Genomic DNA, 111,662 nt, shown 5'->3' on the forward strand with positions numbered 1-111,662 from the left:
CTAATAAAGAGTGGTAAATCCTTTTCTGAACATTCCTCAATCTAGTAATTCATTATGGAATTTAAGTGTTCAAATTATTCAAGTGTCCACTCTTCGATGAAAATTTATAAACACTTTTTCCTTTATCTACTTTCTTCAAATTAGTGGTACTATCAAACGCTCAGTCGTGCTAGCTTTTTTGGGGTCTAAATTTTCACGAATTTTGCTATATTTTCATGGTTAATTCTCCGTAAATATTCTCTACATTTGGAAAATGTAATAATTTATACTTTGTGCATTTTAATCTAGAACCACATAGTTTTGTAATACTTCATTTCTGTAGGTCGCAAATGGTCCTTAGCGCACCTCATTCATTTTTATAGACATTTTTTCTCAATATTGGATGTCATTGTCTATATATAATTTATAAATTGGCATCAGATATACACCGTAAGGAAATATTGATCAGAAGATCTATAGTCTGTTTCGCATTTTAAAAGATCGACATTTCATGATAATGTATTCTTGTTTTAAAGTTGATCGACATGTTCTAATTTGATCTCTGATTTACTGTGCAATGTGCCTGGTCGGTTAAATAATTCACAATTATAATTATGCAATCGTCGTATTATTCAATGGTTTAAGATTATAATGAATCAAAAACGGTATGCGAGCAAGAATTAATGAAAATACCAAACCTACATATTCATTAAAAAGGTAAAACATATAGTGGTCAAAGTAAATCAAAAGTAGCAAAATGGTTTAGTGTTCGAACATATAGAGGAAAACAACGTATACTATCAATAAACATAAACACTCGAATTTTTCGGCAGTGATCTCTACTAAAAAAAAATCGAAAGGGTTCCGCGGAATCCAGTGTCTCGCCTACTTTTGCTGTAAATTGCAGGCAACAAAAATGAGGGAAAAAAAAACAATAAAAATATTCCGCTTGATACTATCTTTTGATTGTAAGAAGCTTCTGTCCATGTTTGGTAAAAATCCAGGATAGTTTATGAAAAATAATTTAACAATTAAATGCAGACTGGATGTAATGTTAACTGGAATAAAAACTTAGTCCATTTATAAGTAAAATACAGATACCCAGGTACAAAGTATTAACAAAATTTCCCTCTAGATACTAGCTGTTGATCATAAACAAGCTTCTGTCCAAGTTTGGTACAAATTAAAAATAGTATAAGAAAGTTATCAAATTTTTTAAATAATTTAACCACAGAGTGAATGTGTTGATTCCTGGTAGAAAATCTAAGTCCATTTAAAGTAAAATACGGAAAAAATGAATTTATTCGTTTGACCAAATTTTTCTTCTGGATACTATCTTATCATCATAAACAAGCTTCTGTACAAGTTTGGTACAAACCAAGGATAGTTAAAGAAAGTTATTAAAATTTTAGACTTTAACCACAGAGTGAATGTAATGTTTTCATGCAGAAAAACAAAGTCCATTTATAAGTAAAATACGAAAAAATAGAATTTTAATTTTACAAAGTTTACTTCTAGATACTCTCTTATGATCATAAACAAGCTTCTGTCCAAGTTTGGTAGAAATCCAGGATAGTTTAAGAAAGTTATTCAAATTTAAAAAAAAAAAAAAAAAAACACACAGAGTGAATATTGTGTTTCCCTGCAGAAAAACAAAGTCATTTTATAAGTAAAATTCGGAAAAAATGGAATTTCATTTTTATAAAATTTACCTCTGGATACTATCTTATGATCATAAACAAGCTTCTGTCCAAGTTTGGTAGAAATCCAGTATGGTTTAAGAAAGTTATTAAAATTTCAAAAACATTAACCACAGAGTGAATATTTGTGGACCCCGCCGCCGACGACGACGACACCGACGACGACGGAATGTAGGGTCGCTTAGTCTCGTTTTTTTCGACTAAAGTCGAAGGCTCGACAACCAGAGTTGCACGTGATTTAAGAAAATTAATATATGAACTATCCTGATTCTCATACGACTCTCTTGTTTCGACAAGTGGACATATCTGCTGATGTTGCCCATGTGGTGAAAATCACACAAAATTTAAAAGTTAACGGAAAAACTTCTTCGATTATTTTTAACACTTTCATGATAACATGCATCAGTATTTTTTGTATTGTCTAAGCAAATCTTATGTTACTTAATTGTACCTTCCCGAAGTAGCCCTTGCAGTGGAGGCAAGCTTGGGATTGACATAAACCACAAGTAGTATTATAAAGTAAGAAAATACAATAAGGGTCAAAGGCCCCTATTTGGGCTATTAATTTTTGGTGACAAGTGTTTCTTTGTGTTTTTTTTTGTTGACCTATAAAGCGTTTACAATTAAATCTAAAATCTGCCAAAAATGGAGATTTGGTAAAAGTTAACCTTTGATAACTATTTACACCACTGGGTCGATGCCACTGCTGGTGGACGTTTCGTCCCCGAGGGTATCACCAGCCCAGTAGTCAACAATTCGTTGTTGACATGAATATCAATAATGTGGTCATTTTTATAAATTTCCTGTTAACAAAACTTTGAATTTTTTGAAAAACTAAGGATTTTCTTATCCCAGGCATAGATTACCTTAGCATTGTTTGGCACAACTTTTTGGAATTTTGGATCCTAATGCTCTTCAACTTTGTACTTGTTTGACTTTATAAATATTTTGATATGAGCGTCACTGATGAGTCTTATGTAGACGAAACGCGCGTCTGGCGTACTAAATTATAATCCTGGTACCTTTGATAACTATTAACCAAATATTTTGGATTTCAACCACGTTAACGCCTTTCAAGCATAGAGGACATAATTCGACAAACTTAAGTTATTCTTATCATATCGGGGGTTTGTTAAAACAAAATGTTCACGTTTTTTGTCAGCTCATGCAGTTTACGTTTCAAGTCCATTAACAATGAAAATTTACCTGTTTCGTTGAATTTGATGAAAAAAATAATTTTGTGCAAATTTTTTCGTCTTGCAAAACACAAACATACGTAAATTTCAACACCCATAATAAGACCTCTTTCCTATATTGCCACTGTCTTGGCTAAGATACATAGTGATGATGGGCATTAAATCAAGTCCCACTATCCACAGATTGCATTAAATTCTAACTTAAATTTATGCTAGAAGTATGGACCCTTGTGGGGTCTAATTAATCCTACATCGTTGTCTTGCGTATTGATCTGTTTTTTTGGTATTCATTGTTCTCTGACATCAGCTGTAACTGAAGTTACATAAGCTATCAAAATGCACATTTTGTGAAAGAAAATTTTATACCGTAACTTTTATGACTACCACCTGTTCGATTCCACTGCTGCTGAACTATAAGTAGCAGAGGGTAACACAAGCCCAATAACAGCCAGTATATCTGAACTTGCATGAAGATACGAATACTGTATTTCTGATATTTGTTGTTATGATATTTTGGAAATCATTTATAATCAACGGGAAAATTTCTATCGTTTATAGCTCTGCTTAATGGTTCGAATTCGGCTCTATATTTTGTCCTTTTTTATATTTTCAACTTCATATATATTTGGTTTTGAATTTTCAAATATGATGGCCTCGATACTAGATGTCGAAATTAGCATCTTGTCAATAAAATTGGTACCGTTAATGTTACAAATGTGAAATAATATATCTCTAATTCTACGCCGATTTGTGTTTTCCCCGACTGCATGGTTAACTATACATTATAATGAAGCTGTGGCGTGGTTTGTTAGGTCTTAGTTTTTTATTTGTCAATAATCGATCATGACGTGCTTTCCTCTGAATTTGACATTTTAACGTCATATAAAAAAAAACAGCCATATGCCGGGTGATGACAATTATTCACACTCGGCAATTTCTTTTCGAGATTAGATATGGTGAATAGCACCTCTATCTTTACATGCTGTTCGAAGGTCCTCGAGAGATTTATAAAAAAATGTTGTAAATGAAATTAAAAAATGATCAAACTTGTGGGTATTAACGCTTTGTTATGCGTGATACAAAACTGTGGAAATGTTATATGAGATTATTACACAAAAGCTGTCTATACGCCTTATACGCCTTATCCACTAAAGAATCGATGGTCATTTATTTCCCTCTCTGCCGAGTTAATTACATTGTCATGAAATGCTTGCGACAGCATTAACCTGGTTAATATATTATATTGGTTCATACTTTACAGCAATTATTAATTCCTGTCAATAGCACAAGAGGATGCTTCAATTACATTGATTTTCCCAGATATTGCACTGTAACGCCTACTCGGTTAGCTAGAAATAGCTAATGATTAGTTTCAAACACGACTCTTTATATAACAAAACTTTGATAATATAATTATATAATAAGAATCAAAACTATGTTTGGTTACAATTATAAGGAAACTTACATCAACAAAGGTCACCAAAATGATTAAACGAAATGCTTATGTATTTTTGATATATTCGCATTATCAATTCATATTTTAATTGAAAAATAAACTTGATCAAAACCTGTTTTAACCTGATGAAATTCAAAACAAAACATCCTTTAAAACTTCAAAGATAAAAACGAATTTCCGGGGGGGGGGGGGGGGGGTTAGATGAATTGAACATGATAAATACAAAAGTTAATTTACCTCACCTTTAAAATATAAAGGATTATGTTTGGGTTTCAAAGTTTTTCTGTTAAAATTCAATCACAACTTTTAAAGTCTCGTGACGATTTAGAACTCGACACATTGTATAGACAATATGTCACACCAAACCATAGGCAAAATGTTTTCCCCTGAATGTCTTCATTCCAATCTTCTTTTTAATTTTTAAATAAACTCATTTGGTGACCATAGATTTGCAATTGGTTTGAGACAGACAGATACATAATCCAGTTTAAACATGAATTATAATGGTTTGATGCACTTGTCAGACATAGCATTTGTATGATATTGAATGGCATTAATTGGATATTGTTCTATTTCGTTTATTTTTGTTTTTATTGTTTTTGCTGCTTTGATTTTTGAGATGCCACTTATATTATTGTTGAAGGAGGGGTGGAAGATACTAAAAAGATATTCAAACTCTTAATTTGATGACAAAAAAACTAACAACGCAATTGCAAAGAAAAATGAAAAACAAAAACAAAAAACAACAGATTAAACCCAAACATAGAAATGTAAATAGTTACCAAAGGTACCAGGATTATAATTTATTACGCCAGACGCGCGTTTCGACTACATGAGACTCATCAGTGACGCTCAGATGAAAATAAAGACTGAGCAACACAAACCCCACTAAACACCGTGGGTATTTCTAGGTGCCCAGGAAGTGTAACAAATCCTGCTCCATAGGACAGTAATCGGTAAATATCGTCCTGTACTCCTTTGGTCGGTTGAAAACAAAACTTTACGACAAAAGAGATGATTTCAACTTTCCAATTGTGAACTTTCCATTTCTAAGTAGCAACATTCCAGCAGCACCTGCATACGGGGTATATATCTCCCAATTGATACGATATTCCCGTGCTTGCATTTCCTATCATGATTTTCTTGATAGAGGTTTGCTGCTCACAAGGAAGCTATTAAACCAAGAGTTCCAAATGGTGAAGTTGAAATCATCCCTTCGTAAATTTTACGGACGCCATCACGAGTTGGTTGACCGTTATGGAATAACCGTTTCACAAATGATATCGGATATGTTCCTTACGTCGTAACTACAATCCCCTTCCCTTTCATGAATATGACCTACCGAATTAGACTATTTACCGGATTTGTAATCACATAAGCAAAACGACGGGTGCCACATGTGGAGCAGGATCTGCTTACCCTTCCGGAGCACCTGAGATCACCCCTAGTTTTTGGTGGGGTTCGTGTTGTTTATTCTTTAGTTTTCTATGTTGTGTCGTGTGTACTATTGTTTTTCTGTTTGTCTTTTTCATTTTTAGCCATGGCGTTGTCAGTTTGTTTTAGATTTATGAGTTTGACTGTCCCTTTGGTATCTTTCGTCCCTCTTTTAAAATACGTTGGTCAGTTATATTAGGAACTTAGACATCACAAAATAACAGATTGAAAATTGACTCTTATCTAACCCTAAGACATCGCCAAATTCGAAAGCAATCGGTCGTGCAAACTTTCAAACATGAAACTTTACCAATTGTGAATTTTGAGATAGAAACACACTTTTCGTGACAAATGAAAGGCAAGAAAATGCAAAAAAAACCACAGAAAACACCAATAAAGATTAAAGCAATAGCAACAGGCACCTTTTTCAAATCAAACTACAGTACGCAGGTGCTCTGGAAGGGATAACACATTCTGTCTATATGTTGCAATCGTCGTGTTGATAATGCCGGGTGGTAAAATGAGAATGGAGACGGGTATTGTGTCAAAAAGACATCAACCCGACCAAAGAGAAGAAAACAAACCAAGGCCGCCAATGGGTCTTCAACAAAGCAAAACATCCCGCACCCGAAGTCCGACTCCAGATGCTCACTGAATAAAATATGTACTATAGTTCAGCGTCAAAGGCCATCACATTAATCTTTGATATGATTCAGTAATGTCACTATAGAGAAAAGTAAACAGGACGGTATGCTGTCTCGTAAATATTTTTTCATTTTCATTTTCACCACTGGACCTCTTGACTTGATAGCTTCCTTGTAAGCAGCAAAAATATATCAAGAAAAGCATGATGGAAATGCAAGCTTTCGAATAGTGTATCAACTGGGATATGTATACTCAATGTGTAGACGCTACTTGAATATAGGTAGATAAAAATGAGAAGTTCACAATTCGAAAGATTAAATCATCTATTTTGTTACTACTCTTTGTTGTAACAGACCCTCAATGTCAATTTTAGATGTATGGGTAAGTCAAGATACAAGGAGATTTGACTTCTATATCCTGTATTTCTAGCTCGATAGGATAGATTAGTTCAACATAGTCACCAAATTTAACTTTGAAATATTTAGTGAAAGGACGTTATCTATATAATGGAACGTGAAGTTAAAGTTAATGGTTTCATCTTTTCATTCTTTCTAAGAAACTCCTGTATGAAGTCTACTTCATTGAAACAAGAACAAGTTGGCAATAAGAGGAGCACAGTTTGTTCACATGGTTATGCCGATTGTTTGTTGAAAAACACGTCCTCTAAATATAGCAAATCTGCTGTCAGTCAAGCATCTTGGTAATAGAAATAAAAGATGTGCCATGAGTGACACTGAGACCATTGGCGCACATTACCAGAATGAATCTATCAGTTTAAATTCAGTTTTTAATTGATGGAGTTAGGGATCACATTTTTTAAATGTTCTTGACATTTAATGTACTAGGTTATAACGTTGGCATCTAGATTGTATATAAATTGGAATAACATTAACGGTACCAATTTCCCTGCACCAGATGCGCATTTCGACAATACATGTCTCTTCAGTGATACTCGTGGCCAACATATTTGAAATCCAAAGCTTATATAAAAGATGAAGAGCTATAATCCAAAAGGTCCAAAAAGTATAGCCAAATCCGTGAAAGGAATCAGAGCTTTACATGAGAGGGAGATAGTTACTAACATATTGTAACAGCAAATTTATATAACACAAAAATCCGTATTTTCATGCCAGTACCGAAGTACTGGCTATTGGGCTGGTGATACCCTCGGGGACTAACAGTCCAACAGCAGAAGCATCGACCCAGTGGTAGTAATAACATTAACGGTACAAATTTCCCTGCACCAGATGCGCATTTCGACAATATATGTCTCTTCAGTGATGCTCGTGGCCAAAATATTTGAAATCCAAAGCTTATATAAAAGATGAAGAGCTATAATCCAAATGGTCCAAAAAGTATAGCCAAATCCGTGAAAGGAATCGGAGCTTTGCACGAGGGAGATACATAATAATTTAATGGAACCTAGCACCGTTGCAATCAGAATGTTTATGATTCAATTGGTCGTTTTGTTCCAGTCTGGTTGAAATAGAGATATATGATCTCGCTTCCCTTACAAGCAATCCACATCGAAGCATGCTACTGATAGTTGCGTATATCCTAGTCCGATGATCTACAGTTGATAGTTGTCTAATTTGCATAACACAACATCTCATTATTGTTGAGAGGTGGAATATACCAACAGAGACATTCGCAGCGCAATGGCACGGATGCGATAAATGATAACATATTATATCTTAGCTGTGGTTTTTGTCAAATATTTTGGCCTTTGAGACGTTGATTGTCGAAATGCGCATCTCGTGCAAATATATTTGTACCGTTAATGTTATTACTATCACTGGGTATTACTAACTCTGCTGGTGGACTGATAGTCCCTAAGGGTATCTCCAGTCCGGTAGCCAGTACTTCAGTGGTGGCATGAAAATATGGATTTATGTTGTTAAAATTTGCTGAAACAAAATTTTGGAAATTATTTAAAATTAAGGAATGTGTCTCCCTCATGCAAAGCTCTGATTCCTTGTCCTGCTTTGGCTATACTGTTTGTCCTTTTTTGTTTACAACTCTTTATATTTTAATCAGCTTTCGAATTTCAACTATTTTGACTTCGAGCATCACTTAAAGAGACATTGGTTGGCGAAATGCGCATCTGATGCATAACAATTTGTACCGTTTATATTATTTTAATAAAATTATTATGAATAGGTATTAATGTAAAAAGTAAACGTACAACAATACCGAACTCCGAGGAAAATTCAAAATGGAAAATCAAATGGCAAAATCAAAAGCTGAAACACCTCAAACGAATTGATAACATATGTCATACTCCTGATATTGTATTGCGATCTTTGCATCTTCGTTGGTACATTGATTTAGTTTTAACACAATTTATAACTAAATGGCTCTAAATTGGTCTAATTGACAATCATACAAAGATTTGTTATTGTGATAAAAACATATATTAAAGTTTATTCCATTTTAATCCATATCTCTCAAAAAAGTAAAATCACAAAAATACTGAACTCCTAGGAAAATTCAAAACGGAAAGTCCCTTATCAAATGGCAAGATCAAAAGCTTAAACACATTAAACAAATTGGTAACAACTGTCATATTCCTGACTTGGTGCAAGAATTTTTTCAGGTAGAAAATGGTGGATTGAACCTGATTATATAGCAATCTAAACCTCTCACTTGTATGACAGTCTCATCAAACTGCATTATATTGATAAAGATGCGCAAACAAAACAATCAGACATAATAGGTAAAATGTCAGTAATACAGCAGTCAACATTGTGCTATAATCCCAATCATTAAAAAACATACAAACATGTAACAAAGAAGCACAAAATGGCATACAGACCAGCATATTAGTAAAAATTAAAGACAAGAATACACAAATTTACCAAACTAGTATTACAATATTACAATGACGGGGTGATCTTATGTGATCCGGAAGGGTCTGAAGATCCTGCTACACATGTAGCATCCTTGGTGTTGCACATGAAAGTACAAACTCGGTAATAATTCCAATTCGGTAGGTCACATTCGGTGAAAAATGGACGGGGTTATAGATACCACAGTTGGACACCTCTGTCGTCATCTGTGAAACAGATATCGATATCACATAACGGTGAACCAACTCGTGATGGCGTCCATATATTTAGCGAAAATATGATTTATATTTGTCGAGTTTGGAGGATTTGTATTTAAACAGACAGTCGGTATTCCAATAGGTACTAATTGTGCACGATTTGTTTTTATACTTGTACACTATAATATAATACAAACAGGATGATTTCAACTTCCCAATTATCAATTTCTAATTTCTCGACCGTAACATATCCTCTGCTCCGACGTTTGGTGTTTACATGTGTCAATTGATTCGTTATTCTGATGTATGTTCACACTATACGTACTTCAAATATAGGAGTGTGCTCTGTGTCTAAAATAATAGCGACATTTTTACAGGATCTGCTTACTTCTCCGATACACCTAATATTCCCCTCGGTTGTTGGTAGGTTCTTCATTGCTTAGTTTTCTGTGTAGTGTTTTGTATACTGTTTTTTTTTTTTTATATTTCGTTGTTTTCCATTTTGATACGGGTTTGTCTGTTTTACTTCATGATTTTTATTGTTCCCTTTGTATTTTACGCCTAATATTAATCTGTTTAATGATCTGTTTTCGGCTGTTTTCTAGTCTATGGTCGGGTTGTTGTCGCTTTGACACATTCTCCATTTCCTTTCTCAATTTTATCACTAAGCGTTTAAAACATACATTAGAATTATTTGCAGTTGAACGTGAACTGGATGCTTGTGTGGTTTCTGATAAAATTTAAGAATTATTGCATAGGTGAAAATGTTGTGTGGAGTTAAGGAAAAGCATTCCGTTATGTCGTTAGTAAAGTCTGTGTATCCAATATATTTTCTTCCGTAGTAATAGGTAAATAAACGTTAATTGCAACTTAGTTTCGATATCTCGGTACTGTTGGTGGCTGCTATATAAATATGCTTAAAAACATACGGTTTAAAATATTCAATAAATAGATTATCTTCAAATAGATTTTAAAAGCTTGTGTTTAATTTATGATAGAATAAACCCCATTGTTCAAATTGACGCGTATTAAAATTTAAAAAAAAATACATCAAATCATGAACAACGCGACGGATGCCATATGTCGAGCAGTATCTGCTTACCCTTCCGAAGCACCTGAGCTTTTGATGGGGTTCGTGTTGCTTAGTCATTAGTTTTCTATCTTGTATCTTTATACTATTATTTGTCTGTTTGTCATTCCTTTTTTAGCCATGACGTTGTCAGTTTATTCATGATCTGTGAGTTTGAATGTCCATCTAGTATATTTCGTCCCTTTTATAAAAGTGTTACAAAGAACCTTTCACATATTACTCCTGACAACTTTTGTGAAGGTTTGCCATGTTGTTCCGGTTTAAAAGATGTTCATTGCTGGATTTGGCAAAAAGCATTCGGAATATCTGGTCTTAAAAATGCTCTTAAATTTCGTACTTTATTCAACCGTTTTGTTAATTCTATTCGAGTGCCAAAGATGAGTCTTTTGTTGACTGACGCGCGTCTGGTGTACACAATTTTAACCTTGATATCTATGATGAGTTTATCTAACGGTTAATGGGTACCTATCACGGCCGACACTCGGCTAACCGAGAGATTGGTCGGTTAATCTATATTGAGTATGCGGCTATATGGGCGATTGGTCTGTTAATCGGGTTGGCTATACGTCTGTTAAGAGTAAAACGCACAATTTTATGTTAAACTCTATCAAATATACATATTTTTGGCATATTATAAGAACCAAATCAAAAAAAGAAAAGTGTCTGACAAAATGATATCTATCATAGAATATTTTCCACCTGTGAAAACATTTCATAGCCTGCGCAGTTTTCAGTAAAACTAAAAGGCGTCGCGCAAGTATGTATAATTTATGCTTATACGCATAGCAATTTTTTAATAAAAGGCAAAACAAACAATCTTAGATATCATTTAAAGGACACAAAATAGTACTTTGGTTCCAAAAAATAAATTGACATTAGTAAATATTTCATAATTGTAATATAACGTGAATAATACCACGTTTTAGTGAAAATTATGGGAATAAAGTCTGTTAATGGGTTGGACAATTGAAATTGTGTCAGTTAAGAGTTATTTAGCCACGGCAATAGTTTTGCTACATTTATATTTCCCCATTGAAAAAGTAAGTAATGAGATGTTCTTGAGTAAGAAAAAAAAATGACAATTATTTACGGTACAACAGTATCGTTCTAGTAAGAGCAGCCGCTGGAATATGCATGCATTTAATATTCCCCATTTCCTTTCTCAATTTTATTCAATATCAACGCTTTCAATAAGCCTTAATTGTTGAATCTGTTCAAAGTAGCACGTTCTCAAACCTGACTGAAAGTGTCTTTCTAATACAACACAGGGGTACATATAACGTGTTGTCGTTCTCATATGCACATGATATTTGTCACTGGACGTTAACCCCTAATTCGTCAGCATCATTCAATTGGTTCTTTTCTTCTATTACTTAATCATATGTTGTTTTCAAATCATTCTAAAGAAGTAAATGGAAAGGAGCGAATGCAGCTACATTTTGTTAACTTAAGTTTTAATTCATTTTATTCCGTTTAGTTCCTTTCTACATAAGTGCAGAGGAGAACTGCAGTTGTCCGCATGTAAACTTCTAGCATTCGTCACAAATATGAGTACATCGCGATCCGTTACTATTTCAACATCCAGGGGTGTTTCATGTCTGTATTCTTATTATTTTTTTCTCTTTTTTAGCAATGCATCAATCTCTACTGTCCTTATCTACTATTCTATATTCTGCGTCTCCATCCAGATTCTCGTGTATACCACGAGGGTCCGGATTAAAAAGGGGGGGGGGGTATTTCTGTATTCTTTAAATAGTCACATGTTAAACTATATTTTCGAAGGTGATAAAAAACGGCGGATAGCAAAATGCATATTGCACAGCAAAAAGCATATTGCACGGTTTATTTATATGTCGTTAATGTATAGGAGACAATATGATATCTATAAAATTCAAACAAAATCAAATGACGATTTTGATACAAATATGGTTGGACATTTGATAATATAACAATAACAAAAAGTATGAGGTCAAAACAGGATATATCGACCCAAAGAAGTATTTCGACCTAGGACTTCGTCCTCAGTCAATATACTTCTTTTAGGTCAATATATTCTTTTATTGTATAACAATATAATATTTCCCACAGAACGTAACCAAAAGTTAGCGTGCAATAAATTCTAATATTGCACTAGTGCAATAAATCTTCAAAATTCATGACGTCATCAACGTTTAAATCTTAGTTTAAACCAATTTTTTACTTTCAAATATTATATTGCTATACAATAAAAGGGTTATTGCATGATTTTCATCCAAATTTTTGAAAAAAATGGGGCGGGTGGGAGGATTTTATTTTCTATTTTTTTATTTCTTATGAAACCCTCTTGTTACATGTTTTTCATGTATGCACATATAATAATAAACTTATACCATGTATATACATGTGTAAGGACTCGTAAATATTTTTTAAAATCTTGAATAGATATCTCTGATTGGGAACGGGAACCACTGTTCTACATGTTATTGGTAATTAGCAAACACGTGGAGAAATGATCTCTTCGGTTGGACTACCTTCACCAAATTTATTTTTACAAAAATTATGAGTACAGAATAGCTGAAAGCTCTAACAGTTTTGAAAATAATAGAGTTCAACTTGGTGCTTCTATGATTCTTCTTCAAGATGCAATTATTTATAATGTTAAACATGAACTTAACAAAAAAGAAGTTGTTTGATGACTCTATTGAGGGTATTGGGACAGAGGGTGTTTGCTGATTGTCCACATAAAATAATAGCCATGGGTAAATCTAAGTTTACTATGTTTGCCGACTTTTTGAACTCAATATACTGTCATAAATTTAACAAGTTCGTGTTTTTGTCAATTTCTTTAATCCACTCATGTTTTTGTGCCAATGTGTTCCACGATTCTCGCGCTTTATATATCATTCACAGTCCAAAATTCCTGATACAAGGTTATTATAGAAAATAGATAATATTTATTATATCAATAAAAAAAATCCACGGTTTTCTAATCACAGAAATTCGTGTCATACTGCATTTCGCCATTTGCGTTCTTGGACACAGCGCATTACTTGTAGCCCGGATATTTCATGCCTTTCTCTTAATCAATCTCTATTCTCGATAAATTATTTTGTCGTCATAGAGCAGTAGAATCATTTTAAATTACTCGAAGAAACACAAAATCCGAAATTTGAAACAGGAAGTTTGAAATGAAACGAAATATTTGACGGTTACCGGAAACGAAAATGAACAAAATCCGGAAATTGTAAATTTTTAAAATAAAAAAAATCGGGGCGGGACAATTTCAGAGGGGCGGGCGGGGATGAAAATCTATCAATTAATTTTAATTGGCCTAACCCTATATTATTAACTAACTAAGTGCATTATTGCCAAACGTGACTGTTTATTAAAAATTACATATTTCTGTAATGGCCCTGTTTTTCTGTAATGGCCCTGTTTTTTTCTGTAATGGCCCTGTTTTTCTGTAATGGCCCTGTTTTTTCTGTAATGGCCCTGTTTTTCTGTAATGGCCCTGTATTAATGCCCAGTTTGTCTGTATTAAACCCTGTTAGGCCATTACAGATAAAACTAAGTTGTTAAGAGTATAATACCTTTTTGTATTTTATTTAATTTAGTAACCAGCAACCAACATTAAAGAACCATATAAAGGGATCACTGTTCATCCTGTTTTTAACACATATCTCTTTCAACTTAATATCTTGGATATTTGGTATATTTAAAGCTTTATAATGGTGAAGTACAAATTATTTTGTTCAAACTGGCAGTAAGACAGTACGTCAAGTTAGCAGCAACACATACACTTTTGTTTAGTTGGTTAATAAATGTATTAAGAAATGGGTGTTTTTATAATGGCCCTGCTATATGTCCTCGGTCAGTAATAATGGCCTCGGATGTCTGTAATAGCCCTCGGCGTTGCCTCGAGCCATTACAGACTTCCTCGACCATTATTACAGACATTGGACATATAACAGGGTCATTATAAAAACACCCATTCATTAATACTATAGTATTGCCCTCATACAAAGGCTATAATTGTATATTATTCAACTGTTTACACACATTGATAGTTTAATCAATATCTGATTGGTTTAGACTATCCCACGTGTCATTGAACAAATCTTCATATCTCCCTGAGGCACGGGAAATAAATGTATATTATTCTTTCTCTATTCTTTATATTTTAGCATCCCAATATATTTTACTTACTGATGTTTAGTTACATTACGACGTTTATCTCTGATTTATATACTGGTTAACAATTAAACAGAATCCACATGATATATGCGACCATTCTTGGATGAAATTAATATTACTTTAATATATACATTTTGTATAACACTTTTTGAAACCATCTTTATCAATTTTCAATTTCCATTGTCTAAATTGTTAATTGTTCATGTGTTGCTATCGTATATTTTATGTTTCATTGCTCATGTGTTGTTTCCGTATATTTTAGCTGCTCGTCTTGAGCCTACCCATTTGATCCGATAACACCCCATATATAGCAATAAAATTGTATTTTTATTGCCATTCATAACTCTTAACAGACCAATTAACAGACCGGGTTTTATACATCCGACCCATTAACAGACCAGGTTTTAAATAAAGATTGATTTATGTCACCAAAATACAGATTTTCGTGTAGATTTTTCACACAAAGATATCAATATGGTTAACAAACATAATGCCTGTCTTTTTTCGATGTTCAAAATATTGCATGCAAGTAAAATCAACCAACGTGTCATTTTGTGTACATTTTGTGTGTGTAAAATGTGTATAAATTTATTGATGAGTAACCCGCCTTTTCATTTTATAGATCGTACATCGAAGCTAGAAAAATAATAATTACACCACTGGAATCAGTATATTGAATTGTTTTGTTAGACATGAATAATGTTTATAATAAAAATATATTTAAAAAGTTATACAATGAAACATGCCAAACTTTCAATGATTTTCTCGATAACACCTGATTAACAGACTTTAGCCAACCCTATTAACAGACCAACCGCCGATATAGCCGCATACTCAATATAGATTAACCGACCAATCTCTCGGTTAGCCGAGTGTCGGCCGTGACCTATGTAACAACACGAAATCTCTACATCTACAGCATCAAAATACGATTGATATGTTTGTCAATTTCTTTTTGAACATTAAAACTAATCGGATTCAAGAAATGGTTCGGTTTGGCAAGGAATTTCGTTAAAAATTACCTCCTTATTAACATGTTCGACTATTTGCAACATCTTTAATTGGTTGTTACGGCTTGTTCATCTTGCAGCACATCTGATGTGCCTGTGCAGTATTGTAATTCTCCGCATCACGTAGCATCATTATTTAAGATAACCTTAGCCGAGTGGTTGATAGAGCAAATTGTTACCCCTAGAAAACATTGTCAACTGCGGCGAAGCCAAGGTTGACAATGCTTTTTCAAGGGGTACCAATCTGCTCTATCGCCCTCTCAGCTATGTGTTATTTAATTTATTATACTTAATGACCTATCATTATTGTTTTTTACAGATTAATTTTATTTTAAAAGTAATTTCTATGACGTCGCGTTCATAACGTTACAAGTATTAGAAAAATCATCAAAGTGAGGCAAGATGTTTTATTCTTTATTTCAACAGTCAAATAATAAAATCTGAACCAAAACGTAGAACTTAAGCATTGTATTTAATTTCTTCATGTAAATTTAATTCATTGTCCTTAAAATTATCGATTTTTGATTTGTCGTGACGAGAGGGTGACATTAAAAAAAAGTCGTCACCCGCTCAGTCGTGTGATAGAGCAAATTAATGTTCACCCTCGTATTAGCGAAACAAAATATGGCATTTTAACGTGAAGTATAATAAAATAACTTATTACATAAAGATTCTGATTGGCTGATTTGTGATGCGTTTCAGATACAGCTATTGGCTTAAATGAGATAACAAAAAATTACAGATCTTTTTCGTCTCAGGATAAGACATCAAGTGCCGGAAAATTAACTATGTGTTCCGATACAATGTGTTTACAAAAATGCATTATGATTATCAGTATTTTATAACTTCTGTCAATCAAGGCACATGTCCAGAGTCGTGGCTATTTGTAAATGTTTTAATTTCCAACAAGTGAAGTGAAAGGCATAGGTGAATAACGCTCACTCTTAGGTAACGCGAAGCAGTCAACAGCGTTTTAGAAAGCTCAAATTTGTTATAGTTAATTCTAAAATGTGTTGACACTTTTTCAGAAACGTCCGCATTTAATTGTTTGTCAAGTTGTTTGTATTTGTTCGAATTGGGCCTTAAGAAAAGATGTCGAAAAGTGAAAAATTGGTCTTTAGCATCCTTAGATTGGCTTTCAAGTGCTAAGCTTTTATCGTTCCTGGTGAATGTAAATCTAGAAAAGCGCTTCGGACGCATGCAATTTATAACGTGTTCATTTTATTTCTGTAAGTACTGACGTAGTGATCCAGCCATTAGATTACGGTGAGCAAATATAAATTTGCTGACGAACTAATATGAACTATTTTTGTTCTTGCCAACCTTAAAAAAATCTTTTAAGGGTCCTCCGGAGAAACGGAGTTCACTCTTTGGAGTATTTATCTCCCAGTTTCTACGATATTTCAGAGAAGCACTTCCTACCATGATTTCCTTAATAGAAGGTTGCTATTACAAGGAATCTATTGAATAAAGAATTCCAAATGATTAAGATGAAATCATCCCTTCGCAAAGTTTATGGACACCCTGACGGTTGATCCGTAGAATATCTGTTTCACAGGATGGCGACAAATATGTTCCTATTGTTAATCGTTATAGAATATCTGTTTCACACGATGTCGACAGATATGTTCCTATGGTTAATCGTTATAGAATATCTGTTTCACACGATGTCGACAGATATGTTCCTATGGTTAATCATTATAGATAAAGGCAACAGTAGTATACCGCTGTTCAAAACTCATAAATCCATGGACAAAAAACAAAATCGGGGTAACAAACTAAAACCGAGGGAAACGCATTAAATATAAGAGGAGAACAACGACACAACACTAAAATGTAACACACACAGAAACGGACCAAGCATCAGACAAAATCCCACGAGAATAACAAATATAACATCATAGAATATCTGTTTCACACGATGGCGACAGATATGTTCCTATATGGTTAATCGTTATAGAATATCTGTTTCACACGATGTCCACAGATATGTTCCTATGGTTAATCGTTATAGAATATCTGTTTTACACAATGTCGACAGACATGTTCCTATATATGGTTAATCGTTATAGAATATCTGTTTCACACGATGTCCACAGATATGTTCCTATGGTTAATCGTTATAGAATATCTGTTTCACACGATGTCGACAGATATGTTCCTATGGTTAATCGTTATAGAATATCTGTTACACACAATGGCGACAGATATGTTCCTATTGTCTTAAATTCATTTCTGTCTTCTTCTTCCTCGAATACGTATTACCGATCGAATGTGTATTACCGATCGAATGTGTATTACTGATCTAATGTGTATTACCGATCGAATATGTATTACCGATCGAATTATACTTTTCAACGGTTTTTAGCTTACACAACCAAACACGACAGGTGCCGCATGTGAAGCAGAATCTGCTTATCCTTCCGGAGCATATGAGATGACCCTCAGTTTTGATTTTAGTAATGTTGCTCAAGATTTAGTTTTCTAGTTTGTATCTGTGTAACTATCTGTGTAACTGTAAGTCTTTTCATCGTTTTTGTTTTGTTTTTGTCAATTGCATTGACAGTCGGTATTTTTCTGTTTCTTATCATGTGGACTGTTGCTTGTCTGCAAGTCTTTCTTTGGACATTTTTGTTTTTCTTCCGACTAGTGCTTTGATTGTCCCTTTCAGTATTTTCTTCCCCATATGCACAGGCACTTGATTCAACCCCCCTTTTATGTACCTTTATATATAGTATATTTGTATAGTAAGATAATTTAGATTCTTACTATACAAATCTAATAAAAGAGGGACGAAAGATACCAAAGGGACAGTCAAACTCATTCTGAGTCAAGTGTCTGTGCCCATTTGGACATATGTATATGAATGACCCACTGCGAGTATCAAAATGCATATAAATTATTTACTCAAGAACTGACGTTTATTAGATGACTGAGCTAATTGTTTAATCTAGGACTATGAATATTTGTATTTATATTAGAAATCTCAGGTAATGTGTTAGTGTTTAATCTTTAAAAAATACGGATTTTCCCGTCGTGGGGCCTCTCATCGGAAAATAAATGTTGAGCGTTATCTATTGCAATTCTTTTTTACAGTATAGCAATGTATGTATTATGAATAACGCTACTAGTAATCTTAACACATTGCGAAAAATCAAGAAGGGACGAATAACAACTGCTTTTGTATGTTTACTTTTCAGTGCACAGTATTTGTTTGTCTTATTTTAGGTCAAAGAGTCACGTTTGTAACTTAAATGGGTCAAAGGTGTCAGTAGGGGAAACTTATTCTTTTCGTCACTTTAAAATATCCTTAAATTTAATGATCTATCACCAAGAACTATATAAATACTTTGTGTTAATTTACAACTTTAGTTAGTAAACAAATTATACTCTATTGCATTAATTCCCACAATAGAACTTTTACATTTCCCAACTTAGCCTTTAGAATGTTGCATTTAATTTATAGGTGAAAATATACTATAAGTTCGGTTGTAGCCTTTAGATTATTGTTAAATATCAACAATCTAACTTGAAATTATAAACAAAACTGTATGATAAGTTTGTGATTTTGACGCCTCTTCGAAACATTTTCAAGGATATCATCAAGGGCTAATATTTTATCTTGTCAACCCCGTTCGAATGGGTCATGCCCAGGCTTACGTCATTCATATATACAGCGGTAAAGCGCCTAGTAGTATGCAAAATATTAGAAGCTTCCGCAGAAGAAATCTAACCTATTTTATTTGATTCTACGTAATAAACGGTAGTTAATCAAATTACACAGAAATTATTTGAAATATAAAATATTTGAATAATGAGACATAAGCCATATTAAATGGAACATATGAGATTTCTTTTTATGTTGATCTCGCACTATTCATAGAAAAGTAGTACTCTGATTGTTCCGCATTCGTCGGCATACTTCGATGATCGAGGAAATTCAATGGAATACACCGGAGACAATTTTCTTGTTTCAGGAGTAATTTGAAGTGTGGTTTATTGTCTATATTATTATTACATTCATCTTCATTGACAGAACTCGAATAACATTAAGTTTTGGTTATTAATTTAAGGAATACTGTTCATTATAATATTTTATTTGCAATCGTTTCAAATACAGTCTGTTTCACAAAACATATTTATTGACTTTGCGCTTGTTTGTGCATATTTTCATTTGACAGTCGGATTCGTTGTTTTAAAATTTGCTGGTAAGTTGTTTTAATATGTATCAGATGTACTAATTGTTGCTAAAATGATACTATTATGTCGTTTAAATTGATGCATGTCGTCTCAATTAATAGTGGCAAATAGAAAGCTTTCGTTTCAGTAATTAAGAATACAAACTATTGAGTTTAGAGCAATGACATGAACGTTTCTTAAAGACGAACATTCAGTTTTCATTTCTGTATTTAAGGCGATTATAGTCTATTCCTATAATTAGTTTTGTGATGATAGGCCAAGCTATTTATAGTCTGTTCCATATTTTTCATTTTCTATAGTCTGTTTTATAGTTGTATTACCTTTTGCTTCAGGTAAAGGTCTGCAGTAAATGACTCTTATTTAAAGACAGTAAAAAGTAACAAGTCATGAGCTTTAGCAGTGACGAAGTGAATTTTTTGGTGTACAGATATTTGCAAGAATCTGGTAATTATTTTTTTTCTCTATTGATACATATATATATAGTTTACACAGTGAGTAGGTTCTAGGTACATTTAATACATACATGAACATGTATATGACATTGGATGATATCATACATGTACTTGAAGTGAAAGAAAATGAGGTAATGAATAACTTTATTAAATCACTTTTCCATCAAATCACTTTTCCAGTTACACCAATACCCTGGCTACATTTGTATCTACCTTTAAATATATTTATATATACTGTAACCTAAAATGTCAGTACATGTTGAAGCATGCTTCAAGTTAGGCCAATAAATATATACTTGGTTCCTATCTCCATAAAGAAGCATACATGTACATGTTGGATATCAGGGTTCTTGTTAAGACGCGTATAAACGTCCTGGACGCATGGAAATCGAGCTGGACGCATCATTATTGAAACCCGTGAGTCCCTGGGACGCGTCCTCATTGTATCCGCTGAGTCTCAAACATATCGTTTTGCATAGAAAATTCTTGATTCCGACATTGTTTTGACAGGAAACTATACCGGAAGTTGACATTTTTATGATATGCGCAGATCAATATTTTTGTTGACTGATACATATTTTTCTAAAATTAAATGTATCTCATACTAAAATATTATAATTCTATTAAAAAGTATCAATAAATATGTTATAGTTACCGATTTTGTAATTTTACGAGTATTTGATAAGCTTGAATATTTCCACGTGTTGAACATCAGGTCCTTATCGATTGAAACATAGAAAGTAAAATATTTCTGTGAACTGGAAACAAAATGATATAATATTTCATAAATGATGCTTTACATATAAAATATATCATAACACAGCGTAGATTACAAAAAATATGAATGAGAATAATTTTACTTGTCTTTGATTGATTTAACAATTTTCTCGTATTGTGCATGTTGAACATCGGAAACAGGTAAAAAAAATTTTGAAAATCTGATTAGAACATGATTAAAAGATAATAGTACTATTTAGCCAAGATCATTATGTTGAACAGTGTTCACTTAATATTCGCTTGCTTTTATTAATTATTATGATAATTTTCATGATTCAAACATGAACGTTCATACAATTCAAATTTCTTATAAAAACTGGCTCGATATTAACAAAATAATATCAGTATCACAATAAGTCGGTCAAAGTTAAAGTCCTCCTTTAAAAGAAAACCTGATGACATTGAATCATCAGTACCAAGTAAAAGACCAAGAGTCACTGACCCACTACACCAAGAATTGATAGACATAGAAAGATCTTCAGAAACAACAACTTCAGTCACTTCACCAACTAAGCCTAAGAAAGAGAGAAAATGGCAGTCTATCTTGGAGACAGATTTCAAATGGTTATGCAAACTCAAACATATTTTTAGTTTTATTTCTTCATATTTAATCATATTGAGACAAAAAAAATACATGCATCCTGGACTCATCAAAATCTACTGGGACTCACCATTTCAAAAAGTGATGAGTCCCAGCACTCACCATGAAAAATTCCTAGTGAGAACCCTGGGATAGGTAAAATAATTTAACATATGATATACTGTAAAAGAAAATTTCCTAAACTCTTTATTTATGTCTATAAAATGTGTCAAGTACACTACATGTACAAAATTGTAGTCATGAAATTTTTAAGTACATACATGAGGAAATGAAATAAACAGAATTTAGCTGAAAACAAGTCCTCACCAATAACAACCAACATTTACATAGGTACTTTTACTTGAAAAAAGTAAATGAAACATTTTAAAATTATGAAGATTATCTGAAACTTAAATATGATCCGAATAAGCTCAGTGTTAAACGTACCCTGTCACACAACTCAACAACATCTGATTGGAACTATGTTTTGACAACAATACTGGTTCACACATATTTCAGAGGAAGTGAGTGATTTGTGAATTTGAAGTCAATCCATCTTGGGTAAATTGAAATGTAGGATTGACACATGATTTTAATCACATCATATACAAAAATGTCTGAGTTTTACAATGTTCATGTAAATGTAGCTAATAGTCTAAAGTATATGTAGGTGTGAATGCAAATGCATATTCTAGTCCAGAATGGTACAATAAATGCATGAGAATATTTTATTACTTTTTTGGCATACAATCTATTTCACTTGTATATTAATAATAATAAAGATTTAAATTTAGAATAACAATTACACATTGCAGAACCAGTATAAAGCACACTGTATTTAATTCCCATATTATAAATCCAGATATTCATTACATTTCATAACATCTGATTTGAACCTAATAAAAGAAAAGGACATGTGGTATGATTGCCAATGAGACAACTATCCACAAAAGACCAAAATGACACGGACATTAACAACTATAGATCACTGTACGGCATTCCACAATGAGCAAAAACAAAAAGGACATACCGCATAGTCAGCTATAAAAGGCCCCTATAAGACAATGTAAAACAATTCAAACGAGAAAACCAACGGCCTTATTTATATAAAAAAATGAACGAAAAACAAATATGTAACACATAAACAAACGACAACCACTGAATTACAGGCTCCTGCCTTGGGACAGGCACATACATAAATAATGTGGCAGGGTTAAACATGTTAGCGGGATCCCAACCCTCCCCCTAACCTGGGACAGTGGTATAACAGTACAACATAAGAACGAACTTGTATATGCAGAGCAAAAATACACAATAAAAGCAAAGGGACAACACTTATATATAGGTGTTGTACTGGTTCATCTCAAAGTCACAGTGAGGCCTTAAACATGGAGCAAAAAAAAACTCTAACCTCACTACAAGTTTAAGACCACCCTAGCATGCATGTGATGAAAGCAAATGAAAGCTGATTAGTAGATACAGTCGCAATTCATTAAATGTATAGTACAATCATGTTATTTAAAGGTAAAACAGGCTGTCACAAAGTTTGACTTTTTACATATCATCTTTGACAAGTGTGACTGTCAAGCGATCTGAAAAAAAATATAATGCTCCACAGTGCCTTACATGTACTTTGGAACCCAATGTGGACCAATTTGATAAAGAGGCCCAAAATCTAAATACACGGTCAGTTAGCAGGTTAGATTCAACACATCAAAGAATCTGGCCTCAAATTTTAACTTCTCCTTTATCATCTCATCAAGTGCATTTACATGTATATTTAAATATAGAATATAAGAACTTGTTGATTGTAACTTCTTTAAACCTAATTATTAATTTTATTTGTAAGGTTTTGTGCACTCAGCCTATACTTTTGGAATTGAAAGCCATATCAGTCAGTCTAATATCAATGGAGCACTGGTGCCACCAGCAGCATTGCTGAACATCATTCAAAAGGGCCTACAGTATACAGAGGCTGAGATAAGCATTGCAGAGGTAAAGACTGTAGATTTAAATGGTTATAATACCTAAATTATAATTAGAGCATAGAAATTAAGGATATAAAACACTATCATAAACTTGTGTATTATATATTCATTTGGTTTATTACTGTGCTTATTCATGGTGTATCAGTTTTACAATTTTTTTTTGTGGAATAAACAATAAAATTGAGAAAGAATTGTTAAAGAAACAACAACTTGACAGTTGACAATAGAGCAGATAACAGCCGAAAAATACAGATACAATGTATTTAAACATTCAATGATAATCAGCTGACTTCAATTTACAATGTGTACATTTAAATCTAGCCCCTTAGTTTTGCCAAGACAGTTTATGATTTTTGTCTCGCTTGACAGATTAAAAAAGCGAGACTTAGGTATGCTGTTTCCAGTGTCAGCAGCGACAAGTGCCGCATCAATAATGTATTAGTTTGTGATTATGTCTTGTTTATGGTGAACCACTAGTGGTAGGTCAATGATAATTGGTATGCAGTTGTATTAGCATTGGCACATCTCATTACCATGGAGATTATTTGACCCTGCCCCCTCATTTATGGTTTATTGACTTCAAAATTTTGCTTAGTTTACATTTATGAGTTTGTGTTTAGGTATGTTTAAAGGGAACCACTTATGATAAGTCAATGGTATTTGGTATGCAGTTGTATTAGCATTAAAACATCTCATTTCCATGGAGATTATTTAGCCATGTATCTGTATTGTTAGTTATGGTTCATTGACTTTAAATATTTGCAAAACTTACATGTTAAAGTGTTGCTATTTTAATTTTAATATTTGCATTATCAAAATTACCAAAAAGTGAGACATATCTGTATGATAACAGTTTATTGCTTTGATTGTCAGTCTATCATTGATTTGCTAAATCATTCAGATTCTTCTACAGTTTGTTAATAGTTCACAATTTATTTTTCTTGAGATTAATATCCTAATGAATTAACAGACGAATACTAAATTTTCATTTCAAAATCTACTGTATCAATCGAACAAATTTATTTTATAAAAAAAAACATGTTCCTTCAAATTTGTTCCACTGATTTACCACAAAATTCTGATTCGTATAATATATTGTATACAGTGTATAAAGGATTAAGGTATTCCTGAGACCATTTACCATACTTTACATCTATAGAGGACACATCCAGGTCACAACAGTGTCATGTCAGCAAATTTGAAGCTATCTTATTTTCTTTAATGTTATATGATGCTTCAGGGCAAAGGTCATGTAAATCATATTAGCTATGGTAAACATATTCACCATGGTTTGATATACATGTATCACAATAAGTTATTAATTTTAGATAGTTTGTCTAACTGTTCTTGGAAGGTACTTTATAGAAATCTGTCAGCATGAACATGATTAATAGGTCTCATCACTCTCATGTGTTTTTTTCATGTTGGTTTCTGTTTACAGGGTTTAAAATTTCAAGAAACAAATTTTATTGAAATAATTGAATATTTACCCCTGTATAAATATAAAGGAACGATAATATTTATGCATACTCTATGATGTTGTTGATGTCAAATTAAAAGAGCAGCAAAATATGGAGGTTTTCTTTTGACAATGAATTTCATGAAACAAATCTGCACTATCAATCTTCCTTTACATCTTTACAAATACAATGTATTATACATCTGTGAGGGAAAGTTTGGCTCTTCCTCAGACAGGTACATGTATTTTGCTCTCTGCCTTTATAGAAAGTAAGATTCTTTTATCCTAGTAGTTCCATGTATGACTACATTTTGTGCTTACAACTGATTCTGTTGCCATATGTACGTCAGTGATCTGGTATCTCTGTATTCCAGCTACCGAAGCATCATGTGTTAATATAGCAATAACCTTTCACTAACTGAGGTCCATCCCATATACATGTATATTACAGTACATCTAAAATTAGGGGTATTTTTAACTTTTTTCCTGGTTTGCCATAGGTTAATACATTCACGTTACTTAGATTTAACCTGGATTAGGCAATTTTGGGTTGAACCCAGAAAGTCCCAGATTAAAATACCACAGTGTGAATGAATATTAGGTATGTAAAAAAAAATAGTTTATCTTAGTTCACATTAACTTGTAAGATTGTCATGTTAAAAAGTAGAATGACCATATAATTTGCTTGTTCTGACTTACATGTATTTAGAAACGTGTCAGATTTTAATCTTCTCCTCATTACTGTTCATCTGACCTGCTTTCGATAACTTTTACATTATCTAGATTTTTTACTTGACATTAGTTAGAATGTTAGATACATCACTATAAGAAATATAGTTTTGACTATGACTCAATTCCTTGACCAGTGGGCATGGATGAATTGAAATATTGCAGCTTGTAAATCATTTTGTGTCTTTATCCATTTAGTACTGGCCATGGGTAAATAGATATCTGCGAACTCATTTCTCAAAAAATCTTATGAGAAAGAAGATTCATGAACATTTCAGTATCACTTTCCATCAATTTTTATCATAAGATGTTTTGTGTGAAAAGAGCCCTTGTGATAATTTCCATTATTATTTGTTTTGTAGGATGGATCTGAGCGTTGTATTGAGACATTGTCCCTTATTGATGCTGTTATGCCTGATGTTGTGGAGTCCAGAAAGCAAGCAGCCGTAAAGACACAGAATGTAAAGTCAGAGCCAAGCAACACAAATGGGGAAGGAGAAACATCACAGAGTTGTAGTAAGCACTTTGTTCATTTTGTCTTTCTTTAGTCCTGTATACATGCTATGATTGTCAGAAATGGATAAAATTATATTGATAATTGAAACTGTCATAACAGTATATAATAGAAAAATTTATTCAGACTGATTCCTACAAGACTGTGATATTTTGAAAACTATTTAGTAAGATAGATATTTTTATCAATAATCCAAACATGACTCCCATCCACCCACTGTATTTCGTAATATCATATTTCAATTGAAAAAAAAATATAATATACTTGTGTTAGTTTTTATAACAAAAAAATAAAACATCTTGACAGTTCCTGTCCAATCTTTACCATATCCATGCAATTTTATACATTTTGGTCTTTTACATTTTATGTTGATGGCAATTCTTAAAATACGTAAATATAAATGTTACAAATTGTGTACCTGCTGCTCTTGTCATCAGCAAACTTGTTACTGTCATGTTTTGTTCTTAATGAGTAGTTGTAAAAGCAATCTACCAATATATTGATTATCAGATAACTGACGTCACTTGGTGGAAGTACTTACAATGATCATTTATTATATAATGTGAGAATTACAGTATTTTCATTGTAAGTCTTTCAATTAGATTAGGACAGTGAAACTGCTGCACAAAACTACATATAGTTAGCACCTTGACCAACCACACCTAGGTTATACAGTAATGTTGTCTTATAATTAGTCAATGATACAGTCTGTTATTGGGAAGGAGGAATAATAGATGCTTGATAAAAAATGTATGTCAAGGAAGAATATAGCCTAATAATATATTGCTGGAATATTTCTACATGACCAACACTTTTCTCTACATGACCTCATATTTGAAAAAATGTACATGTATCCTACTACATGTAGATCTTACCAAAATTGAAAAAAATCACTTATTTAAAAATAAGATAATGTGGTTACTGAGTTACTGGTGTGATAGTTATTGAGACAATTCTTCACCAGAGACCAAATGACATAGAAGTTAACAATTATAGGTCACTGTGTGGCATTCAACAATGAGCAAAACCCATTCCGCATAGTCAGCTATAAAAAGCCTGAAATGACATATGTTTACAAAGCAATTCAAGCAAGAAAACTAACTGCCTGATTTGTGTATATATATATATATATATAACAATGATATGATTCACAACAACTAATCATGACACAAGCAAAAACTAGTTTGCCGGCACAAAACCATCCCCCTAACATGACCTATTTTACAGGAAATTCATTAAAATTTGAATGGGAGGGTTTGAAAATATGAAATAAAACCTTATGTTTATATATACAATTATTCATGATACTGCTTTTGGTCATGTTGAGTCAAGTTTACCTGTAGTATGGTCAAAGTTCAGTTCATTTTAGGTTCATTGGTCCTTGCCATTGCTTGTATTATGTTGATTTATTGAATAGAATATCCAATACATTATGATAGCCCCCTGGAGACATATGTTAAGTGTAGGTGAAGGTCACTGAGCTATATCCAGATGTTATTACCAGTATGATTTATATCTCTGGCAGCTGTCCAGGCCAACTATAATGGATTAGTCTATTGTTGGGAAAATCCAAACAGGATGAGGGAAACAGTTAAAAATCTATAATGCCTAATACTGGTTGTCAGACATGTTTATCAAGGAGAAAAATCTGTAGGTGGAGATTTGACATACAAAATAATCTACATTCATTTATGTAAGATTGTAAAATGAGACAAGGAAATAGGTCATACTGTATATATTTTTTTGTTATGCAAGATAGTCTATATGAATTTTCAAAGGTGAAAAAGTACTTGATAAATACTTCATATATGAAATTATTTTTTCTTCAAAATTCCTAAATTAACATTTTTTTTAGTGTATTGAACTAGATTGAGCGTTTCTTATAAAAGGAAGAGTTTTACCTGATCCTAGCTAGATACAAAAACATTTGTATAGATTTAGAACAAAACTATAATAAGATGCATTTGGAGATTATTCTGATATTAATGATTCTATGAAATCCTGAATTAGGAATTGATTTGAATATTATACTTTCTACATTTTCTCATGGAGAAATTTTAATATTAGTGTTCATTTAATTTGGTCCTATTAAAAATATATGTAGGTACATGAAGATATTTGATATACATTTTTGGGATTAAGATTAACAGGTTGCAGATAACACTTTCATTGTAAATTTCCCCATCAAGCAACAATATCATTTTATTTTCTTTCTTTTTTTTAATCAAGGACAATACATTAAGGATCTTATTATTTGAACCAGAAAAAAGTAATATGTTTCAGCATAATCAATATTCTTGCAATACATCTGTAGATCAAAGAGCTTAATTAGAATCAGGAAAATTACTTATTGGAGATATTAAAATGGAACCATCACCTGTTATACTACCATTTTATTTGCTTGATTGCTTTCCTAACCAATTAAATATTAGTTGGCAACATGCCAAGATGAAATTCTCCAGTCATTTGACCTTTGCTTTTTGTATAGATAATAAGTACATAGCAAGTAAACAAGACTAGTCCAAGAAGTTTCATAGGGAAACATATATTAGGTTAGAAGATTCCATTTATATTGATTTTGTGGGTTTGTTAGGTTACTGAACTGCCAAGCTGTACAAAAGATGTATAGTCTTTTTCACATAACTGTGCAATGTGGAAAAATCGATGTATAGTCAATTTCAAAATACCACTTAAGATTAATTATTGACAAGCCAACTTATAGTCTGTTTCTTAATTTGGTTAATTTATTTCTTTTGAAGTTGTTGGAGCAATAACTTTCTTTGTTGAAAATTCTCTACCTGATATAATGTTAACTGAATGCATAATTCAGTACTATTTAAAGTCAGTGCCTTTGGGCTAATTTATTTCTACTTGGCTGACTTTCTTCAAAGCATGTATTTGAAGGTATATTTTGAATCAATACAACAAAAGAAACATCTTGCATGGGTCTTAAATATAGCTTGCAAATTATAGGAAGGTTTATGATCTTATTCCCTCAAAATACAACTGGTGAAATCATACATGTGTTACTGATTTTCAGTAAAATTTTCAACTGTACTTAGTGTGTTTTAGAATATTCTTGATCCTGAAATGTTTAGATTTTGTTGAATTAGAACTTTATCTAGAATTACTTTTAAATAAATACTTAATATAAGTAATTTTTTATTTGTAAAAAAACTCAGTTTCAAAACATGTCTTTAAATTGTTATCTTTGATAATAAAAAGTAATTGAAATAATGCAAGTAATTTTTTTTTACAAGTCAACTTGCTTATAGAACTTCGTGTCAGTGATTATGTTGCCATTATTGAGCCCCACCTTAAATTATAAACCATAACATGTTTTGGGTGTCTATCATGTCTTGGAAGTGTGTCAGTAGTCAATTTCAGAATGCTTTGAGGTATTAGTGGTTTTGTGTTAAGTTGTGTATTGATCTACTGCTCTGGTCCAGTTTGACCTACAGATTACATGGTCATTGAACTTAATATGTTTATTGTACTTGACTGGGCTTGGTTTTGTTGTTCTTGTATATACTGAACTGATTTTTGTTATGTATTTTGATTTTGATCACTTCCTTTTCATATAGCTATATGTGTCCTGTATATCTATTTGTCTTGTCTGCAACAACTAGATTAAAGGCTTGGACATCACAATTTTTATCAGTTGCATATACCCTTATATATCTCATCACCATTTTTGCCTGGTAAACAAAAAAATAGTATGAAGATTAATTATGTTTTGACCTTGTCAGACATTGATATTTGACCTTGATTTCCCAGTCTAGTGTAATTTTTCATGATAGCCTAGCTAGGTCAACAATATTTGATATTGAGACTAGTTGTAAGCAGTTTTTGTTGGTGTGGCATATTTCATGTGGCTGTGGTGTCACTTTTTGTTCCTGTTTGATGTATTTAACGGTATTTGTTTTCTGGACCCTGATATGTTTCTGACAAATGTTTTATGTCAACTGGCTACACCAAAGCAATGCAATTTGTCCTATATCTTGAAATCTTCAACCCCATACTTACCAGGAAAACAATTATTTATTTTTAATGTTCAAGTTTGAATTTTCACTTGCTGAGTCTGAACCTTTACTTTTTATTGCAGCTAATCACACAACAAACATGGAAGTAGATGGAGGAGTAGAAATTCCAAGCAGTAAAGCCACCATATTAAGAGGACACGAGTCTGAAGTTTTTATCTGTGCTTGGAACCCTACTAATGACCTGTTGGCTTCTGGGTAATTACAGCAATCTATTTTGATCTTATGGGTGTGCCAAGAAGTTAACTCCTAGCTGATAAGCTTGCACAAGTTAACTACACTATCTTCATGAAAAAAGAAAAGTTTTGTTTTGGACAATGAAATATCGGCATCACTTGCTTTAAATTACCTATTCTTTTGCCAAAAAATGAATATAGATTGCACCAATTTTTAAAATATTTCAAATAAATCTGATTTTTTGTGTGCATTGTTTAGAAAGCTCGAAACATTTTCAGCAGATACACTATCAATGATCTTCAATCAACAGCAAATTTCTTAAATGATAAAAACATCAAAATATTACAATAGACAGGTACCAACAAGTTAAGAAGCTTTAATCATCTGGTGGGATTACATTATTTCATCAAGTACCCAACCTTTTCAATTAAATTTGATCAATGAAATAACAAAGCACTACATTCAGTAAAACTCTATACAGAATAGGAACTTTACTCTATGATAATGAAAACTCAGTTGCATCAGAGAAATCTCCAAGTAATGAATGTACTGTAAACATGCTGCCTTCTTGATGTTGTGTTGATAACACTGATATGTAATTGTTGAGCAATTGAAGCTCCATATGTTATTAACCTGACATTTCCTTTCTACAACTCTCTAATATACATGTATCATTAGTAAGACCCTGTATGTAATATTTTGTTAGGTCAGGAGACTCGACAGCTAGAATCTGGAACATGAACGATAACAGTAATAGTGCTAATCAGCTGGTTCTGAGACATTGCATACAAAGAGGAGGAACAGAAGTCCCTAGTAATAAAGATGTAACATCACTCGATTGGAATGTAAGAAATTACACTCTTTAATATATTTTCCAAGTAGAATAGTTCAAGTTTGGTCATTATTTGATGTTTTTTTGTACCTTGATAGTTAATTCAAAACACAAGGATCATGCACTTAAAATTCATATCTGAAAAAAAATAAATGTATTTTTGATAGTTTGCATTGACACTGTGATAATACTTGTATGTAATGAATATATTGGTTTTGTTATCTGTCTAAGGTCACATCAATGACTCAATCTATTCTATATACACAGATGTAAAAAATATCACTTTATTGATGTCTTCACTCATAAACCATTAAACATGTTTGAACAGATGCAGACTGAACTTGACCTTGTCAGCCTTTCTCTCAAGTTGTTTCTCAATATAAGTGGTACAAAATAATTAACTGTTTCAATTTACTGACATCTCTGTTTACTAAAGAAAAATCACAGAAGCACTGTTCATTAAAATGTTGTATTTTGTATGGTTATTTGTCAAACCTGCCACTTTTGGGGAGAAATGAAATACAATTTGTTACCATGAGTGGATTAGGTTGATAATTTAAAAATATACCACAGTATGAGTCATTCAAAAATCTGACCAAGGAAATGTGAACTAACATATAAGTGGATATATACCACAAATTAGTTTGGCTCGATACATTTGTACTGAATAATAATGTGACTGTTGTTAATAGTGTCAAGGTCACTGTTGTTAGCCATGTATGAACATTGCCATCAGCTATCAATGTTCATTTGTGGTAGAACAGTTTATAACACAGGTTTTATTTTTTATTTGCCAATAAAGCTGTATATATTTTTTGAGATCATAAAAGGTCTCTGTACATATTTTGTATAAATTAGCTGTGTGCTATTAACCATTATTTTTTTTAGTTTGTAATCATTTTATATGAAGAAAATAATGGTCACAGTGACCGTTACACTGTGAGTTTTTGAAAGAAATGTCCTTGTCAAGTGATAGGTCTTGTTTAATTACATTAATAATCAATACAATCTGTTATAAACAATGTCTTGTATGTTTATTGTCTGCTCATACTTTTCATTTTCTTCACTAGAGAAAACATTCTGGTTTTGTGTCTTTTTTATTTGATTACTTCTAAAGCTGACAATCTTTTTCAGTGTGAAGGAACATTGTTAGCGACTGGTTCATATGATGGTTATGCTAGAATATGGAGTACAGATGGTTTGTATAAATTATTTTTATGCCTTTTCATGTTCTGTGTAATTGTGATAGGTATTGCTTGACTGATATTTTTAGCAAGTATTTAGAGGTGTTATTTTACTTATCAAAACCAGAGAACAAGATAATCTAGAATAAATATTCCATATGCTTTTTCATCTGGTTTATTTCTGCAGCACACAGGTAGTTTAAATCTTTACTCTAGCATAAATATTGAGATTAAAAGACATTGTTTATCTATGGGGCCTAACCTGCCACATTGTGATAGACCAACACAAGCAACGGACATTTGAAGCTAAAATTAAGAGTACTAGTACAATGTTTTGAAGTCTAGGCTACTGAGGCCCCTGCTTATTTCTTTCTGTCATACTTAAGAGTACTAGTCCAATGTTTTGAAGTCTAGGCTACTGAGGCCCCTGCTTATTTCTTTCTGTCATACTTCTTTAAAAAAAAGAGTCTAAAAGCTTGAGTTTATTTTGAATAACCTAGAGGGATTTTGATTTTAGTGATTTTCTGTAAAGTAAATGTAAAATGCATGAGTTAGTCATGCTGTTGGCTTGTATTTATTTTAAACTGGAGTATTGGACCAATATATAAAGAAGCTTATTATAAGATCCAATAAATAGATCTAGCATGAGCAGACCTATAAATCATCTTTGGTAAACATCCGTTATTGGTTTTGATAGATTTTTAGTCTGTGAAATAAAATACAACCCACATGAAAAATGTATTTGGAAATTTTTCAATTGTAGATCCGGGTTGTATCTGGGTCATTATTATAATTCTGTTAAATGTCGTACTAAGTGGGACAATGAATCATACTTTTACCTGTGGTGTAGTTTACCTTTGTAATAGTGTTGACTTTTTATGTATGAATGATTTCAATTTAATTTTATCAGCTTGTATTATCATAAAACTTTCCTCCAGGAGGATTTCATGACAGGAATATTAACAGAAAACAATTAATATTTTGAATAATGGATCAGGGGATTGTCTGTTTTTATTATATTTATATAATTTTACTTATTGAAATTAGAGGTCCATTAGTCTTAAAATAAAGCTTTCAAACAAATATAATTCTGGTACAAGACCAAAATGAAGCAAACAAAAAAGACATGCATAAATAATTACTGTTTAATTACTAAGCTTTGACAATAAAGTCACATTGGAGAAGTCAAAAATAATGACTTTAGTAGAAATTTAAGAACTTTGCAATCTTGCTTATGTTCATAAACTGTTCTTTCCAAATAATTTATATCATTTAATACAGGTTTAATCATGTAAATAAAGGCACTTAAACCATTTCAGCTTTATGGTACTTGAACCTTTGAAGAAGAAAAAAAATGTAATTTCGCGATAAAAAGAGACCTTTTTTTATTGATTACTATATGCACTCTCTAGTTTCATGTTTAGTTCTACTATAAAAAAACTTTAGATTTGAAAAAAACCCACTTCAGTGATAAACGAAAATATAAGTTTTATAAATTGTTACAACAGTTAAATAAAAATAGTTACATACTAATATGATAACAATTACATAACGGATCATGTTTGTCAAGGGTAAAACAATTTAACAGATTATATTTGTCAAGGTTAAAACAATTGTGAAGTAGGTTCATCCTGTACAGAGTACACATTCATTAAGGGTTAATAAATAGCTATGTTCAATGAAAAACTTAACTTTATTAATAATGGCTAAGTACTGGTTTATATTGTGTGCATCCTAATTAGAAACACTCCCCACTTATCATTTTTGCAGATCATGTTTTGATGCAAAGGAGAAATGGAAACTTTGTTGTCATTTCTATGTCATTTATGTTTGATCTTAAGTTTTAAGGAATATAAAAGTTTTGTTGTAACAATTCATTTTAAAGAACATGGAAATTAACCTGTTAACAAGTTTTCACATGTTATTATTGTTGTTATAAATCATGTTGAGGATCCATGTCAGAATTTTGTCATAGGGAAGGAGTTTGTCTGTTTTCTTTGCATTTAACCCTCAAGTTTTCCAAAGTTTGTCTTAGTTTTAGTTAAAGAGTAGAATATATAAGGGTATACAATGCTGCTGTGATCGTTTATTTGAATAGGTCAGTTTCCTCTGTGTTGTGTTATAAGTAAACAGAATTGCCCCTATGTTCTGTAGCAAACTCTTCTTGTGAAAATGTTTGTCAAGGTCTTGTAATCAGTTTTGGAATGCATCCATTTTGGCACTATCAATAGATACACAGTAAACAAGAGATAAATTGTTTGTAGTTAAATTAGTGCATTTGATTATTTATAGCTTTACTATATTATTGTTTTTTTTTCGTAATGGAATATTAATTAAATTTGGTCTTGCCGTGGGCTTGCATCTGGCATCAGCTGCATCAACAATTGTGGTTATTTAACCTTTATAAAACATCATTGAAATAATGAGATGTGGTATGATTGCCTATGAGACAACTATCCATGAGAAATCAAATGAATTGGATGTTAGCAATTATAGACCACTGTACCGCCCGATTTATATACAAAACAATAAAGGGAAAACAAATATAATATAGAGCAACAAAAGACTACAAATTTACGGGCTCCTGATGTTGATTACGCTTAATGTAAGAATTGAGAGCATACAAGTATGATTGTAAGTCAGATGGCTAGATTTAAGTTTTGTGTTATAGTATACAAGCTCATCAGAAATTTCTTTATTTTCAGGTCGTCTTGTAAATACATTAGGTCAACATAAAGGTCCTATTTTTGCCCTAAAGTGGAATAAAAGAGGAAATTATATCTTAAGTGCTGGTGTAGATAAAGTGAGTATATATAAAGGTCGTAAGGTAAATGATACTGAACCTTTATAGTCTGAATGTAATCAGGAAGTACCAGTTTGTAGTTATTTATAAGTGTGATGAAATCGAGGGCAATAATATTATTGGACAAATCAAAATACAGATGACTCCGCTACAGTTGTTTTCAGTGTGTGTGTACAAAATTTCTCTTGGTTCTTATTTGATTAAGAAATCATTTGTTCAATTTGTTTGTATTACTTCTGTTTGGTTACTACTCTCATGACTTCTAGTTCAAATATTTTCTTTATTTTTAAATAAATTAAATGGTTGACAAAGTTTACATCATACTATCATCTCATTATATTTATCAAAAACATCAGTATCTTTTTTAAACTTTTGCATGTTTCAAAAAAAGTATTCCTAAAATTATGGCCTTTGAAATTCATTTCAATTAAAAATGGCCACTTTGATTTTTCAGACGACAATAATATGGGATGCTAGTTCAGGGAATGCTACACAGCAATTTGCATTTCATTCTGGTAGGTATCCTAGATATAAGATTTCTTACTCTTTCTTTTCTTGTATCTCATTTTCAGACGACTATTATTTGGGATGCTAGTACAGGACATGCTAAAGAACAGTTTGCTTTTCACTCTGGTATGTATTGGACAAAGAGCTTGGATGAGCAAGATAGTTTAGAAGTCATTATCTGCATGACAATTTCTTCAATATATAGGTTTTTCTGTCATTTCTCTGTTAATGTGTAGATAGATAGCATGGTTAATAATAATGTAGAGTACAATATGCATTTCATTACTGAATGTAGAAAATGTCACTGAACTGTTACAAAAAGTTTGTATGTGTAATCTTTAAAAAAGTAGTAATTATACATAAACATTTATATTGGGAGAAATTTTTTTTAACAAATAAAGAATATAATTGAATGCTGTGTTTCAAAATTAATGATAAAAGAGAGCAAATGATCAATCAAATTTTTAGCAATCAGTGTGGAATGCTTTACGCAAAATTGGATTCTTAGCTAATACCTTAGAATAATTAGTTATTTGGTGTGGATATTTTGTGACATGGAATATATAATATTGAAGAAAATGTCAAAAATAACACAGGTGTTGACATGGAAATAGAGAGTGATTGATGGTGGTTGTAGAGAATGCTTGATGTTGTTAGAAGGGATATGGTTAATGCATGTCAGTGTATTGTAAAATAATCTTGTGTACTCCCATGTAAATTAAAGGTAATTATAGCATGTCCCTAATTGTTCTTCAAGTAGGCAGGTATTGATAGTTAGACTTAATTTCTAAAGGCCAAGTATCAAAACTGAATGTCTTCTCATGAAAATCCAGTGCATGGACAGTCTTACATAATATTGAAATATTCATTAAATGATTTAAACCATGCAAACAACTATAGGCTGGGAAATATCAAAATAATTTGAAAAGTTCAAAAAAAATATAGTTAGTAGTGCAATTAGGTGCATGAATGTTTTAAATTATACATTTTTTACACACTGTCTGATAAAAGAAAAGAACAATTTTTCTCTACAGCAAGGCATATATATTCAGATTTCTTTTAATTACATGGACAAAGGGAAATAACTTTTACCGACCAAATTGTTAAAGGGATGTTTATATCTTGTTAAAACTATATTTATATTTATAACAGCTCCTGCGCTGGACGTAGACTGGCAGAGTAACCAAACATTTGCATCATGTTCAACAGATCAGTGTATCCATGTCTGCAGGCTAGGGATGGATAGACCAATGAAAACATTCCAGGGACATACTGTAGGTTTATTGTTTATTCTCTACAATATTTATACGTTTCCCTTTAAACTGTAGCGAGTTTTGGCTTGCTGATTGGCAATAAGTGAAAAAAAATTGTTCCTTGCCTTGAAAATTTTGAAGTGTTCATCTGACATAAATCCAGCTTAGACAATTGTCCATATTTAGACCAAAACTTTTATTTTAGCATCAAACAAAGACCGAACATTACATTATTTTACTCAAAAAAAAAATGTGCTGGCATTATAAGGTGGCAGCACTTCATTGAATTGAACAAGTTGAATTCAGATTGTGTTCTTAAATGTAAGACATATATTTTTTTTTGTATCCCAATCTGTAAGTGTTGTCAACAAACAAGTGGAGATAACTCATATGATATTTATAATATTAGATTACCACAAATGAATTTGCAAAGAAAGAAATAAAAAGTTTTTTTCTGTGGGGACGAAATATAAAAAGCATGTAATATTTTCGAAAACTGTATCCATGTTACAATGAACAGTGTATTAATTAATTTAAATATGATTATCCAGCCAACAAAATTTAATATGTAGTATTTTTTGTCCACAGAATGAAGTAAATGCTATCAAATGGGATCCTCAAGGGCAGTTATTAGCATCCTGTTCTGATGACATGACATTAAAGGTTGGTTATTTATTCGTCAAGCATACAAATACAAGCATTATAGTGACAACAAAATATCAGGCTGACAGGAAAGTTTATTGAGAAAGTTTTCATACCCCTTCCTAATTTCCTTGGTTTTTTTTCGCTAGAAATAGTGCAGAAACTCAAAGAAAAATATAGAAAACAAGACAAGAAAACAAAAAATAGTTTTCAACAAAAATTCTGTAGTGGTCATAAAGGTATAAGCCTGGTTAGATATCTTTCTTAAAATTAATCTCAAAATAATACATTGTGGCAAAGTTGTCATGAAGTGTACAGATAATATTTGAGATAAAGATATGTATGTACCTCAGTCCTTGTCTAGCCAAAAACCTAATAATGTTTGTTAAGTTTTATCTTTCTGAATATGACATGTTGTAACTATTCCATTCCACATAGTTACCTCAACTGTTATTTAACAATACAGTGAAACTTGTTCTTTTTCTTTCTTTTTACTCTATTGTAATATCTGTATAGGTCATTGCATGTGAAGCACTCAGAGCTCACAGTTACATGATTTTGTCATTAGTTGTTTTACTTAGAGAAAGTTTCTTAGACAGCAGCAGTGTATTGTGGTCTTTGGCCTGAGATTTAACATAACACAAAGGGGTTTGGTACTGGATGTTGGTGTCCAAATTGCAATAAAAATTGCAGAATCAGGTAGCAAAGAATTTATTAACTTTCTGTCAATATTCAAGTGTTATGGTCTGACAGTTTTTTTTTAACATTATTTGAGTTTAGTGTGCAGTTGAAAAATCAAAACTGTATAAAGGTTGGAAGTATTTTATGCAGAGGCAGATTTAGGGTGGAGCGCCTGGGCCCCCCTTTTTTGGGAAAAAAATTGGTTGCTTATATAGGAAATCACTGAAGCGTGACTGGAGTGGGCTCCCTTTTAGGCAGTCAGTGGGCCCCCCACTTATGAAAATTTATAGATCCACCAGTGTTAGGTGAATTGATATGAACTGTAGTGATCTTAAATTATACTGTTTGTTTATCCTTAACTTCTGAGTTGATTAATCACATTACATGTGTTAGTGAAAAGCATTGTCATGTGAAGTTATATCATGTAAGCATTTAACAGAAAAATAGATGTCAAATTGAGTGTTGAATGTGCATTTTATGGTTGAATACATACCAGGGATATAAATAGTGTAGTTGACAGGTTGCTTGTTGAAAAAAGTCCTTCATATACTTGTAACTTTTTTTATTATTTCAGATATGGAATATGAGGCAGGATAGCTGTGTTCATGACTTACAAGCTCACAGTAAAGAAATCTACACAATCAAATGGAGTCCCACAGGTCCAGGGACAAATAATCCTAATGTCCCACTTATATTATCTAGGTAACCTATTGAAATTACTATCTATACAATAAAAATCAAACAAATTTTTTCAATGCTTCAATAATTTTATCACACAATAAGATGAAAACCTATGATTTGTGTATTGACCCTTTTTTGCATCCATTATATTCAGATTTATGCTGCATCTGACTGACACTGAATTCCAGTTTGCCAGGATTGCCATTATTAAAATGAAGTAAATTGAAATAGTGTCTGTTGGGTCTTTATTACCAGGGAAAGCTGCTACCACAGTGTCACTTACATATTGGAAGTTGCTTTTAAAACAGTAAAGAATACTTGTCAAAATTTGTATACATATTTCACTACTACAACCCTTTAAAATAGGGAACACAGTTCACTAACCTTCTTGTCAGGATCAAGGCTTGATTGTTTTGGGCATTTAGGTTCATATCTCATAAAACCTATGGACAAGTGTAACTTCATTGATAAAATTTGTATAGTATTGATGAGGTTAGATTGCAGGTTATAAAAGACATGTTTTCTCCACACATACGGAAAAAATAGAACATTTCAAATATCTAGTGCAAAGAAGAAAATCTTTTTCATATTTATTGTTCAAGAAAAATGAGTTGACCTGGATTTAATTGGTATTTTAAGTAGTTGACTTATACCACACAATTTACTGATATTTTGTTTTTTCAGTGCTTCTTTTGATTCCACAGTGAGGTTGTGGGAAGTGGAGCGAGGGACATGTATCCACACATTAACAAAACATCAGGAACCTGTATATAGTGTAGCTTTTAGTCCGGATGGCAAATATTTAGCTAGTGGTTCATTTGACAAGTGTGTTCATATTTGGAATGTGCAGGTTTGTTAACATATTTATATTCATTCATCTGTGTACTGTAGATGCACTCGATATATGTACTCTCTTAAAAGTAGGTCATACTGACACATTAATTACATTTCATATATTTGTCCTTGTATAAGGATTTCTTCAGCTAAAATCTTTCATCAATATATAAGATGTTTGCACCATTAACATATTTCATCAAAATATGGAACAGAATTGATCAAAACTTGATTTAAAAATGGAGTTTCTGCAATTATGCAGTAAAGTAGAATGCTGGACTCCATGAAAAACCCTTAAAAGTTGCAAGTTATTTTATTATAATGTAAACTGTTATAATTTATATTTAAATAGTAAATATTACATTGATTTATATTTGTAGTAATATTTGTATTTACAGAGTGGATCTTTAGTGCACAGTTATAAAGGCACAGGTGGAATATTTGAAGTATGTTGGAATCACCGAGGGGATAAGGTTGGAGCAAGTGCTTCTGATGGTTCAGTAAGTTCATATTGGAGGATTTCTTTATTCAAATGTGTGAACAAATTGTCAGAATGTATACTTCAAGGCCATTGTGTATTATTTGTGAAGGTGATACAGAATAATTATCAACAAGGTCTTGGTATTATTCCAATAACATTTTTTTTTCGAAAAAAAAGACAAGAATTTCTTTGACATGCTCCTGGTTCATCCACTTTCTGCATAGACACTGGTGACGTTACACAAAAAGTTTTCACATTGATTATGACCATAAAATATAGCTGTGAGATTAAACAACTGACAGAGTTAATTTTCCTTGGCAGCTGTTTGTGATTTGGATTTATGTGTATAAAAGGATCAATATTGTGGCTTCATTTGTTTTGATAAGTATACTGGAGTTCTGCTATCTTTTCAACATACTGGTCAAATATGTGATTATTATCTTTAACCTCTTATTGTGGTAGAATAGAATATTATCACTGACATGTGCAATCAGCACATTGCTAACAAACTACTCTAACTACAAATAAACAACCACAAATAAAGAACACAAGGTAAGGACAGACTGACTTGGTAAGAACTCGGAGAAATAAAGAAGATTACAGTCGATTGCATTGATTGTGTAGGCAAAGGTAATATCTTTTGTTAGCTTGCTGCTGAACAGTGAAGACATTATTATGTTAGATAAACTACCCTCCTATAAGAGTAGACTAGTTTAACAGATAACCAATCTATGTGTCTGTTGAACTAGGCTACTTCAAAAGGAGAGAAGTATACCTGACCTAAAAATGACTTAACGGTTCAGCTAACAAGCAAGCTAACTAAAGATATTACCTTTGTCTACACACTCAATGAAATCAGCTGTAACTGCTTTATAAATCATTAAAAAATTACTTTATATTTTTATTTTGCAGGTGTTTGTGTTAGACTTACGAAAGTGACCTACAAATGGATAGTACGAAAGCTACCTCTATAAATTCTTACTAAGACTGCCATCAAATGGTTTTTAAAAGTGCTATATCAGAGGTGTGAATATTTTTAGAACTAAAAGTGCAAAGGCTGTGATACTTACAAAAAACTTTCTTCAAGAAAGAAGCACCTGTTTGGTGGTAAACAAGATGGGAGGAAGAGGAGGATGTATTGGACCACACTGTTATCGTGCAATAGATTCCTACATCAGATCGGGGAAGATCAACGTCAGCATAATGGATGTTTTGTCATGTCGATATTGTCAGTACAGTTATTTTGAATCGAGTAGGAGGAAAACTCCTCTTGTGAGAAAGACCATAAAACACTATATTCAATCAAATTTTATTTTGCAAGAAGAATATCAAAAGAGATTTTTGAGTTGTTGTGATTGAAACATCATACTTTTTGTGCCATTATAGAAGTTACTGGTAGTACAAAATTTTGTTATTATAGGGCACATTTGTTGTCAAGTTATGTGTTACATGTTGTTTATAGAAATGTACATCTCGCTCATCATTGTTTCAACACCTGATTGGAAAGACAAATCTAAGACACAACATTTTTCTTTGAATTGCAAAGGCTTGCAGGTTAAGAGTTATTACAAGTTCCTTTTCCCTAAATGATTGAATTTTATATTGAAATATTTTTTTCCTTGTGCATGCTTTACAATTTGCTATTTTAGTTACTTATTTTGATTAAGCAGACATTTCTAACAAGTTATACTGAAAATGTCTATGATTTATGTGTCTGAAACAGAAAAATTAATTTAAATTTTTGATGGAGAAAAATTTTGCATTATTTTGAGAATCATGTTTTTGGGAAGTCTTAGTTTTTCCACACTAAACTTGGTGATTTTGAAGACTTTTATCCCACAAATTTCTTAACATGGGAAGAAGGGAAAAGAAGAATGGCATAATAAGTTGACATCAATCAGGGAATGTGTCTGATCTCAGGTATAATGTGCCATACATTTCAGGTTCTCATTTTGTGTCCAACTTATCTAAGTACACATTAGGAAACTAATATTGTCAACGAATACTGTATGGCTTAGAAGCCTAATGATTGTTGAGTCCTTTTTTCAGCAATAGTGATTTTTTGGTGATAGATATTTATTTTCACATTTTAAAAAACACCAGAATTTCAACATTGCTTAAAGAAGTGGATTAGCATCAGAAATAGATTTTGAAGTGCAACAAGTTCACATGATGAGATGCTTGACACCTTTTATTTACAACTAAAAAGAAGTTTATTATATCAATTTTATTTTTTTCAAGTCCAAGGCTTTGTTCTAAACTTGTGTATTGAGCTATTAAATGTCAAGGATATCAGTAAATGAACATTGTGCACTTCTTAGATTGAATTGGAGAGATTGTTGTTGAGATGTTGGGCTTATTTCATTACTTAAAGGCAGCTATTCTTGTAAAATCATACCATCATTATGTAATACATATAACTTACTGTTAAATAACTATTTTTTTGGCATTATTCTAGGATTTATAGCTAGTAACCCTATTTTTCAGGGTAGATATGTCTAGGAAGATTTAATTGAATGATAATGTAAAATTGTTATTTTTTTAGGTCTTTATACCATATAATTTTAAAATTTGTTAATAGGAAATACAATTTTAAAATCTGTTAATAGGAAATACAATTTTAAAAAAACTTGTGAAATTACAATTTTCTTTATGCCATAAAAAAAATGACTAGCAACTAATACTTGTACGGTAATGTTATTGTACAGATATAATTTAATTGATTCTGAAACTATTACAATAGCACTTATAAAACGCTTCATAAACCTGCATGATAAATTGCTGTTTAGTTAAAGGGAATATTATGTGAGGTAAATTCATCTATCATAGGAATCCACAGTTAGAAGATAGTCACAAGGCAGTAAATTTGTACACTGTATTTACTGTTGTTGTTTTTTTTTTTTTTTTTAAATCAAAACAGCTTTCAAAAGGCTAATATTTTTCAATACAAACACAGAGTTACAAAACAGTGGATAACGTTATATATCACATTAACATAGTCATGTAAAAAGATTTTTTTCTGAAATAAAAATGGCAGCTATTATTTTCAATCAATTTCAACTTTTTAAGTTATTTTTTGTTTAATACTGGGGTTTTTTTTTTGGCATACAAATATTTAATCAGGGGAAAACAAATACAAGTAAATTGACTTTTTTTGCTTTAATTTTTTTTTTAGATAGAAATAATCTTTTCTGTTCATAAATACACAGATCATGATATGTATGATTGATTACTAAAAGAGTCCATTTAAGCTATTTTCATTGTTTTAAATGATATACAAGTCTTGTGTGGAGGTATGGCTGTTGTCTCTAAATGTTTATGAATGTTTGTTGAGTGGATTGTATGGGATGGATTGGGAGGGGATGAGAAGTATTATAAGGGCTAGGGTTGGGATTTGTCCTACCAAGTCAAACTTGGGACCTGTGATGGACAAAGATAATGTAGAATACATAGCAATTATTGTTTTGCCCTAGGGTGTTTATTAAAATGTCTGTGAAAAACAGATAAAATGAGAATATATTGTTTCTGTTATTTTTAGCTTGCATTCAAATGATAAAGCATAAATATAATAGTTGAATAGCTACCATGATTTAAAAAAAGAAAGGTTACGCCGAAACAAAGCAAAACAAAACCAAAAAAATGCATTAAAAGGAATCTTGATGTTATTGACTTGAATGAAAACAAACAAGTAAGCTCACATTGCCATAGAAGCAATTTTAGCAGACTGCTATTTTAAACTTTCATGTCCATAGAAGCAATTTGAGCACACAGTGATTGTGCCTACTTGTCCAAAGAACAACTGGAGCAAACAGTTATTACACAGCAAAAGTTTTTTTTAGCTTGCATGGCCAAAGCAGCAATTTGAACAGACTGCTATTACACAAAATCAGCGTTTTTTGCTTGCATGACTGAAGAAGAATTTTATGCCCCTTCCGTAGTAGAGGGAACATCAAGTTTTACCCTTGTCCTTACCTACGTACCAAAATGGATTTCCGTTATGAAACTTTATCACAATGCCAAAAATTTTGGTGGCTGCAAATGGAAAATTTGCTGTAATTTATGTTTCCGTTCTCTAACTTAAGTTTGCCTTAACCAAATACTAGGAAACTTATACACAATGCTGATTACCACAAAACACAGATCAAGTTTGAATTTGGGTGGCATCACTTTTTCTATTTTGAGTTATGTCCCATTCAACATTGTATGCAAGCAGACAGCTATTACACAGCAAATGTCTGAAAAGTTGATTTCCTTTTTGATTAACTACATAACACAGATCAAGTTTGTATTTTGGTGGCGTCACTTTAACATTTCTAGAATTATGCCCCTTTCTAAATGGAAAAATTGCTGAATTTTTGGTTTCAATTCTCAAACTTTAGTTTGCCTCAACCAAATGTTATGAAACTTTAACACAATACTGCTTATTACCAAAAATCAACCACAGATCAAGTTTAAATTTTAGTGGCATCCCTTTAACCGTTCTAGAGCCCCTTTATAATTGGTTAAATTGCTGAATTTTAGTTTCCTTTCTCCAATTCTAGTTTGCCCTCCACTAAAAGTATTGAAACTTGTACACAATGCATAATTCATGTACCACTAAATACAGATAGTTTGAATTTCAGTAGCTTCACTTTAATCTTTCTAGAATTATGCCTCTTTATAAATTCAAAAATAGCTGAATCTTTCGTTTCTGTTTCTAACCTAAGTTTGCCTCAACCAAATGTTATGAATACAATACGTATAACCACAAAACTACAATCAAATTCAAATTTTGTTAGCATCACTTTCACTATTCTTCAGTTATGTCCCTTCACTCTCTTTACAAGTTTATATAATATGTAAGCAGAGACATCATCTGTGTTCTATGGACAATGAATGCCTAAACAGATGGCTGATACACATTTTTAGCACACCTGGCTTAATTGAGCATCAGAAGCACTTTTACATTCTTCAATTTGAAAAATGTACATATAGAATATGCGTATTTTACCAAGAATGCACATGCTAAAATGTCTCATGTTCTTAATTAATCATTGATATTATGTTGATAGTCCTAAATATAAAGCTTTACTACATGTACTACTATCACATAAACTTAACATATCCAAGAACATGAAGTCAAGGTCATTTAAACCAAACGAGAAATATAGGTACACATACAATCATTTAATACACTAAATATAGTTGACCTATTTATAGTTTCTAGGAAACACAAAACTAAAAATTAACCAATGAACCATGAAAATGAGGTCAAGGTCAGATGAACCATGCTAGGCAGATATGTACAGCTTACAATCCTTCCAATACAACAAATATAGTTGACCTAATGCTTATAGTTTAAGAAAAACAGACAAAAACAAAAAACTTGACACTGAGCAATAAACCATGAAAATGAGGTCAAGGTCAAACAAAACTTACAAGACTGACATGTACACCATTAAATATTTGGATACACCAAATTTAGTTGATATATGGCATATAAAATTATATAAAGACCAAAAACTTAACTTCGCCCACTGAACCATGAAAATGAGTTCCAAGGTCAGATGACACTTGCCAGTTGGACCCAACTCGGACATGTTCACCTTACAATCATTCCATATACCAAATGTAGTTGACCTATTGCACACAGTACTTTAAAAACAGACACGAACACAACCACTTAACTATAACCCCTGAACCATGAAAATGAGGTCAAGGTCAGATGACACTTGCCAATTGGACTCAACTTGGTCATGTTCACTTTAGTCATTCCATACACCAAATATAGTAGACCTACTGCACACAGTACTTTAATAAAGGGCTGCGCTTTAGCGCATGATATGCCCGTTGTTTGAAAGACGACGGGCGTATAAAAATGGCAAAAAAGACCACAATGACAATGAGGAGCAGCAAGAAGATAACAGGGAAAGTGAAGATGGTGAAATTGACTCTACTGAAAGTTATGATCTAAATGAGGAAGTAGGTGATGAAAGTAAGGATTTCATTGACGACGGGCGTATAAAAATGGCAAAAAAGACTACAATGACAATGAGGAGCAGCAAGAAGATAACAGGGAAAGTGAAGATGGTGAAAGTGACTCTTCTGAAAGTTATGATCTAAATGAGGAAGTAGGTGATGAAAGTAAGGATTTCATTGATGATAAAGATAAAGATTTCATTGATGATGAGGAGGCCTCTTCTGAGAATGAAAATGAGGATTTTTCTGATGATGAGGACAGTGATTACAGTGAAGAAGACACTGATGATTAAACCTAGTTCAGCTTTTCAATATTTAGCATAAAAAACAAATATCATTAACATTGGCATATAACATAGAAGTCTTCAATGCAATATAAGGAAAGTGATATATGATTATGGGTTTTAGTAATTCTATGGCTGATTTCCAAATTTTATAGTAGTTTGAAAGAAGGTAATTTTCTTGGGGTATATTGCTCATAGTTAGATTCTGTTGAACACAGTAAGGAATCCATACTAAATTATACAAAGATGTATGCAAAAGTTGTTCAAATGGTGCTTAATATGGTGGATAATGATTATTACCTTTTTATTGTTTAGAATATTCACAAGATGATCATATTGATAAATGTTTAGGAGACTTGATTTCCTTATTTTTTTCATAAAATGACACCCTTTAACATTTAAGGAATATTTAGTCACATGTTAGGATTTTCATGTTGTCACTTGTTCACTTATTATGTGCTATTGTAGACTAGTTATGTTTTATAACATTTTTTATTGCGCTCAACCCTTCCACCGAAACCGCACTCTATAAAAAATCTGCAATGCTAAGGTATCATTTGTGATTTCAATTGCAACCAATTTAACAAGAGTAAAACATCCTTTATGCAAAAACAGTATTTGATTTTTATCCATAGCTTAGATAGTAAAAATGTTATCATAAAATGATATATGCCTCAGGGAATAGTTAGTATCTCAGGGACTGCTAATGTGCTTTCATCCTTGCAACCATTCAATAATAGTACAAACGTATGACATTCATGGAACCTATTTTTTACAAGAAATTTAATGTTTTAAATTGAACTAAAGATTTTACAAATTTTATGTTTTCATCAGATTTTATTAAGTATTATTTGTTACATCAATAGATATAAACAATTCACCAAAGTTTCATGGACATTGGTGAAAACCTTTTTGAGTTATTGTCCGAAGTGTTAAAAGTCCCCCTTTTTTTATGAATAAAGCCCCATAAATCCAAAACTTAAAATCTGAAATTTATAAAAATTGAAAGGGAGCTTACATCAATAGATATAAACAATTCACCAAAGTTTCATGGACATTGGTGAAAGCCTTTTTGAGTTATTGTCCGAAGTGTTAAAAATCCCCCTTTTTTTATGAATAAAGCCCCATTAATCCAAAACTTAAAATCTGAAATTTATAAAAATTTGAAGGGAGCTTACATCAATAGATATAAACAATTCACCAAAGTTTCATGGACATTGGTGAAAGCCTTTTTGAGTTATTGTCCGAAGTGTTGAAAATCCCCCCTTTTTTATGAATAAAGCCCCATAAATCCAAAACTTAAAATCTGAAATTAAAAAAAAAACGAAAGGGAGCTTACGTCAATAGATATAAACAATTCACTTAAGTTTCATGGAAATTGGTGAAAATGTTTTTGAGTTATTGTCCGAAGTGTGGACGACGGACGGACAGACGGACGGACAACGGTATACCATAATACGTCCCGTCTAAAAGACGGGCGTATAAAAACAGACCCTAACACAACTTAACTATAACCACTGAACCATGAAAATGAGGTCAAGGTCAGATGACCCTTGCCAGTTGGACCCAACTTGGTCAATTACAATCATTCCATACATCAAATATAGTAGATCTATTGCATACAGTATAAGAAAAACAGACCCAAACACAACAACTTAACTATTAGCATTGAACCATGAAAATGAGGTCAAGGTCAGATGACAACTGCCAGTTGGATATGTACACTTTACAATTCTTCCATTCACCAAATATACTAGACCTTTTACTTATAGTATCTGAGATATGGACTTGACCAAAGTTTAACCTTGTTCACGGATCCATGAAATGAAAATGAGGTCAAGGACAATGGACATGTGACAGATGGAAACTTCCTAACATAAGGCATCTATTCAAATACAAAGTATGAAGCATCCAGGTCTTCCACCTTCTAAAATATAAAGCTTTTAATTAATAAGTTTACGCTGGTGCCGGATCACTATCATTATGTTGAGCGTTTCGCGACAAAAGTCACAGGCTTGACAAAATTATAAGAAGTTGTGATATGATTGCCAATTACACAACTCTTCACTAGAGACCAAATGTCATAAAAATTAATAATTATAGGTCACCTATCAACCATGAGCAAAACCCACAAGACATAGTCAGCTATAAAAGGAAATGAGAAATGTAAAACATTTCATACATGAAAACAAATGACCTGAATTAAAGTAATGAACAAAAAACAAATATAACATACAGCAACAAACTACAAAGAATTAATTTACCAGCTCCTGACTAGGGACAGGCACATGCAGAATGTCGTGGTTAAAATAGTTCAATAACTGAGATTGGATTAACCTCTTAAATCTTTTAAAGCTAAAGCTAGTAGGACATATTTCTGATTTCATTTTGAAACCAAGTTCAAGGTTAAGATCAAGAGAGAATACCGAGGGCAATACAAAATCTTAAACAAGATAATATAAGGATTAAAACTTAGAACATCAATAGTATCAAATTTCAGCCTTTTTCATTTATACTTCACAAAAACTCAAAATTTTGAGATAATAGTGATGGTCTACTGAAGGACTGCCTACCATCAGAGTGTTCAAAATCATTGGAAGAGTTGTGTGCATTATTTTAAATCACTTTATTTTTCCATTGAGGTATTGTGGAAGATACTGAGAAGGGCATAAACTAATATATTTACTGAAAACCTGCCAACTAAAATTCCTAGATTAAATAGAGGGATTAGATGGACAGAGAGAGAGGGGACTGTTCCCTGTATTCAGCAGCCTAAGGCCAGTCATTCAAATGTAGATATGTCCACATCTTTTGACTGCCCATATATCAGATTGACGTAATATATTTTTTTTCATCTTTATTGTATAAATCATTAACAATAATCTGGTATAAATAGGATTATTTTAAGACACTTTTTTAGTTAACAGAATTCCTGAAACTTTACAATGACCAAATACATACATTTATATTTGTTTATTAACAACTTAAAAGTGTGAGATTAAGAGTAACTTGAATTTGATACAACTAAAAATGTATATGAAATCACTAATCACTTCATCAAGGAAGATAGCTCATTCTTTACAACTTTATCAATTCAAAATTAAAAGTATTAAAACCACTTATCACTGAAATGTGAGACGTTTGAAGCCTTTAATATACTTTCATCAGCCCGGTAGACAATGCTTTGGGAATGACATGATTGATAGCATACCTTACATAAATTCTCCAGTGATACATTTAGAAATTGGAAGTTTTTTTATATTCTATTCAGGTCCTTTTTGGTAATATTCATCCTCAAGTGTTCAAGTACTAAGCTTTCAATCTTCTTTTGGTTTTAGCATTCCTAATGGAGATAAATCCAGAGACTTAGAAAGCATCAAATTTTAAAAAGTGGTTTTTTTTTTCATTTTAAAGCAAATACACAAGACAATTTAAAAATAAATTTTTTTCTCAACTCACAAATATTGATATCCACAAAATAAAATAATTTCACAGTAATCAATTATCATAATATTTTATTTACAAATTTAATCATTTTAAGGACTAGAATATTTAAATTGTTTTATAGAAGTTCTGATAATTACACTAGTAATAAATTACAGAAAAAATTGTATAATTGAAGCATATTTACTGCATAGGCAAAATTAAAAAACTGCAAAGCATGAACATATTCCAAATATTAAACAGATTTGAATTCCAAATAAAATAGTTACAACAATTATTTCCCAAGATTATGCCACTTAATAAATGGACTAAATCATCTTTATTATGTATTTAAACAATAAAAAAAATCAAATATCTTACTCAAAGATAACAATATCCAAGTTGTACTGTAGGGTAATTAAGTAAATATATATATATACAAATCGGTCTTACATTTTATTGAAGAATAAAAAAGGTCTATACATTTAAAAAAATTTCTGATGATTTTATTTTATTTTGTTGGGGTAACAGTCATCACAGGAAAATAACTTTATGTTAACTGTTTTGTAAATTTATATAATATCAACTATGTTCTCCCAATCTTTCAGACTCTGTACAAACCTATATTTCTTTGTGCCCAAAAAAGATATTTCATTCATATTCATGTTGGGACAAAGGTTATGTTTACTAAATAATGTTTTAGTCTGGTAACCATAAACACACATTGTGTTTTTATTTCCTTAATTGTTTAAAAGTCTGTAGGTTACCTCAACCTAATGATAATTTATCACATGCAGATTATTCACTTGACAAAGAGATAAGTAAATAAAAAAAGATGAAATCTCCGATTAAGCAAGTTTGGAATAAAGTTGTTTTTGTTTAATTCATAACCAGTTGTTACTTTCTCAGACATCTAAATTTTCACCAAAACTTTTCCTTCAACAACATGAAAATGGAAGGATAACTGCATGTAAACCTTTTTTCTAAACAAAACTGATATCTTAAAGGATTGATAACAACTTTTAGTTTTATTTATAGAGCCAATAAAATATTGTTGTTTTCATTTTGAGTATTTGTTATAATGATAATTGTCTGACATTTACATAAGTAATAGCATAGCATATGATGATGAATATAGGCTCTAAAAAACCACCTTCGAGTTCATTGCATTTTGGTCAAAATCTATGATTTTAGTGAACATTATTTGTGCCATTCATCGTCACTTCCTTCCCATGTTGAGAGAGCGGTTAAAAAATTATGTTGCTATATTGCAAAAATTATTCAGCAATTAAATTCTTATAACTGAAAATTGCTGTCAACAGGGAAATGTGATTAGTATATAACATACAAATATTATTTCTAGTTTATCCTGCATAATGACGATCACAAAGACTCATGATAATAGTGCAGGGATACAAGAGTCCTCTCTATCTGGTAAATGATAGTCATAAGGGCACACATTATTGACAAACTTTTCCTGTGAAGGACATAACTCGAAAGTGGTCTATAATAAAAACACAAATGTAACAATAATGCCCTGTCCCAGAATAAATGTAACAAAAACTACAATAGCTATTACAATTCCTGATCAGTGAAACAACTATCAAAGATCAACACATTTATCAAAATATCACACTTTTACACTAAACTTTAACTTCAAAAAATGTAACTGTAGAACTAGTTATAATTATAACATGAAGTTATCAGGGTTATAAAGGTATGGATTATATTATATATTACATATATACAACTAATATACAACTATTGTATTTGCAATTAAAAACATTGTAAAAATGAAAATTTAATCTACAAAAAGTATATCCCTACTGCATACATGTTATATACCGGTAATTCTTTGGAGCTTTTGTCTAATTAGAAAATATGGCAGTGACATCATAAGAATAATCGTACTTTTTTGATCTTGACTACTTATGAAAAGCTGATCTCTTTACTGTCATCATAACATATTAATTCTAGTTCTAGTTCTCTTCAAAGAGCAGTTTCCCTTTCCATCATACCTAGTAACTCCAACATGAAAAATCCCTACAAAATATCTTTCTGCCAAAGGATAAATAATGACTAAAATTGAAAAGGGATCCACTCTTACAACCAGGTGCTCCGCAGGGCGCAGCTTTATACGACGGCAGAGGTCGAACCCCGAACAGTTGGGGCAAGTATGGACAAAACATTCAAGCGTGATACAGCTCTGAATTTGGATTGTGATCAAATTTTTGACATTACATGGGTTTTTTTTACACAAAACAAATGTCAAGATTTTACAAATCAATTAAAGATTTCTTCTTCAAACTTTTTAAATCTAAAATTAAATAGTTGACACAGCATAGGTTTCTGACACAGAATGAATGTGGTCTAATGAACTTAAAAGTTTTTTTTTGCCTTTGAGCAATTCACTATGCTGTTGAATATTAATCCTCTCAAAAAAATGTTTGAAGAAATTTTCTTTTTATTTATGAAATCTGAAATGAGAAAAATTTAAACCCCCCCCCCCCCTTTTTTTCACATCCCCGTTTCCCTTTCTCCAAAACTGATATCAATTCAAATTTCTAATGGAGTTTGCAACAATAACTACTCTTTTAAATACATCATAAAATATTAAAATGTAAAATAAAGTGCTTGTTATCACTGAATGGTAAAGATTGGTTGGTAGTAAAAGTGAATATACATTGTTTATTGTATAAAACAATAAAAAAAACTTCATCAGCAACATTTTATATTGGCAAATTTCCAATGAAGTTATTTACATAAAGTTATTGGCAAATAAAAATAGAAAATGACATCATAGTCATGTCTGGCAAATGTCCAACATACATTATCTAAAAACATTTTAGATAAGATAAGGAAAAAAAGCTTCATCAGCAACATTTTATATTGGCAAATTTCCAATGAAGTTATTTACATAAAGTTATTGGCAAATAAAAATAGAAAATGACATCATAGTCATGTCTGGCAAATTTCCAACATATATTATCAACTACTATTCTATACAAAGAAAGATAACTCCAATTGAAAATTAATTGCTATTGCACAATATTGTGCAATTAGATATTTCTTGCTATTGTGCAATACTGTGCAATTGAAAATTTCTTGCTATTGCACAATACTTGATATGGAATCCTGATTTGGACCAACTTGAAAACTGGGCCCATAATCAAAAATCAAAGTACATATTTAGATAAAGCATATCAAATAAGCCCAAGAATTTAATTTTTGTTAAAATCAAACTTAGTTTAATTTTGGACCCTTTGGACCTTAATGTAGACCAATTTGAAAACTGGACCAAAAATTAAGAATCTACATACACAGTTAGATTTGGCATATCAAAGAACCCATTTATTCAATTTTTGATGAAATCAAACAAAGTTTAATTTTGGACCCCCATTTGGACCAACTTGAAAACTAGGCCAATAATTAAAAATCTAAGTACATTTTTAAATTCAGCATATCAAAGAACCCCAAGGATTCAATTTTTGTTAAAATCAAACTAAGTTTAATTTTGGACCCTTTGGACCTTAATGTAGACCAATTTGAAAACGGGATCAAAAATTAAGAATCTACATACATAGTTAGATTCGGCATATCAAAGAACCCCAATTATTCAATTTTTGATGAAATCACACAAAGTTCAATTTTGGACCCTTTGGGCCCCTTATTCCTAAACTGTTAGGACCAAAACTCCCAAAATCAAACCCAACCTTCCTTTTATGGTCATAAACCTTGTATTTACATTTCATAGATTTCTATTTACTTATACTAAAGTTATGGTGCAAAAACCAAAAATAATGCTTATTTGGGCCCCTTTTTGGCCCCTAATTCATAAACTGTTGTGACCTCAACTCCAAAAATCAATCCCAACCTTCCTTTTGTGGTCATAAACCTTGTGTTAAAATTTCATTGATTTCTATTTACTTATACTAAAGTTATTGTGCGAAAACCTAGAATAATGCTTATTTGGGCCCTTTTTTGGCCCTTAATTCCTAAACTGTTGGAACCAAAACTGCCAAAATCAATCCCAACCTTCCTTTTGTGGTCATAAACCTTGTGTCAAAATTTCATAGATTTCTATTCACTTAAACTAAAGTTACAGTGCGAAAACCAAGAAAATGCATATTTGGGCCCTTTTTGGCCCCTAATTCCTAAAATGTTGGGACCAAAACTCCCAAAATCAATCCCAACCTTCCTTTTGTGGTCATAAACCTTGTGTTAAAATTTCATTGATTTCTATTCACTTTTACTAAAGTTAGAGTGCGAAAACTAAAAGTATTCGGACGACGACGACGACGACGTGATAGCAATATACGACGAAAAATTTTTCAAATTTTGCGGTCGTATAAAAATGGAGTGTTCTAAAAAATCATAAGGATTATCATATTATCTAATTGTACAAAAATTGAAGAAAAAAACATGAACAAGAGCCATAACAAGAAAACAAGTGCCTTCACTGGTTTGATTACCTATCTGAAAACAGGTTGTCATTCTACAAAATTTCTGTTCAAAATTTCTAATAATAAAAATATCTTTTTATCATACAACAGCATTATGTAATCTAGATCTGTGAAATGATCATAGAATTTTTTATCCGATTCAGAGGATTTTTTCACAATTTTTTACAAAATTAAAAAAAAAAGGATCAAAGTCTAACAAAAAATAAATGTTAGGAAAATGACATTGGAATGCTTACTGTGGACCAAATTGAAACTTAAGGATGTACTTAGGTGAGGTTAGGTAAAACTTTAGAAATTAAGAAATTAAAATTGATACACTAAGCTGGTAGAGCATCAATTAAGGATAAAGATAAGCTAAAAATATTGATAGGTCATGGACCTCCTTTTCGAGATATTTGAGATTTAAAATATGGCGGGAAAAGGCTGACTCGGACTTTTACCTTATATTTGCATTGGTATAATTTGGGTCTCAAAACAAAAGAAAGAAAATTAAGAATCTTCTAAAATTTTTGTAAATGACCTTTCATGAGCTATTAAGTCTTATATGAAAAAATAAATGGGTGTTATGGGGCAAAATATTTTACAGTGTATAGTATGGAAAAACACCAAGGAGTCCGAATATTTGACACAAATTCCAATACTTCACCTAAGTACATCCTTAATTAATTACCAGTATTGATTTGACAGATTAAAAGAATGACCTTGCTTAAATAATAGCACAAAATAGTAGCAAGTGATTTATATGAAGCATAAATATAAATATAACATATATTTAAATAAATAATTTATACAAAATATTTCTAACATTTTATCATGGAGTATCACATCAAAATCGGAATAAAATGAAATAAAACCAAACCACTTTTAAATATCACAATCAAACAACATGATTAACAATTTTATCTGATTTGTCATTGTTGATGACAACTACAACAGTGTTCCCATTAGCACCCTCATCACTATGTTCCCCAATGGAACCCCTTTCAACATTCTCTTCCTCCTCACTCTCTTCATCAGATTCCTCGCTGGAACTTTCATACGTGATATTAATGGCTCCAGTATTTGGTCTAGAATGTGGCTCTGGGCTTTCTCCGACTGTATGGTAAAGTGAATTATCATCCGAGTCTGTATCTGAATCCTCCATTCTGTGAGTACGCACATGAACAGTAGTGACTTCATGTCTTACAGCTTCAGGTAGTCCTGCAGTGAAAAAACAAGTAATTTGGTTTGTCAGATAATGATCTATTAGATATCAACATTTTTGAAATTGTTCTTAAAATATAATATTCATCAAGTCAAAATAACACAGTGCTCATGTTTCTTCAATTAAAACGTAATAAGATATATTAGATAGAGACTCAAAATGATGGGACAAAAATGCAAGGGATAAGGTTGCTGCTTAAGGGGGCTCGCGGGTATAAATCTTTTTTTTTTTTCTAATATAAGATTTTGCTATATTTTTCTATAACTGAACTTTATCATATACTTAATAGATAAATGAAATAAAAAAATGGGGTCACCGTTCATTTAAGCTCACAATCTGCCTCCGAAAGAAGTATACATTTTTGTTAATGTCCTTTTTTCTGTTGAACCAATAGGAGAAATAGAGGTAATTTCGAAATAAAAAAAAGAACTAAATTACAGGAATCGCTTAAATTTTACAATTATTTAGTTAATGTACAGCTTTTTAAAAACAATAATAAAAAATATAGGTCACGGATGACTGAAAAAAGATATTTTAATTTTAATACCAACAAATGGCATTTTTTGCATCAAAGGGAGATAATTTGGAGCTTTTTCAATGATATAAACATTTCAAAAGTCATCTGGGGCCAAATTGAATCTATTTTTTGGTTAATTTTTGTACCATATCATAAAGTAAAAACTATTAGTGTGATAAATAAAATTTGAAATGAAAAAACAAATGTTTAATTTTTTGATGAAATTTTTGTACCCGCAAGCCTCCTTAAATAGAATCTTATATCAAAACCTGTGCAGAGAATGTCAATTAAGCATGAAACAACGAGCCTGGTAACTTATTTAAGAAGGAAACTATCCCAGTTGCATGTAGATACAACACATGACTATATGTTTCTTAGTAAAAGAAGGGAAGCACAGGGTTTTGTTTTAACATATTACAATGATTTATCAAAGATTACTAAGAATTGGACCAAAATGCTGCAGACAAAATGATTCGCTATTACAAAAAACATAAAATTGGTACACTATTATTAATCTAGAATTTTAACCAAAATGAAAACTACTAAAGTAAAATGTTATACCATCTATAAAGTGACTTCTATGAATTTCAACAATTATGTACAAGATAAAAGACGATTGTAAATATCATAAGATAAAAAACAAATATATTGTACTGGTTCCACTCCAATATATTGTACTGGTTCCACTCCATATTTTCAAAATTTTGCTATGAATACTGTATTTTGGTCATAAAAAAACTTCTGTCCAAATTTCATACAAAACCATGTTGGTTTGTCAAAGTTATTGATGTCTAATAAACTTAAACCACAGACTGAACCTTAATGTGAGGTGGCCGACAGAATTAAGAATCACTAGGTCTTGTTTTGACAAAATAAATTTTGCAAGCTCCACAAAAATTAAAATGATTCTAAAATGGCTTTCTGAGAAATTGTGATCAAAATTTTAAGTTGCTGAATCCTCATAGAAATTGACCATATGCTGATTGTCTTCTCATTATCAATTGTTTAAAGTGTTCATGTGTTTAAAGTCATACATGGATTTTTAATTGCTATAATTTGAAAATTCATGTAAAAAAAGGAGTCTCATTTTTTATCATTCACTCTCTCATAAATGCTTTTTTTTATTTAAAACAAATGAACAGAAAAAAAAGTGTCATTTTGACTATTACATACCAGAATTATCAAACGTAGATCTCCTTGGTGTAGTCATTACTTGATTATTGTTGCTCATTAGTAATGGAGTACGTTCATTTGTTGACTCGTTCTCTGTGTCCTCATCTGACGAGTCTGAGTCAGGATTGCTCCCCGGTATAACTTTACGTTTACATACAGGACATGTCTTTTTTCTCTTAGTAAGCCATGGATCTATACACTTAATATGGTAAACTAAAATAATAACAAAATAAAGGTTATAAAATTGTATTAATTCTAATATATTTTGATTCTGGATATATTAATATAGATTATTACATTGATACAAGTGGATTATCGGATTTATCCAATCGAGATAGTTAAATTGTAAATTCTAATATATTTTGATTCTGGATATATTAAAACTATTATCCTTTAATGACAAAGGTCATTGCAATAAGGACATAAACATATTTAGCTGTCATTTTATTTTCAGCAAGCTGGAACAATTTTTTGTTAACTTGTATAGACTGTCCTATCCACCTTTTTGCTTTGTATTTTGTAAGAACAAATAAACCCAATAAATAGCTAATTTGAACTATGTTGCCCCCGAAATGTCCTTGAATATTTATGTGGATGTAAATTGATGTATAAACAACATTTCTATCTATCATGACCCATCAAACACCTTGGTGGACTCCAGGTAGCATGCTGGCCTTAAGTGCAGGATATTGTTGGTTGAATCCAGATTTGGTCAAACATAAGACTAGAAAAGTTGCTGCATCTCTGCTGTGCATGAATCATATAGGAGTTAAGAGCAAAGACTGGTCAGCTAGGAGTCAGAATAATATATCTAGGTGTCAGAATAATGTGTCTAGGTGTCAGAATAATGTGTCTAGGTGTCAGAATAATGTGTCTAGGAGTCACAATAATGTGTCTAGGTGTCTAGGTGTCAGAATAATGTGTCTAGGTGTCAGAATAATGTGTCTAGGAGTCACAATAATGTGTCTAGGTGTCAGAATAATGTATCTAGGTGTCAGAATAATGTATCTAGGAGTCAGAATAATGTGTCTAGGTGTCAGAATAATGTGTCTAGGTGTCAGAATAATGTGTCTAGGAGTCAGAATAATGTGTCTAGGTGTCAGAATAATGTGTCTAGGTGTCAGAATAATGTGTCTAGGTGTCAGAATAATGTGTCTAAGAGTCAGAATAATGTGTCTAGGTGTCAGAATAATGTGTCTAGGAGTCAGAATAATGTGTCTAGGTGTCAGAATAATGTGTAGGAGTCACAATAATGTGTCTAGGTGTCAGAATAATGTGTCTAGGAGTCAGAATAATGTGTCTAGGTGTCAGAATAATGTGTCTAGGAGTCAGAATAATGTGTCTAGGAGTCAGAATAATGTGTCTAGGTGTCAGAATAATGTGTCTAGGAGTCAGAATAATGTGTCTAGGTGTCAGAATAATGTATCTAGGAGTCAGAATAATGTGTCTAGGTGTCAGAATAATGTGTCTAGGAGTCAGAATAATGTGTCTAGGTGTCAGAATAATGTGTCTAGGTGTCAGAATAATGTGTCTAGGAGTCACAATAATGTGTCTAGGTGTCTAGGTGTCAGAATAATGTATCTAGGTGTCAGAATAATGTGTCTAGGAGTCAGAATAATGTGTCTAGGTGTCAGAATAATGTGTCTAGGTGTCAGAATAATGTGTCTAGGAGTCACAATAATGTGTCTAGGTGTCAGAATAATGTGTCTAGGTGTCAGAATAATGTGTCTAGGAGTCACAATAATGTGTCTAGGTGTCAGAATAATGTGTCTAGGTGTCAGAATAATGTGTCTAGGAGTCACAATAATGTGTCTAGGTGTCAGAATAATGTGTCTAGGTGTCAGAATAATGTGTCTAGGAGTCACAATAATGTGTCTAGGTGTCAGAATAATGTGTCTAGGTGTCAGAATAATGTGTCTAGGAGTCAGAATAATGTGTCTAGGTGTCAGAATAATGTATCTAGGTGTCAGAATAATGTATCTAGGAGTCAGAATAATGTGTCTAGGTGTCAGAATAATGTGTCTAGGTGTCAAGGTGTCAGAATAATGTGTAGGAGTCAGAATAATGTGTCTAGGTGTCAGAATAATGTGTCTAGGTGTCAGAATAATGTGTCTAAGAGTCAGAATAATGTGTCTAGGTGTCAGAATAATGTGTCTAGGAGTCAGAATAATGTGTCTAGGTGTCAGAATAATGTGTAGGAGTCACAATAATGTGTCTAGGTGTCTAGGTGTCAGAATAATGTGTCTAGGAGTCAGAATAATGTGTCTAGGTGTCAGAATAATGTGTCTAGGAGTCAGAATAATGTGTCTAGGTGTCAGAATAATGTATCTAGGAGTCAGAATAATGTGTCTAGGTGTCAGAATAATGTGTCTAGGAGTCAGAATAATGTGTCTAGGTGTCAGAATAATGTGTCTAGGTGTCAGAATAATGTGTCTAGGAGTCACAATAATGTGTCTAGGTGTCTAGGTGTCAGAATAATGTATCTAGGTGTCAGAATAATGTGTCTAGGAGTCAGAATAATGTGTCTAGGTGTCAGAATAATGTGTCTAGGAGTCAGAATAATGTGTCTAGGTGTCAGAATAATGTGTCTAGGAGTCACAATAATGTGTCTAGGTGTCTAGGTGTCAGAATAATGTGTCTAGGTGTCAGAATAATGTGTCTAGGAGTCACAATAATGTGTCTAGGTGTCAGAATAATGTGTCTAGGAGTCAGAATAATGTGTCTAGGAGTCAGAATAATGTGTCTAGGTGTCAGAATAATGTGTCTAGGAGTCAGAATAATGTGTCTAGGAGTCAGAATAATGTGTCTAGGTGTCAGAATAATGTGTCTAGGAGTCAGAATAATGTGTCTAGGTGTCAGAATAATGTATCTAGGAGTCAGAATAATGTGTCTAGGTGTCAGAATAATGTGTCAGAATAATGTGTCTAGGAGTCACAATAATGTGTCTAGGTGTCAGAATAATGTGTCTAGGTGTCAGAATAATGTGTCTAGGTGTCACAATAATGTGTCTAGGTGTCAGAATAATGTGTCTAGGTGTCAGAATAATGTGTCTAGGAGTCACAATAATGTGTCTAGGTGTCAGAATAATGTGTCTAGGAGTCAGAATAATGTGTCTAGGTGTCAGAATAATGTGTCTAGGTGTCAGAATAATGTGTCTAGGAGTCAGAATAATGTGTCTAGGTGTCAGAATAATGTGTCTAGGTGTCAGAATAATGTATCTAGGTGTCAGAATAATGTGTCTAAGTGTCAGAATAATGTGTCTAAGTGTCAGAATAATGTGTCTAGGAGTCAGAATAATGTATCTAGGTGTCAGAATAATGTGTCTAGGTGTCAGAATAATGTGTCTAGGTGTCAGAATAATGTGTCTAGGAGTCAAAATAATGTGTCTAGGTGTCAGAATAATGTATCTAGGTGTCAGAATAATGTATCTAGGTGTCAGAATAATGTATCTAGGTGTCAGAATAATGTGTCTATGTGTCAGAATAATGTGTCTAGGAGTCAGAATAATGTGTCTAGGTGTCAGAATAATGTGTCTAGGAGTCAGAATAATGTATCTAGGTGTCAGAATAATGTGTCTAGGTGTCAGAATGATGTGTCTAGGTGTCAGAATAATGTGTCTAGGTGTCAGAATAATGTGTCTAGGTGGCCATGGTTCCCATGTCTTCCTGCAGACATGTAGTCAACTAGCATTTTTAAATCTCATTTTAACACATGCTCATCCTGATAAGCATGACATACCATGTCTCTTAAACTATGTGTTTGTAATGAGCTCTTATTCCACTTGAAATATGTTACATTCTACCACCTTATGTATTATATTCGGTTGCTGAACAGTAGGCCTTAAAGAAGGTCAGCTGACAAAAATTCTGATTTGATAATAATACTAACCATGAGCACATGGCAGGACCCTTAACTTTTCGCCCTCTTCATAATCATCCAAACAAATTGCACATACATCATACACATCACCTGGAAAAGATCAAACATATTTGTTTAAATATTTGTAAACAATTTTCTTTATCCTTCACTTGTATTGTCATAACATTGATTTATTCACACAATAAATAGTGCCTTAACTTCAGAGATTTTGTTTATCTGGTATTTGAGTCATTTAATGATTGGACATATTTAAATGACAAAAGTCAGAAATAAAAGTAATTTATAGTTCGTTTGTTAAAACTGGATTTGTTTATATCTCAACAATGCTCAAGCCTCCAGTCTCAAACAAAAAATCAGAAATGCTATACATATAATATTCCATTCAAGGACAGTCACACCAGTATGAAGTTGATTTAGCATTTCTGTCATATGGCATCAGAATTAAATAACAAGATCAATAGGCCATATATTTTCTATTGACCTCGCTGACCTCGTTTCCTGCCTGAGGCCCTTTAAATATTCCTGACCATTTCAACAATTTTCTTTTCACACTAATCTGTTTTAGGAAGTTTACAATTTACTTTAGGAAGGCTACAATAAACTACTTTAATACTCATCAGTATTTTGGAGTACTGAATTTGGAAATAACCAGGCTTCCTTGAAATTATAACACATTTATATTCAGTTTTCCATTCTAATATAAAATCTATTCTGATAACACCATGGTAAATATAAGAGCCAAGAGAGAGAACACAGATTGTTGTAGCTGAAGAAAATACTGTTCAATCAAATATATAGATTTATAACAAAATACCTTTTTTAAACTTCTTGATGGGAATCTTTTTCAGATGTTTAGTTGAAAGCCTGGACTTCCTCTTCTTATGTAGATCACGACAAAATCTAACAAGCTGAAAATACAATATAATTATCAAATGTATCACTCTTACTCCATTTCTCTAATTATATACTGGTAACACTTTTTAAAAGACGATGTACATTCATAAATGTGTTTATCATGTGTTTATGCTGCAATGTATGCCACCTAAAATCAAATTTGTTAATCTAAACAGCAAACAGTCTATTAATCTGAGTCCAGACCCTAATTAAGAATGCACATGTATTTCAAAAAGTTCACATCATAATAAACATAAGTCCTCAGTTTAAAGCTGATGATAACCTTCAGGGGTCCCAACCAATAAAGATCTATACTTAACTATTCTTAACACCAAAACTTACCCTAATCCATACCTAAACCTAACACTAGCCCTAACCCTAAAATCTAAACCTAACCAAAAACATCACCTTACCTAACCAAGTAACCATAACAATGAATGAACCTTAACTCTAAAATATAGAGACCCTTAAAGTAAAAGAAGGCCAACTTCATGATAACATACATTAAATCTTAATCTTAATGGATGTGATGGTTTTATTGAAGCCTGAAGCACATGTTTTATAAAGATGTCCTCCTTATGATGATTTTAGAAACCATTTATATTATAAGTTGCTGAAACTTTTAACAAATATTTTAAAACTTAAGACGATGACCAAAGGTTAGTGTTTTTATTCTCAGATGTAAATATGATACCTACATGTGTGTATGTCAAAACCTGTTATTGGATTTTAAAAAGACATTGAAATTTATATATATTGTAAATAGTATTTTATTTCATATTGTTTAATGAATTATATCTATGCATTTTAAAAGTCTCTTACCATTCTGTATAAAATGGCTCTCATTTTATTTAGTATAGTTTTACTATGTATATTTATTGATTGTACTTATTGAGAGATGAGACTTTAATAATACATTGATTTGAAATGATTGGATTGACTAACAAAAATATAGAAACAAACACAGACAAAAATCTATGACTGGTAGGCTGGGCATAATATTAGTGATATTCTAAAACCTAACATGTAAGCGTCTACAATTTTCTACTGTACAATATGACAAATTAACTTACCATAAATATTAACATCAACACAAAACAGGTGCCAACAACTATAGCAAATGGCCATAACAAATAGGGTTTAAAGTCAAACCCTTCTTTATCTATTTTTACAAGATACCTGAAATAATAAATCAATATAATGATAGCTCTTACTTCTTCATGGTTTAACTAAAATATTTAAATATCTGAATATCAAAAGCTGCCAAGAGTGTGAAAAAAGAAGCCAGTTTACAATACCTAGTTCCCTATCAGTTAAAAGTTCATTGTTTGAAACAAAATTCTAATCTGATCTGTAAATTGTCATGGTGTAAACTATTTGACAAATATGTCATGTCCATCTCTTCAAGCATGAGAAAAATAGTGTTGAAAATTTTCTAAGGACCATTACTCTGCACAAAATTATCAGACTGGAACAAAATTAGAATTTAATTTAACTTGTCAGGATAAAACTATATACCAATTTTTTAATCAATATCTTCGTGGGTAGGGGACTAATAATTGCTGGTTAAAATAAACCTAAATCAGAGGGGGAGTATACATGCTTTTTTCTATTTTATGTAATTTTCATGCACCTACAGGTCTGTAAAAATATGAAAAACTATTGAAACAGAAATAAATTTAAATGTAAAATAGTTGTAGTAAGTTTAGAAGAAAAATTTTTACCTTACAGTAAGAAAAGAATGGTAATTAATGTTACATACCTGCCGTCAGAGGCATTAAACACATAATATTTCCCTAAATTATCACCGTCATAGTAACCAACAAATACTGATGGAATGTGTACTTGATCTGCATCTGGAAGGAAAAATAATCATTTTATCATTTATCCTAAAAAATTACATCAACAAAACAGAACTATGTGGTTATATTTCAAGAAATTAGCAATAAAGTATTGTTCAGGTATGTACAGTATTAAGTTACTTGGCATCTTATTTAACAATAAGCAAACATCTACTTATGGTTACTGTAACAATCATGACATGACTGGGAGTATATCCAGTGTTTGAGATTCTTAGGTAAGTAAATAGCTAGACACAAATATTGTGATTGAGAATATACCCACTTTTTGAGAGTAAAATATTTTATCAGCACAAATTATATAAAGGTTTTATTTAAATTTTAACTGCTTTATAAATTGAATCTATATGGTGTATAATGAGATGTTAAGAAATTTGCTACAGAAGAAATCAATTATTTCGAAACAATACTTTTAGAATCAAAGAATACATTAGATATTGAAATCATCAGAAAATAGTTTCAATAAGTGTACATGTATATCTGTTTCAATGATAGCTAGTGTTCATTTTATTACAATATTGGTAATACCAGAACAGTCAGGACAAAGAAATGCAAGTAGTCACACAGTACAGAAGTTCATTCAGTTATGTCATAGCTTGAAGAGTATTATGCATTCATGCTTTAAAAGATGTTTTCTCCATTATCCCTAAAAGTCTTAATTTGCCTTCTGTCTAAAATATTACCATGTACTACGAATATGTTCATCAGTTAATAATGCAAAGGAAACTAGTTACTCCAGGGTTAACTCTGTCCAACTTTATCTTCCCCATAAATAAGGAGTTATCCAGAACCATTTAATGTGGCATAAGGTAATACTTTGGTTTCATCATTATTCATTGGATAAAAATTTTCTTGAATTTCGTCGGTATAGGTAAATAAAAAATTTAAATGTTCAACTAAATACACATAATTTCAATTTGCTTAAGGATGTACTTAGGTGAGGTTAGGTGAAAATTAATAAATAAAGAATAAAGAATTTAGAATTGATGCTATAAACTGGTAGAACATCAATTAAGGATAAAGATAAGCTAAAAATATTGATAGGTCATGGACCTTCTTTTCGAGATATTTTGGATTTAAAATATGGTGGGAAAAGGCTGACTCGGACTTTTACCTTATATTTGCATTGATATTATGTGGGTCTCAAAACAAAAGAAAGAAAATCAAGAGTTTACTAAAATTTTGGTAAATGACCTTTCATGGGCTATTAATTCTTATATGAAAAAATAAATGGGTGTAATGAAGCAAAATATTTTACCTTGTATTGTATGGAAAAACACCAAGGAGTCCTAACATTTGACCCGAATTCCAAAACCTAACCTTAAGACAAAACCATCCCTTATCCAAGAAAATTTATGAATCCAAAGTACAAGCCAAAGGAAAGGTTTTTTCTGGTCTTTTTTGGTCTTGTCAATTTGCTGATAATCAAGATTTTTAACATATTTTCACAAAATAGCTAAGCAAATGCTTTAAAGAAATATCAATAGCTGTGGCTTGATAGATAAATTTAACTGTGATATAAGAACTTGTTAGTTTTTAGCAAAACAGACAGGCTTATTTCAGGTAGATATTATAACAAAGGCTAGAGAATGGTTATCACCCAAGATAATGTAAATTTACAAATTCCACAAATTTTTCTGTATGCATTTATCGTTGTTAAACAAAGGACAAAAATGTCTGAATTTTTATTTCGATTTCAGGAAATGCAGCATCCACATTATTTCTGCATGTATTTGTCATTGCAGTTGTTGAAAAATGGACATAAAAGGTTCACATTTTAAGTGTTTAGGAAATGTAATCGTTCCTTAGCTTTAGGGATTTATAAAAGGTATTCATTTTAATATTGTCCTAATGGATTTATGTAGTAGAGCAATAAAAAGGATTGTTAGAGATAACTGTAATTTTACCTGTGAAAATGAAAGATTTTTACCTGAACAAAAAGTTGTAACTCAAAAGTTGATTCCTTTCCTTGCACAAAAGAAAGGATTAATTCAAATGAAAGGTTAAGATCATCTTTACCACTTTCTGTTTGCTTCTTACAACCATACCATGCCACATTTATTTTGATTAAAATAATGTTTATTATATTAAACCTTTATCAAATACCTTACCCGTCAGAAAAATATTAGTCCAAAACTTAATTTTAATCAGATAAACATTTTCCAAAAGCTAAGATTTGTTTCACAATTCTCTCAATGGTAAATGCTTTAGCATCTTTAGTAACTAGCAGTAAAATTTGACCAATTACTGAGGAAATATTAGTCACATACAATTGCATTAGAGTTAAACTATGAATTATACAGGTACTTCATTTAATAATCCTCATAATCATTGTTTTCAGTACATTTGTATTTCAAATTATTTATTTAAATTATGCTCATCATATTTGAAATCAAAATTTTATTGTTGAGAATTGAAAATCCTGTATTGTCTAGTCTCCACTTATTTTTCTGACAATACAACCAACCTTTTCCTCCTTTCATTTTTTCCCTTTTTTCTCCTTCTGATTTTTTATTATGTACAATAACACCACTGTAGCCAAGTCTTTGTGCAGCAAGCACCTGTAAAAGGAACAAGGAGATTGGGGCTGATCAGGATGTGCACTAGAAAACTGGAGTAATTTGTCAACCATTGTATCAACCACATCAATAACTCATGTTTCTGATAGAAGCCTAACCATTTATATCGCCATACGCTTCTTTCCAAATTTCTCATAGACCTTCATTACCAGTTGATTTGATGGAGATTATGTGCTGGATGTGGCGTCTAGTGTAGAAGCAAAGGAAAGCTGATATTTGGCTTTGTTTATACTCACATTCACTACCACCCATATTGATCAGTTCTTCATCTGGGTATTGATTATGTACAATAACAGCAGAAAAATTCATTTGTTGAGCAATGTAAACCTAAAATAAGATCTATTCTATGGAAAAAATACTCTCTAATCATTGGAATGAGTTTGTAAGTTTGTTTTTATTCAGATATATAAGGTCATTTTCATATATTTTGTTGTTGAAATAGAAGATCTTTAGATTGTCTGCCATTAAACTTTTATTAATGTAATTGTGTTTCTTTTCAGCTTTACAGCAGAACAGTTTTTCTTTAAATAAGAGGGTTGATCAATTTTCATTGTTATACTGTAAAGTTTTTCTTCAAATAAGTAGGTTGATCAATTTTCATTGTTATACTGTAAACCAACTTATTTTTCGTGGATACTTCATTTCTCGTTTATCATTTTTTAGTCCACTTCACACGTTTTAATTTTGCCATTTTCTAATATATATACTTGATGAGGCTTAATAAGGAAAGATCCAAGTTTTACATATTTGCGACAATTTATATTCACATTTTTTTTCTATTCACGAAAATAAATCGCTCATGAAATTTAGTTGGTTAAGTATACTTATATGTATTATTCTGACAACAATACATGTAGTAACTAGACGATACCATAAACATTGTCTTGAACATGTTATAATATATTATGGAAGTTTCGGACAGTTAAGTATGACTATAATAGATATTTAAGGAATGACTGTAATATTTTTTCTGTCTATGAAGAAATAACATTAAAAATTTGGTGCACACTGAATAATGCGTGTAGTGGGTTATTTAACAGTGTGCACCACATTTTTTATGTTATTTCGAATAGACAGAAAAAATATTACAGTCACTTCTTATAATTTAATTATAAATTCCATTTTAAACCGTGGAAAAACATGAAAAACGTTGATGACGTCACGGTCACATGACTAAATTATGTCTATGGGCTCATAACAAAATAACGTCAGCCAATCAGAAGACGCGTTACATCCAAAATTAAATTATAAGAAGATGTGGTATGAGTGCATTGTTTATATCTAGAATATAACAGTTTTACAAAAACTCCAGGATTGTTCAAACAAGGGCTAACATTTGTTGGTAAATCACAGATAATCATTTAAATTACACTCCATCTTTTGCATCTAGTGTTTCAAACTGTCATTATAGTTGTGTGGTTCTTATACTCAGAAAAAAATATACAGAGATTTACATATGTTGTCTGTATTTTAATGTGATAGTATATATTTATGATGCTAATGCTTAAATTTAAATTGAAAAACTTATAAGGCAGCAACCATTTGATTTTCTGGGGGGGGCTATGGTTTTTTTTTCTGGACAAATTTTTTTTTTCGCCTGCGGCGAAAAACAATCTATTTTTTTCGCGACAAGTCGAAAGCAATTTTTTTATTTCAATTTTAGCATTACATATAGTGGCAGCTGAGGGTGAAACAAACAATTTTTTTTTCTCAGAATCAAAAACAAATTGTTTTTTTTTTTCCAAAAACTGGAAACAAACTTTTTTTTCCAAAAAAAACCATAGCCCCCCCCAGAAAATCAAATGGTTGCTGCCTAATATGCAAAACATTTAAAGTCAATCAACCATGACTGAAGGGAGAGAGCCAAAATAATACTCATGGAAATCAGATGTGTTTGATCTGTAGAAACTGCATACAAAATAGTATTGACCTTCCACTTGGGGTTTGCCTTACACTGATCACCTAATAACAAACTAAAACATGTAAACTAAGCAAAAAATTCACAGTCAATAGACCATGACTAGGGCGACAAATAATTAAGTTTTCAGATAACAAACAGTAAATTCAAAAATATGGTTTTGTTCTGAAATATAATAAATTCATGAATACAGACAACTTCACACATAATGATAGCATACCATCTGATCAAATTTACACCCTGCTCTTGCCATAAGAGCAATCCATGGCTGATCAATGGTGAATTGTTGTGGTTTTGGTTCATAATGTACACAGGAGTTACTTGGTGATGGTTTCAAATATATCAAGTATCCCTAAAACAAAACAAAAACATTGATACAATCATCAAAATTGAACTTGTTTATACACAGCCTCTAACAAATTCCTAATCTAAAATTATTATCACAAATCAACCAGCACATAATATCAAGAATTCGGCATTATTGAATATGTATATCATGTAACAAGATTTTTTTCTGAGTATCTGATATTAAAGATTTGCTTAAAGTTCTATTAGAATAAGTAGTTATCTACATTTTCAATATCTTGGGAAAGTTTGAATGAACATTTTATTGGTCTATATTTTGTATTATTGAATATGCAATGTGTGTCAAGGTCTCATTTCGAAAATCAAATACAAACCGTGAGACCGTCCTCGGGTAAGTCTGAACCAAACTGTGCGGGTTCATCAGGGAAATGGATTCCTGCAGTACTATTCTCATGTTTGTCTAACTGTAAAACAGTAACAATAAATCAAATGTTTAGGTATTCAAAAATAGGTTTTTAAATATTGATAATCTTATTAATTTTTTTTCAAATTCAATCAAACAGTCATAGAAAGTAACCTTTTCTGGACACCAAGTGTTGACAACCTGTTAAAACATAATCATCTCTTACATGTATATATTTATTGACATTTTAAGTTTTATTCATTTGTAAGAAATTCAAGCATCATTAATATTTGGTTGTGTCATCTGGAATAACCCAGTTAGTAAAATAGACAATATTTGTACAGTGCATCAGATAATTCCTTCAGTCGGAGCATGCAGAGAGAGGCTTATCAAGTGTTTCTCCTGTTTGGTACCTTTTAAAAATACATTTTATAGGCTGGATATATTTGTAATATTTCGTAATACCAATTTTTCAGGATTAAGAAGACATATAAATAGTGAAAAGCAGAGCTGAGATGAGATAATATCCTGAGAAACTGAAAGGGAAATGTGTAACAGTGTTTCAAGTCAATCTGTTCATTTTTTTTCTCCTTCTCATCAATCAGTATGAAATTTTGAGGTGTTTCAAATTATAAAATACAAAATGGTTGACATGACAGGTTTAGAAAGTAAAGTTTGGCCAAATCTATAGGGAGATCTGAATTTACAGCTTGAAGTCATCTTTTCCCAAAAATGAGATTTCATACAATACATTTAGCATGTTTAGCTAGAATAAGTTGAATTAATTTTTGTTCATACAAGCCTAACATAAAAGATATCATACATTTTTATGTAAGTCTGGGTTTTTTTCCCCAAGCAAAATACTAAATGTTATGAACTGACTTACGACAACAACATCACAATTAACACATGATGCATGGAACATCAAAATCAAGTTCACCACTGTAAAAACATACAACCGAGTCACATGGTTTGGAACATCATAAGGCATGACTACTCGTTAAAACTGAAATAAAAACATTTAGAATTAACACATGATGCATGGAACATCAAAATCAAGTTCACCACTGTAAAAACATACAACCGAGTCACATGGTACGGAACATCATAAGTCATGACTACTCGTTAAAACTGAAATATAATAATATATACTGTAGATTTAAAATCATTTAACAGAGATAACAATGATGGTTTATAAGTATCATAGGTGGATAGATATAAGAAGATTTGGTATGAGTGCCAAATGAGATAACTCTCCATCCAAGTCACAATTTGTAAAATTAAACAAACGACTACTACTACACATCAGATTCCTGACTTAGGATAGGTGCAAACAAATGCAGCAGGTAAGCAGGTTTAATATGTACCAACAATGTGTCAGCAAGATGACCCCTGATTTTGATAGGGTTCTTCCACAGTTTGTGGTGTTTCAGGCTTAAAACATTTGATGTATTGTTTTGTAGAGTGTTGTTTGTCTTTTCAGGGTTTTTTCCCCATTAATTATTTTGTCCATCTCCCTGAAGACTAATATACATGATATATGAGTTTTGAATCTACCTAAATTTCACCTACCGGTGTTTTCTGCTTTTTTTCTGACAATTTTGGCAATTCCCAACAATGTATGTTTTTATGCTTGGAAAATAACAACATCTGATACAATATAAATTTATATAAATTTATATATCATGTATATAATATTATATCTTTGTTTTCATATTGTGTCCTTGACACTTACAGTATCTATTAAATGTAACAATTTCATGTTATCACTAATCAGCACAGGATGGTTTATTTTGTACATGTACAAGTAACATAAAATGTAGTATGAAATAAGAAATGCTTATACAATGTACAACAATGTACATGTACCTTAAGCTGTAAAATGTTTGTAAATTTTATAATCAGCTGATCATTGATTTTATTTTCATATGACATTGGTTTCATAACAAGTGAGAAATGGATATCTCTTGATATCACCCTGAGTTATAATAATAAACGAGCCTTCAGCGAATTTATTATTACCATTTAAATGAAATAACATGAGATGATATCAAGCTACATGTATATCTCATTTTCAAAAGTTGTTAAACATGTTAAACCCAGATTTCTCTTGTGGTCAGGGGCGTAGCTAGGTACTCATTCAACTGTAGGCACAAATCGGCAGGGGGTCCGGAAAACAGATTTCAGCGTTTTGGCTGCAAAATTTTATGCACAAAAATATTAAATTTTCTGGTTATTTAATCATGATAATTATAATATACATGATGAAAAGTTCGAAGAATTATTAATAATTTACCATAACATCTGAATGGTGAATTAAATAACGCAGTACAATTGGAAAATCAAATATTAAAAAAATTATTTACAATATTTACTGCCCAGTATAGATCCGCATATCCCTTTAATTAAGCAGTATACCCTGTTTGATATTTTCAAATCTATTCCGTTATGATCGATATATACGTTTAACTTAAAAAAGAAGGACGAAAGATACCAAAGAAACAGTCAAACTCATAAATCTAAAACAAACTGACAACGCTATGGCTAAAAATGAAAAAAGACAAACAAACAACAGCACACATGACACAACATAGAAAACTAAAGAATAAACAACACGAACACGAATTGATAGTACATATTGACGATACTTCATTAAAAACCAGATGCTCCGCAGGGTGCAGCTTTATACGACCGCAGAGGTTGAACCCTGAACGGTTGGGGTAAGTATGGACACAACATTCAAGCTGGATACAGCTCTAAATTTGAATTGTGATTAAATAGTTGACACAGCATAGGTTTCTGACACAGAATGAATGTGGTCTAATGAACTTAAAATTTTTTTTTTGTCTTGAGCAATTCACTATGCTGTTGAATATTAATCCTCTCAAAAAAATGTTTGAAGAAATTTTCTTTTTATTTATGAAATCTGAAATGAGAAAAATTTAACCCCCCCCCCCATTTTTTTTTCACATCCCCCTTTCCCTTTTTCCAAAACTGATCTCAATTCAAATTTCTAATGGAGTTTGCAACAATAACTACTCATTTAAATACATCATAAAATATTAAAATGTAACAAAAGGTGCTTGTTATCACTGAATGGTAAAGATTGTTTTAATTTATCAGTTGGTAGTAAAAGTGAATATACATTGTATATTGTATAAAACAATGATTTAAGTTGATTCAACTACTATTCTGGACACAGAAAGATAAATCCAATTGAAATATCAATTATATATATTGTATAAAACAATGATTTAAGTTGATTCAACTACTATTCTGGACAAAGAAAGATAACTCCAATTGAAATTGCAATTAGATATTTCTTGCTATTGCGCAATACTGTGCAAATGAAAATATTTGCTATTGCACAATACTGTGCAATTGAAGATTTCTTGCTATTGCACAATACTGTGCAATTGAAAATTTCTTGCTATTGCACAATACTGTGCAATTGAAGATTTCTTGCTATTGCTGAATACTGTGCAATTGAAAATTTCTTGCTATTGCACAATACTTAATGTAATAATTTTGGATCCTGATTTGAACCAACTTGAAAACTGAGCCCATAATCAAAAATCTAAGTACATGTTTAGATTCAGCATATCAAAAAAGGCCAAGAATTCAATTTTTGTTAAAATCAAACTTAGTTTAATTTTGGACCCTTTGGACTTTAATGTAGACCAATTTGATAAGGGGACCAAAAATTAAGAATCTACATACACAGTTAGATTTGGCATATCAAAGAACCCCAATTATTCAATTTTTGATGAAATCAAACAAAGTTTAATTTTGGACCCCGATTTGGATCTACATACACAGTTAGATTCGGCATATCAAAGAACCTCAATTATTCAATTTTTGATGAAATAAAACAAAATTCAATTTTGGACCCTTTGAGCCCCTTATTCCTATACTATAATCAAACCCAACCTTCCTTTTGTGGTCATAAACCTTGTGTCAAAATTCCATAGATTTCTATTCACTTAAACTAAAGTTATAGTGCGAAAACCAAGAAAATGCTTATTTGGGCCCTTTTTGGCCCCTAATTCCTAAAATGTTGGGACCAAAACTCCCAAAATCAATCCCAACCTTCCTTTTGTGGTCATAAACCTTGTGTTAAAATTTCATTGATTTCTATTTACTTTTACTAAAGTTAGAGTGCGAAAACTAAAAGTATCCGGACGACGACGACGCTGGACGACGACGACGCAGGACGACGACGCCAACGTGATAGCAATATACGACGAAAAATTAAAATTTTTGCAGTCGTATAAAAAAATAGGCATGTGTACGTAATCACTGATATTACTATATAATAACACCATCTTTCTGGCTAGAAAGACATCAACCATCAATCTTTTGATTCTTAAACCTTCACCCTAGCCACACAAACACATACACACATAGTCGATGCCTAATGCAAAAGTTCTGTTCTGTTCATACTAACGTAACAAAATTCAAGAAATTCATATTTCTTTATATCCCGCTCTACTGTAAAATCCCTACCTGCTTAGGAATTTGAATAATTGTGGTCATTACACGTAGATAATAAAATAAACACAACAGGGAGCTTAGTCCTGTAATATGTGTTGTACAGGACGAAGGTCTGGAAATTTGAAAATGCCATGCATTGGAAAATGAAGGATTATTGGATAGGAGCAGAAACTTTGCCTTTCAGTAGACCAACTTTGAACTCCTCAAAGAGTGGCATTGATTCTCTCTACAACTAGGCATAAAGATTAATTGTCCCCATTCTAACCAGACGTGACTACGTATTTATACATTTAAAATTGTGGACAAAATTGCCCTTTCAAAATTTCCATGTGGGAGCTTTAATGGGGAAATTCCCCGCAAATAGTAAAAGTTGGCAGGTATGAAACTGGTATGTACTGATAGTAATGCAAATTTATATTAAATATCAATGATTAATCACAAAAAGTTTCTATCAAACTAACTTGCAGGGAAAAAATTAACATGAATAACAATTGTTTACGCTAACGTAATTGTTGCTGGAAATGCAATGGCTATGGCTTGCTTTCCACTACTTTCCTCACAGACGAGACAAATAGCTATAGGTTGAACATGTTGAAATTGCAGGAAGATCTTTGTAAACAAATGAATAATGAATTATACATTTTTGGACATTGTATATATCATCTTTATGTAAGCTAATTCATAGCAAGAAATGAAATAGTCTTAGTTTCAAAGATCTAGTTGTTGGACAATTTAATTTTAATTGATTAAGAACTAGATCAATCTACATTTGAGTTAGATAACTTCATGTATATAGATATGGTAATCACTTGAAATATCTGGTATCAGAATAGAATACATTTTTTGTAACTGCCAACTTAATGTTTTTTCCAAAAGCCCATGGGGGTTTTGCGTGCAAGATGGCTCTTATAGTAATTAGAAACCCCAAAGGGGGCCTTCAAATGTATTTGTATGTTGTTTTTTTTTTTTTTTGCTTCTCCATACCTTTCAGAGCCTATAGCCATTGTAAAATGAACTGTTTTGTTTAAAATTGTAGACAAAATTGCTCTTTCAAAATTTCCATTTGGGAGCTCTCATGCCATGGGGGATATCCCCTTCAAATAGTGACAGTTGGCAAGTCAGAGTTGGCACGTATGATACAGCAAAACCTTTCTTAAACCTGGACTTTAAATTAGCAGCAACATGATGATGTGACATCAGGTCTCCAGTACATGAACCTCCAGTATACAAGATGAATGTCGTGCTCTCTGCATATTAAAACACACTTAAAACAAATCCTGATGGGATGTGTATGAAATAATAGTGTGAACATGAAGCGAGCCACACTTGATCAATCAAACATAAATCCCCATGATAATGCACATGATGCAGGTGTCTTCAGTTTTGGGATAATATAACAATCTTATAATATAGACGATGTAACTGTAACTAAGCACATCTCAAGATTAAAGTATGCCCCTAACTTTAAAATAATTAAAAACAAAGGACTTCACTGTGGGTGGTGTCATTGGGTTCCAAGCGTGACTGGGGATTGCCGATTTTTTGTAAGAGTGACACCTGAAAGTTATTGTGTCGTGAAAACGGGAAATGAGGTCTAAGGGGACCCAGGAAATGACAAAACAATGAGAATTGCTTACGTACATAGTGTAAGTGGGATACGGGAATCTGACAAAACAGTAAGCGGGATCCGGGATCAGAACCCCCCCACATGAGACCCCTTCACTGATTATACAATAAGTCAATATACAAAATCACACACAAAAAAAAAAAAAAAAAACACAATTCACCATAGTATTATGATTACCAAGTTCGGATGAAAGGAAAGTCTGAGTGATAGGTTTAATATTCAGTCAGAGTTGTTTCAAGTTATCAACATGTGAAGTGATTCACGAACAGCCATATTCCTCACGCAGTTACTGTGTCAAATCAAAGCAAGGAATAGAAAGAAATGTCATAACATGCAACCAGTAAGTGTAGTTACATAGTTACATGAGAATCACATCTATCAATATTATCTTACATATTTTCCTATATCATTTGATGTCTTTGATTCAAAATTCCAGAAAGTATCAAATGTTTACATCTTGAAAAATCGACAAATGGATTCAATCACGTGATATGAAACAGGGGAAGTAATTCAATATTAAACTAGAGGCTCTCAAGAGTCTGTGTCGCTCATATACGTGATGTCGTGATCATGTATCAAGTGTGGTTTTGGAAATCATGTAAACTAAGGTTAAAATCATATTAAATAGTACAAGATAATAACAATTGACGCCAAGTTTTGTTTAATTCGGCCCAGTAGTTTAAGCAGGTTATCCCAGTCTTACACTGAATATAGTTTGCCGGCATTATTTCAGTGACAGCAGCATGCCTAACGTTAGAGACTGAGTGTGTAGAATGGGTTCTCAACTAAAAATTGTAATTCTCATCTGCTAAAGGAGAATTTTTTGTCATTTTTTTAATTTTTAAGGTAAAATCATGTTGTATTTTACTAAATTTTTCAATGTCCGGAGAAAATGTTACTGCCATGTTCCATATTCGGAATATTTCTACTATATTGCATTTGTTAATATAGTATCAATATATGCTCATTTTACAAAAAATCATACTTATTCATTTATTTCTGTGAATAGCAGATGCTGAATAATGGATTTTATTGGTTCTAGGTAAAGATTATGGATGCTCTCTCGATTATATTAATAACTTTTGTATAAAAGCTGACTTCTTATTTCTGTCATAGCATATTTCAAAAAAGTGTCTCCGGATAATGAAGACAAAAAATTAGAATTGCATCTCAACTTTTGATAGATGCTGATGTAATTCTTTTAATTTCATATTGAATACTTCAACGTTTGGATGCTGGCTTCCAATTATTTTTAGATGCTGGCATCCCATCACATTGGAATGATGACATCCCATCACATTGGAATTATGACATTATATCAGTTTGGATGCTAGTATGCCAAACTATTGGGATCCTGGCATCCCCACATATCAGGATGCTAGCATCCAAAATTATCTTGATGCTGGCATCCCAACAGATCTTGATGCTGGCATCCCAACATATCTTGATGCTGGCATCCCAAGATATCCGGATGCTGGCATCCCAAAATATGGGGATTCTGGCATCACAACCATTCCGAGACATACCTTTTTTATTATGTCATATGAATTTAAATGCTGCTTCCTAATCAACTGGATTTTAGTATTAATCCAACAATATAACACTCAGTATATTTCCTAAGGTTTTGATGTGTGTTGAGTTGCATGCACATGAAAACAACGCAGTTAACAAACAAACAAAACTGATAAATGCCGGGAAGTCAAGCTGATATTTATTTGTCTTTGTTCATATCCAGTGGCCAGTTTAATGCATATTGAGAATGTGAAATCATGGGTTAGAGTTTGTGAAATGTATACTTGACCAACATACTGAATCTGATTCGTAAAGTGCTGGTTCGCCATGTGAATGCTGATGTCAACAATTTGATATTTATACAACTATGTCAATGTACTAAGTTTCCAATAATTGGCCAATTTTAATGTTATTTTTCTAACTTTAATTACTATTATGTAACACATGTATACATGTTATTGACTATTGTGGCCTCGAGAAAATACATTTATATATATGATGACATCAGGACTGCAATTTTAATTTTTCTGATATGCTCATGATTCGAATGTTCACAGAATATATTTTTTGAAAATAAGCTTAATGCAATCGCTGGCTGAAATCATATCAAGTTTAGTAGTTCCAAAGGCTTTCAGAAATCAACTGGACATTCTTTTTTACTGGACTAGATTCTTTTTTTACAGGACAATCACACATATGATTTGGACAAAATTAAAAAAAAAAAATGCTGCTCATTTTGTAAGGCATATAATCAATTTAATGAATTTTATTTAACCATTTTTTACTGGTCTTTGCCCAATGACCATCAACCTTGGGAATGTCTGATTAACTAAGTCATCCAGGACATAACTCTACAAAACGGATTGGTGACTGTACCTATATTAAGATGCTAAATATGAGTTGCGTTATATGTAAACCTGCATACTAATTTTGTTTAGTGTCTATGACAAACCCCATTGGCATTCAATGTATAAATAAAGGAGATGTGTTTCCCGCAATTTCCTGGATACAATAAAACATGTACCACAATGCAATATTTTTAAAAAAATCGATTATCAATACTGGTGTACAGTGTCTTTGATCTGTACGTACTGGATATTGTCAGTATCCATGGACTTGCTGTATACATCTTCAAATGAGTCAGTACATCATGTCAGGATCTTCTAGTACTTGAGTCTTTCATTTCATTAACAAAACTTACATTTTCTTTATTAAAATCATTATTAAAACATTGTATCTTTTTTCTGTATTTTAATAATTCAATATTTGTTAATCATTTAATCAAATCAGTTTAAGTTACACGAACTGGAGCTTTCTAACTTTCTATTTAGACTATTATCATGTATTGCTAGTAATCTGAAATCAGCTGGAATCACAAATGATCTGGTGCTATTTGGATGTTTCGTCGTCTGAGTTTATTAATAACCTGTCCAATAACTACAAAGCGTTACGATACATTAATACACAACACATGAATAGTAACCAGAAAGGTGAAGCCACTTCTTTACAAATATGTTTTTCGTTAGGGAACAGAAAGTAAATATTCATGTATGTCACTATGATGTCATAATGATGTAAAATTAAATTCAAAGATTGCTTTCTCACTCATGGTTGATAAAAGAAAATACTTGCACACCCATTCTCTACAAGAAAACGCATTATTATTCGAGAAAACCTTCATTTAAACTTCTTTTTTATTGAGTTTTCTTCACCAATAACATATGCCTGTTCTTTCTGTGTAGTCGTTAAAAACTACTCAAAACACATATGAACCAGAAGTAGTAATAGTAGTTCAATTAAATTTTTATGGAACAACATCCAGATCTATACATTATGAATGGGTGAAAAGTGTGCATTTTCATCAATTTTTTTTTTAGAAATACATCATACATGTATTTAGCGATGTTCGTGAAATTTCATTCCCATCTAAGGGTGTATAATAGGTAGAGGTAATATCTAATATCTGGATCGTGAAATCATTATTAAGTGAAGTATAATACCATCCTTTAAGAGTAGACGAGTCCGTCAGATAATCGATCTGTCAATTTGGTCCAAAAGTGAAAGTGGCCAGAGCGGCCATTTCACCTTTTCGTGTTTTCTCCTTTCACTTTGCAAATCGTACAATAATTTGAGTTTGCTTTGAACAATTTGAATTTATGAGAATTTTTAAAAACATGGTTCCTCAATGAAATAAACATCAAAGAAAAGGTTATTATCGTGATATACTGCCCATATATCACGATAATGACCAGTTTTTCAATGACCATTATATAAATATGCAGAAATGATTTGAAAAAGTTATGTTGACTGGTCAATTATTTTAAGTCCCCGATAATAAGATGTTTAAACGATGGATCATGTAAAATTGAAAATAGACGTGCATTATTTCCCCTACATCTACACTCGTGCTGCATTTCGTTATTTGATAATTTTAAGTTAAAAGTATCAAGATATGGAACTATATTAAATGATCTAAATAAAAGTAACATAAAAAGATAAATCAACCAATAACAATGACTTACACAATCGACGATACACCACAAACGTTAATCCAATAGACCTTTTAAAACCAACACACAGTTCACCACAGACGTTATTCCAATAGACATGTTCTTAAACCAACACCACAAACGTTATTCCAATAGACCTTAAACCAACACACAGTTCAAGATGCACTACAAACGTTATTCTAATGGACATGTTCTTAAACCAACACACAGTTCAAGATACACCACAAACGTTATTCCAATAGACATGTTCTTAAACCAACACACAGTTCAAGATACACCACAAACGTTATTCCAATAGACATGTTCTTAAACCAACACCACAAACGTTATTCCAATAGACCTCAAACCAACACACAGTTCACCACAGACGTTATTCCAATAGACATGTTCTTAAACCAACACCACAAACGTTATTCCAATAGACCTTAAACCAACACACAGTTCAAGATACACCACAAACGTTATTCCAATAGACATGTTCTTAAACCAACACACAGTTCAAGATACACCACAAACGTTATTCCAATAGACATGTTCTTAAACCAACACACAGTTCAAGATACACCACAAACGCTATTCCAATAGACATGTTCTTAAACCAACACACAGTTCAAGACACACCACAATCGTTATTCCAATAGACATGTTCTTAAACCAACACATCGTTCATGCTATTTAAAAAGAACCTTTTAAATCTTTTTATTCATAGACTAGAAAATATTCAAAGTATTCAAAGAAAAAATGATAATATATAATTACCTCTTTACATTATAAAGTAACTGTTAAAATATCAAGCATGAAAAAGGGGAAAAAGGGCGTAGAAATAAAAATATTTGTGTTACAATGAACTCTAAGAATTGGGCAACAAGTGAGAGATATTGAAAGTTTGCACTTACAGTGTAAAGGAACCGCATTGAGAAGAACACATTTACGACAAACATGTAAGGAAATCCGACATTTGTGACAAAAAGAAAAACAACAATACGCCAGCAGAATGTAACTACAAAACATGACAAAGTGACAAAATAAAAGCTTTAAACACAACAATCCAGAAACACTTGTTGAAGAAATCGGTAAACTTGGCCTGACAATTGAGGAGCGTAAATATAACAAGAAAATGGTACTGTCTCACATCATTCAAAAGAATTCTTATAGATACGGAAAGGTGATATATCAGGTTTATTCAAAGATGAAGAATGGAATCAGGTTAGTGATGAATTTAATGAAACCACACACATATTGATACAGAAATAAGAAAAGCGGATTGTCGAAAATCGTAAATGTATAACCTTACAAACGAGCTGAACAAAAAAAAAAAAAAAAAAAAAAAAAAAAAAATGGGACTGTGAACTTATACTAAACTGTGATATAATTCTTTAGGAAATTTGAAATGCTCTTAAAGCCAAGAGGACAAATAAAGCAACTTGTATAGAAAAAAAACCAACTGAAACTAAAATGAGAAAAATTGAACAAGATTTTATTGAAACTATTCCATTTGTGGTTTGATCATAATATTTTCCCAACTAAATGGGACTATAGTATCATCCGTCCTATACATTAGGAAAGGACAGATTGAAGAGTGCCACATAAGGATCGATCCATTAGTTTAATGCCAACAGTTGTAAATGTGATCGAGTACAAGGATCACAGAGTCTTTGATTTCGAATGATTTGTTCAGCGAGGAACAAAATGGCTTGATTGGAGCGTCACTGACGAGTCTTTTGTAGACGAATCGTGCGTCTGGCGAAAATACAAAATTTCAACCCTGGTATCTATGAGGAGTTTATCTCCAAAAGATACAATCAGACATTGGTTATATCTATTATTTTATTATTAGTTTAAAAGAAGAAGAAAAGCAGAATGTTATAGAATGTTACCAAAGTTTAGTGTTTCATAGATTTTGCTAAGGCATTTGACTCATGAGTTACTTTTCGCTTAAGTGTTGATACAACTGGGCATTATCCAAAGTAATAAAACAATTTAATAAAAGGTCATAAAATCCTACACAGCTATGTGAAAATTGACAGCATAGCTACTGATTGTTTTACAATGGAAAGAAGAATCAGATAAGAGGACGATATAATACCGATATTGTTTGCCATCTATATCAATGACCTAGTAAATAGGTATAAAAATCTAAACTTTGGAATACAAATTTTAAGTTGAGTGCGTTAATGTATATTTTGACATTATTCTACTTTGAGAAACAGAAAATGACATGCAGAATATACTTGATACTATTCACAGCTGGTATGAGAAGTGGCAGTTAGTCAAGACTAAAATAATGCACTGTCTTAAGCAAATATGCAACCAACCGACAAACTTTCCACATTGGACATTAAACAGTTTTAGGTGTAAGTCATACAGATACCTCGGATATGAAGCATGCGAAATAGTAGGATTCACTGAAGGAGTTGCAATAAAAGCTACTGAATGAATCTGGAAGTAGAGCGATGGGTGCATTGCTTTCTAAGTATAACAGTATAAAAGGCCAGTATGCCAGGTTTTTCGGTTTATTAAATACAGCTATTACAATACAGTTGTTCCAGTATCAGATTACATCTCAGGAATTTGAGGATTTAAGGATATGACTTTGCTGATAACCTGCAACCCAGAGCTGAAGAGCCATTTCTTCTTGTAGGTAAGCGAGAACTCATTCCTTATTAAACAGGAAAAACAAAATTAAGCTGGCTGGAAGTACATCTTAGATATCATTTGAACATGATTATACTATGGACAAGGACAGTGCGTATGTTAGACAATGGATCACCAAAAAATCATTATCTAAGGGGTAAATCAAACAACATAAAAAATCGTGGGTTATCAGAAATAATATCAATAATGAACAAATGTAAACTTATAAATCATTATAACCTGAATAGTCTGCTAGGTATGAGTTACAAGGCGCTTTTTTTATTTATTTTTTTATCATAGTATAACAAAAACTGACATTTATATTTGACACATTCCTCATATTCATTTTCAATTTTGATTGTAACTGATTATTGCCAGGAACCTTCATTTCTAAAAAACCTCTCTACAAACATAATGCGGTGTTATCTAAACTGAGATGTGGAATTGAGAAATTTAGAAAATATAGACAGGTACTAGTAGAAAGAAGAACTTAAAAAATTTGTATGGACCAAACAGTTAGAAATGAGATGCATTTTGTAATGAAATGTGTGGCATATGAACAAGAAAGACGGTTTGTATAACATAAATTAAGAACAAAATTCATACAAAAAAATTTCATATATCGAAAACATTGCCAGCTAATCAAATTCCTTGCATCTATTCATTATCGAACCTTACAGAACGTGATCTTAATTTCTATAAAAAGTTATCAAAGGTACCAGGATTATAGTTTAGTACGCCAGACGCGCGTTTCGTCTACATTAGACTCATCAGTGACGAACTCCGACGAAAATTCAAAACGTAAAGTCACTATTCAAATGTCAAAATCAAAAGCTTTAAAACATCAAACGAATGGATAACAACTGTCATATTTCTGACTTGGTACAGGCGTTTTCTTTTGTATAGAAAATGCTGGTTAAAACCTGGTTCTTTAGCTAGCCAAACCTCTCACTTGTATGACAGTCGCATAAAATTCCATTATACTTATAACGATGTGTGAGCAAAACAAACAGACATAATAAGTAAAAATGTCAAAATAGGGTGCAACAGTCAACATTGTGTTATAATCTTAACCACTATGAAAACAAACCAATATGTAACAAAGAAACACAAAAAGACATAAAGACAAAGCACATAATCAAAAATAAAAGACAAGAATACAAACATTTACCATAGCACAGTAACAAAATGACGGGGTGTATATATAAGTACCGTGCCACGTCAAATGAATATCACAAAAAATAAACTAAACCGTAATATACAAAAAGACAAATAAAAGATCTGCATGATCTGTACAAACATAAACTTTTATATACAAAATTTAGTCCTGGTATCTAAGATGAGTTTATTTACAACCACTGGGTCGATGCCGCTGCTGGTGGAGATTTATTTTCCCGAGAGTATCAAAAGCCCAGTAGTCAGCACTTTTTGTGCTGACATGAATTATCATTTACATGGTTATATTTATAAATTAACTGTTTACAAAATTTTGAATTTTTTTAAATACTAAGGCTTTTCTACCTCAGGAATAGATTACCTTAGCTGTATTTGACAAAACTTTTAGGAATTTTGTTCCTCAATGCTCTTTAACTTCGTACTTTATTTGGCCTTTTTAACTTTTTTGGATTCGAGCGTCACTGATGAGTCTTTTGTAGACGAAACGCGCGTCTGGCGTATATACAAAATTTAGTCCTGGTATCTATGATGAGTTTATTTATCTACCGCTTTACAAGCATAACCAAATACAATGAAAGTCCCTACTATGTATTGGCTTCCGAAGCTACACAAAACACCTTACAAATATAAGTTTATTTCGTCTTCAAGCCATTGTTCCACTAATTATATGTCTATTCTTCATACCAGTGCACTTAGTACTATCAAAAACCTGATAATAAATTGAAACCCTTCGAAAAAAGTGGAATTAATTACTTTTGGAGAGTCAAGAACTCGTTGGAAGTACTTGATAAATTGCATGCTTATATTGGTGATTTTGAATCTGTTCAAAGTTTTGATTTTTCTACCCTGTATACCACATTGCCTCATTTTCTCATTAAGAAAAAAATCACACACCTAATTAAATGGGCATTTCAAAAGTCAGAATGTGAATATATATGTTTTTAAGATCATTTTTAATAGCAATAAACAAATTCCAATGTCAATTAAACATGCTTTGATACTATATCTGCCCTTGAATTTTAACTAGATAACATTTTTGTTCGTCGTCACGTTAACGGAATTCCAATGGGGACTAACTGTGCACCACTTATTGCAGACCTGTTTTTGTATTGCTATGAGTTAAAATTTATGACAAAAAACAGGAAAGACCCATCTAAACAACATCTGATACACAAATTCAATAATACTTTTAGATATTTGGATGTTATTTTGCCTCTCAATAATGACGACCTCAGTATCTATACTAAAGAAATTTATCCTGTTGAACTTACTTTAAAAATAAAGCTAACACTAACAATGACCACTGCCCTTTCCTCGATCTTGATATCTATATCATTACCGGAAAGCTTAATACTAAAATTTATGATAAAAGAGTTGATTTTTCATTTCCTATCGTTAATTATCCTTTTTTAGATGGTGACGTTCCCTTGTCACCATCTTATGGTGTTTATATATCTCAACTTGTACGATTCGCTCGTGTTTGTAACAACGTTTTAGATTTTAACGAGAGAAATTTATCTATTACTGAAAAAATATTACACCAGGGTTTTCGATATCAGAAATTAGTCAAAAGGTCCAAGGACACAGTTATCGTCCTTTGGTTTTCGTTGTCTACGAATATAGTCCCTAGTGTAAACAGTGTATAACTTGCATGTTTTATTTGATACACTTTCCCAATTTATTTCTTATTATCAAATGCATGAAATATTAAGTAGGGGGATGTATTTACATGTTAAAAAAAATTGGGTGCTGAATCTTTATGTTAAGTAGTGATTTGGTCCAGTTCAAAAAGGTCAAAATTTTTCACGTCTGAAGCTGTCAAACTTAATTTTACACCCCCTTAACACAGAATTGTCAATATTTTGAGTTAGAGCTGGTAGAAGTTTCTATAATTTTGATATTATTTGTCTCACTGGTAGTACACTACACTGTAAAAATCTTTTTGAGAAAGAGCAGGTGCGATTTTTTTAATTTGAATTTATTGTCTAAAAGAAATGCACTACGAAATAACTGTGTTCTCGGGCCAAAACATTTAATAAATTTTATCATCGGTATAAGGACATCATTCGTAAATATAGCTCAACATGTATACTTCTTATACGTTCAGGTATTTCACATCCAATCTTTTATGGAAATATTCTTTATAAAGCACAACAATGTCAGTATTCACCTCAGAAGGTAACAAAACCTTTAAATAGACTTATTAAGAAGGAATATAGTTACGATACTGTTGTGAGGTCATTAAAGATTGCATATTTTGGCGTTAATATTGATTCACTTATAGGGTCTTTGCATCGGAACAAAACACATCTATTTAAAAACCAGTTGTTGGCATGACACGGGTTATCTTCTTCTCATTTATTTTATGATGGTACGATACTAAGCCCCTAACGGGAAGGATTGTGCCTGCTATTCATATGATGAAGACATAATCTTTCAATCGGTTTAATTGAAGTCTGGAGCTGGCATGTCAGTTAACTGCTAGTAGTCTGTTGTTATTTATGTATTATTGTCATTTTATTTATTTTCTTTGATTACATCTTCTGACATCAGACTCGGACTTCTCTTGAACTGACTTTTAATGTGCGTATTGTTATGCGTTTACTTTTCTGCATTGGCTAGATATATAAGGGGGGCTGAGATCTCATAAACATGTTTAACACCGCCGCATTTTTGCGCCTGTCCCAAGTCAGGAGCCTATGGCCTGTGTTAGTCTTGTATTATTTTTAATTTTAGTTTCTTAGTGTACAATTTGGAGTTTAGTATGGCGTTCATTATCACTGAACTAATATATATATTTGTTTAGGTGCCAGCTGAAGGACGCCTCCGGGTGCGGTAATTTCTCGCTGCATTGAAGACCTGTTGGTGACATTCTGCTGTTGTCTGTTCTATGGTCGGGTTGGTTGTCATCTCTTTGACGCATTCCCCATTTTCATTCTCAATTTTATCACACGTTACTAAGATTATAAATAACGCCAGGAACAAGAATTTATACTTAAAGACTATTGTGTATTATTTTTGAAGCTGAAACGTAATATATATCAACAAGGTCTTGGTTCCTTCCGATGAAGAGGACGAGACGGTCTTTGACATACCCCTTGTTCATCAACTTTCTGTTAAGACACTGGTGACGTTTCACAAAGTCTGAGTAGCAGTTGAAAGCTCTTTAATACCGAATAAGTTTTGAAATGTATATCCCGTAAGCAGGTAAAGTTGGTATATTGCTACTAAATTGGTGGAAATTGATAAATTGAAAAAAACAAATCGTACCGTTTGTCATAGAGATGACCGTGTATGTCAAATTCGAGGTATAAGTCTAAAGATTAACCAGATGAAGCCGTGTCTGTTGTTTATATGATTTTTAGTTCTAGGGGATACATCAATTGAAACCAATAAGAAAAGTTTGGATTGTTAATGGAAAGAACATCATATCATCAATATATCTGAATGTAAATTAAATGACAAGGCTTCTTTGGTCTTCTTGTTTTTGACAAGTTTCTAAAGGAATACCGAATCATAAAAAAATAAGAAGAGGTCAGCAGGGAGAGGCACACAGTTCGTACCCATAGGAATGTTGTTTTTGTTCAATTTCACATGATGAATGATGGTATACAGGGTTTGAAGAGGGTTTTGAAAGAAATAATTTCAGAAAAAGTTTGAGATTTAAAATTATCCTGAAGTTCTTCAGAGTATTTAAGAATGCACATATGGTTATTACCACTACGCAAGTAAACATTTTTACAGTATTTCCAAAAACCCTTCTTTCACTGAGGACAGAATTTTCATCAATCAAATGAACAATTTTTTAGTCGAACATGCAGATGAGTCTTGCAATTATCGTTGTTTGTACGAGATTTTGTGAAGCATAGGTATCCAATATAAACAAGGTTAGCACTCCGATGTGTTGTCCCAAGTAATGTAAATTGACGCCATGAAGAACTTAATATGATTCGCTCAAATCACATCTTTGTCAAATGATACTTTTTTGGATAAGGAATTACCTGGGCGTTAATTCATTCCTCATTATTTTACAAAACATTCGTAGTAGTACGAATTACATACAAAGACAATATTATTTGAATCTTTATCCACAGGAACAACAACATACTTATCGTGAAGAGTTGTTAGACATTTAGAGTACAAGGAGACAATAATTCAATGGCAGTACATTTCTGAAGATTTTGTTTTGTTTTAAAAAAAGTCAATATAAACGTATTCTATTGTAAAACTTAGTTCATTCAAGTATATAAAACGTATTCAACTTAAAAAAAATGAATCCACTAAGAATGACATTAAACGTTTTCACATGACTGTAAGTATAGACCGACTGGGTCAAAAAACATATATTGCTGTGGAAAAATAAATTTCGGAATTTTTTTTTCTGCGAAAGACTAGGAATAGAAAACTCAGTAGGCGACTGATTTTTTTCTGTGTGTTATCAATATGCAGCACAGAATATAATATAAAAAATAACTAGCTTCTAATGCAGATTTTAAAAAATTATGATTAACAATTTGAATATACACGTACACGTATATTTCAAATAACACTATGTATATCGTAGTTTTAACAGACAGTTCAACAAATGTTTAATTGTGGTTTTGATATAACACGGTGTTGTCACTTTGAAATCTTGAAGAGTTACTTTTCTTTTTGTTCTCGACTATCCGAGTTTTCCACTGCGTATTACATCAGTATGTGTATAATTAAACTCATCATAGATTTATTTCCGCCTCATCATAAATCGTCAAAGAATCAATAAACACTCGACGTATGACTAATACTCATATGCTGTGTCATAACCGTAAAGAAATATAAAAAAAAACTTCCTTAAACTGCAAGATAAATAGGGATTAAAAGATTAAAGAGTGGATTAGAAATAGATTCGTTCAACCGTACGTTTCAATGAGTTTTATGAATGACCGGGGATTTTCAATAATGAACTTTCTATAAGTATAATTTTATAATGAATCCTGAGGAAAACGAAACAAAACATGGCAAATAAATGATTATGTAAGTAACATTTTCAAAATGTCTAATTGTTGTAAATATCTACAAATATGTCAAGATTTTTTATTGTTTACTAATCCTCTTTTTCCTTTTTGATCTTTTAATTAGCAGTTTGCTGGTTTTTTTATAATGTTTATGCGTCATGTGTATGAAAAGGCGTATGAAGGATATTTGTGTAAATATATACTTGATATAAGAATACACCGGAAAATAACAAGTTAGAGATATTTAAAGAAAAGGGCCGTTTGCTATATGACGGAGTAGGGAGAGGGTAGCAACAATCTATTTCCTTTTTATAAATACTTCTTGAAGTGTCATAGTCTATGCCCTCTGATCCCTGAGCATATTGTTTCAAACTGCCATGTTTGCCTATTTTAGATAGGAATGAACTGCTTGGATACAAATTATCACGTCCCTATCATAGTTACAAATTTTAACATCTTTGAAGCTACATATTATCGAACCTATGCCCTGTTAATAGTTTATTTTAGACTTTATAATTTGGATAAATGTTTTACATGGTTATACATCAAATATGAGAATTTGAGTTAAATCGGTTTTAATAGCTAGTGCTCCTTTAACTGGTCATCGTAGTGAATTATATTCTAGTCCACATTGTTAGATATTGTTCATTGTTGTAAAAGTACGTAACACTAGGTGACCGACACAGCCTCTTTAGAGCCTCGTGTAAGTTTTGTTAAAGGTGAATCCAGGAAAGCACACACTTATCACTGTGTTATTTTCGTTTAAAAAAATAATTCATCAAGAAAATGTTTGACATATTTTTCTTTTCAGAAATGAATGCACCAACCGATACAAAGTTAGACTCCGGGATTAGTGTGTCTTTTGACAGCTTATGCCAGCATGATTCAGAAAGCACAAACTCCATACTTCAAAATACTTGTCTATCAGGTTCACTCGACAATAAAACACAGAACTGCGGAAATGTTTGGAGATCCGACGATTGTGCTTCTGAGGTAGCGGTTCACTTTAAATAAAATTGAGAAAGGAAATGGTGAATATGTCAAAGCGACAACCACCCGACCATAGAGCAAACAACAGCCGAAGGCAACCAATGGGTCTTCAATGTAGCGAGAATTCCCGCACCCGTAGGTGTCCTTCAGCTGGCCCCTAAAATATGCATAATAGTACAGTTATAATGGACGTCATACTAAACTCCGAATTATACACAAGAAACTAAAATTTAAAATCATACAAGACTAACAAAGGCCAGAGGCTCCTGACTTGGGACAGGCGCAAAATTGCGGCGGGGTTAAACATGTTTATGAGATCTCAACCCTCCCCCTATACCTCTAGCCAATGTAGAAAAGTAAAAGAATAACAATACGCACATTAAAATTCAGTTCAAGAGAAGTCCGAGTCTGATGTCAAAAGATGTAACAAAAGAAAATAAATAAAATGACAATAATACATAAATAACAACAGACTACTAGCAGTTAACTGACATGCCAGCTCCAGACCTCAATTAAACTGATTGAAAGATTATGTCTTCATCATATGAATATCAGGTACAATCCCTCCCGTTAGGGGTTTAGTATCATACTATCATAAAATATATGAGAAGAACATAACCCGTGTCATGCCAACAACTGTTTTTTAAAGAAATAAATGTGTTTAGTTCCGATGCAAAGATCCTATCAGTGAATCAATGTTAAAGCCAAAATATGCAATCTTTAATGACCTGACAACAGTATCGTAACTATATCCCCTTTTAATAAGTCTATTTAAAGGTTTTGTTAGTTTCTGAGGAGAATACTGACATTTTTGTGCTTTATAAAGAATATTTCCATAAAATTTTGGATGTGAAATACCTGAACGTATAAGATGTCTGCATGTTGAGTTATATTTACGAATTATTTCCTTATACCGGTGATAAAATTTAGTAAATGTTTTGACCAGTTTGTGATATCGAAAACCCTGGTGTAATAATTTTTCAGTAATACATAAATTTCTCTCGCTAAAATCTAATACATTGTTACATACACGAGCGAATCGTACAAGTTGAGTTATATAAACACCATAAGATTGTGACAAGGGAACGTCACCATCTAAAAATGGATAATTAACAATAGGAAATGAAAAATCATCTCTTTTATCATAAATTTTTGTATTAAGCTTCCTGTTTATGATATAGATATCAAGATCGAGGAAAGGGCAGTAGTCATTGTTATCATTGGCTTTATTTAAAGTAAGTTCTACAGGATAAATTTCTTTAGTATACATACTGAAGTCGTCATTATTTAGAGCCAATATATCATCCAAATATCTAAAAGTATTGTTAAATTTTTGTATCAAATGTTGTTTTGATGGGTCTTTGCTAATTTTAGTCATAAATTGTAACTCATAACAATACAAAAATAGGTCTGCAATAAGTGGTGCACAGTTAGTCCCCATTGGAATTCCAATAACTTGACGATATACGGAATCTCCAAAGCGAACAAAAATGTTATCAAGTAAAAATTCAAGTGCATAAATAGTATCAAAGCATGTCCAATTGACATAGTTCTTTTGTTTATTGCTACTAAAAAATGATCTAAAAGAGTTTGAACATATGTACTCGCATTCCGACTTTTTAAATGCCCAGTTAATTAGGGATGTGAATTTTTTCTTAATAAGAATATGAGGCAAAGTGGTATATAGGGTAGAAAAATCAAAACTTTGAACAGATTCAAAATCACCAATATATGCATGCAATTTATCAAGTACTTCCAACGAGTTTTTGACACTCCAAAAGTAATTAATTCCACTATTTTCAAAGGCCTTATTTGAACAATTTATTATCAGGTTTTTTATTGTACCAAGTGTACTAGTAAGTAAAACAGACAATTTAGTAGTTGAACAATGGCTAGAAGATGAAATAAATCTATATTTGTAAGGTTTTTTGTGCAGCTTCGGAAGCCAGTACATAGTTGGGACTTTCATTGTGTTTGGTTCTGCTTGTAAAGAAGTAGCTAAAAGTTTATGTTTGTTACAGATGTCGTTTTCTGAAAATGAAGTCAGTTGGAATGTTGGTGAATTCGTGATTTCCTTTTGCAAAACCTCTATATAAAATTTACGTCAAACAATAATGATATTATTAGCAGCTTTATCAGCCGGGACAAAAACAAATTCCTTGGCTAGTTCTGTTAGTTTATTTTTGATACGCGAAATAGGGTTTTTATAGTTTTTGTTGAGGGTAAAATGTTCTTTAAAATGTTGTATTCGAATATCAACTATCTTCATTACTGAATTAAAAAAAGAGTCCAAAGATTTTTTGTCAGCTTTTTCCCGTTTTACCCATTTCAAACAGTAGGCGCGGAGTGAGTCGTTGATGATATTACGACACACATTCCAGTTAATAGTTGACGGGGGACGATATTTAGGTCCTTTACTGAGGAATGATTTTAACTCTCGGTCGCGAACGATGTTAAGGTCTCCTGTTATAACATGGGAAATTGGTCCATAGGTGTATTCTGAATTACTGCAATTACACGACATAGGTGTATTTTCAGTGATATTTACATCTTTACACAATTGGCTATAATTAAACACATATTTTCGGGTAGATTTCTTGTAAATATAACAAATGAGAGGGAGTTCAGTATTATCAAAATATCCAGGAATTTGGTCTTTAACAGAATGGTCGTTAAAAATACCGGCAATATTAACAAAATCAAAACCTTTATTGACATACTTTATTTTAATAAAATGTTTTTTATGATCTTCAGGGCGATCAATTTTTGGAAACAGTTTAGAATAACAATATGCCATTATAATTTGGACAATTTCATACTTAGGACTGTAATATGAAATTGTGTTGCAATCCTCTAAAATTTTATTTAATTTATTTATAGGTAAAGAACAAAGCTTGGTTAACAGATAATGTCTGCCGTTGTTTTTTGAAATGGAAATTAGGTCCGAAATATTTGTATGGTTGGTCCGAAATTTTCTTTGATTGCGATTTTTTCTGCGTCCATGAGAACGATTTTTACGAACAGTTTTAGAAACTATATCCAAAATGTTAACAGAATCGGTTCTTGATATATTGCCAATTCCCATGATATTATCATTAAGACAGAGAGGGTAGACTGTCTGTAATTTTTTAATCCAATTTAATTCATTTATTTTTCGTGATCGTACAAACTTGGAATGAGATTCACCAGGCTGCTTATTTACTACTTCTAAAGGTTGAACTGTTAAATATTTAATAGGATGATTGTGCTTTTTAAGATGTTGATAAATGATACTTTTGAATTTATTGGGTCTTTTAAAACGATACAGGTGTTCTTGCGTGCGTTTAGATAAATATCGCCCAGTTTCACCTACGTACTGAATACCGCATCCCGGTTTGTTTCATGTGAGTAAATAAATAATACTGTTTGTTTTTCAAGTAATATCAGTTTCAAAATTTAGAGAAAATGTGCGACCATTAAATGTGGACCTTACTGTATTGTTGGTGGAAAGACGGGGACACGTAAGTCATTTTTTGGCATGACACTTATCGATAAAAGGGTAACCACGATTTTTATTGTTAAAAACGTTAGCGATGGTAGTATTTTTAGATAAGCGATTCTGAAGATTGAGACGTGTAGATACCCTTTGAACGAGTTTAGTATTTAATATTTTTCCATTTCTAAGCTTCATATTTGTTTTTTGGTATGTAGATTTATTACAAAGGAGCAAAGACTGGCGTCCAGAATATGAACCATCACACAGTAGATTAAATTGTGTAAAAATGATAAAACTGTTCGGCTCAAGACGTCAAATGCTTATTGTCATAAAAGAGGGACGAAAGATACCAAAGGGACAGTCAAACTCATAAATCTAAAACAAACTGACAACGCCATGGCTAAAAATGAAAAAGACAAACAGAAAAACAATAGTACACATGACACAACATAGAAAACTAAAGAATAAACAACACGAACCCCACCAAAAACTAGGGGTGATCTCAGGTGCTCCGGAAGGGTAAGCAGATCCTGCTCCACATGCGGCACCCGTCGTGTTGCTTATGTGATTACAAATCCGGTAAATAGTCTAATTCGGTAGGTCAAATTCATGAAAGGGAAGGGGATTGTAGTTACGACGTGAGGAACATATCCGATATCATTTGTGAAATGGTTATTCCATAACGGTCAACCAACTCGTGATGGCGTCCGTAAAATTTACGAAGTTAATATAGTACATAAGTTACCCGACAAATTTAACAAAAGATAGGGTATATCAAGGTAGCGACTGACGTCTGACTAAATAGATGTATGGGGCTGAATATTAAAATACTACTTTTTGATACATATTCCTAAAGTAATGAACATAGAGAAGTTCTCGCTCGGACACACACTCCATAATCTAATATAATATAAGAGCATAAACCTTAAGCACGGGGAGGCACTCTACTGTCTCCACACGGCACTAAAGACAATATTCCACTGGAACTCCAATTAACAGATAGAAATGAAACTTTACATTTACACAACCGAAACTACATGAACACACCGAAAGAGTGTACACAAATGAAGACAATTGTTACAAACAAGGTCAGTAGCAAATGTATGACGGTCACTCAGGTCAGTGGTGTAAATTCTGATCTTGCACCAGATGTAGTCATATATCAGCGCCATCAAAAAGTTCTTGCATTCGGAAAACGATTTCATGTGAGTATTATCTACAAAGATAATGACAAAGTGTCCAGTCATGTAACTAATTTTGTTAATGATCTAGATAGTGTGGGTTTCCTTTGCTATTACAAATGTCGAGATTTTATTCCCGGTCAAAGGTATCCAAAAACAATAGTTCAATCTTTTGAGCAAAGTATGAAGATTCTAATAATTTTAACAGAGGCATTTCTGGAAAGCGATAAATGCCAATATGAATTGGATTTAGCTTTAGAGGAATGCTTCAGTCGAGGCGAGGATGGAGATCGTAACGTAATTATTCCATGTCGATTAGAACAATGTAAAGTTCCAAGAACTTTAAAACCATTTCAAGTTTTAGATATTTTTGGGGATAAGGATTCCTGGTGGAACCATCTTATTAATTCAATTGAGCAAAGTTCAGATTATATCATAAAGAAAAAATCGCAAGATGAAACAGAAATTTCAGAATTAGAAGTAGTTGGTACAAAATTTCTTACCAAACTTAGAAAATCTAAAATGGATGAAGTTGTGTACTTCTTAGCTAAACCTGTTGCATATGACCTATTTCATTTCTTAAACCAATGCAATGATTTTAGATTCTTTTTTTCTGCAATGAGAACATTAGGAATAGAAATTAAAGATAGTACAGTGCTTGTCTCTATGAAAACTTTAAAAGATTTTGTCAGTCGTCCTTATTATATAGCACATATGTTTAAGGAAAATATGCAAAAACAAAAGAAAAAAGTATCAAAGGTTGGCCTGATTGTGTATGACATGGAAGATTTAATGCTGCGTAAAAATTCTGATGAAGTTAAACAATTCAACGAAATTGTGCGAACAGCGTTAAATGCAAACGAAACTTATGATCACTTCGGAAGAGGTGTTGTTTATTCCATTGAAGGAATTCCAAAATCACGAGCAATTCGAAATGAATGTAGAATGCTAATTCACGACGCGGTGGTTGAACCACCAGTTACAAAACCAAATTATCCACAGTTTGACACTTACGAAGCCAGACTTCAGACATTTAGATATTATCCTTCATCTGCTAAACCTACAAAAGAAGAATTTGCCGACGCTGGATACTTTTGTGCAGACGACGGAGTCGTTTTTCGATGTTTCTATTGCAATGCCGCAGATTGGGATTTTAAACCTGACGAGGAACCATGGGTTCGCCATGCTAAATATTACTATCATTGTCCATTCGTGTTGTCAACAAAGGGACAGGAATTCGTTAATCGCTGTCGTTTTGATGGAACTATCCGCCAAAGTATGTATAATCCAGATTTTGAAAAACTGCACTCGAGAATAAATTCGTACATTAATTGGGATATTGCTAATTCTCCTAGCCCAAAACTACTGGCTGAAGCAGGATTTTACTTTACTCACATTGAAGACAAGGTCGCATGCCACATGTGTGGACATGGACTGCGTAATTGGCAGAAAGCAGACGATCCATGGTATAAACACGCGCTTTGGTCACCTAACTGTAAATTTCTAAAAAATAATAAGACGAAAGATTATATTGAAGCAGCAAAGAAAGACAGAAAACAATTATATTTGGAGAACGATAGATGTTTGCTCACATATACCCTGAGAAAACGAGAAGTTACCAAAATAGGTAATGGTGATCTCTAAAACAGTGTTGTGTATAAAATAAGTTTCAGTAGTCTTTTACCTTCTAATTACACCATTTGTCGCAAAGGTGGATCATTATAAGGGACTTTTTTACTTCTTTTCCCACTTTTTTGTAATAAACATGTAAGGTATCCAATTTTCAAGTTCCAGTTTCAATACAACATTCATAAATGCTGAGTTTGTAAAGATAGAGCAAAATTTATACTACAGCCCATACTGCGGCCAATGTATATTTGGTATATAAAGTTGCACATTGACTGTTTTTAAAAGAATGGTGTAAAATACTATGTTTAATAAATATGAATTGTTTTCTGTACACCTAGAAACTAAAGACTTGGTGTACTTTTAGTTAAATTTTTCCTTATATGGAAGTTTTTGATTAAATACCCTGAAAAGAGCACAAAAGGACTTTTTAAAGGCTTTTTTTAAGCAGTTTGATACGAAATAAAACAACAATTATGTTTCATTATACTAAATCTGTGTTTTAATTACTTGTAAAGTTCACAAAATGTCATTGACAATCACTCTGCAGAAATTCATGTTACCCCAACATCAGGATGGATTCTTCGCCAAAACTAGACAGCCAAAACTGAAGTAGAAAAAAGTGCCAAATATGAATAAATAAGTCTAAATATAACCAAACTTTGCATTTGGAAGATTAAAATAAAAATTTAGAATATTTAAAAGCAATTATTTAACAAAAAAATCCAATTACAAACATTTCAACACTAGTTTCCTAGATGAAGGACATGTAATCATGAAAAGTTGTCTAGTATAGTTTTTAAATAAAGAATCGCAATGCGTTATGTGAAAATAAATGAATATCTTCATGCGGTCAGATTATTTGAGTGTTAAAATACTAGAAAAGTGCTTATTTACCACTTGTTCTACAACTTAACATGGGGAACACAGCTAAAAAAAAATCACTATGTCAAAGGGAGGTAATCCATTTTTTCATATGATTTTATATATATTATGAGGAGAAATATGTGCAAAATGTGATGTAAATGGGGAGGATATTTGTGCCTTTCATTGATATCATAACTCTAAAGTGTCATTTCTATTGTTTCTTTCAATCTGCACACAAAAACTGATTGTTAACATATACCCCATGCTTCCTCTCACAGTACACTCAGTGCATCCTGAATAGCCGGGGCTAAGATAGAAATTTGTGTAAAAAACAACTTCAAATGGTTCCAAAATCCTTCCATTACATTAAAATTTACAGGAAATGAGTTTGTGGATTATTGTGTGGCCTTGGACAAGTACAGTGAAAGAGTGCATATTTTCCTATAGGGGTAAATTCAGTATTCTGATTTACCTTTAGAAATTGGAAACTTTCATATAACATTCATGAAAGTACAAATGTAGCCCTATCTTTTGCACTAATAAAAACATAGGGTCATGCGGCATTTTTGGGCATTCACATGGCCTTGTTTACAAACAATGAAGATTCGCACTGAATTCCTATACTGACCCCCATTACTTTTCAACCCTGTAGTAAAAAATATTAGTACATTCAGCATTTATTTTTTATTTTTTTCAACACTAGTTTTGATCCATCTGCCAAAAAATATTTATTACAAACATTATCTACCAATCAGAAGAGCATATGACTTCAGTGTTATACAGAAAGCTCTCCCCTAAATGGGCGGTCCCTAATGACGTATATTTATTTACTGAATTTACCCCTAAATGAGATAGTAGAACAAAGTAAACTCATTCCCCTTGGACTCGCAAGCAGAGAATACGGCATGCCTGTTTAATGCTCTACAAAATGACGTCCGATTTGTCTTTTAATTGACCGATATTCATTTCATCAAGGTTCATATTGTGTTCATGTTTTTAATGCTAGAAATATTATTCTGTTATCTAAGTGCTGTTTTTTTAAATTCTTGTATTTTATGATTTTATTTTTAAAGAAAACGATACTACTTTGAAGTTCTCTCTGCGTGTTTATTGGGGATTTACTGGGGTACCAATTTTCGTGGATTGCAGAAAACTTTCCTTTTCGTGGATATGTGATTTCGTGATTTTGCCAAAGTCTGCATGCAACTTGATAGAAAAATATTCATTCGTTGAACATTTAAATTCGTTGTTCACTTCTTCCAATGAAAACAACGAAAATTGGTATCCAACGAATTATAATGAATCCACAGTATTTCTTTAATTTTGAACAATAATTGACGTTATGGAACTTTTCACACAAAAGAAATGAAGCAGAAAAAAATGACAAGAAAAACCTTCAGACGATAAAAGAAACAAATGCAATAAATTTGTCAATATTTTAACTGGTTGGCTTGGAGACATCATTTGAGATGCATGTCTGCTATAAAATAACAGTTGGTAAAAGAGGCAAACTTGTTTAGCCTGGAACAGCAAAATGTATTTTAATTGAAATCCGATTTGCCAAACATTTTAATTCTGTCGATAAAAGGCATAGCTTAGGCGCCAAGATACGAAAACAAACATACAATATCCAAATACACTGTAACAAAGCATCATCTTTGCAAATTAGAAAATGTGTATCGTAATATCAGATTCAAGAAGATAAATGTTATTCTGTTGACTCTTGTTGTTTCGAATAGTAGATAATTTTCGCTAATTATATACAAGTGTTATTTTGCAAAATCTAGCTCAGTACTATTTTTTTATTGTCTATTTTTCACCCTTCTAACACAGATTCAAAGTCACTTATTATTTCTCCTGTTTCTGATCGAATTTAATATTGAAGAAGTTTTAGATTTACGTTCATCAGCAATCACAATTTACAAATCGATTTCCAAAACTCTGTAGAAATTTGATCGCCTAAGTACTGAAGCCTATTTTGTTGTTCTTATTGTTACTTTCCTTTCGTTTTACGATTAAGTTTGTCAAAATCGTTTAGTGATTGCATATATCGAATAAGGAGCTTATATTTCCAGTCGATTTAAATCGCTTTCTTTCGTTATAGCACATGTTTTGTTTCATCGTTCTTGCAATTCCTTTGAACAATAAAGTTACAGCAAACACTTGTTCGTTCGTATAAAAAAAAACCAACGGTTCTAATTCTTTACATATTAGTTTAATATCCTTAAAATTGTTAATGTTTGAATTCGTTATAAGCCTTCTCATCTTTAATACAGTTTAAAACATTTTCGATTCACTACTAGTATATAGTATGTCGTAATACATTCTGCATTTTTTAGTCAGAAGAATGATTGTTCCTCAATTCGTCTAGCTTGAACCCGCTTAGGCCGTTATCTCGATTTGTTAATACACCGCATCGACATTGGGCATATCCGTTCAATCTATTATGCCCGATCCAAACAGAAGGATCCAGATTCCATTTTTACCCGACAAGGGATAACTAAGTCACTAAGGCTGTTTTTATGGCCTCTTAGATAGTTTCGGTTTCTTGAAGGATTGACAAAATGTTTATTTGCATTTTTCATATGAATAGACCCTTTGGAGTTACTTAATAACCGTTCCTATTTGATACACCATCAACATTTTCTCTTATATGTATACACTAAACACCTTCCATATGCAATATGCCAACATTTTGATATATATACATTTTTTCATTCGGTATTGCGACACTGAATACATATTTTACTTGTGGTATCTTACATTCACAAAAACATAGAATACCACTTTGAGTTTTGATTTTAACCACATACTATCTTGTAATTGATTGTTTAACAGTTCAACCATAGCCGGAACACCACATCCAACTCTCTTGGAAGTTACACGAATATTTTTATCTCTGTTTCTCTAAATCCTTGTACAGTATTTTTCTTTTTCATTGTTTTTAGTATTTCCTTTTTTTTACATTGACTTTTTAAAAAAACATAGCGTTCACAGCATGACATCAGAAGTTTCAATTGTCATTTTGACGTATTTAATACCCTTTAATGTTCAAAACACAAAGAGTCAATTCCTAACATCCGCGTCCACTGGTGCTTCTTCAGTCTATAATGAAAATTTCTCCTGGGACTGGTGTCCACTCTTTTCTTTCCGTCTCGTTACCTCTAGTATAATTGCACCTCTTCTGATTATTTTCGTTTACAGAAACACGAAAGGGCATTAATCGTCAACACTGTCATGCATAATAACTACCGTTTTCTTTCAATGATTCACTTGTCAGTTGATCTTTGATATAAAGTTGCTTACAATCACGAATATAAAAAGGGAGATGTGGTATGTGCCTTGTACTTTTTCATCAATTTCTGTTTCTAATCTCTTCTTTTTCTAAAGAGATTTTGTAGGAAGATATCACAGTCCCTGGACGACTTAATTTCGTTTTTTGTAGCTTTAGCAACTAGTAAATCGTGCATGTCATTCACGAATGCTAGCAGAACCACGACTTTGTTGTCGCCCTAAAGACTGTCGTCTTTATTTTGTGTTGATGTCAACTATTCTGATTATGTTTTAGATAATTATTTAGCAAAACGTTTTTCTAAATTTTCAATACGTTTAAACAATGTGTCATTGCATGAAGGACTTAAACTCTGGAGATTCGTTACACGTATAATACTTTTTCTAACGGTCATTTGTTTCTGAATCAGCCTCTTTTCAATTTCCACAAGACCAGAATCTCTCAATTTATTTTCAGTATAGGCGCACAGTTTATGAATGTGCTGTCAATGTATTAATGTGTTTAACCTTTTTTCTCTGTACCGGTCCACTTTAAATTCTTACAAAGGTGACATATCAACTGGTCTGTGAGTGTCGTTTTCTTCAGTTGAATATATGAAAGAAAAATACTCTTAGACTTGAAAGGTAAATAGTTTTTTATTTGCATTCAATTGTGTTTAAACACTAATTCAGTTCTTCGAACTCGATATACACATCTCATTTGATGTTTTACATACGTGTATGTTCACTATTTATAAGCTTTCATTGGCATCACCTGATTTTAACGATCATCATAACGAGAATTTGATATGATGTGTCTGTGTATTAACTAACATGATCTTATTCTAATCATATCCAAATGGTCGTCTTATCTGTAAACTTAGTTTGTGTGTTCAGACTCTCCTTATTGTGATACTTGCAATACGTCTTGTTTCGTCTCGCGTATGTTCACACTGTATCGAATTCATTAACTTACATAAAATCTTCAATATAGTTTTCAGGAAGGATGACTGTAATTGACACTTAAATTTTACTTTGACCGAAACGATAAGTATGTGCCTCAACTTACTAGCGACACGTTATCGCGTTCTTAGATCTTTGGATGCCTGAACTGTTATTGTACCGAATGTGACATTTTGACCGAGTGTGAATTCGAATGGCAAATGACGCTTGCATAATAGGAGATGTTTATCTCCATGACATATATATGTGGTTTCTTATTTTTAAGTGAAATATCGATTGATTTGCGGGATTTGAACATCTGTTATGAACTGTTGTTAAATGTGACAAATCTTTTGATTGGCCATGAACACACTTTCAAAATATTGGATAGAGTACGTTCATTCGACTTTCATTACTGAAATAAAGTGAAGACAAAATACGCTTATCAATAAAAGACACCAAGAAATATAACAACATGTATGTAAATCCGTTTTAACCTTTTAAATATAATATTACCTTTCTTTCTGAAAATATTTGAGCATAACCTTGTCTTTGAATGGTTCCAAAACGGTCATGACAAAATACAGAACTTTAAGACAAATTCAAAAAGAGGAAGTCCATGAAAACTGACTAAGCCAAACACCACAAATCTAGTAAGGAATATGGATTTTGTTTTATACTGTTTTATGCTTCCTTAGTTTTAAGTTTGTATTGCTAAATGTTTCGTGTTTGTTATTTTTCTGACACTCAACGTTTCATGATAACAAAACTGAAATTAAACATATATCATACAATACAACAAATAACATTAACGTTAAAGTAAAATGTTAAATTTAAAGAAAATAGCAGCAAATATGCGTATACAATTGCTAGTATCAATTGTGAAATTCTAGAGATTTGAACAAAAAACAATGGCACATCTGTTAGATCGATGAAAGGATACAATACATCTATCTTGGACCAGCAAGAAAAAAAAGCAGGTAAGAGTATTAAATCCACGCACGATATATGTATAACTAAAACATTAGTTAAACTCATGTGATCCGAAAGACCAACAGTTCATCTTCCTTTAAAACACAAGTTGTGTTAAAACTTTACAATCTATAGATGAGTGTTATTATTGATGAATAAGGTAAGAGTATTAAATCCACGCACGATACATGTATAAATAAAACATTAGTTAAACTCATGTGCTCCGAAAGACCAACAGTTCATCTTCCTTTAAAACACAAGTTGTGTTAAAACTTTACAATCTATAGATGAGTGTTATTATTGATGAATAAGGTAAGAGTATTAAATCCACGCACGATACATGTATAAATAAAACATTAGTTAAACTCATGTGCTCCGAAAGACCAACAGTTCATCTTCCTTTAAAACACAAGTTGTGTTAAAACTTTACAATCTATAGATGAGTGTTATTATTGATGAATAAGGTAAGAGTATTAAATCCACGCACGATACATGTATAAATAAAACATTAGTTAAACTCATGTGCTCCGAAAGACCAACAGTTCATCTTCCTTTAAAACACAAGTTGTGTTAAAACTTTACAATCTATAGATGAGTGTTATTATTGATGAATAACGCATCTTTATGTGTTGATTCCAGATCTTAAATTGTTTCTAAACAAATCACAATGCATTTGAACTCGAGAAGACTAAGAGTTTGACATAACATTGTTAACATTACTGTTGAGTGTTGAAAACTTTAACGTTATATCGTTCAGTAATCTTTTGTGTTCGTGTTGCTTCCTATTTGATGCCTTTTATTGTTCATATATATCTAATAAAAATATGTCTTCATATTTCATAGAACATATCATTGATATGCAATGCTAGTGTGTTGCCTTTGAACATTCAATTATCATAAACCGCAATTGGAAACATACAGAAAAGACTTCTATGATACATATATAATATAATTAAATAATGTAAGCAAGCTATCATGGTGTGTTGTACCAGAATCACAAAGTATTACATAAGTTAGATCGGATTCTTTACGTTGTTAACAATTACTCCACTGACACAGCTATCTCAGTGAAGGTCCCTGTTTCATTAGTACTAGAAGTTCAGGGATTTCTTCAGGTAGATAAACTGCATATTGTAAGTCATTTAAAACATATTAATATAACATCAATAGATAAATAATGTAATCATATCATAAACAAGTTTATATCATCTGGTGTTATTATTTTCGGATTCTTCTTCACAAATGTAATACATGTACATTGTTACTCTCCAAGAGATGTATGAAAAATATTTTTTCAAATACGAAAAAGGTAAATGAAAGCATTTCGCCTTTGTTTTCTGTCACAATGACGTTAAATATACAATTGGTACACAACAAGTCAATCTACAGACTTCGGACATACGAAATGAATAAAGTAATAAATGCAAAACAACATCATCAAAATCTTTTAAAACAATCGTTATGTTTTTTCTTTGTGCTTTGTAAAGATCTTTATTTGAATATGTTCCTTTTTTCCAATGCGTAAATGCAATTACATTTACATTTGTACCGATAACAAAATTTAACAATAAATCGATAAATACTGGATGCTACTTGAAAAAAAGTTTGGTACTACTAATAAACACTACAAACCAGTAAAAGTCTGAAATGGCCTATATCTGTACTAGACTGTACTGATTTTTTAACTCGACCAGTCTGAATTGGTCTGAAATTTACTTGATAATACTCGACTGTAGTCTGAACCATACTTAACAGTCTGAATTTGTATTTGACCAGTTCTTAACCATTTTATACGAGTCTGAACCATGCTCGACCTAGTCTGAACCATACTCGACCTAGTTTGAACCGTAATCGACCTAGTCTGAACCATACTCGACCTAGTCTGAACCATACTCGACCAAGTCTGAACCAACCTAGACCTATTCTTTGTATCTATCAATTGAATTTGATCAATTAAGGATTATTTTTTTAATAAAAATGAATTTGAACAACAACTTGATATTAAAAATGAATTCAATATAGTATTGAAATTAAAATTTCAAAATAATCAATCATAATATTAATTCAACACAATATTAATCAACACTTACATAATAATATATATCAACCTTAAAATGCAAATAAAACAAAGTGATCAAATAATCTAAACAATGAATTGTGACTAATATTTTCAATATTATTCAAAATTTTATGAATATTTCTAAAGTATTTTATGCTAACTGGACTATTTTCACCATTAACTTAAGCCTAGTATAGATTTATGTTGTTAGTTAGACTTTAGTTAATAATGCAGTGGATGTTTTTTTTATTAATATTTATATAAAATAGTATATAAAACAACTAAATAAATTTTAAAAAAAATTAGTCCTCAATTGTTTTGTTTTATTAAACCAAGAATTTAATATAATCATGATAATAGAATTTCCATATCGATCCTTGATAACCTTTTTAAAAAAGGAAATGTGTTCCAAAGTAACAGTAAAAATTTATTTCAATTGATTTAAGTATTTTTTGTCAAATGAAATACATGGCATTCATTAAGCACTTTAATATGGTCTTGTTGCCTCAGTACATGTGTGTTTTACCTGTAGGTAAAAAGAAAGCCCTATTTTCCTAAATTCGTGTATTACTTATCTTGTATATTCGAAAGGCCTTGTTTTTTTAAAGTTAAACAGGATGTTGCAATTTTGAATAAATGTTATTTAGAATTTAATACCTCTGACCAGGTGTGATCTTATTAATGAGTTTGCCCGAAGCAGAGGTTATACTTAATATTTCACCACTACTCAGAAAAACAATTTTATTTATTTATTTAATTTTATCCCTTTTTGATATAAATTATATATAATATATTATTTTTTTATCCTAAATATAATAATAGATATATTTCTAATATAAGGTTAAACAATTTACAAATTTTGTTGGCCGTTTTTCATCAATGGCAGTTAAAAAGAAATTTATTTTAACAGTTAAAAAAGTAGAGGTTATTAGGTCAAGTATGGTTCAGACTGGTCGAGTAATGTTCAGACCTTTGGTTAAGTATGGTTTAGACTGAAAAAATAGGTCGAGTTCAGATCAAAAATGGGTTAAGACTGTTCCAGACTGGTCGAGTAATAGTTCAGACTATTTTCAACGGCAAAGATAAGGGTCAAGTAGGATTCAGTACAGTCGAGTATGGTTCAGACTGGTGTCGAGTAATGTCAAGTAAAAGTCAGACCAATTCAAACTGGTCGAGTAATATCAGTGCAGTCGAGTACAGATATAGGCCATTTCAGACTTTAATGGTTTGTAGTAAAATGTTGGATAATTGAACAATGAATCGATAAATACTGGATGCTACTTGAAAAACGTTTGGTACTACTAATAAATGTTGGATACTATTCGATAAAAAACTGGACTTTTATGGAATAAACCCAGATACACAAAACAAATCATTCTCAAATGTACCGACTAATCTAACTACAAGTATTTGTATAAAGCGTCTGTAAATATAAAGATACATAGATTCTACGAATGCTTCCTTTGATTATTGCATTCATAATGTGTTAACTTTTATAACATAAAACAATAAATCATATTACATATTAATTATACATTGTTAACATATATTCTTCCTTACGATATATGGTCATATATACTTATTCGAAGCTCAAGTTTCATGTCTTATCAGAAAAGAAGTTCGTATGTTTATTTTACATCATATATGTGTGAAAAAAATCTGGTCACACTAGAAAAAACCAGATGCTCCGCAGGGCGCAGCTTTATACGACCGCAGAGGTTGAACCCTGAACGGTTGGGGCAAGTATGGACACAACATTCAAGCTGGATTCAGCTCTAAATTTGGATTGTGATTAAAAAGTTGACGCAGCATAGGTTTCTGACACCGAATGAATGTGGTCTAATGAACTTAAAATACTTTTTTTTCCTTTGAGCAATTCACTATGCTGTTGAATATTAATCCTCTCAAAAAAATGTTTGAAGAAATTTTCTTTTCATTTATGAAATCTGAAATGAGAAAAATTTAACCCCGCCCCCATTTTTTGTCACATCCCCCTTTCCCTTTTTCAAAAACTGATCTCAATTCAAATTTCTAATGGAGTTTGCAACAATAACTACTCATTTAAATACATCATAAAATATTAAAATGTAACAAAAGGTGCTTGTTATCACTGAATGGTAAAGATTGTTTTAATTTATCAGTTGGAAGTAAAAGTGAATATACATTGTATATTGTATAAAACAATGATTTAAGTTGATTCAACTACTATTCTGGACAAAGAAAGATAACTCCAATCAATTGAAAATTTCTTGCTATCGCACAATATTGTGCAATTAGATATGTCTTGCTATTGCGCAATACTGTGCAATTGAAAATTTCTTGCTATTGCACAATACTGTGCAATTGAAGATTTCTTGCTATTGCTGTATACTGTGCAATTGAAAATTTCTTGCTATTGCACAATACTTAATATAATAATTTTGGATCCTGATTTGAACCAACTTGAAAACTGGGCCCATAATTAAAAATCTAAGTACATGTTTAGATTCAGCATATCAAAAAAGCTCAAGAATTCAATTTTTGTTAAAATCAAACTTAGTTTAATTTTGGACCCTTTGGACTTTAATGTAGACCAATTTGAAAACGGGACTAAAAATTAAGAATCTACATACACAGTAAGATTTGGCATATCAAAGAACCCCAATTATTCAATTTTTGATGAAATCAAACAAAGTTTAATTTGGACCCGATTTGGACCAACTTGGAAACTGGGCCAATAATCAAAAATCTAAGTTAATTTTTAGATTCAGCATATCAAAGAACCCCAAGGATTCAATTTTTGTCAAAATCAAACTAAGTTTAATTTTGGACCCTTTGGACCTTAATGTAGACCAATTTGAAAACGGGACCAAAAATTAAGAATATACATACACAGTTAGATTCGGCATATCAAAGAACCCCAATTATTCAATTTTTGATGAAATCAAACTAAGTTCAATTTTGGACCCTTTGGGCTCCTTTTTCCTAAACTTATGGAACCAAAACTCCCAAAATCAAACCCAACCTTCCTTTAGTGGTCATAAACCTTGTGTTTAAATTTCATAGATTTCTATTTACTTAAACTAAAGTTATGGTGCGAAAACCGAGAATAATGCTTACTTGGGCCCCTTTTTGGCCCCTAATTCCTAAACTGTTCAGACCTCAACTCCCAAAATCAATACCAACCTTCCTTTTGTGGTCATAAACCTTGTGTTTGAATTTCATTGATTTCTATTTACTTAAACTAAAGTTATTGTGCGAAAACCAAGAATAATGCTTATTTGGGCTCTTTTTTGGCCCCTAATTCCTAAACTGTTAAAACCAAAACTCCCAAAATCAATCCCAACCTTCCTTTTGTGGTCATAAACCTTGTGTCAAAATTTCATAGATTTCTATTTACTTAAACTTAAGTTATTGTGCGAAAACCAAGAAAATGCTTATTTGGGCCCTTTTTGGCCCCTAATTCCTAAAATCGAGGGATCAAAACTCCCAAAATCAATCCCAACCTTTCTTTTGTGGTCATAAACCTTGTGTTAAAATTTCATAGATTTCTATTCACTTTAACTAAAGACGACGACGCCAACGTGATAGCAATATACGACGAAAAATTAAAATTTTTGCGGTCGTATAAAAACTATCAATTCCTGAAAACAAACACGAACTAAACGGACGCTACACCTACTGTGTACTGACTGCATCATGTACCGCCGCTAGTTTTTGAATTCCCTTTGATTGGATAAAAAAATGTAGAGACAATGAACCCAGTGTTTGTTTCACTTCAATATAATTTATTTCAAGGTTTTTGATCTACTTTAAAAATAACAGTATCTCACTTCAGTCTGTGTACTATAACGTTCTGATTTTAATTATAAATATTTAAACAATATAAGCCTGAAGATAGACCAAAACTGCAATTTGGGGTTCGTGTTGTTTATTCTTTAGTTTTCTATGTTGTGTCGTGTGTACTATTGTTTGTCTTTTTGTCCTTTTTATTTTTAGCCATGGCGTTGTCAGTTTATTTTCGATTTATGAGTTTGACTGTCCCTCTGGTATCTTTCGTCCCTCTTTTACAGATTTTGAACACAATGAGAAAAAACTAAATTCTTTTGGAAGTAAAACTTATATTTTGTCTTTCGGGTATTTTTTTTCTATTTTTTATTACAGAACATTCTTTCCGGTAAAAATTTGACAAAAAACACGAAAACATTGTTATTTTTATCAAACTGCCTTGAACAACAATATAGGGCTGCAAATTAATGGAAAAATGAATATTTGTTTTTACTAAATAATGAAATAGACGTGATGCTTGCGTATTAAATATTTACAGTAGGTTTTGACAACTTTGACCTTTTGACTGTAACTTATACTGGGAAATTGGTGGTATCCTTAATATTCATTTAATCGGATTGATAAAGACAAAAGAATAAATATGAATGAAAGGTGGTATGTTTATACGTCAAGGACAGAGAACTCCCATACCCACATACAAATATATACAACTATAAAATGAAATATGTTTAAACATAGAACAAAAACAAAAAATATTTCTATTGACTGAACGTTTCTTAAAAAAAAAAACCCTAAATTATCTATCAGAACATTGACTCTAATGAGGCACTTTGCGAGACGAGTTTGACCGGAGATGGTGTCATATAGTTAATAAAATATGTTCAATTAGTATAAAAAGAGAGGAAACGGAGTATAAAGATGAGAGTTGTTAGGAAATGTCGATCATCAAAGGATCATCTGCATTCATCATAGTTCTACTGTCTTTCCTGTAGTTAACTCACCGACCTTCATATACCACACGACATACATTGTGTAACTGTCCATTATAAAACAACTAGTTCAACAATTTAAGCTATAATATGTTAAATGATCACAAAAATTTTTCTTACTTCAAATTTTTTAAATCGAAACAATATTTCCAAAAACGACAAAAACCTGTTAATGAAGCCACATATGTAAATTTGTAGGAACTGAAGTATTTAATTGTTAATTCAAAGATTCTTTTTATGAACTACCCCATTTTAAACCGTATCAATACTGTTCATTGATTATCGCTTAAGTATATTTTTCTTAAATTATCACAAGGTCATTATGCATTGATTATTTAAATTTTAAATAAAAATATTCCTATCGAAGGAGCCCAAGTCTTAAAAGATGAAGCAATCATGCAGGTCAATTAGTTTGGAAAAAGACATCTCGGTATTCCTTAACCGACCTATATATCCACACAGTAAGTAGCAGAAGATAAAAAGAAATATCTTGTCTTGATAATGTACTTGTAAAGTACAAAATGATAATTTTTATGTAAGAAGTAACGAGAAGACTATATCTTAAACTTATGATTACCTGCATTTTTATAAATTTTGATATACTCGAACACCAAAAACTGTTTTAGTCAGGAATATGACAAATGTTATCCATTTGTTTGATGTGTTTGAGCTTTTGATGTTGCCATTTGATTGTGGACTTTCCATTTTTAATTATCCTCGGAGTTCTGTATTTTTGTTACATGTATTTTACTTTTTACCTCAGACAGTTGAGTTCTTCCGGTCCTAAAGATATGGCCATTAACTCAACTTCGTCAGTCACCTGTCTGAAACTGTAAGAAAGGAGGCGGATTGTATTTTTATGTCAAATCAACTTGACTATATATGTGGGAGATTAAAGCCATGGGATAATATCAATATACATAAATATTTACCAGAAGTCCGTTTGAATAAAACTTACAGACTGAATAATACACAACAACGCGATCCCAAACAAATACTGTTCCTGATGAGATATAATAAAAATACTCCGAATAATTGAGTCCGTAAGATCTCAATCAATCTTGCCACTAGTAAGTATTTCAAAAACATTGATGTTAGTCCCTAAATATCACATATACCGTTTCATATTTCAATGTTAATATTGCATGCATTTTTTTTAATCATATTTCACCAGAAATGGTAAATGTTTTTCTCCTCAACCAAGCAGTACCAAACATACTGTTTTCCTTTTGAGTTATGAGTTGTTTATTTTTTTTTTACTTAATGCTTACAGCGTATTAGCAGTATACCGATTCTTCCGAAACCATTGCTCAGTTTTATATCAAAATCTTCTTGAACAACAGTGGTATACCTTGACCATCATTGGTATACATTGACTATCAGAGGTACACCCATATCTCCTCCAGGACCATCAGTTGTATTACAGAAGCAAATTAACTATCAGTGGTTTATCATAATCTACACCAAAATTTCTTTGAACATTAGTTGTTTACCATTATCTACAAGACTCTCTGTGGAATACAATAATCTCCTGGACTCTAGGGGTAATACCACATCTCCTTGACCATTGGTGGATTAACCTAATTTACATAACCATCATTACCTAACTTGAAACATACCGAAACACATTAGAAGATTACCTTGTTATACTGACACTATATGGGTTAAGAATCCCACTCAGACATTCATGTCGCTAAGTGTCAGACGAAATTAATTCATATGTCGCTTTCATCGGGGACAAATATTGTTTCCATCCGCTATTTAAACATGTTTCTTTAATTGCTTCCAAAGGGAAGGCATGAAGATGGATTTCTCAATAAAACTTGTAACTTTTACGTCATAAATAATTCTATTTCTAGAAAATCTGAATGTTAATTGTAAGATAAGAATGAAACGGTGAAATGCTACTTTTTATCTTGTTTTTTCCTTCCTTATGCGACAATGAAAGCAAATGTCAGTTCGTTTTTTATAGCAGTCTTCCTTGACAAAGTGTAGGTTCTTTAAAATCAACAAAATTATCTCCAATCCCCAGATCTATAAATATTTCAAGCGTCGTACGGATTTAAGTACACTTTGTGTATAATTTGATATAAAACAATACTCTGCTGCGTCATTCATTGATATAAGTTGGGTGCCGGATTAAAGCAGGGGCGTCATATATATAGAAATTGAGATAAGACGTGGCACGGTACTTGTCTATCATTTGGTTTTCATGTTATATTTGTTATTCTCGTGGTGTTTTGTCTGATGCTTGGTCCGTTTCTGTGTGTGTTACGTTTCGGTGTCATGTCGTTGTTCTCCTCTTATATCTAATGCGTTTCCCTCGGTTTTAGTTTGTTACCCCGATTTTGTTTTTTGTCCATGGATTTATTAGTTTTGAACAGCGGTATACTACTGTTGCCTTTATTTATATATATATCTAGGACTCTGAACCGCGACGGTTACTTTTTTTTTATTAGAATTGCTTCATATTTTTCATGTCGGGACTTTTTTAAAAAAAAATTTTCATTGTTGAAGGCCGCCCGGTTGCATATTTTAGCTAAAACCAATTCGTTTGAACTTTGATTGATAGTTGTCTCATCAGCAATTAGATTTTCTTACTTTTTTTATAACATGTTTGCGAGCGCTAAATTTCCCCCTGAACATCGAACAGTGGTGTAAAAGCCAGCAATATGAACAAACTGAAAAATCAGTAACAATCGGGTCTACTCTAAATAACGATACGAGACACTAAAACAGTTAACACAAAAACAATAGATATAAAAGTACCAAAATAAGATCACTCTCAGGTACTGACAGTGATTTCAAAGCCAATTTCCACTAATAAATAAAAACAATATACATAATTAGTTTAGTAAAAGGTAGGTCAGAAACAAATCATTTTTTAGGATACTTTCACGCAACTGCCTGAGATTGACTATGATAATCATTGACAAATGCTGCCAAATACTTTGCAAGTTATACCAGTAGCATCATTTGATATAAAAGATTGAGATCAAACAAACATTGGTAAAGAAAATAGAACGATAGAAAGATACATGTATTAATGGACTGCTTTAGAAATAAATGATGTAGCACATACACTATCATTATTTCTACATTAAGCTGGGTTTTATGTGCAAAAGAAATTATGACACTTTAGAAAACAATGGTACAGATGTTGAAACCGCCAG

General features: G+C 31.9%; 3 protein-coding genes across 5 annotated transcripts; 2 read left to right on the forward strand and 1 right to left on the reverse strand.

Moving 5' to 3' along the window:
* The first annotated feature begins 19,618 nt into the window (after positions 1-19,618).
* On the forward strand, positions 19,619-44,058 carry LOC143067485 (F-box-like/WD repeat-containing protein TBL1XR1). 2 transcript variants are annotated; one of them, XM_076240793.1, is made up of 15 exons: positions 19,619-19,937; positions 20,262-20,373; positions 23,588-23,733; positions 26,277-26,430; positions 30,534-30,666; positions 31,352-31,490; positions 32,612-32,675; positions 35,367-35,464; positions 35,919-35,979; positions 37,124-37,245; positions 37,813-37,887; positions 39,122-39,249; positions 39,913-40,078; positions 40,461-40,562; positions 41,456-44,058. In XM_076240793.1, the coding sequence occupies exons 2-15, from the start codon at positions 20,316-20,318 to the stop codon at positions 41,480-41,482; spliced, it is 1,473 nt and encodes a 490-aa protein (XP_076096908.1). In that variant the 5' UTR covers positions 19,619-19,937; positions 20,262-20,315; the 3' UTR covers positions 41,483-44,058. The 2 variants fall into 2 exon arrangements, with proteins under 2 accessions (XP_076096908.1, XP_076096907.1); XM_076240792.1 differs by lacking the exon at positions 35,919-35,979 and adding an exon at positions 36,037-36,097.
* Positions 44,059-49,627: 5,569 nt separating this feature from the next.
* Positions 49,628-76,032, reverse strand: LOC143067486 (E3 ubiquitin-protein ligase RNF13-like). 2 transcript variants are annotated; one of them, XM_076240795.1, is made up of 11 exons: positions 75,918-76,032; positions 70,290-70,409; positions 69,375-69,464; positions 68,915-69,046; positions 66,665-66,758; positions 64,101-64,194; positions 63,412-63,517; positions 62,259-62,352; positions 61,454-61,534; positions 57,566-57,778; positions 49,628-55,871 (listed from the first exon to the last, which is right to left on the reverse strand). In XM_076240795.1, exons 2-11 carry the CDS (start codon positions 70,392-70,394, stop codon positions 55,549-55,551), a joined length of 1,332 nt encoding a protein of 443 aa, XP_076096910.1. In that variant the 5' UTR covers positions 70,395-70,409; positions 75,918-76,032; the 3' UTR covers positions 49,628-55,548. The 2 variants fall into 2 exon arrangements, with proteins under 2 accessions (XP_076096910.1, XP_076096911.1); XM_076240796.1 differs by lacking the exon at positions 66,665-66,758 and adding an exon at positions 67,013-67,103.
* Positions 76,033-93,785: 17,753 nt separating this feature from the next.
* On the forward strand, positions 93,786-96,116 carry LOC143067487 (uncharacterized). The gene has a single exon (XM_076240797.1). The coding sequence runs from the start codon at positions 93,853-93,855 to the stop codon at positions 95,638-95,640; it is 1,788 nt and encodes a 595-aa protein (XP_076096912.1). The 5' UTR covers positions 93,786-93,852; the 3' UTR covers positions 95,641-96,116.
* Positions 96,117-111,662: the final 15,546 nt, after the last annotated feature.

Source organism: Mytilus galloprovincialis, chromosome 3 (genome assembly GCF_965363235.1).
Source record: "Mytilus galloprovincialis chromosome 3, xbMytGall1.hap1.1, whole genome shotgun sequence".
Lineage (NCBI taxonomy): Eukaryota > Metazoa > Mollusca > Bivalvia > Mytilida > Mytilidae > Mytilus > Mytilus galloprovincialis.

Coding starts and splice junctions, on each gene's coding strand:
- LOC143067486 (XM_076240795.1), bottom strand. CDS start 70,394: ATGCCTTATGATGTTCCAAACCATGTGACTCGGTTGTATGTTTTTACA. Junction 61,535..62,258: donor CATCAAGAAGTTTAAAAAAG/GTATTTTGTTAT, acceptor GATCTTTTCCAG/GTGATGTGTATGATGTATGT. Junction 57,779..61,453: donor GGTCCTGCCATGTGCTCATG/GTTAGTATTATT, acceptor TTATTATTTTAG/TTTACCATATTAAGTGTATA.
- LOC143067485 (XM_076240793.1), top strand. CDS start 20,316: ATGAGCTTTAGCAGTGACGAAGTGAATTTTTTGGTGTACAGATATTTG. Junction 32,676..35,366: donor TAGAATATGGAGTACAGATG/GTTTGTATAAAT, acceptor CTTTATTTTCAG/GTCGTCTTGTAAATACATTA. Junction 35,980..37,123: donor GCAATTTGCATTTCATTCTG/GTAGGTATCCTA, acceptor TATTTATAACAG/CTCCTGCGCTGGACGTAGAC.
- LOC143067487 (XM_076240797.1), top strand. CDS start 93,853: ATGAACACACCGAAAGAGTGTACACAAATGAAGACAATTGTTACAAAC.